The sequence below is a fragment of the Myxocyprinus asiaticus genome, chromosome 9 (genome assembly GCF_019703515.2).
Source record: "Myxocyprinus asiaticus isolate MX2 ecotype Aquarium Trade chromosome 9, UBuf_Myxa_2, whole genome shotgun sequence".
In the NCBI taxonomy this organism is placed as follows: Eukaryota; Metazoa; Chordata; class Actinopteri; order Cypriniformes; family Catostomidae; genus Myxocyprinus; species Myxocyprinus asiaticus.
Window position 1 is genome coordinate 40,021,622 of NC_059352.1, and position 111,511 is coordinate 40,133,132.

Below are 111,511 nucleotides of genomic sequence, written 5' to 3' on the forward strand. Positions count from 1 at the left end.
CTTCCTGCTCAATTCCAAACCAGGGTGGGGCTCTCTCAGGTGGAAGTGACCAATGAGCTAAATGTCTGAGACCAAATGCATAATAATAAAACTAAATCTTCGGTAGGCCTAGCCCACCTTTGTCAACTGGCCTATGTAACATATTGAAATGTAACATGGGACGCTTTCCATTCCAAATGAAGGACTTCACTATACTATCAAATTGCTTAAAATATGAGAGGGGAACATCTACAGGGAGAAATTGTAGTAGGTAGTTGAATTTTGGAATACAATTCATTTTAATAACATTAACCTTCCCAATCATTGATAAATGTAATGAAGCTCACCTACTCACAACACTCGAAAACCTTTTTATTAAAGGGTTAAAATTAACTCTGACTAAATCACATAATTTTGCTGGGAATAAAATGCCCAAATACTTAATGCCCTGTTTGGGCCATTTAAAGGTGCCCGGCTGAAAGGCCGTTACTGGGCAGTACGCAGTCAGAGCTAAAGCTTCGTATTTAGACCAATTAACTCTGTATCCAGAAAATTTTGAAAAGGAATGAATAATTCTGTGGAGGCAAGGCATAGCTCTAGTGGGATCGGAGACGAATAATAAAATATCATCTGCGTAAAGTAAAAGCTTATGCGCCACACCTCCCGCCGTCACGCCTGGAAAATCATCCTCCTTTCTTATCACAGCTGCTAATGGTTCCAGGACAAGACAGAACAATAATGGGAAAAGAGGGTAACCCTGCCGACTGCCCCTATCCAGAGTAAAATAATCTGAAATTAATCCATTTGTTTGTACCGCTGCTACAGGTTGTCTATAAAGTAACTTAATCCATCCAATAAAAGTATTTACGAACCCATATATTTCCAAAATCTTAAAAAGATAATCCCATTCTACCATATCAAACATTTTCGGCATCAAGTGAGATGGCAGCGACCGGAGTCTGATCATTTGCCACTGACCACATGATATTAATGAGATGCCTAATGTTGTCAGAAGAGCTGTGGCCCCGAATAAACCCCACCTGATCTGTATAAGAGATGTCATAACTTTACTTAATCGGTTAGCCAGAATTTTTGCCAACATTTTTACATCTAGCTGGATCAGGGAAATTGGATGGTAACTTTTACACTCGCTTGGATCTTTGTCCTTTTTAAGAATCAGACTGATTCGGGCTTGTGTCATGGTTGGCAGAAGCTTTCCATTCTTTAATGATTCCATATAAACTTCTAACAAATGTGAAGCCAATTCTGTAGCATAAGATCTAAAAAATTCAGCGGCAAAGCCATCTGGCCCCGGAGCCTTGCCTGTAGGCAGGGCCTTAATTACCTCGTCAAGCTCCTCCAAGGTTATCTCAGAATCAAGAGAATTTTTTTGTTCAGTCTTCAGTTTAGGAAGTTCTAATGGTTCCACAAAATTTCTAATATCTTCATCAGTAGAGGTCAAGATAGAATTCTTTAAAAGCATTATTAATATCAATGGCCGAGGTAAAAATTTCACCACCAGCAGATTTCATTGAGGGAATGATAGAAAAAGACTCTCTCTGCTTTATATATCTAGCCAAAAGCTTCCCTGCTTTGTCCCCTGACTCAAAGTATGACTGTCTTGCCCTGAATAACCAAAACTCTACCTTCCGCGACAAAATAGCATTATATCTGTATTTCAAATGAGTCAATTCTCTGAGACATCAGATGACATTCGGTGCTTCAGCTCTGCCTCTGCACTTTTAATATTCTCTTCCAACTCCATGAGTTCTTGTGCTTTGGATTTTTTGGTGAATGAGGCATTCTGTATGATCCAGCCCATAAGAACCGCCTTAAGTGCCTCCCAAGCCACGCTCACAGAGGATACTGAGGACCAGTTGGTCTCCATATAAACACTGATTTCAGTCTTTAACATTTGTTGGAAATCAGGATTTTGCAAAAAGGGATACAATAAAGCGCCAACTGCATGATTTCTTTTTCTTCGTATGTGGCAACACCTCTAAACTCACCAGGGCATGATCTGAGACTAAGATATTTCCAATTGAGCAATCAACAACAGATGAAATGAGAGACTTCTATTCTAGAGTAAAAATCTATTCTAGAATAAATCTTATGGACTGATGAAAAAAATGTATAGTCCCTACCAGATGGTTTCAAAAGTCTCCAAATATCTGCAAGACCAATATTTTTACACATCCTGTGAAGCATCACTGTTGCTCTAGGGGGCTTGCACACTTTTGCTTCACTATGATCAAGGACTGAATCCATAAAAAGATTAAAGTCTCCTCCCAATATTATATCATGAGGGGTGCAAGCAGCCTGCAACATCCCTTCAAGATCTATAAAAAAGCCCTGATCATCAGCATTAGGTGTGTAAATATTAGCCAAAATCAACATTTGCCCCTGAATTTCTCCTAAAACAATAATGACTCTTCCTAATTTATATTTACTCTGTTTGAGACATTTGAATTGTAGATGTTTATTTATCAGTATAATGACTCCCCTGCTCTTACTTTAGCCAGCACTAAAGAAAACATGTCCACACCATATCTTCCCAAATTTTTCAGCTTCTTACGGAGAAAGATGCGTTTCTTGAAGAAACATATATCATATTTCTTACGCTTAAGAAAAGAAATAACCTTCCTTCTTTTTATGAGGTGCCCCAACCCATTCACATTCCATGTGGAGAGAGATAATCCACTCATATTAACATTTGACATATTGATATAATACAAAAATGTATTATGTGTCAAAAACAAGATTATACAGACCACATTCCCCATTACTGCAACAATCAAACCCTGAACTTCCCCCCAAACAAAACAAACAGAAAAAAGAAAAACGTGCGCATTAACCCTGCTCACGACAGCGCCAACTGGTGTCCATCCCTCTAAACTCAAAAGGTCCATGTACACCTACGAGAGCCCCCGCGACAACTTTGCCATCGGACTGCTCAAGACCAGTGCTTCTGCACAAATTTTGTGAGGCAAAATTACATAACAGAAAATACTTTGTAAAACAAACCCCAGCCAACAGACAGAGTAAACACAAAGAACATGTAGATTCATTCACAGAACTGTCTCGAAGGTGTGTTCCTCCACAAAACAAATTCCAGCTGATATAAAGCCGTTCAGTTTCCTCGGACAGACAAACAATTGTTCAGTGAGCCGGCTGTTATGAGTGCAGCAGATGACATAATCATTCCAATGTTCCACAAAACAAACTCCAGCCAACAGGAGGCATAAGCACAAAGAACGAACAGATTCATCCACATCTGTCCCAAAGCAGTGTTATTCACAAAACAAGCTCCAGCCGCTAGGCGGAACCAGCACAAAAAGAAACAAAACAGGCATCCCGGTTCCTCGGATGATCAAGAGCCAAACTCAAACTTTTTTCTTTTTTTTTTTTCCCTTTCAAAAAAAATAAATGAAATAATAATAAAATAAAATAAATTACACCATGATTTACTCAGCCATCAACTTTATAAAGACATCCTTTATGTGAGCAGTCATCCATAGTGTCCATTCTCAATCTGGCCGGGAACTTCAGTGTAAAAGCGATCTTCGGTCAATGCAAAAGTTTTTTGAAGGAAGTGTCATTCCACAAAACAAACTCCAGTCGCTAGGCGGAGCCAATGCAAAAAGAATCAATCTTCCGTTGATGTAAGAGTTTCTTACATTCCTTGAACCAATCGCGTTTCTCTCTTGTCGAATTCGCAAAGTCCGGGAAAAAGAAAATATTGTGATTCTTACAAGAAAGCTTTCCTTTGCTCCTTGCCTGGTGCAACACGAGATCATTATCAGATGATCTCAGAAATTTGGCCAGAATTGATCGGGGCCTTTCTCCTTCAGCCGATCTCTGAGCCAGGACTCTGTGAGCTCGCTCGATTTCCAGTTTATGGCCTGTTATGTCGAGCAGACTCAGGAAGAGCTCATCAAGGAATTTCACCATATCTCTGCCTTCTTCATGCTCAGGAATTCTAACAATCCTTATATTGTTCCTTCGGCTCATATTTTAGAAAAGTTCCTGTTGCAGGTCTATTTTGGACACGGGCGGATTAGCGGATAATTCCCTTTCCGACGACTCCAGATAATCGATTCGTTTCTTAACATCTGCGACTCTTGAGACCAACTCAGGGAATTTTTTCTCCATCGCCGTAATCGATCGACGTATTACAGCGAGATCCTCCAAGTCAGCAACAACCTTCGTCAGCATCACCAAGATGTTGGACAGTTGACGCTGGATTTCATCTCCCAACATGCCATCCAAATCAAGTCCCTGGCTCGCAGGCCCATCAGAGTCCTCAGCTTGAACACGTAAGTGTCTTTTAATGTCTCCACAGTCTGAGGATTTTGACTTATTTGCCATGTGTACCTCAAAGTGCAAGTATGTAACTGGATGTATCGAATCTCACTGGATTATAACATGAAAATAATTTAAAAACTAGCAAAGTGCGCAGAGCTCGCAATCACACATCTGCTTCTCACATGGCGTCATGTGTCCTCCATCGAAAAAGATCAATATTTAAGTCCTTTTTTACTATCAATCTCCACTTTCACTTTCACATTCTTCTTCTTTTATTTTTTGCCGATTTGCATTCTTCGTGCATACACCACCTACTGGGAAGCGAGGAGAGTTTATGGTAGAAACGGTTTTAAATATTGATCTGTTTCTCACCTACACCCATCATAAAACTTTTGAAGATATGGATATAACCACTTGAGTCATATGGATTACTTTTATGCTGCCTTTATGTGCATTTTGGAGCTTCAAATTTTTGGTACCCATTCACTTGCATTGTGAGGACCTACATAGCTGATATATTCTTCTAAAAATCTTTGTTTATGTTCAGCAGAAGAAAGAAAGTCATACACATCTGGGATGGCATTAAAGTGAGTAAATGATGAGAGAATTTTTGGGTGAACTATCCCTTAAATTTGATGTGACTAAGGAAAATCTTAGTTTTTGAAGGGAGGTTTTATCAGCCGTTCTCTGAAGATTACTGGGGGACATTTGTTTTTATATATATATTTTGTTGCATACATGTTTTGTAAATTGCATTGTTTTATTTTGTTGCAATATTCTCTATTGTAGTACTTTTTATCTGCTCTGAATAAATATCTTTTTTTTTTTTAATTAACAAATGAAATGTTCTAAATGCACAATAACCCAACAATACTTCTGATGGTGATGTCAATGAAGATCTACTTTAATCAATGAAATAGTACATTTTTCTGTCAGAATTCTGAAAGGAAGGAGGGTTAGAGGATGTTGGCCTGGAGTCCCTTTCCTCAAATAATAGCAACACTCTGCCGTTCAATCTTTTCAGACATTTAAATTAAAGGTCACATGCAAATCACTATCTGTAAAGGCATGGCACACACAGTATTGTGGAAAACACACAGTAAAACCAGCTACGGGAATGAAAAAATGTTAAAGTGTTTGCAAATGTGCTGTTTTCTCTTAATTGCTCTGCTCATTAATAGTGTTGATTTTTAAAAGGAACACTTTTTGATGGGTGTGTAAAAGAATGTGGTTTCCATGGGCAATTCAGTACAGTTCAATCCTAAGCAGATATCTGAAATTAAGTCTTTGTTTTCTAGGTTTCCCTATATGTTACAGACTAATGCACTAGGTATGTATGAGACAGCGATCGTGAGTACTCATATAGGTAAAAAAATATTTATTGATTTAATCATTTTTTTATTTTTTATTTTATTTTTATTTTTCCACATTTGATAATTTGCCAGCACTAAAGGTGTTACCAACCAACATTTTTTGTTTCCCGGAATGTTCTGGAAATGCTAGTGTATGGTTATAAAAATAAAACGTAACTAATGTTAACTGAATGTTCTCTGTTTGCTGGGTATACCTTAATGCTGACAGTATTATTAATGAATGGATCCATTTACTGAATGCCTTTTTTGCACCATTTTTGTCTGTCAGTCTTCCATATACTATTATGCATAAGTATTTATGCATATTAATTATCACCACAGAGATGTGCCACAATAAAATGAACAGATTTGAAGTCATCACCTAAACTTCAGAGGTCTGCGTTGATGTAGCTTTGACAAATCAGTGGTATTAAGAATGCATGTATCATTAGTAGAGGTTGCATGAAATACATTACTGAACATAGTGTCATTGTGCTGGTCTGGGCTCAGAGCAAATGGCATGTCCCTTGGTCCTTCTTTGATTCCAGAATGGCCATCTGCATGTTTAGACCATAGAGGCTCCTCTGACAGATCTAGTCAGTGAAGATTGGCATTAAATTGTATACATTTTGTTGCACTGGTTGTCTTGGATGGATGTTGTGCCTTTAAATAAGATTACAGTTAAAGCTGTGTTCTGTTAAAAAATATCAAGGGGATGATAATACCAAATCTCAGAATTTTCAGCACAACTGGGTGTGTGTTGATCAATTGCAACAATGACTATAGCTTGAGTAAAGACACAACATCTAAAGGAATAAATATGTCTTCAGGAAGGTGATTACTGTTTAAGGACACCAATCAGGTCCCCAAAATTTAATTTTTCATGATCATGTAGAGCCACCCACTTTTAGTTTGGGTCACTAGCAGAACTTTGCATGTTCAGTAAATCGGGATTGAAATCTATTTAGCCAATGAAAGAGATTAAGGCAAAGCATGAGCCTTCTAGATCATTGTTGTTATAATCTATGCATTTAGGAAACGTTCAACACATGAATAGTAATCAGATTTACAGCTGAATTCAGAAGTTTACATATACCTTAGCCAAATACATTTAAACTCAGTTTTTCACAATTCTTGACATTTAATCATAAAAAACATTCCCTGTCTTAGGTCAGTTAGGATCACTACTTTATTTTAAGAATGTGAAATGTCAGAATAATAGTAGAGAGAATGATTTATTTCAGCCTATATTTCTTTCATCACATTCCCAGTGGGTCAGAAGTTTACATACAATTTGTTAGTATTTGGTAGCATTGCCTTTAAATTGTTTAACTTGGTTCAAATGCTTTGTGTAGCCTTCCTCAAGCTTCTCACAATAAGTTGCTGGAATTTTGGCCCATTCCTCCAGACAGAACTGGTGTAACTTAGTCAGGTTTGTAGGCCTCCTTGCTCGCACATACTTTTTCAGTTCTGCCCACAAATGTTCTATCAGATTGAGGTCAGGGCTTTGTGATGGCCACTCCAATACCTTGACTTTGTTGTCCTTAAGCCATTTTGCCAAACTTTTGGAGGTATGCTTGGGGTTATTGTCCATTTGGAAGACCCATTTGTGACCAAGCTTTAACTTCCCGGCTGATGTCTTGAGATGCTGCTTCAATATATCCACATAATTTTCCTTCCTCATGATGCCATCTATTTTGTGAAGTACACCAGTCCCTCCTGCAGCAAAGCACCCCCATGCTTCACGGTTGGGATGGTGTTCTTCGGCTTGCAAGCCACACCCTTTTTTCTCAAAACATAACAATGGTCATTATGGCCAAACAGTTAAATTTTTGTTTCATTAGACCAGAGGACATTTCTCCAAAAAGGTCTTTGTCCCCATGTGCACTTGCAAACTGTAGTCTGGCTTTTTTATGGCAGTTTTGGAGCAGTTACTTCTTCATTGCTAAGCAGCCTTTCAGGTTATTTCGATATAGGACTCGTTTTACTGTGGATATAGATACTTGTCTACCTGTTTCCTCCAGCATCTTCACAAGGTCCTTTGCTGTTGTGCTGGGATTGATTTGCACTTTTCGCACCAAACTATGTTCATCTCTATGTTCATCTATTTCCTTCCTGAGTGGTATGATGGCTGCATGGTCCCATGGCATTTATATTTGCGTACTATTGTTTGTACAGATGAACGTGGTACCTTCAGGCGTTTGGAAATTGCTCCCAAGGATGAACCAGACTTGTGGAGGTCCACAATTATTTTTCTGAGGTCTTGGCTGATTTCTTTGGATTTTCCCATGATGTCAAGCAAAGAGGCACTGAGTTTGAAGGTATGCCTTAAAATACATCCACAGGTACACCTCCAATTCAGTACACCTCCTATCAGAAGCTAATTTGCTAATTGTCTAAAGGCTTGACATCATTTTCTGGAATTTTCCAAGCTGCTTAAAGGCACAGTAAACTTAGTGTATGTAAACTTCTGACCCACTGGAATTGCGATATAGTCAATTAAAAGTGAAACATTCTGTCTGTAAACAATTGTTGGAAAAAATACTCATATCATGCACAAAGTAGATGTCCTAAATGACTTGCCAAAACTATAGTTTGCTAATATTAAATCTGTGGAGTGGCTAAAAAATTAGTTTTAATGACTTCAACCTAAGTGTATGTAAACTTCTGACTTCAACTGTACATTCCTTGCTCTCCACAAGTTATCCGTCATAAATCAAATGAAATTCCTCTGCAAAGCAGTCATCAGCTAAAATGGCACATAGTAACATTAGTATTGTTAGTTTCTAAAATGTTTATAAGGATTGCTAGAGTTTCAAGAGGATCTTACATGTCACGATTGGAAGTGTAGTGAATATTTCCATTTCAACCATGCACACACACACACACACACACGTTGGTGCAGCTATCATTATGAGGACTCTCCATAGACATAATGATTTTTATACTGTATGAATATAGATTCTATCCCCTAACCCTACCCCTAAACCTAACCCACACAGAAAACTTTCTGCATTTATACATTTTCCAAAAAACAAAATTTAGTATGTTTTTTAAGCAATTTGAATTATGGGGACACTAGAAATGTCCTCATAAACCACATTTATAGCATAGTACCCTTGTAACTACCAGTTTGTAACCTAAAAAGAAAAACCTTGTAAACCACCTAAACCCACCCCCACACACACACTCACACATCAAACACACACACACACACACACACACACTCAATATGTAAGATGTCAACATGAAAATGCTATTGAGTCTATGGTGCATGGCTTCACTCTAGTCCCCTCACTGTACACATGCGCGTACACACACACACACACGCACGCACACACACACACACACACACACACATACATAAACACACACACACACATGTTGGTGCAGCTATCCTTATGAGGACTCTCCATAGACATAATGATTTTTATACTGTACAAACTATAGATTCTATCCCCTAACCCTACCCCTAAACCTAACCCTCACAGAAACCTTTTTTGCATTTTTACATTTTCAAAAAAAACATCGTTTGGTATGTTTTTTAAGCGATTTAAATTATGGGGACACTAGAAATGTCCTCATAAACCACATTTATAGCATAATACCCTTGTAATTACCAGTTTGTAACCTAAAAAAAGGTTGTAAACATTACGTTGTGGGGACATTTGGTCCCCACAACGTAGGGAATACCTGGACACACGCACGCACGCACACACACACACACACACACACACGCACGCACACACACACACACACATGGACAAAGCTGGATTCAGATGAGGAACTAACCCCTCATTTCAGCCCAGCTCCCGTAGGAACATTTTTGCCAGTCCTTCACCCTCATAATTATAATACATTTGACATTTCTCAGATAATATTGATTTCTTTATTTTAACATTTCACAGTTATGGTCCAAAGCATTGAGAAACAGGATGTCTATTGATCTGAGGCTCATGAATCCCTTTCGTGTATGTGATCATTTTTATAAGGCCTTTCTTCCAAACATAAATCAATATTTTATATTCCCAGCCCTAGAAAGGTTTGGAGATTGATGTCTTATGCCTGGACAGAAACTTGACACCTGGATAGTGACACCTGGTAAAGCTATGTTTAAAGATTGAATGTAAATGTGTTAATTAACAAATGTTTCAACCATATCTGAATTGAACAAATGAGATTTTTTCTTACAGTGGTTTCTTGTATATTATATTATATTATAAAATAAATAAAGAAATAAAAATGAAACATTGAGAATATATCCCATCTTAAATGTTGATTACATTATAGCTATTTAAACAAATATTTGATGCCAGAAATACATTTTCACTTAAAAATCAGATAACACTGTTCAGCAATCTTCAAAAACATTAAGCAGATAGGTGAATTATAAGCAGTATAGACAAAACTATTGATTTGTTTTTATCCCGTAATTAAATCATACTAGGTGCATGCCAAGAAATCTAATCTTGAAACAAAAACTTACAGGGAATGGTCTTCATCCATTAAGCAAACTGAAGAATGGGGACATTTGGATTGCCTTGCAAAACAATTAAAGAATTTTGCAAAACACCATAGCATTGAAAGACAAAAGTTTTTCAGTGCTAGAACTAATCTGTGATGTAATAGGTTATTTCCTCTTCATTTTTTATCACCCTAACAGTGAGGGAGAGTGGAAGCATATAAGAAAGAGGGTAATAACTTTTTACTTCACTATCTTCATCAAAGAGACTCTGACAGTGAATTGGTCCACTCCTCATATCCGTTTATTTCTGTTTTACCATAGCTTCAACCCCATTTGCACAACTTTTGTATAAAGCTATTGGATCGTCATGCCCAGATTTGACCAAATCCTTCACATTTTCCAAAGAAACGTATTCTTGTATTTTGTAGGGTTGCGTTGCGTTATGACGGGAACGCATGTGCACACTCTCATTTGAAATGTTTCACAGGCTGTTGCATCCTGAGTGTGTTTTGTTATTTCAGCTGTTCAGTATGACCTTTAAAAGGTTCTGGCTAGTGTAGTGGAACTATTGTAAAACGATAGAAGTTGCTGTACTACAAATGGATTGTTTTCTATAAAATCTTACAGATCTGCATGGGTAATTTTGGGGGGGGGGGGGGGGATGGTGATTTATAGGCTAAGCAATATAAAGCATCAATGTAAAATTGCGTGAAAATTGTGTACAGTTAATACATTTGGACAAAGCACAAGCACCCCTTAAATTTTGCGGCTGACATTAGTCTATAAAATTGAAATAATTCAAGCAAGAATATGAAAAATGTTTGTCATATGTGAACACGTTTTAGGATAGCATAATGAATACTGTTTAATTCCAACTGAATTAGAAGTAGTGAACGTTCGACAGTCCTGTAAATGCAGTTGCGAACATTTTCTCTTTTTTATTTTTTCTTTCTTTCTTTTTTTAAAGATATATTTCTTTTTTCGTTGGGAAGCGTTTTATTTAGATTTATTGGCAAGGCAGTTCTTTATTTTAGCTTCATACCCTGTTCATTTGTCCTACGATGAATAATGTATCAGTCGACTGAAGGGAAACCTCGTCTAGGTGGCAATGCAAAGTTATGCAACTTACAAATTTTGCCTCCGAAAAATGCGATTTTTTTTTTTCGTTTCAGGAATTAATGAATCGATGTATAATTTACTTCACTAGAATGGAAAAAAACGTCCATAAATGTACATAAGACAATTCGACCACCTGATAAAATAATTTTGATCGAAATTAAACCTTAGTGATAAAATGAAATAATAATAATAATAACAAGACAAAATATATAATAGTTAGGTTTATTCAGCAATGCACTAGATCAGAAAAGCTTAACACAGAAGGCAAAGCAAAAAAAAAAAAAAAGAAAAAAAAAACATATCATAGAAAACAATGGTCTGAAATATATTAGCATAATGTTAAGAATTGAAAACCAGTTGCACGTAAACCTCATGGACATTATTTCAATATGAAATTAATACAAAGTGCTGGAGAAAGTTAACAGCTCATAACGAATTCCATGCATACTTTCTAAACTATAAAAGTCGACTCATATCTTAATAACAGTTTACTACTTAAAATCATAAACACAAAAACGTGCTCTAAATGTTCTGTATCCATTCTGAAATTAATGTTTGTTGTCCACAAATGTTGCAGACATTTTTAAAATCCTCCAGTGCGCAGCTGTGTTGTTATACACCCACAATCTCTATATGTAATGCAGAATTACCTTATTAGCTAGTGGTTAATGTACCTTGTCAAAATGATTTTGCTCCCATAAATAATAACATCTTGTATTCCACGTGTATGAAGTTGTATATAAAATGATTTCGCAGGTATCAACATAAACGAGCTATGACGCATAACAACACAAATACACTTCCACCACACTACACTTTGTTATCAATAGTGTAACTTTTAACAGGCATAAGAATAGTCTTTTTCCCCCACTTTTTTATTTTATTTTATTTATTTTTTTATCCGCAATGCTTTAAATATTTTGAACAATCGTTATTATTTCCTCCACGGTTTTCTTGAAGAGGACTGTTCACCTTTGTCCCCGGACCGCCGAGCTCCAAACATGGAAAAATAAGCTGCCATCCACCTATGTCGCAACCATTCATTTCTTCAAGTCCGCCACATCGACAAATGATACATTTCGATGGCCCTGTTCCGCAGGTTGTTCAGAACGGTAGCGTATCGTGAAAGAGTTTGTCAATGATAGCAGGCGTTGGAACCAAATCCTCCAATTTCAAGTAAAAGATGCGCTGCAGTCCCTGCGTGCACAGCGCGCGCACCTCTGGCAGCTTCTCCAACAGTTTAGACAATTCACCACTGCAGGACACCTGATCCTTTAAACAGTTTACTAGCTTGTTTTGTAGTTCCTCTGTCTTCTTTGGCTCTTTTAGTCCATGTCTCTCTGTGAAGATAAGAAACAACCCGTCAGATGTCTGACGCATGCTGTAGGCCAGTTTTATGTGCATCACTTGGAAAAGATCAGATGTGTCTTACCTGTTACTATGGCGAGAGCAGCAATGCATGAGAAGGCAGAGACGTCTATGTTCATGCTCTGAAGGTTGGAAGAAAACTCAACGATGGAGTCGATCCACTCCCCAAAGCCTCGCACGCACTGCAACTTGTGTAAAACCACTCCATTGCAAAAAACAAGTTTATCCTCGGCCAAGTTGGATCTGAAAAATAGGCACTTATCTTTGAGGATCCTTTGGAAAATGAATTAAAATGGAATGAGTTCCGGTCAAAACATGATATGATTTCTTACCTGTAAGCCAACCGCAGCACAAAAAGTTCAAGGAAGGCTGACTCGAAAAGCAGTTCCTGGTCGCATTTGGGCAGATCAGTAAAAACGGGGATTTTCTCGGCCCATCCACGAATGATGCTCATCGAAGCAGTGAGCAAATCGTAGAACTGCTGAATGTACAGAGATTCATCACCTCCACTGTGATAATCTGGGCTTGGCTGAAACTAGAATTTAATGCAAAGAATGTTGTAATTAGAATAGAATAGAATAGAATAGAATAGAATATCTACATACAACACCAGCAAAAAGGACTTTGCCCTTTTATTATTTGGGCAAAATTACACAGCAGTCTCAAAACTAAAAAAAAGCTTTTAAAGGAGAATCGTATCCTTGAATTATTATTACTTCTGTATTAGCCTAATTTCATTGTTAACGATTTATTTATTTTTTTCTATAAAGGTCTGTTATTACAACGTTACCAATCATTATGCTGTTACAATTTCCTAATGCATAACATTCTGTGCAATGTTGGATAGAAGCTTGACGCTCACTTTTGAGTAGTCCAGTCGGGACATTGAAGGGTTGGAGTCTATGTGCGCTCTCACTAGGGCGTTCAGAAGATTGACGGGTGTCAAAGAGACCGGGATGTCCTGCGGGCTTTTTGGTTTCGAGGGGAGGCGACCCCTCCGACCTTTTAAACTGGCTGTTCTCACGACTGAAAAAAAAAAAATGTATTGGTTATGTACAGTACACTTCCCATTAAAACAAATTACTTCTCTGTAATAACACAGGGTAATATACATATTGTTTGATGAAAGTATGATTTACTCAATTAAACTGACTATACCTTCTTTTACCATCCCTACGACCAGGCACTTTTGAAACCGGCAATACTGGCATCGATTTCGTCGTCGTTTATCCACAGGACAGTTTTTGTTTGCCAGACAAACATATTTGGCGTTTTTCTGCACCGTACGCTATACAAAAAATAATAATAATAGCACGTGTATGTGATGTTAATAATTATGAGCAAGTTTGTAATATAACTCCATACACATGGCAAGGACATGTTCAACAACTTGAACTGCAATCACAGCTATTTACAATGAATATGACACTCAAGGCCTGCACTCTAACCCAAAGCTGTGTAATACATTCAAGGGCCGGACAGGGCAGACATTCGGTAAATACAGATCCGTGGGCAGTCATAATTTGGGGTCCCCCGACACTCTCTCTGCGACCCCTCTTGTCGGATTAGCGCGATTATTCTATCACGATGGGGATTTAAAGAGCTGTTAATGTCACCATTGGGAGCGCCCGTTACGCTCGGTTAGGCAAAACACGACTCTTGGCACAAACCAATTTAAGTCTAGACGAAAGGAATGGTGGCAGAGATGAACGGAGGTGTCCCTAGGTGCATTCTGGGTCAAATCAATACAAGTGAGATAATTAAGGGTAGCTATACTGTAGACCGGTTCTAAACCTACCCAAGTCTCCAAGTTCTAATCTGTAAGCAGTTAAAGTGGCAGGCTACAGAAACTATAATCATGACAAATTTGTAGCAGTTAGTGAGATTGTATTACAATGGGACACGATAAATGTGTTCTTACCTTGAAGAATCCTTTGCATCCCTCACAAGTGCGCACTCCATAGTGCTGGCAGGCTGCGTTGTCCCCGCAAACAGCGCACAAACCCTCACTGGATGGAGATCCTCTAGCCGGAGGGGAGGCCACCGGGCTTTCCAATAAGGGGTGCCCGTGACCGACGTTGAGCGAGTGGGATAAACCCACACCGTGCTGTTTCCTCGGTACGGCAAAACTCTCCAGCGTACGGTGAGCTCCCTGGGTGTCCTGTTCCATGGATACGTGGAGAGATCCATCGAAGCGCATCTGACAGCTCGACATCGGTGTGTCAACGGGAGACTGCTTGAAAGAGAACAACCGAGACATCGCGTTTTTACGCTGTTGGTCTATCATATGTGAAGTCGCCAGATAGTTCTGGTGAAAACTGTGAAGGGACCCGCTTTCGTCCCACGTGTGGTGAGGAGGAGCTGGGAAACTGGGTGATGGGGTGATGTTTGGGGAAGACGGTTTATAGTATAAAGGTCCGCTAATGGGTATGCTCTCCTCGACTTGGTGCGCCTGATGGTGCTGCTGATAGCTGTGTGTGGGTATCTCCTCCACTTTGATGGACAGCTGATCTCCAGTATGGGACATTTGGTAGAGGCAGGGAGGTTTCACGTCGTAGCTGGAACTGTAGGTGTCCACAAATGTACTGAAACTGGGGAGTGAAGAAGTAACAGCTATTTCAGCGTTAGTCAGGTCCATGCTAAACTTGACAAACTCCGGCGTTAGGAAGTCGCAGTTGTACTCTCCCGTGGTGTTGTAGCTGTAACTCTGAGCTGCAGGGCTGGCTCCTGGTGGTGATGTCCCATACTGAGCCTGGACGCAGGGCATGGCTGCAATGTTAGAAAACTACATTGTAAAAATATTTATTGAAATGTTCCTCAGGTTAAAGCTTTTGGAAAATAGAGATTTGTTTTCTTCTGGATTCTCACGGTTAACCTTCTGCATAAGATCTAGACACACAGACAAATGACAGACCGAACCGTTTTTTCTATCGGAGAGTATGTTTATGCAAACTTTCTGACATACATTTCCCTGGTCTGCTTCAGTTTACCTCCGCACACCTGCTACTTTTATCTCTCGTGGAACAATCTCTGAAGTCAGGACTCGTACGGGTTGATGTCAGAGCGTGTATCTACGTTAGTTTGCTTTCCTGTGAGGAAAAAAAAAAAATTATCATGTGTTTTTCTTCCAGATGACAAGATTTACATGCATTTAACGCTTTATGCATTTCAGTGCCCGTTACATAATGTATTATTGTAAGATCAAAGCACTCAGATGACTTGAACTAAACTTGGATGATTTAAGTTAAAACTGTGGCTAAATAAAATACTTATTTTTTAAAGACTACATCTAAAAAAAAAAAAAAGTGATTACATTTAAGAAGCTATTTAAGTATAGCCTAGATGTATTCCCATACAACCTTCTCAAATGTTTACTTTTTAACATTTTACAATACCGTTTTATTGCAAAACAACAAAATGAAAAGAAGATTTTATTTACCACAACATACCTCAAAGCGCTATTGGAAGAGTTGCAAATTATGTATCCATGTAGCTGTTCCTGTTAATAGAAGTTCCGTTTATAGACGAATGCATGTGATGCCAAAGACTATTTTGTGCGCATCTCACTCCCTCGGCAGCACGCGAAGACTGAAGCTCAAGCGCAATGTGCCTTTGTTTATGAGAACTCTGAATGCCACAGCCCACGTGCCAATGGGGCGTGACGTCACACGCGTCAACCCTTGACGCGAGCTGTTCACTGGACAGAGGGACCGTTCTTCCGCGCGCTCATTTGAGCACTGTGCGCAAGTCACCTTGTCTGCGTGTTTGCATATATGGGGCTATTCAGTCTGTCAAATTAGTTGAATTTCCTGCACATTGTCTGTTGCGCAAAATCATTCCTAATATAGAAACCACCCACGCAAGATAACAGATCTCTGTTTGGAACTGATAAAGTGGCTTTTTGAGCCACTTCATTTTTTTCTCAATAGTTTTTTTGTAATATATTGAAAATAGAACAACAGAATTAAGAACTAAAGTTAATTACATTTACAGGGAAAGTAAAATTACAGTGAAAATAGAGAAATAAATGTGAAGAAAAAAAATAGTAGGCTTTAAATATGTGTAGGCCTACATATATAAAAAAAAAATCTAAAAATGCAGCACAATAAATAACACTCCTATGTGTCAGTATTCTTAGAGAATTTAGTTGTAGGCCTACGCTACAGTAGGCTGTATTACATTTGGTATAGTGCATGTAGTGGCATTATGTCTTATTCAAATATTTATGATCTTTGATCATTTTATCTTTAGTTTCTTGATGCTTGCTCATAAAAAAAATTGTAAGAAAATTTAAAAAGTCCACTTTGATCAGCATAGTTTGTATCGTTACAACAAGTCTGATTGTGCAGTCTCTTTGGATCAAGAGATGCAGATATCAGTGACGCCATATCTGATTCTTCCTGCATCATGCTCCGGTGAAAGTTTCAGTAGAAGATTCCATTGCTCTCTTTGAGGAGTGAAGGATTTCCATTGTGTGGAGGGAATCCCGCTGTAACACAGGGAACTTTGTTTGGTCTGAAGCGAGCTGCGTCATCGCAACGTCAGCAGCTTTGAACTCCATAATGCCTGATGCGGTCGCGCTCAACTTTTTTATAGGTTGAAGCTATCACCTGTGTAACTGAAACTGCAAGTGCCTTGAGAATCCATTATAAAAGAAAGAAAGAAAGAAAGAAAGAAAGAGAGCGGTGAATCCAATTTAGCCTACTTTTGTAAACATAGCCTGTACTGAGTCTCAGTGTAACATTTCATAATAAAAACATCGTTTATTGCAAAGCAAACGAAGGAAATTAAGTAAATTCCATTGCTGTTCTTCTGTGCACACCTAAGAAATTGCTAACAAATATTTATAGAATATTTTATTTATTAAAACCACATTTGTTCATTAATTGTATAATTCTCCTGCGAGTTAAACAGTGTCTATGTGTCTTTTTTGCACTGTCCCTCTTTCATAAAAGACGTCAACGCCTTTCAAAAGTCCAAGTACACTGCAATTAGACAATGTAAACGCCCTCTTAAATATGATTGGACCAGAGAGGTGAATCCTCTACACCGATTGGCCCGTCTTCCTGTCTATCAAACACTTCCTGTCATTCTGTTTCCTGGATTCCTGAATAAGTACCATTGTAACAACACTGCTGTTACCTTCACTGTCTATGATTGTCCTAGATAGACAACAACATCATCAAAATCTCCAAATTCAGTAAGTAAAAGCAGGGCTCTTGACATATATTATTTGCAGTGTTGTTACCGGACGACACCTCGCTTATTGTCAAACCTGTCTGTCTATTCTTGGATGCCAGCCACTGTTGCTCCCAGCCTATAGGGTTTTTATTCTTGATAGAATCATGGTATAAATGTGCAAAATGATCTGTTAAATTCACGACGGTGTGCTTAATGTTATTTGTCACGAATTCGATCAGTTAATGTCAGAAATAGGGTTCACGTGAGTTCAAGTGATGCACTGCACGCGAGGATTACGAGCTTGTATTGCAGAACGGCATCACTGTTGTTTTTAAGATTTTAGCCTCTAAAGGCAAACAGCTGAAAAACAAGCGGTTCGAGGCAGAATTTTAACCTGTAGATGTTTTTGAATTCGGCCTCAATTGCACGTTCAGATTCAAGCTTTACAATAGCTTGATTCTTCTTTGACGAGCAGGTAAAATAATAATCTGTAAATTCTCTCAGACAGTTTACTTCATCTTGAGTTGTAGCCGTTCTATCCCTTGCACATGGTTGGCCATAAACGGCCCATGCGGGATAGGCGTGATTTCATACAGAGTAGTAAGAATGACTCATTCTATTTCTCTAGTATCATGTAGTGATCATGACATGCATCCCTACCCAGGGCATTAGGTCGAGTTAGAGCTTTTCTTTGACCTTCACCAGAGCTTGTCGGTGTTAGGATTCATCCTGTATACATTTGAACAAACTGGACTTGGAGAATTGACACTTCACATGTTGACACAAGCACTGTTGAGTTGTAAGAGCAACTGTTGCAGAGAGGTTTTGCCAAGGTACAGGCAAAGGTCAGGTGATATGTATGTACCAGTACCAGAGTATGTTTTACAAGTTCATATGTTTTCATATATTTACACTGTGTGAACTTGATTTAATTGTGGACAGTGGTTTCACGTTTGAAATGAGTTTTCTTAACTTAAAATTACTATGTAATCCCAACACAAACACTTTGTGTAAAAGGAACGTAGTTAAATTGGGTAAACCTAACAAAAGTAGACGTGTTGATGTAACTCATAAATCTCTTTTGTTTCTTTATGTACTGACTAATGAAAGTGATTTTTAACATGCTAAAATACATGCTGGTTGGAAGCACTACAGAGTGTAAATTACTAACTATACTATGGTTAGTATAGCAATTGCTCAATGAAGCGAGCAATCAGTTTGAAGTGTGACATCTACCTGTCCTCATTGCTAGCTCAAGCTCCAGTTCTCACCATAATGGTAACCCCCAAAACTCCAACATAACAGAAACCTTCTAAATCTCAGCATAACATTAAACACTGACAAGTATCCACCCTTATATTCATCTTGCACAAAAACACATAAAATAGCACTTAATTTGAACATTTACTAGTCCCATGCAAAGCATGCTGGGAAATGGAAATCCCATGCCCAGTTTCATCAATGCTACATTAATGCCACAAAAAGTATTCATGTAGTCCCAACTCAAATGGATTAAGTAAACTTCCATTTTAAAAATATAAATGGATATAAAACACAAAGAAATCAAGTTGTGGTGAAATGTGCAAGAATTGTGTTGCTTTAGGGTGCTTTCACACTGGCAGTTTAGTTCGAAACACAGCACGGTTCGCATGAAAAATTGTTAATGTGAAAGCTGTCATGCAGACCGTGGAGCGCACCACAGTACCGAACCCGAAACTACCTGTAGGAGGTGGATTTCACACATTCGCGTGAATGTGAAAGCAACTCGGACTCGGTGCACACTCGTTCAGGAAGTAATGTAACCTGCGCATGCGTTTTAGCCGATGACGACATCTATCTATCTATCTATACGCCTTATAAATACTATATATAAATACTATTATAGGTTATAAATATAGTGTATAATAGGAGATGACAGTGGCGATAACTTCACCTTGGAAACGAGTGTAAGCGTGCAGTGTAAACAAAGATGCAAATGAATTCCTTGCAATCAGCTGTCTCCTCAAAAAACGCCATTTGCGAGCAGCAGCATGCCGCCTTCACCTGGACATCTGATGAGTTACACCATGAAGCGCACATATACACAGTTGTCGTTATACATAATGGCACCAAAATAACAAAAAAACAAAAAGTTTGATGAGTCGCATTGTGTTTGTGATGACGTAAGATGAACGCAAATGGACCGGGGTTCAATAGAATCAAGCGAGTGTGAAACCAGACCAAAGCTGCGGGGGGCATCGGGAACAATCGCACTCGGAATCGGACCACAGCAAAGTGCCCAGTGTGAAAGCCCCCTTAGTTCATTTTAATTAAGTAAACTGAACAAGCAGCAAAAATGTGTGGTGGCGTAGTGACTCGCCTCAGTCCGGGTGGTGGAGGACGAATCTCAGTTGCTTCCGTGTCTGAGACAGTCAATCCACACATCTTATCATGTGGCTTGTTGAGTGCGTTACCACGGAGACCTAGCGCGTGTGGAGGCTTCATGCTATTCTCTGCGGCATCCACGCACAACTCACCACACGCCCCTACCGAGAACCACATTATAGCGACCACGAGGAGGTTAACCCAACGTGACTCTACCCACCCAAGCAACCGGACCAGCTGGTTCCTTAAAGGGCCTGACTGGGGTCACTCAGCACACCCTGGATTCGAACTTGCAACTCCAGGTGTGGTAGTCAATGTCTTTACTTGCTGAGCTACCTAGGACCCATATTTGTATCATAATTAAATGTGATCTATATTATACTGTATGCCATGACAGTGGCTGGTGCATAGTAATTGCCTTAAGCTTTGATACTGATGTGGAGGAAGCTGGTCCTAAAAGGTGTATTGATGGACTTTTCTAAATGTATCTAAACATTACTCATAAATCTACTCAATTTATTACTGTGCTTCTTACAGGTGTCAATGGCTTTCAGAAAAGCAGTAAAGGGGACGCTAATAGGGGGTGGAGCTGTAGCAGCAGCTTTCGGCCTGTCACAGTTCTTTGAATACAAGAAGAATCAGGTATTTCATTATTTAAATATCATAAATGTTATTGCCCTGCCTCATGCTATTTGAGTGTAAAGTTTTGGCAAATTCTTTTGACAAATACCAAACCTTTGGTTTCACATTTCACATCCATGCAGTGACTCCTACAGGTTAGATTGCAGAATACAGAGATTGCAGCTGTTCACACCCATCTGTACAAGAGCATGCCTCATCCTGACTCAGGAATGTGCTCTCTGTATATATACAATCCTAAAGATACAGATCAATTTAAATTTATGTTTAACTATTCTTTATTTATAATTCATAATGTATTCATGGACAACAACTCAAAAACTGATGTGGATAGATATTATAAACGAGTTACCATTCTTATTAAGATTAGACCTACCAAATCCATACATTAACAAATCACAGTTATACTTTTATGTGTCACCTCAAATCTCCAAACTTGCTCTCTCTAGGGTAGACTACCATATTAAAATCGGGTTTTGTTTGCTAAAGGGAGATTACACTTGAACAGTGATACACACATTGTTTAAAGGATCTCTCTTGAATATGTAATCATGAACAATTTGATCCCCATTCACGCCATCAGGGAGAGAGTTACACACCATGTTTGTCTGTATTTAAACTAGTGCGAACCCCAGGGGTCTTGTCTGTTTAGATGCTATACCAAATAATGGAAGGTCAAGTAGATTAAGATAATCAACAAGGCTTTCTGAAACAAATGAAGAAAAAAAGACAGACCCTTGAAGAGCAATGGGAGTCCTGATTTTCTCTCTCATCATTTATTTAAATCTTCCCAAGCCCATTTTGTCCATTATCTTGCATCTCAACTGTTCCATTCCCAACGAAACTCCAGGGAGTGAGAGAATTATGCACTTTCAAGGATGTGGTTGCCATGGAGATTGTCACTAAATGATTAATTTGGGAGAAAAAAAAACATTTAGAGAACATCTTGAGTTCGGATACATTTCTTAATTCACCTTACTGATATAATTTGAACAGAATTCTTTGATATGTCACCAACATGAACACTCTGCAAGACTTTATAAGTTGTAGTGTGGTCAGGGTCAGAAATTAACCATGGCTTGGGGCAAAAATACCACCAAAAGTGACAGAAATGCCCTAGATATATAAATGCCCTTGTATAGGTCATTTCTCTGTTTTTTTTTTTTTTATCTATTGCATAACAGATTATGTGTATATATATATATATATATATATATATATATATATATATATATATATATATATATGATTAGTATTCTATTCTGTAATTCTTTATTAATGTGGTTTTTAGTGGAAAAAACTTTAAGGAAAATTCTGGGTTCAATACAAGTTAACCTCAGTCGACAGCATTTGTGGCTTAATGTTGATTACGACAAAATTAATTTCGACTTGTCCCTGATTTTCTTTAAAAAAAGAAAAAATCTGGGTTACAAGGAAAAACTAACAATGGAATTGAATGGGGCCAATCCGTAAACGTTAAAATGCTAAAGTATTTCAAAAGTATAGCCATAAATATGCATTTTAACAAGATTTTAGTGTGATTTAATCGTATACTAACCATTCAGTGTAAAGTAACATCCAATTTTACAACTTAAACCCTAAAACGACCGTAAAAATTATTATTATAATTATAATTTGAACAACTTTACAGCTCAAATAATACACAAGTTTTAACATAAGAATTAATGTAAGTGCTCCTATAAAACTCTAAGCTTCATATTTCTGCCTTTAAACTCTCCAAAAATTCCCCCATTGACTTCCAATGTAAGTGCCTCATGGTAACTTCGATTTTGTTTTTTTTGTTGCTTTTTTTTAAAGAAAATAAATGACGGGTTAAATATAATTTTTGTGTTAATCAACTTAATGCCACAAATGCTGTCGATTGAGCTTAACTTGATAACTTGATTGTACTGAACCCGGAATATTACTTTAAATCTGAACTAAAACACTGAAACAGTATGCCCTGAAACAAACAATTATCTCATAAAAGTACAAAAATGCTCCTGAAAATCATTTCTAGGGGGCAAATATACCACTTAAGAGCCCATGTTATGCTCATTTACAGGTTCATAATTTTATTTTAGAGGTTTACTAGAAAAGGTTTACATGCTTTAATGTTAAAAAATAACATTATTTTTCTCATACTGTACATTGCTGCAGCACCTCTTTTCACCCTCTGTCTGAAATGCTCTGTTTTAGCTCCTGTTTCTTTAAAGCCCCCCTTTCTGAAAAGCCCAGTCTGCTCTGATTGGTCAGCTGGCAAGGTCTGTTGTGATTGGTCAACCACTTAGCACATGTGTGGAAATGTAAGGGCCCTTACCATAACCGAGTTTCAGCTCCTGGGGCTTCCTGAGCAGCTGTAAACACTATTGTAATTACGATAACAATGGCGTTGGTTTTGCCGTACCAGTTCAAGCCCGAGTCTGATAATGAACCACCATTCAAGCACAACTTGAGCAGGACATTTCACAGTGGTCAATTTTAATTTTGTAGCTCTCTTACATTTCAGATATATTGTTATAACTGTGTAAATTCTCTACATCACGGTAACAACGGTAGTGTAAATCGAGACCAAGTACACTGTTGATTATTGTGAGCCTAACAAATCTTCAAGTGAAAGATACAAAAGTTTGTCATCTTTTTTTGGAATGGGTGTAGCCGAACTTTTGTCGCCAGAACTATGAACGGAGAACAGAGGCTTACTCCTAGTTGGACATTACCTGGGGTATTAGAGAGTTAGTGAGCAAGTTAGCCTTGGACTACCGTGGATAGCGACTGTAACATTACAGCTTGTAAACCTCCTCACTTTACCACTGATAAAGACTCTTGAGATCGACAATTTTGTTATTGTTGTGGTTGTACTGTTGAGCAATAGTGGTAAAAATGAATTTTAACCACTGATTCTTCAATTCGTCTGCCTTTGGAAGTTCATATATAGGGGTTTTGCTTTCTCAGTGAAGAAAACAGCGTCTTCTCGACATGGCGACAACACTAACCCAACTCATCCTGGCCTCAGCTATAACTACCTTTGTTTGAGGGCATGCCAAAGTAGCCCTTAGGCAGGCATTATGCAAGTTTGTTATATAGTGGCGTAGCTATGTCACAGAAGAAATGGCTGGACTGCAAACCAGGCTTTTCAGGCAGTTCAAGAACAGTGTTTTCTGTGGGAGAGAGTAACTCCCTTTGGCGTGGACTTTGTGCTTTGTTACTTTGCAGACCATTTACATGCACAGACAGCTATATCACACACTAAAGAAAAGGTAAAATCCCAAAAAGCATAATAGGGCCTCTTTAATAAAAAAAGTTAATTCTTACACTGACACCTTCACATCACATTTGCATCTCATATTGATCTTTTCACTGACACAAACTTTTGTTCTGATGCTTCTCCATTTATTTATTTATCCTTCGTGTCATTTCATTGCAGCCTAAATGGGTAAGCAAAATAATGAATTTGCTTTTCCAAAAATTGCCTGCAATCATGCATGTGGAAGATGCTAATCTTTGGGATTGTAATGTTAATTTGGTGAGTGTGTGTGTTTGTCTCCTCTATGGCAAGGGCACTGTTACACTCTGGCTGAAGTATCACTCTCCTGTGGCCGATTGCATATTTGCATGAAATTCTCTGTTTCCGTCGTGCACTTGTCGTGATTGCAGGACAGCCTCTCTTAATAGTGTGTGGATGTTTTAAATATGTCTGTCCTTGGAAATAGACATTAATTACTGAATATTGTTTTTACATACTATTACTGTCTAAATTGCAAATGTCTGTGCTCATTTGGTCATTTGCAAGTCAAATGGACCCTACTGGCTTTTGGGGGCAGATTGATGTAATCATTTAGGCCAAATGCTAACAGAAAATGAATAAAACGTTTAATTATGGCTAAAACTCTTGACACCTAGATTCGCCCAAGCTGGTTTTGTTTTCATTTATGTTGGAGAGGTTTTTTTGTGCCTCCTTGTAGAGGGCACTATGCAACTGAGAGATTGATACATTCACACTGTCAGTAACCCTTCTTAAAAAAAAAAAAAAAAAAAAAGACTTGGTCAGAATACTTGGATGCAAGGGATTTTTTTAAGGAAAACTGTTTTAGGTATTTATTTTGCTAGTTTATGTACCAAAAGTTATTATCTGTTATTATATGAATGGTCACAGTGCAAGTTCCCATAAAGAGTGACTATGTAATTTATCCTAATTCTCATTTTTGTGCGTTTATTACATCTTTTAGAACTAGAACTGAAACTTGTATTTTATGTCTAACTTAAAGGGATAGTTCACCCAAAAATGAAAATTCTCTCATCATTTACTCATCCTCATGCCATCCCAGATATATATGACTTTCTCTGTTTCTTATGCTGAACACAAACATAGATTTTTAGAGAAATATCTAAACTCCGTAGGTATATACAATGCAAGTAAATGGGTACCAACATTTTGAAGCTCCAAAATGCACATAAAGAATCTTAAAAGTAATCCATACAACTCTAGTGGTAAAATCTGTATCTTCAGAAGCAATATGATAGGTGTCGGTCAGAAACAGATCAATGTTTAAGTCCTTTTTACAACCCCAATTTCGAAAACGTTGGGACAGTATGAAAAATGCTAATAAAAACAAAAAGGAGTGGTTTGTAAATTATATTCACTCTTTTCTATATTGAAAGCACTATAACAACACATTATATGATGTTTTTCCTTGTGAATTTCCTTGTATTTTGAAAATGCACAGTAATTTCAAATCAGATGATTGCAACCCGCTCCAAAAAGTTGGGACAGTCGAGTGCTTACCACTGTGAAACATCACCATTTCTTCTAATAACACTTATTAAGCATTTGGGCACTGAAGACACAAATTTGTTAAGATTAGAAAGTGGAATTTTCCCCCAATCATCCATTATGTAGGTCTTTAGCTGCACAATTGTACGGGGTCTTCGTTGCTGTATGGTGTGCTTCATAATGCACCACACATTCTCAACTGGAGATGGTCAGGACTGCATTATGGATTACTTTTATGCTGCCTTTATGTTCTTTTGGAGCTTGAAAAATATGGTACCCATCGACTTGAATTGATTGGACTTACAGAGCTGAAATATTCTTCTAAAAATCTTTAGTTGTGTTCAGCAGAAGAAAGAAAGTCAAACATATTTGGTAAGGCATGAGGGTGAGTAAATGAGAGAATTTTCATTTATAGATGAATTATCCCTTTAAATAGAACTTTGTTAACCCAACACTAATCTAAAATTAATATTTATGCATTCCATTTAATACCAACATCTTGGCATGGTTACTAATCTAATGTTTCATTGGAGTGATCTTTAAGAAAAGTGCATGTTTAGCGTTTTAGTAAATTTTTTAATTCTTCTAATTAAACTTGTTTAATTATATGTAATTATTAAAGATACAATCCAGAAACCCCAAGATTTAGATCTAGATTTAGCAATGACACAGGTCTTGAAGTTGAAACAAAATTTAGTCATAATCAGCTCAGAAATGTGATAGATTGTACACATTCTGGATTGCATCTTTAAAGAGCATAAAGCCTAATATACACTACCGGTCAAAAGTTTTGAAACACTTACTCATTCTTTATTTTATATATATATATATTTTTTTATTTTTTCACATTTAGAATAATAGTAAAGTCATCAAAACTATGGAATATCATAAATGGAACTATGGGAAGTATGTTGTGACTAAACAAAATCCAAAATAAATCAAAACTGTGTTATATTTTAGCATCTTCAAAGTAGTCACCCTTTGCCTAGAATTTGCAGACATGTACTCTTGACAAATTCTTGAGGTATCACCCTGGGATGCTTTTTAAACAGTATTGAAGGAGTTCCCATCTATGTTGGGCACTTATTGGCTGCTTTTCTTTATTATTTGGTCCAAGACATCAATTTCAAAAACATTTTTTTTTTAATTACATTTTAGTTTTATAATGAAATAAATTAATATGGTGGCACAAATTTATGTTTTTGTCTACAAAACTTATTTCAAACATTTAAGCATACACCTCAAAAGATTTTTAAGATCATGAGAAACATTTCAGTCAAGTGTTTCAAAACTTTTGACCGGTAGTGTAATTGGCTTTATGTAATACAACTGTCCTCCCATGTTAGCTCTGTTTTTCTTTGTTGTTCTTCCTGCTGGTTGTATCCAGGCTCGATTGGCTTATGTCGAGGCGCATGGTGAGTTAAAAATGCCTTTTAAAGATGCTCTACCAACAAGAGAGGAGCAGCTTTCAGCACTGCGAAACACAGAAGAGTTTGATGTTTTGGTGGTGGGGGGCGGAGCCACTGGTGCAGGATGTGCCTTAGACGCTGTCACACGGAGTAAGTACTACTGTTTTTCAAAAATCTTTGCTTGAAGTGTGTCATTTTTTTATATTACTGTAAATACTTTCTCCTTTCCCATTTTAATAAGTAGAGTCAGCTATAAGTCAGCAATTCATAGGTTCACTAGGTGAATCTGTGGGGCTTCCAAATATTGCTCTGTGTGTTTAAGCAGTCCGACAAATTCTAGCTGAGCTAATGGCTTGAGTTAAGGTTGGAACTACCTGTTTGATCGAACAATAAAAGGTCGGGCAATGTACAATCATTATTTTTCCAATTCTGTTTGGTTCCCTTAGTGGTAAAGAAATGTTAATTATATTATATTGCATTATATTATATGTAATAATTACTGATTGTGCATGAGTAATCTACTGCCTTGAATCCAATCTTACATAATATGCAGGTCCTTTTAATTTTTTGTTTGGTTTTAGTTTATTCTATTTTTCTTAGTTTGTTATTCAAACAGCATTTTGGAAAATAATTTATTCTCATTTAAAGTTGTATTAAGTACTGGAGGTCAATAACAGGCAGGATATATGCCTGGATGCAATAAGCATGTTGTGATATTTCCTCATACATATTACAGAAATTGAGAAAAGCCATATGTAAATGACAGCAGCTGCAGTCAAAATATTTGGCACCATAAGGTCTTGAAATGCCAGTGCATTGTCTAATCTGTTCCTTAACTGTCTTCTTGCCCCCTCGTCCAGATCTTAAGACCGCCCTCGTAGAACGGAGTGATTTCTCATCGGGCACAAGCAGCAGAAGCACCAAGCTCATTCACGGAGGAGTCCGCTATCTGCAGAAAGCCATCATGAAACTAGATTATGAGCAGGTGAAGGCCCCATTTTTCCCAATTTGCCCCTAATATTTAGAAGAAGGATTGCAAGGCTGCTTATGCCACCGCTGTGACATTTGAGCACATATCAGAGAGACTAGACAATCACAAACACTCAGTAAGCTACTGCAGAACTAAAGCACCAGTGTGGAGGATGGATAACCAAAATTTAGCCTGACCAACAGAGATTTCAATACTGCTGATCATCACTATAATTTCAAATGATGTTGTAAATTAAAAGTGGAAAACAGCTACGTTCTTAGACTTTAAAGTCAACATGAAAACTAAACATGAGGGTGCTCGTTTCGTATTGCTAGTTTCTGGGGGGTTTTGTCCATGATTCTTTAGTGTACATTTTTCCAAATAAAGAAATGTCTTCGGAATCTTTCAATAAAATGTAATAACTTGCTCCACCTCTGAAAGGACTTTCATTTTCAGCTTGCATCACACATTCCTCTTTCTTTTTTATTCCTCTCCCCTCCAACCACCTGGTTCCATTCTGGTATGTAACACCCACTTTTGACAATCCCATCAGTTCCCAAAGTCTCGCCTTAAATTTGTTTCCATTTTGAATATCCTGTTTTACTCAGAAATACATCAGATTAGGGAAGTAAAATGGGTTGTAAACAGCTATTCATGTTGATTTTAATTCTCAACCATTGGGTCACGAGATAATTTAGCTTAAAGGGATAGTTCACCCAAAAATTCTTTCATCATTTACTCAGCCTCATGCCATCCCAGATGTGACTGACTTTTTTCCACAGAACACAAACAAAGATTTTTAGAAGAATATTTAAGCTCTATTGGTCCTTACAATGCAAGTGAATGGTAACCAGACCTTTGAAGCTCCAACAATCATATAAAGGCCACATAAAAGTAATCATTAAGACTCAAGTGGTTTAATAATCAATGTCTTCTGAAGCGATATGATAAGTGTGGGTGAGAAACAGATACAAATTTAAGACCTTTTTTTACCATAAATCTCCACTTTCACTTTCAAAATGTGAAGGAATGTGAAAGTGGAGATTTATAGCAAAAAAAGGACTTAAATATGATTACCATCTGCAATGGCATGAAAGTGAGTAAATGATGAGAGAATTTTCATTTTTGGGTGAACTATCCCTTTAAATCTTGAAAATTAAGATACTATTTAATAAATTCAATTTTAATTCTATTTAATGTATTCTATTCTATTTTACAATATATTTTTTTAAATACGAACATTGTAAAATCATAACAAGTAACTTGTATGAAGAACAACTGAATTGCATTTAGCAAACTGAAAACTTTAGATGATAAATACTATCATACTAACTGAACAGTTTTGACTGAACAAATTTTATTTTCTTCCTCAGTACATGATGGTGAAAGAGGCCCTTCATGAACGCGCCAATCTGTTGGACATCGCCCCCCACCTGTCTGCCCCTTTACCCATAATGCTTCCTGTTTACAAGTAAGAAAATCAGTTGAACCAGTTACTGCCCTCTGTTCACCAATTTACACAATACACTAATTTACACATTTTTTTTTTCTTTTTTTAGAAAAAGCACTAAAAAGATAGAGTGAAACATTAGGCAGAGAATATAGAGAAGGGAATGGAAATTTGGGGCAAAGAAAGAAAGAAAGAAAGACAGAAAGAAGTCAAAGAGAAAGACTAGAGACATCCTAGTTGCATAAAAGAGAGTTTTTGTATTTTAATCCATTGATAAGTTCAGAGAAATGGCATTGGACCTTTTATGTGGTCACCTGTAGCAGGTCGGGTTGGGATATTCTGTGCACCTCTTACCTGTCCAGTCTTTGCCCCTTGTCATTCTGGGTTTTTAAAGGATCTTACTGTCCTTACCATCATCATTACTAATTACTTGTGGCATTTATGCCTTGCTCTGATATTTAAAACAGCCAGAGAAGTGTGAAAGGGTCGCAGAAAAGAGAAACCTTAAGATTACATAATTTGCCTGTCAGATTTTTTTAAATTTAAAACAAATATGTCACAAGGTGCTTTATGACTTAGTGGTACTTGGAAAAGTCTGATATTATGATGTCCTGGTACAACCACTGTAATTAGTGATAGAATATTCTAGTCCATATTTTTCCAGCTTAAAGGGATATTCCAGGTTTAATACAAGTTAAACTCAAATAACATTTGTGGCATAATATTGATTACCACAAATATTAATTTTGTCTTGCCCCTCCTTTTCTTTAAAACAAAAGCTAAAATCTGGGTCACAGTGAGGCACTTACAATGGAAGTGAATGGGACCAGTCCGTAAATGTTAAAATACTCACTGTTTCGAAAGTATTGCCACAAGACATAAACAATATGCATGTTAACATGATTTTAGTGTGATAAAATCGCTTACTAATCTTTTCTGTGTAAAGTTATAGCCAATTTTACAACTTTGTTGCCATGATGATGTGAAGTCAACAAACACTAAAACGACAGTAAAAACAACGATTTAAACAACTTTACTGTTCAAATAATACATGAGTTTTAACAGAAAGGTTAATGTAAGTGCTTTTATTAAATTGTAAGCTTCATATTTCTGCATTTAAACCCTCCAAAAATTGGCCCCCTTCACTTCCATTGTAAGTGCCTCACTGTAACCTCAATTTTTGCCTTTTTTTTTTTAAAGAAAAGGAGGGATGAGTCGAAATTACATTTTGTGGTAACCAACATTATGCCACAAATGCTGTTGATTAAGCTTAACTTGTATTGAACCCGGAATATTCCTATGGTACAGTGTGTACAGTCATTATATTTGTTGAATTCATGTTTTCCAGCATTGTTTCTCAACAGAAATAGTAATGCCATGTTATTGTCACTGGACATGATTGCCGATGTTTTTCTCAGGTGGTGGCAGCTGCCATATTACTGGGCTGGCATTAAGATGTACGACCTGGTGGCTGGCTCACAATGTCTGAAGAGCAGCTATGTTCTGAGTAAGAGCAAAGCACTGGAGCTCTTCCCTATGCTGAAGAAAGACAAACTCGTGGGAGCCATTGTCTACTATGATGGTGAGAAAAAAGAGAGGGTGAAACATACAAAAGCTCTTTCCAGTAAAGTAATAGGCTAAATTGAGAATGGAATACTATCTAGGAAGCTACTGTATACTCACTACTTATTACTGTACACTGAGCAGTAACACCATATTGTACTATTTTAAATAATAAGTAAAACAGAAGGCATTTTTCTGTGATATCATTTCAAACAGCAGTATGATGCTGGTTAGGTTTATATTTTTATTCAGCCAACCAAAAAAAAAAAAAAAAAATGTAACCGTACTGCCAACTGTAATTAAAAAAAAAAAAAATCAGTCTATTGACAACAAACATTTTCTTGTTGAAAACAGAAGGCTTACCATCTGCTTCACAATAATATAGTGATGCTCAAGGCTCTTGCACGAGTAGCAATATTTAATGCCTTGTAAGCATCATCCAGTTATCCTTTTGGCATTTTTTTTATCCAATTTTGTATAAAACAATTTGCAGTTTGATCACATAATGAGTCAAGAATAAGATTTCATTCATTGCAATGGAAATGGAAGGTCAAGTCAAGTCAAGTGTAGGTCATCCAGGTATTTCATGCATACAGAAAATTCAAATACTGTGCAGTGTTCACACTATATACTATATACTGCAGCAATAGTGAGTGTGGTATGGTAGTATGCTATTCCGAACATAGTCATAGACTTCTGTTGTTAAAATACAATTTATAATCTATTATGAATAAAGCATCATAACTGCTGTCATTTGCTGTTTTTGTGGTAATAAGCGCAAGCACATTTGACTCGTATAACATTCCTGCATTATTTCAATTGGAAAACTGCCACTGGCTGCTGCAGCCAAACTTGCAGTCATTGTGTCTGTCTCTCAGCCTGAGGCTGCCACCAGGCAAAACTTCCATATGTTACTGGTTAGTCTGGGTGTGCAGAACGTGTCCCCTTTACTCAAGGTCTCTTCCATGGCAGCACAAGCCCTGCCCTCTAACGCTGCCTTCCGGTGCTTCCTGTCAAACTTCATTTGGCCTGCATTGATACACACATTCCCTCGCAGGGTTCGCGGGCAGCTTACATTCAGGGGGAGTGCGGCGGCTATATGAGCAGCGATCTGTCACATCGAGTCCCTCTATGGGAGAAACGGAGCCAAAGAGACGTCTGGATGCTCTGTTCCCTGCCATGGCGTGTTTATGTACTGCCAGTAACTGCTCTGAGATGTGTCTGCGTTAAAGGATTAGCTCACCCAAAAATGAACATTCTGTCATCATTTACTCACCGTCATGTTGTTACAAACCCATATAAAACACAAAAGGAGACATTTTAAAGAACTCTTTTCCATTCAGTTACAATGAATGGAGAAGCTTTCAAGCTTCAAGAATAAAAAAAAGGACCATAAAGGTGGTCCATACGACTCTATTCCACTCTATGCCAAGTCTTCTGAAATCATACGATAGCTTAAGATCTTGACATCTGCCCTAGGTCTAGTCGGTGCAATCATTTGAGAAGTAATGAAGTCTGATTTGTGAAGGAACCCTTCTCCGGTCTAAATCCGGCCTGATCCTGACTCAGTGATCCAGTCGCAGTGGTTCTGGAGTTCACCTCTCACTGGTGGGGAAGATTATTACTGAATAACATCTTAAATGTTGGTCTGTTTCTCACCTAAACATATCGGATGGCTTTGTAAGACTTGGAATGGAAAGCGCAAGTCAGATGGACCACTTTTATGATATGTTTATGGTGGCTTCGCATAATTTTTTAAGGTTGAAAGCTCCAGTCCCCATTCATTGTAATTGCGAGAAAAAGTGTGACCAGTACATTCTTCAAAATGTTTCCTTTTGTGTTCCATGGAAGAAAGAAAGTCAAGCATGTTTTTGGAAAGACAAGAGGGTAAGTGATTAGATGATGACAACATTTTTATTTATCGGCAAACTATTCCTTTAAGAAACATCTTAATTTGTGTATGCATGTGTGTGTGAAATAGGGGAATGTGATGACAGTTTAGAGGTGCGTTTTAATCGTTCTTCTTGCCATGTCCATTCCCCCTTCCTCCCCCCACCAGCCCTCCTTCCCCTGGGTTGTCAGTCGGCTTTTCTCTCCAATTATTCAATCTGGAACAATCACGGCCGTGACATTTCCGAATCTGACCTTCTCCGCTGGAGATCGCAGCCTGCCTGTCGCTATTTGCCTCCCTCTATTTCTTTCCCTCTCTCTCTTTCCCCTACTCGTACTCTCTCTCTCTTCTTTTCCTCCTGTTCCTTGCCCTCCTCAAGTCCCTCTCTCTTTCTTTCGCTCTCTCTCGCCATTCTATCTCACCCACATGCACGACCACCCATCACATCCCTCCTCCGCTATGATATGCCATTCATTCTTTGTGTATGTCTTTTTTTTTTAATCTATTATCTAATCTGACAGCAAAACTCCCTTATCTTTGTTTTCAGTCATTTGTAATGCAGTGTTTTCTTTATTTCATTATAATTTTGCTTGGAGCTCTGCGGCACAAAAGCTCTGCTCTTTTCTCCATACCTGCAAGCTGTTCTCTAATAAACATTCAAGCTCAGCCAAGCATTTCATGTCTGTTGCTTTAGGATACAGCTTTCCATATGAGCTGTGATTTGTCCTCTTACATGCAATTAACAATATTCCAACATGCATATGTGTATTTTCCGTGTTCGAATTTCTCTGCAAGTTAAGAGGACTCATTCAGTGCATCATGGGTCGCAAGCACAGCTGTGAGCATGGAGGCAGACACAGCCAGTGCGGGTTCATGGGATCTCTAACAAAGCATGCTGGTGCCTTCACTGCATATTATTCTTTGAGAAGTGTGCCCTTTAAACAGGCTTCCTGCCTGTGTTATTATTTTATTGTCTGGTGGAGTTGCCCTGGGCATGTGTTAGCATTAGACATGCTTACGTGGATTACCTATCCCTCTGGTTCTTTACAGACCTACCCAGTCGCACTGCATCACAGAGGCGTTTTCTAAACCTAGTTTAGTTGCCGTAATAGAGTGATATCACATTGCCTTTGAGGTTTCCTGTAATTCATGTTTCAAGTGTGTCTGAAGTTGCTGAAGTGCTTTGATTAACCATATATAAATATTAAAAAACTATACACACAACTAAATGCATTACAATCATGAAGCAATTCTTACAGTTAGTGGGTGCAGTGGGCTCTAGGCATGTAGGACGTTATGTGTTTGTGTGTGACTAAATTTTGCGGACAAGTTTACTGAAAAAATGCTTTGCTAAATCTGAGGAAAATAATTTCCCTTATAGGGAAAAGTGGATCAGAAAGTATGTGTTTATATATTCTAAAAATGCCCCAAGTTTCCTTTTAGGGCTATGATTAGGATTTGGGTTATGGTTAGTACTTACAAATAGCTTTATTGAAATACAATAGAAGTCTATGGTATGTCCCCATTTAGATAACAAGGTAAACGTGTGTACATACTTGACTAAAGTTTGGGGATAAATTTGTCCTCAAAAAATAGCTAAATCTGACATAACATCATGGTTACTTGTGTAACCTCCTTTCCCTGATGGAGGGAACGAGACGTTGTGTCGATGCAGTGACACTAGGGGTCACTCTTGGGAGCCCGAGACATCTCTGGTCTTTGATAAAAGGCCAATGAAAATTGGCGAGTGGTATTTGCATGCCACTCCCCCGGACATACAGGTATAAAAGGAGCTGGTATGCAACCACTCATTCAGGTTTTATGCTGAGGAGCCGATATAAGGTCCGGCCATTTCAGCGGGTAGTTCAGTGTTGTGGCAGGAGGGACACAACGTCTCGTTCCCTCCATCAGGAAACAGAGGTTACACAAGTAACCATGACGTTCCCTATCTGTCATTCACTCGACGTTGTGTCGATGTAGTGACACTAGGGGTCCCTATACGAAACGCCACAATTGGCTGAACTTTGTTACGTGAACTGGCGGTGTGTGGTGGGCAGACTACTGTGTGCCTCATAGCCAGCACACCAGGTCGACACGTAACCTCCCCCAACATATTTATGAGTGTCGAACGGCCCTTTTTGGGGATAAGTCGACTACCCAAAAGATAGAGACAGGCTTAACCCAGTCGTGGTCTCTTTTCCCTTTCTTTTTTTCCACTCCCTAAAAAAGAAGGGGGATTATCCGGCTGGGCCACCAGGTCTAGTCGGGGGGTGTCCCTCCCAAGGGGAAGACACCGCGGAGACCACACCTCGCCCAAAGAGAGGGGGGGATATTTAAGTGGAAAAATACGTCACATGGTCATTCCAACCATGTGGAGAGTCTTCAAGGTAGATCCTGCCCAATGGGGGAGGAGTTACTACAAACTGACTGGGGCAGAGGGGCTCTGCCCAAGGAAGACGCAGTTTGCCAACAGGGAAACGAATTAGCAGAAGATATATAAATCGCATGGGGTTAGCCTTACAGGGAACCGCCACATGCGGAGCACCTACCCCAGAACAGGGCTCTTAGTTAGCGCGTGTACTGGGCCGGCAGCGAGTCTCTCCGAAAACTCGACTGCCACAGGGCTCGGAGGAAGTCAACCAGGGAACAAAGTTTGTGAACACTACTGGGAATTAATGGCGCACGTCTTCAGCTCCAAGGGAGGTGGAAAGCGCTATGTGCAAGCGATACACCCGGCCAGCTATCCCGGGCTTAATCGCGTGTGTTTCGCTTGCAGGTCACCTACCCTCTTGATGGAAGTGAGTGCAGTCAGGAGGGCATTCTTCAAGGAGAGTGCCTTAAGCTCGGCTGACTGCAAAGGCTCAGAGGGGGCTCTCTGTAGACCCTGAAGAACTACGGAGAGATCCCATGAGGGAACGAGGCACGGTCTGGAGGGATTCAGCCTCCTGGCGCCTCTTAGGAACCTGATGATCAGGTCGTGCTTCCCTAAGGACTTACCGTCGACTGCGTCGTGGTGTGCTGCTATGGCGGCAACGTACACCTTCAAGGAGGAAGGGGACAGCCTCCCTTCCAGCCTCTCCTGCAGGAAGGAAAGCACTGGTCGCGTCGAGAAGAACACCACTTAGCGAACAGATGCCACTTAAAGGCATACAGGCGCCTCGTAGAGGGGGCCCTAGCCTGAGTGATCGTGTCTAAAACCGCGGGTGGTAGACCGCTTAGGTCTTCCGCGTCCCATCCAGGGGCCAGACATGGAGATTCCAGAGGTCTGGGCGCGGGTGCCAGATGGTGCCCCGTCCCTGAGAAAGAAGGTCCTTCCTCAGGGGAATTCGCCAGGGGGAGCTGTTGCGAGGAGCGTGAGGTCTGAGCACCACATCTGGGTGGGCCAGTAGGGTGCTACCAGGACGACCTGCTCCTTGTCCTCCCTGACCTTGCACAGGGTCTGTGCAAGCAGGCTCACGGGGGGAAACGCATATTTGCGCATGCCAGGGGGCCAGCTGTGTGCCAGCGTGTCTATGCCGAGGGGGGCCTCAGTCAGGGCGTACCAGATTGGGCAGTGGGGAGGATTCTTGGGAGGCGAACAGGTGCACCTGTGCCTGTTGAATCGACTCCAAATCAGCTGGACCACCTGAGGGTGGAGTCTCCACTCTCCCCTGAGGGTAACTTGTCGTGACAGCGCATCCGCTGTAGTGTTGAGGTTGCACGGGATGTGAGTGGCTTGCAGCGACTTGAAGTGCTGCTGACTCCAGAGGAGGAGACGGCGGGCGAGTTGTGACATACAATGAGAGCGCAGACCGCCTTGGCGGTTGACATATGCTACCGTTGTCATGTTGTCTATCTGAACTAACACGTGCTTGCCCTGGATCAACAGCTGAAACCTCCGCAGGGCGAGCAGAATTGCCAACAACTCGAGGCAGTTGAATGTGCCAATGCAGTCGCGGACCCGTCCAGTTGCAAACAGCGCCCCAGCCCGTTTTGGAGGCGTCTGTCGTGACCACGACGCACCTGGAGACCAGTTCTAGAGGAACACCTGCCCGTAGAAACAAGAGGTCGGTCCAAGGGCTGAAAAGACGGTGACAGACCAGCGTGATGACCACACAACGTGTCCCGTGGCGCCATGCCCATCTCGGGACTCGAGTCTGGAGCCGGTGCTGAAGCGGCCTCATATGCATCAACCCGAGCGGGGTGGCCACCGCCGAGGATGCCATATGCCCCAGGAGCCTCTGAAAAAGTTTCAGTGGAACAGCTGTTTTCTGTTTGAATGCCTTCAAACAGTCCTGCACCGACTGGGCGTGCTCGTTCGTAAGGCGCGCCATCAAGGAGACTGAGTCCAACTCCAAACTGAGAAAAGAGATGCTCTGAACCGGGAGGAGTTTGCTCTTTTCCTAGTTGACCCGAAGCCCTAGTCGGCTGAGGTGTGAGAGCACCAGGTCCCTGTGTGCGCACAACATGTCTCGAGAATGAGCTAGGATTAGTCAGTCATCGAGATAGTTGAGAACACGAATGCCCACCTCCTTTAATGGGGCAAGGGCAGCCTCTGCGACCTTCGTAAAGACACGAGGAGACAGGGACAGGCCGAAAGGGAGGACTTTGTACTGATACGCCTGACTCTCGGATGCAAACCGCAGGAAGGGTCTGTGTCGAGGAAGGATCGAGACATGGAAGTACGCATCCTTCAGGTCTACGGCCACAAACCAATCTTGATGCCGGACACTCGCCAGAATGCGTTTTTGCGTCAGCATCTTGAACGGGAGTCTGTGTAAAGCCTAGTTCAGAACTCACAGGTCCAAGATTGGCCGCAACCCACCGCCTTTTGTCGGTACGATGAAGTAGGGGCTGAAAAACCCCTTCTTCATCTCGGCTGGAGGGACAGGTTCTATCGCACCCTTCCGTAGGAGGGTAGCGATCTCTGCGCAAGGTAGCAGCATTTCCGTCCTTCACCAAGGTGAAGTGGACACCGCTGAACCTGAGCGGACGCCCGGCGAAGTGAATCGTGCAGCCGAGTTGGATGGTCCGGACCAGCCCTCGCGTCGGATTGGAAAGCGCAAGCCATGCGTCCAAGTTCTGTGCAAGGGGGACCAAAGGGACAATGTCATCGGGCGTACCGGCAGGTGGGGCCTCGCGGCGGGGCGGAGCTCGAGGTGCCACACCACGTCGTGGCCGTGCTGAGTCTAAGGACATCGAAGCACTTACCTGGCTCCTTGTGACCACCCCCGGAACAGCCTGGGACGGGGAGGAAGAGGCCTGTCCTCGTGTCCCATGGAGACTGTCACATCGGGGGCAGATTTGTGCCACAGCTGGGCGCTTAGGGGCGGGAGACCGCCGCTGGAGCGCCAAACCTGCCAAATAGAGTTGTGGACGGTGGTCGTGATGACGGCCATGCACACCGGATAAGTGACCCAGGGAACAAGGAAACCGCTCTTGCTGAGCTCTTGAGTACTGCAGCCACTTGGGCATGCAGCGCAATTAAATGCAAAAGGTAACAAAAAGATGGAGATCTGCTTACCAGGTCCAGAGCAGCGGGTTTCGTTGTCCCTGGGTCGCCCGTCTCAAGGGCGCTTTGAAGCCTTTCACGGGTTCTGGGTGGCCGCGAGACGGGTGGCGTCTGCTTCCTGCGGTGGGCTCCACGCTGGGCCGAAGGGGCAGGCTGCGGCGAAGCCGGTGCAGTCACCGCAGGGGGACGCCCTTGGCGATGAGTAGACGGGGTGTGGGATCTTGAGCCGTGCCGGGGCAGGATATGCCGGCTAGCATCCGTCTACTGCTCCACCATCGAAAACTGCTGGGCAAAGTCCTCGACGGTGTCGCCGAATAGGCCCGCCTGGGAAATGGGGGCAGCAAGGAATCGTGTCTTGTCGGCCTCGCCCATCTCGACCTGGTTGAGCCAAAGGACCACTAGTGTGGCCATCGTCCGCCCGAGAGACCGCGCTGTGACCTCCGTCGCTCGGAGAGCGAGGTCGGTCACCGAGCGCAGTTCCTGCATCAATCCTGGGGCGGAACTACCCTCATACAGTTCCTTTAGCACCTTGGCGGACTTGCAGGAGAGCCATGGCGTGCAGGGCGGAGGCGGCTTGTCCAGCGGCACCGTAGGCCTTGGCCGTCAGAGACGACGTAAACCTACAGGCCTTGGACGGGGGCTTTGGGCACCCGCGCCAGGTGGTGGCGCTCTGCAGGCATAGGTGCACCGCGAGCGCCTTTATCCACCGGGGGATTGCCGAATAGCCCTTGGCCGCCCCACCATCGAGGATAGTGAGGGTGGGGAAGCCGAAAAGATCGGGACCGGGCAGTAAAAAGTGCCTCCCGCAACCTTGTCAGCTCTTCATGCATTTCCGGGAAGAAAGGAACGGGGTCGGGGCGTGGCTTTGAGCGGTGCCGCGAGCCCAGGAACCAATCACCGAGCCGCGAGGGTTCAGGGAAGAGCGGTGAGTTCCACTCTAGCCGACGCTCACGGCTGCCCGGGAAAGCATGTCTTCATCTCCGCGTCAGCCTGTGACTGGGTAATCGTCCCCGAAGGGAGGAGCCCAGTTTAGGCTTACGACTGGACGAGCCCGCTCTCCGATGCTGCTCTCGAGAGCTCATCACTTTCGTGGGCTCTGAATAAGAGGTCGAACTCGCCATGAGATGAGCCGGCGGACTCATCCAGAAGCCCGATCGGGGCAGACGAGTGTGCTGGGGATTGGGAGATCCGCGGGGGGATACCCGGTGGAGGCGGTCCCATTGGGGTCCCCAAATCGCCCCCAGTGCTAGCCGCTCTGGCCTCATACTCGTGGGTAAAAGGACTGAGGCGGGGAGCCTCTGGGGTGGCTTGCTTTCTTACGAAGGTGAGCTGCGACCGCAACGTTGCCATGGACATATCCTCGCAATGAGAACATGACCATCCACGAACGCTGTCTCCGCATGAGCAGTGCCCAGACAAGAAAGACAGTGATCGTGACCGTCAGAAGGCGAGAGATAACGAGCGCAACCAGGAATAACACACAATTGGAAAAGCATGTTTAGAAAGACGCGTCTTTAAAAAGACGTTCCGTGTGTGCCGCTCTTTTAGAGAAATATACTCTTTTAGAGAAATATGCTCTTTTAGAGAAATATACTCTTTTATTTCTGCCGAAGCGCCCAGGGGCATTCTCTGCAGTGCACCAGTGCAGAGGCGGGAGAAGCCGCTGAAATGCGCCATCAGATCCAGCAGAGGTGAATGAACAGTAGTATTCAGCTCAGTGAGCATGACCGTTCGGCTCCGAAGACAAAATCTGAATGAGTGGTTGCATACCAGTTCCTTTTATACCCGTATGTCCGGGGGAGTAGCATGCAAATACCACTCGCCAGTTTTCATTGGCCTTTTATCAAAGACCAGAGGTGTCTCGGGCTCCCAAGAGTGACCCCTAGTGTCACTACATCGACACAACTTCAAGTGAGTGACAGATAGGAAACCTCTGTTACACCTGGCTCCAAGATGCAGCATAAAGGGAAGGCGACACAAATGGGTAAACAAGAAAAGGTATTTATTAACAAAAAACTAATTTTTAACATAATCAGAATATCAGTAATCAGTGATGTCAGTCAGTTGTGAATGTAAATGTATGAACATGAAGTGTTGTAACAGCAAGTGCATGGATGCTAAAAATAAACAACAGCCAAAACTGAAACGGGGAGCTGGCAGACTGCCTAAGCAGCGGCCACAATTAGTGGAAGCACAGCGTTTAAATCGGTCACCGCAACAAGGCTCAGGTGCACACAAACCACGCCCCAATCACATCAACTGAACCTGCAAAGAAAGAAAACACAGATACAGCACTGACTGGGTCGAAGCAGTCAGTGTAATTTGCGGAGTTTAGTTTTTTTTTTTAAATTATTAATTAAATAATGTTTTTTGTTTTTTGTTTTTTTAATTCTCAAAAACTAAAAGTTTTCTTTTTAATGGCAAATTTAGCTGTTCTGGAATTTGAGCCATTGGATTAGCCACGCCCCCTATTTCCAAAACCAGCACTCCAAAGATACCAAATGAGCTTTATTGAGAGCGACACCAAGCAGAAGTGGTTGTCAAAAATAACATCAGCAAAATAGCACCCCCAACTGACATTTGTTATGAACCTCATCACATAAAAATGGCATTAAAGGAATATAACGAGTTCAATACAAGTTAAGCACAATCAACAGCATTTGTGGCATAATGTTGATCACCACAAAAATTATTTCGACTCGTCCCTCCTTTATTTAAAAAAAAAGACGCAAAAATCTATGTTACAGAGAGGCACTTACAATGGAAGTGAATGGGGCCAATTTTTGGAGGGTTTAAAGGTAGAAATGCAGAGCTTTTAATTTTATAAAAGTATTATTTGAGCTGAAAGTTGTTTAAATCTTCATTTTTACAATCATTTTAGGGTTTGTTGACATGACATCTTCATGGCAACGAAGTTGTACAATTGGCTATAACTTTACACAAAAAAGGTTTGTAAGCGATTTTATCACACTAAAATCATGTTCACACACATATTTTTTATGTCTTGTGGCTATACTTTTGATACTGTGTGTATTTAAAAATGTACGGATTGGCCCCATTCACTTCCATCGTAAGTGCCTCACTGGAACCCAGATTTTATCTTTTTTTTTTTAAGAAAAGAAGGGACAAGTCAAAATAAATTTTTGTGGTAATCAATATTATGCCACAAATGCTGTCGATTGAGCTTAACTTGTATTGAAACCAGAATATTCCTGTAAGCCTCTATAATTCGCTGCAACTACAAAAGCCTACTATAAAAACGCAGACACATTTTTGTTTGCTGTTTACAGAGTCTTGTACTGTCACAGAGACTGGTGCGAAATCTCAGAACACTTATTTTTAGTGATATCGTTCAGGAAGTAGGAACATTTTTAGCATACTTTTCCATGAAAAATGACTAACAGCACCTTTAATGTGTGGGTTAGGGTTAGTTTATAGTAAACTTTATATTAAAACAGTAGGTGTTCAATTTAGTTTGTGTGTATTGTGACACTTTCTGTTCTGGCTCTTTTCAGGACAGCACAATGATGCCCGTATGAACCTGGCCATCGCTCTAACAGCAGCCCGTCATGGTGCTGCCATTGCTAATTACACAGAGGTGGTTCATCTGCTAAAGAAACCAGACACTACAACAGGCCAAGTGAAAGTATGTGGTGCCCGCTGCCGAGACGTTATCACAGGTGAGATATGTATAAAGTAAAACATGTACATCACACAGGACAACACATGCACATTTATTTATATATAAAAAATGTTTATACTATTTACTGTACCGTGTATATTAGTAAGTACTTTCTGTGTATGCACAAGCAGTTTTAATGAATGATATTCATGGAATTACTTAACAATTCAAAAGTGAAATAAAATTAAATGGAACTTATCATGGAACAGAGGATTTTCCATGTTCTAAAACAAGTGATCTAACGTGTAGGCATAATCTAATGTTCAACACAAAACTCCCACCCCAGTCCACCCAGACCATTTATTGAAACTAACTTGCTAAAATGGGTCATGGAGCCCCCCCAAATGGAGCGAACTGTATAAAAGGTTTTACTGTTTTGGTGCAAGAAACCTCAACCAACATTATGGACTTTTAACAAGTGGACTTTATGCTTCCAAAATGCTAAATTCAAAATGTAACAAGCAGCAACCCCTTTAAATTCAGCAAACCCCATGTTCATAATCTTTGTAATTGAAGAGAATTTTTTAACATTCTCAGTAAATGTCCCCTGCAGTCAGCCGTGTTCAGTTAGTGTAACACCCCACAATGCCGTTCACAGGGCAGGAGTTTGACATTCGTGCCAAATGTGTCATCAATGCTACCGGCCCATTCACTGACTCACTGCGCAAAATGGACAACCAGAAAACTGCCAACATCTGCCAGCCAAGTGCAGGAGTTCACATCGTCATCCCTGGATATTACAGGTAACTCCCACAATCCTGCCTTCTGCTACTGTATCTCTCCCTGCCCTTTTCTTTCCTCAAGTGTATGTTATGGTGTTAACAATGCAAAGTGAGATGTGTATGTCCATATTGTCTTTCCGATTACAGCCCAGACAACATGGGGCTGCTGGACCCTGCCACAAGTGACGGGCGTGTCATCTTCTTCCTGCCTTGGGAGAAGATGACTATCGCCGGGACGACGGACACGCCCACTGAAGTCACAGCCCATCCCACCCCTATGGAGGATGACATCAATTTTATCCTGAGCGAAGTCCGGAATTACCTCAGCCCTGACGTGGAAGGTAATATTACCCACCTGTGCACTTTGGAATGTTTGTGTCACCTTAAAGAAACCCTGTTTAAACGTTCAACAGTAGACATTAATTCTACAACTCAGCAAAATATATCTATTATGCCAGTTGTGTCATTTTTTGGAGGAAGCACCAGTGGCAGTCCTGGTTCACTTGCCACAGTGCCCTAGATGAGATATAAAAAAAAAAACCACTTTTTAACCCTTTAAACTCGGATGAGCCCGCTGAGAAAAAAATAAATATCAAATGTTAATGTTAATAACTACAGTCTTGACCAACACAAAATAGGTATCGTTTTAAATATTAGAAGCTGTACTTTACAATGCATCTAGGCATTATGACCAAAACTAAACAAGTGCTTTGAAATTTGACAAATCAGAAGTGTTCCATTTAAATAATTTATTTATTTTGTGATTAACATTTTTATTGATTCACACAGAAAACACGAGAAACAAAACATATATACATGGAATCAACATTTAACATATAAACCCCACCACTACCCCTCCCAATCCCCAACCCCACCCTGACCCCCAACAAACACTCCCATGGTCATGAGCATATACACACACATACACAAAATATATATATATATATATATATATATATATATATATATATATATATATATATATATATATATATATAATAAAATAATGTATTTATAATTTTTAACACACATATTATTGTAATCGGTTAAAACATCAAACTGATCAAATAGCCATGTGTCATATGTAGTTGGAAAGCTCTCAAAGAGTAGAATAAAACCAGCCTATTTGTTTTACTCACAGACAACAATATAGTAAGAAATAGCTAAGTATATGTCTTTGACATACAGGTTACATGTAAACAGGTGTATGCCGCGTTTTCATTTATAACTTCAAGAAAAATAAACAGAAAATAATATATCACATACTGTTACTTAGAGGAGGCGATTATCTTTAAAACGAGCCCAGACACAACATCATCGGATGCAGAGATCATTAGATAATCCACACGAAGCACAATGTGCATACAGTACATAATGTGCTATCTGGCTAAAGATAGATCTAGCTTTCCTGGATCAGATCAGAAATTATTTGGTACATTGTCCAGTGTCATGGAACGCTAAACCTATTGTATAATAATTCAGATCTGTTTCTGTGCGAGTTGCTGAAAAAACAGCGAGATGCAGCACAACAGACAAAACAAGACATCTGTCTAGTGCAGGGGTGGGCAAAGTGTTTTGGTACAGGGGCTACACTGGGCTTTAAGTAGTACATAGTGGCCACATTGTATTTATTTTGAGATACAATGTTCTGTATTAATTGACTCTTGTATCTTTTAAGCCCAGAAATAGTTATGAACTCATTCTAGTGCATGATTGCTATTCTGCAATTGCCTAAAATATTGTTCAACAAAAGTAGATAAGTTTCTATCAGGCATTATAAAAACTTGATAAAGGTTTAGTATAATTATTTAGTTTATTTTACCATCTCTACTTCCCTGGTAATTTATTGTTCAAATTAACATACTGTACTCTACATCAGAGGTCGGTGTTATTCAAAAATAAAAGATTGAATAAAATGTTGAAAGTTTTTGAAAGCATCTTATAATAATTGACACAAAGCGGTTACTTATTTGATTCATAAAACAATACCCGTTAACAGGCTAAGTGGGTCATGATGTGGGTCTCGTCAAAGGTTTGTCCACCAGTGGTTTGACTTCCCATTCAGCACACAACTGAATAAAACAGGCTGCGTGACTAGGTTCCAATGCAAAATAATTAAAATTACTAAATGAAAAAAAATTCTGGATAAATGAGCCACAGGCCAGATTAAAGCATGTGGATTCGGCCTGCAAGCCATAGTTTTCCCATTCCTGGTCTAGAGCATGTTTACATAGATTTTTTTTTTTTTAAACAGCACAGAGAGATGAAAAAAATACGTATTCAGTGTGAACGGCCCTTAGTCTAGCGGTATACAGTAGTTCCAATTGTGACCTAATGTTGATTTTTTTTGTAAACCAAGCAAAATTGCAACTTTTGTCAAATCATATGAGTTTGGAGTGACATGAGGGTTGGTAGATGATTACAGAACTTTCCATTTAAAGCAAATGATCTATGGAAGGTGTGACTTGATCTACCTAAACCAAATTTATAAGTGAATGGGTGATTTCTGCCACAGCGTTTTAGACAATTTGTTATACTTACAATAAATGTGCAGCTTAATTATCCAAGATACAAATACTGTATATTTTTTTGTTTTTGCATTAAAAATATACTTGGCTGAAAAATCTAAAGGCACATGGCCTGTCAGTTTGAACGTGCATAAAACTTCTGTATTATGTTCTTAGTACTGATTAAGTAATGTTTCATGTTAGTGTTTTGGGTCCTAACAGGCTCCATTTCTGCATGCATGTACAGTAAATGGACAGACAGACTTAAATTCAGCACCGCCAAGATGCCACTGTTTGGCCCTTGAGCAAGGCCCTTGACCCTATCTGCTCCAGGGGCGCTGTATCATGGCTGACCCTGCACTCTGACACCAGCCTAGCTGGGATATGTGAAAAAGAAGAATTTCACTGTATATGTGCAAATGTATAATGTGTGATAAATAAAGAAAATTATTATTAATTATTAATTAAATTGGTGTTGAGACTAGTAACTACGAGTTGAGACTGATCACTACTCTACAAATCTCCCTCAAAGAGTGGACGTATTGATTTTTGAGCACAGCCCTCTAATTGTTCAAAGCGCCATGGATGCGGGCTTATTGATTAGTTTCATAGCAAATTTTCTCGTACAAAAAATGCTTCCGCTTTCTCTGATTGTTTGGCAAGTCGTTAAGAGTTGGTTGAGTCTCGTTATCTCATTGTGTGGCATGCGTGTTTTTCAGCTAAGAAGTCATCGGACTGTCTGTTTTTGAATTAGAACATGCATTCATAAACCACATTGTGACGGCAGCCGTGTGGCTGGTTGTCTTCTTATGCTGTTTTCTGGGTGTGAACGAGTGACCAGGCGACCTAGTTGACCCGTGAGGGATGGATAGGAGTTTGAAAAAAGCAGATCATGGAGAATGACGGTGGATTGAGTGATGGAGGAATAACACAGAGACCTTGCCTCTGGCTGGACTGTAGTCTGCTCTGCAGAAGGCAGCTGAGGGGATTTGACTGTGGGAGATTTGTCACACTGACTGTATAGAGGCAAGATCGTGGTGTTTGTGCCTCAAGTAGAAGTACTGTTTGATAGAGAGAGAGAGAGAGAGAGAGAGAGAGAGAGAGAGAGAGAGAGAGAGATTATGATGAACAGAGATTTTTAAAGTTAAAAAAGACATTGTGTGGACATTAGGGACTGGGCTATAGCTAAAAAAACATAATATATTGACATTTTTTAGCTTTTTGAAGATATTCAATATATATCTCAATACATATACATATTAATAGTTCATGTATTTGCTCTGAAATGGCTTAAAATTAAGATTTTTCAGATCAGAACCATCATTTCAGCCAAACAGCCATTGTAGCCAAGAAGATTCCAAGCAAAATGTTTAATGCAAGAAGTGAAAAACTGTAAAAATCTACTTAATAGTAATTAAGGTATGTTTTCCTCACTGTTTTACACTAAATGATAGCATTTTATTTATATGCACCAATAACAATACAATATGTAACAATACATCATAAACAGCTAAGTTTACCTAAGTAGGTTTTTTGCTTAAACATTTTTATACATGAAAAATGCTACACGGGGACTTCCTTTAACAATTTTGAGTGTTGATACAAACAAATCAGTTTATTTACAAAGTCTTTAGGAAACTTAATGGACAAATAATGGACAGAGAACACTTGCAGGTCCCCCACCCTCTTGATGGAGGTGAGCGCAATCAGGAGGGCCGTCTTTAAGGAGAGGGCTTTCAGCTTGACTGACTCTAGTGGCTCAAATGGGGCTCTCTGAAGGCCCAGGAGGACCACGGTGAGATCCCATGAGGGGAAGAGGCATGGCCTGGGAGGATTAAGCCTCCGGGCGCCTTTGAGGAATCTGATGATCAGGTCGTGCTGTCCAAGGGACTTACCATCGACTGCATCGTGGTGAGCTGCTATAGTGGCTACATAAACCTTCAAGGTGGAGGGGGACAGCCACCCCTCCAGCCTCTCCTGCAGAAATGAGAGCACTGACCCGACTGCACATCTCTGGGGGTCTTCGGCTCGGGAAGAACACCAATTCGCGAATAAGTGCCACTTTAGGGCATAAAGCTGCCTGGTAGAGGGAGCTCTGGCTTGAGTGATCGTGTCTACGACTGCTGGTGGTAGACCGCTTAGACCTTCCGCGTCCCGTCCAGGGGCCAGACATGGAGATTCCAGAGGTCTGGGTGCGGATGCCAGAGGGTGCCCCGTCCCTGAGAAAGAAGGTCCTTCCTCAGGGGAATCCGCCAGGGAGGTGCTGTCGCGAGGAGCATGAGGTCCGAGAACCAAGTCTGAGTGGGCCAGTATGGAGCCATGAGGGTGACTTGTCATCCCTGACCTTGCATAGGGTCTGTGCAAGAAGGCTCACTGGGGGGAATGCGTATTTGCGTGCTGGGGAATTACCCGGCGAGACCGCGCCCATTGAACTCCCCAAATCGCCTCTAGTGCCAGCCGGGCCGGCCTCACACCCGTGGGTAGAAGGCACAGCGCAGGGGGCGGCTAGAGTGGCTTTCCCTCGGAAGAAGGAAAGCCACGACCGCAATGTTGCCATGGTCATATCCTCGCAATGAGAACATGAACCATCCACAAACGCTGCCTCAGTGTGATCGCTGCCCAGACACGTGAGGCAGCGCCCGTGGCCTTCGGAGGCGGAGAGATAACGACCGCATCCAGGAATCACACAAAGACGGAAAGGCATCTTTAAAAAGATGCATCTTTAAGAAGTTGTTCAACGTCAATGTGTGTGCTCTAACAGAGAAAATATACTCTTTAGCAGGAATATACACACTTTTAGCGCTTTCGAAGCGCCCAGGGGCGAAATCTGCTCTCGTCATGCAGAAGGAGAGAAAGCCGCTGGAAATGTGCCGTATATCCAACAGCATACGCTTCTTAAGAGGCGAATGGAACAGCAGTAGTATTCAGCTCGCTGATAGTACAACCGCTTGGCTCTGAAGAAAAAATCTGAATGAATCCTGCATTCCAGCTCCCTTTTATACCCGTATGTCCGGGGGAGTGGCATGCAAATTCCACTCGCCAATTCTCATTGGCCTTTTCTCAAAGATCTGAGGTGATCGGGGCTCTCAAGAGCGACCCCTAGTGTCACTACATCGACACAACGTCGAGTGAGTGACAGAAGGGGAATTTCTGTTGCTGTGAATAGTTAAGTGAGTAGAAGATGAACTGATCTCCAAAAGGCATAAAGTTAAAGATGAAAGATTCTTTTCAACATTTTAAGCAATATTAGTGTGTTATTTTTATTTTTTACAATTTTAGAGTGAAAAAAGGGAAAGGAGCACCATGCAAAATTTGGGCACCCTAAGAGATTTGAGCTCTCAGATAACTTTTACCAAGTTCTCAAACCTTAATTAGCTTGTTAGGGCTATGGCTTGTTCACAATCATCGTTTGGAATGGCCAAGTGATGCAAATTTCAAAGCTTTATACATACTCTGACTCCTCAAATCTTGTCCCAACAATCAGCAGCAATGGGCTCCTCTAAGCAGCTGCCTAGCACTCTGAAAATTAAAATAATTGATGCCCACAAAGCAGGAGAAGGCTATAAGAAGATAGCAAAGCGTTTTCAGGTAGCCATTTCCTCAGTTCATAATGTAATTAAGAAATGGCAGTTAACAGGAACGGTCTGGAAGACCAAGAAAACTTTCAGAGAGAACTCCTTGTAGGATTGCTAGAAAGGCAAATAAAAACCTCTGTTTGACTGCAAAAGACCTTAAGGAAGATTTAGCAGACTCTGGAGTAGTGGTGCACTGTTCTACTGTGCAGCGACACCTGCACAAATATGACCTTCATGGAAGAGTCATGAGAAGAAAACCTTTCCTGCATCCTCACCACAAATTTCAGCGTCAGAAGTTTGCAAATGAACATATAAACAAGCCTGATGCATTTTGGAAACAAGTCCTGCAGACTGATGAAGTTAAAATATAACTTTTTGTCCGCAATGAGCAAAGGTATGTTTGTAGAAAAAAGGGTGCAGAATTTCATGAAAAGAACACCTCTCCAGCTGTTAAGCACGGGGGTGGATCGATCATGCTTTGGGCTTGTGTTGATGCCAGAGGCATAGGGGAACATTTCACTGGTAGAGGAAAGAATGGATTAAATTAAATACCAGCAAATTCTGGAAGCAAACTTCACACCATCTGTATAAAAGCTGAAGATGAAAAGAGGATTGCATCTACAACAGGATAATGATCCTAAACACACCTCAAAATCCACAATGCACTACCTCAAGCTGAAGGTTTTGCCATGGCCCTCACAGTCCCCCGACCTAAACATCATCGAAAATCTGTGGATAGATTTCAAAAGAGCAGTGCATGCAAGACGGCCCAAGAATCTCACAAAACTAGAAGCCTTTTGCAAGGAAGAATGGGCAAAAATCCCCCAAACAAAAATTGAAAGACACTTAGCTGGCTACAAAAAGCTTTTACAAGCTGTGATACTTGCCAGGGGGTGTTACTAAGTACTGACCATGCAGGGTGCCCAAACTTTTGCTTCCTTTTGTGTTATTTTGAAACTGTAAAAGATGAATATAAAAAAGTAAAATTGCTTAAAATATTAAAGAAATGTGTCATCTTTAACTTTAAGCCTTTTGGAAATCAGGCCATCTTTTGCACGCTTAGCTATTCACAGCAACAGAAATTTTGATCAGGGGTGCCCAAACATTTGCATGCCACTGTATATACAAGTTGTGCTCAAAAGTTTGCATACCCTTGGAGAATTGGTAATATATGTACCATTTTTAAAGAAAACATGAGTGAGCAGGCAAAACACATTTCTTTTATTTCTTATGGGATTCATATTCAACTGTAGGTTATAACAGAATGGCACAATCATAAAACAAAACATGGCAACAAAAAAAAAATGAAATGACCCCTGTTCAAAAGTCTGCATACCCTTAGTTCTTAATACTGTGTATTGCCCCCTTTAGCATCAATGACAGCGTGCAGTCTTTTGTAATAGTTGTCTATGAGGCCCCAAATTATTGCAGGTGGTATAGCTGCCCATTCGTCTTGGCAAAATGCCTCCAGGTCATGCAAAGTCTTTGGTCATCTTGCATGAACCACACGTTTGAGATCTCCCCAGAGTGGCTCGATGATATTAAGGTCAGAAGACTGTGATGGCCACTCCAGAACCTTCACCTGTTTCTGCTGTAACCACTGAAGGGTCAACTTGGCCTTGTGCTTAGGGTCATTGTCATGCTGGAAAGTCCAAGTGCGACCCATGCGCAGCTTTCGTGCAGAAAAATGCAAATTGTCTGGCAGTATTTTCTGATAACATGCTGCATTCATCTTACCATCAATTTTCACAAGATTCCCTGTGACTTTAGAGCTCACACCCCCCTCCCAAAACATCAGTGAGCCACCACCATGCTTCACAGTCGGGATGGTATTTTTTTCACTATAGGCCTTGTTGACCCCTCATCAAATATAGCGCTTATGGTTGTGATAAAGCTCTATTTTGGTCTCGTCACTCCAAAGGCGTGTCAAGGTGATGTCAGGCATATTGTAACCGGGCTTTTTTGTGGCATTGGCGCAGTAAAGGCTTCTTTCTGGCAACTCAACTATGCAGCTAATTTTTGTTCAAGTATCATCATGTTGTGCTCCTTGAAACAACCACACCGTGTTTTTCCAGAACAGCCTGTATTTCTCCTGAGGTTACCTGTGGGTTTTTCTTTGTATTCCAAACAATTCTTCTGGCAGTTGTGGCTGAAATCTTTCTTGGTCTACCTGACCTTGGCTTGGTATCAAGAGATCCCCGAATTTTCCACTTCTTAATAAGGATTGAACAGTACTGACTGGCATTTTCAAGGCTTTGGATATCTTTTTATATCCTTTTCCATCTTTATAAAGTCCATTACCTTGTTACGCAGGTCTTTTGACAGTACTTTTCTGCTCCCCATGGCTCAGTATCTAGCCTGCTCAGTGCATCCATGTGAGAGCTAACAAACTCATTGACTATTTATACACAGACACTAATTGCAATTTATTTTTTATTTTTTTCCTTTTTCACCCAATTTGGAATGCCCGATTTCCAGTGCGCTTTTAAGTCCTCATGGTCACGTAGTGATTCGCCTCAATCCGGGTGGCGGAGGACGAACCCCAGTTGCCTCCGCATCTGAGACCATCAACCCGCACATCTTATCACGTGGCTTGTTGAGCACGTTGCCACGGAGACATAGCGCGTGTGGAGGCTTCACGCCATCCACCGCGGCATCTGTGCTCAACTCACCACGCGTCCCACCGAGAGCGAATCACATTATAGCGACCATGAGGTGGTTACCCCATGTGACCCTACCCTCCCTAGCAACCAGGACAATTTGGTTGCTTAGGAGACCTGGCTGGAGTCACTTGGCATGCCCTGGGATTCAAACTAGTGAACTCCAAGGGTGGTAGCCAGCGTCTTTTACCACTGAGCAGGTGTGGGAAATTAACCTTTAATTGCCATTTAAACCTGTGTGGGTCACCTTGTGTGTCTGTAACAAGGCCAAACATTCAAGGGTATGTAAACTTTCGATCAGGGCCATTTGGTTGATCTCTGTTATCATTATGATTTAAAAAGGAGCCAAACAACTATGTGATAATAAATGGCTTCATATGATCACTATCCTTAAATAAAAGACAGTGTTTTTGCATGATCAGTCATATTTTCAAAATCAATGCCAAAATTTCACAATTTCTGCCAGGGTATGCAAACTTTTGAGCACAACTGTAGCTCAGCACTAATTGACATCACTGTTTAAAGGAGGTTTGAACTGAAAATAAAGCATAGTTATTAGAAATGCACCGATAAAGAATATTTGGCCAATTTCGTTATCCAAATCAATTATATGTTGTAGTTGAAACCAACATGATGGCAAGTTTTTCCCCATAAAAATTTTATAAAAGTAAGCATTTGCATTACAAGTGTAATCATGCATCAGAACCAATTATACTGTACATCTAAAAATGATGATACAGTTTAGTATTATCTGATATATAAAAAGAGTGTGTTCCTTTAGCTCAACTAGTAAAAAAAAGGTGCCAACAACACTGAAATGATGGGTTCAATTCCCAGGGAATGCTTGGGCTGATACATTTTTTTTTTCTTCAGAATGAAGTTAGATAAAAGCGTCTGCCAAATGTGTACAGTGTAATGTAGTTGTGGACTAATTGAAAAAAAAGCCCTTATAATATGCTTTCAATATTGGCCTTATTAGACTGATGCCAATCATTTTAAAAATGCTTATATCGACAGATACCGATATAGTAACCAATATACAGTGCATTCCTAATTGTTATGGTAATGATGACAGAATAATCAAAACAGTTGTGGAGTTGTATATCTTTTCCGTCACTCTTAGGGAACTACATAAATGCCTGCTAGAGCTAGGAAATGGACTGAATTCGCCCCTCGAGAATTCGATTACTCAGATTCATTCGACAGCCCAGCATTCTATTGCTGACTTTCATTTAGACACAAGGTGTGTGTGTGTGTGTGTGTGTGTTTGGCCCCCAGTCTGATGTCTGCAGAGCTCCCTAGCCTTGTCATAAATGTTTCAGAAATGCCCTTTGATAATGAGACTGCTGTCTCTGTTTTTCCCCCTATTCAGAAATATCAACCTGCATATTACAGTGGCTGGCGTACCACAGATCGATGCACAACTCCCTCTTAATAATTAATGCTTGAGATGTCACTACAATAGGGTAATTGACTCTGCACTCAAACGTGTTGTTGGTGTCACAATTTGTTGGTTTAACAAAGTAACAAAGCAATTAAATGGAAAAGCATATTTCATCCCCATCAGAGCCAGACCTCACGGGGTGGTTTTTATGTCTTGCTGTCCCATTCACCTGTGGTCATTTATCAAACAAAATAGTTCTTGATACAAAGATTTCCTTCACCTTTCAATATGAACAATCAGTTAAATATTGGTGTAGATGGTACTCTACGGAGACTCGACACAACAGTCAAAGACGTCCGTTTACATTGGAAAACAATTGAAAAACAATGCAGACAGATACAGAAACGCATTCATGTGAATATTTATTGTCAAAGCCATTATATTTGTGGTGTTTTTGTGTCTTTGTGGCCAGTGAAAATGTTGGTAGGGTAAGAAAAAATATTAACTACTGTCCCAGCTGGACCAGCTTAAAAAATTATTATGGTTGAGCCTTGACATTGCATATGTACAACAGTGGAGCCTATTTGAGTCCTGTCAATCAGATAAACGCCACACAACATTTCAGCTGTCAGAGTTTGTCAGCATCTCTTGTTTTCTCTGGTTCTCAGTGCGACGAGGGGATGTCCTGGCGGCCTGGAGTGGCATTCGTCCGCTGGTCACTGACCCCAACTCCAAAGACACGCAGTCCATCTGTCGTAACCACATCGTCAACATCACTGACAGTGGACTCATAACCATTGCTGGTAAGTGCCAGTGCCTGTAACTTGTGCCTCTGTCTCTATGTTGCTGGAAAGATTTTCTAACGTAAAATTGTATTTGTACAATGAGAAAAAAGTTTGTGAATGCTTAGAATTATGTTGGTTTCTGCATGAATGGCCTCTAAAATACAGTGAGGTCTAAATGTGTGAGAGGAGGTAACATGGTCGCTGTTAACATTGTCACTGTCACAAATTTTCTTATTTGATAAGTGACCTATAGCAGCATTAGCAGAATATTAAATATTTATTAATCATTTTACATCATTGTTTTACAATTTTCAAAATCCTAAAGTTTTTGTTGTTGTCAGTTTTTAGGTATAAATTACATTTTGAATCCCAGATTTTCATTCATTCTTATGTAACAAATAACACTTTTATGTAACGTAAAATTTTTAGGTGCTATATCGAAAACAAGAACCAACATATTTAGTTTTCTCATAAGAAATTAAGCAGTTGGGTTATTTACAATATAGAAGTGTTCCATGTGCTCCTGTATAAAGATTAAGCAGAGCTCTCTCTACAATAGGTGGGAAGTGGACCACCTATCGCTCCATGGCCGAGGAGACGCTTGATGCAGCAGTAAAGGCTCATAACATTTCGGCTGGGCCCAGCAGGACGGTTGGCCTGTTGCTGGAGGGTGGGAAGGACTGGACTCCCACCCTGTATATTCGCTTGGTTCAGGACTATGGCCTGGAGAATGAGGTGGGTTTTTAAAGCCTAACTGCTCAGCATTCTGTTGGTCAGTGCTCTTTTGATCAGGTTCAAGTTTCTCCCATGATTCCATCCAAGAGAAAAAGTCTGGCAAACCCTTGTTAGGAAGCACGAGACCTTGATGGAGCCATAGCGCTACCATGGATGTTGTTTTGCCTGCATATTTAAAAAGGTCAGCATGCAGATATTTTTGACAGCACTTGACCTTTGGTGAGAGATATAACAGAAGACTTTGAATCAAAGTAAACGGGGCCGTGTTTATTTGTCCGAACGCTTAATGAAGTGAAGGATACAGTGCATCGTAAACTAGCTTAAGAACTGTGAAGAAAACATCTCTACAGTATGAGAGAACACATTTTAAGTCTTAAACTAGCCTGGGACAGGGAACAATGGGTTTTCTGAAAAGGGTGGGTACTGTAAGTGGTAAACTGGTATCAGGACACAACCTTTTAGGCCACTGGACCACAACTAATTCATGTTATTGGAAACTGAAACTTACTACTCTTTTTGAATTTTACAGTGTTGTTTTTCAGTTAATCTCTCTTAATGTTGCAGAAATTTTTTGTACTTACAGGTTGCCCAGCACCTGGTAGCCACCTACGGAGGGCGTGCATTTGAAGTGGCCAAGATGGCCCAGGTGACAGGCAAGAGATGGCCTATACTGGGGAAACGCCTTGTATCTGAATTTCCCTACATAGAGAGTGAGGTAGGCATGCTGAAATTCCAGCACTAATACTTAATGTGTGTATTTAAAAAAAAAAATTATGTGCAATTCTTATAGCCTTCAAATTTTTGAAAATAATTTTGATATGATCAGCCCAATAATATGAGTGTCTAATTGTTAAAGAAAATGATAGTAAAACAAGTTAAAATACAAATTACACACTATAAAGCTGAAATGTGTAATTTCTGCAAGACTGCTATTACCAAACGCGTAATAAACATTGTTTTCAAACAGATTACTGAATACACCCTCCGTCTTCCACTGGTTGACAAACAGATAATCCTGAACCAAACTCACACCATTGGTTAAGCCAATGTTACTTTGTTGGGCTAGACCAGGGGTCGCCAAACTTTTCTGACATGGAGTGCCATTTTTTATTTTCCTGGTCAATGGCTGTTACTTGCGCGATTAACCGAAAGTGAAGCGCTGCCGGCTTGTGATGCGTGAATGGCTTGCAAACGCTGCACGATTCTGTTGGGGATACTGCAGTCTCATCACATTTTAACTTTTTGTTTAGCCAACTATTCAGCTCATGAAAACAGGCTTTTATCAAAATGAAGGATGACATCAAGATGTTGATTGGAATGCAGGTGCAGAATTTATATAAATAAAACTACTTCTCTCTCGCCGTTGCTGGTGTGCCAGTGATTACCCTTCTGCGTGCCAATGCTGGCATGCTTGCCATAGGTTGCCAAAACAGCTTTTGGTGTAATCAACCCACAAGTGGTTTATTTATAGTTGTCCCTGCATATTAAGCTGGGATAGGAGAAAGTACAGTGGCAAGAAAATGTATGGGAACCCTTTGGATTTAGCTGGTTTTCTGCATTAATTGGTCATAAAATGTGATCTTATCTTCATCAAAGTCACAAGTATAGACAAGCACAATGTGCTTAAGCTGACAACACACAAACAATTATAATCTTTCATGTCTTTTATTGAACACATCCCATTAAACTTTCACAGTGCTGTGGAAAAAGTAAATAATTGGTCGAATAACTGGCCTTTGGCAGCAATAACTTCAACCAAGCATTTCCGGTAGCTGTGGATTAGACCTGCACAACGTTCAGAAGGAATTTGGACAATTCTTCTTAACAGAACTGCTTCATCTCAGCCATATTCTTAGTATGTCTGTGTAACACAGTCCCTTGTTCATGTGGGAAGGAGGAAGTGGGATCCGGTTAAACAGTCCACATCAGTTTTATTTCAAATGCTTTTCAGCGAAACACAACTAAGTCAATGCTATTCAGCCAAAACATAAACAAACTGCTGCTTTTCAGCTAAATGGGGAACACACACACACGGGATCAGGTCTCTCTCTCTCTGGGCTTCTCGTCTCCCTTTTTATCTCCCCAACGCCGCTCAATGAAACACAGAACAGCTTTTAGGAAAATTATACACAGGTGCGAGTCCTTCCCATTCATTCCTCCTGGCCTCACTCTCCATTCACAAACTGAGTGGCCATGCCCCTATCACTACAGTCTGGTGTGAACGGCTCTCTTGAGGTCATTCCATAGCATCTCTATTGGGTTAAAGTCTGGGCTCTGACTGGGCCACTTCAAGTTTAGGTCGATGTTTAGGGTTATTGTCCTGCTGCATCACCCAACTTCTACTGAGCTTCAGCTAGTGCACAGCAACTCTAACATTATCCTGCAGGATATCTTGATAAACTTGGGAATTAATTTTTCTGTCAGTGATGGCAAGCAGTCCAGGCCCCAAAGCAGTAAAGCAGCCCCAAATCATTATGCTCCCTCCACCATACTTCACCATTGGAATGATGTTTTCATGTTGGTATGCAGTGCCCTATTTACACCATATGTAGTGCTGCATGTTCTTCGCAAACAATACAACCTTAGTTTCATCAGTAAACAAAACATTTTCCCAGTAGCATTATGGAGTGTCAAGGTGGTCTTTGGCAAACTTCAGGTGCAGGTCCTTTGGGGTGTCCTGCCATGGACACCATGCCTGTTTAATGCTTTCCATATTGTAGACTTATGAACAGAGATGTTAATGAATACCAATGATTCCTTCAAGTCTTTAGCTGTCACTACTTTTTTACCTCACTGAGCATTCTGTGATGTGCCCTTTGAGTAATCTTGGCTGTACGGCTACTTTCAGGGAGAGTATCCACAGTACTAAATAATCTCCATTTATAGACAGTTTGTCTAACTGTGGACAGATGAATATTTAAGCTCTTTGAGATAATTTTTTAACCCTTTCCAGCTTAAGCAATATTTTTTTTTGTTTGTTTTTTTTTGTTGTTTTTTTGGACTTTTCCCCTTTTTCACCAAATTTGGAATGCCCAATTCCCAATGCGCTTTTAAGTCCTCGTGGTCGCGTAGTGATTCGCCTCAATCCGGGTGGCGGAGGATGAATCCCAGCTGCCTCCACGTTTGAGACCGTCAACCCGTGCATCTTATCGCATGGCTTGTTGAGCACGTTGCCACGGAGACATAGCACGTGTGGAGGCTTCATGTCATCCACCGCGGCAACCACGCTCAACTCACCACATGCCCCACTGAGAATGAACCACATTATAGCGACCATGAGGAGGTTACCCCATGTGACTCTACCCTCCCTAGCAACCGGGCCAATTTGGTTGCTTAGAAGACCTGGCTGGAGTCCAGGGGTGGTAGCCAGCCTCTTTACCACTGAGCTACCCAGGCCCCCCAAAGCAATAATTCTTGATCGTAGGTCTTCTGAGATCTTTTTTTTTTTTTTTTTTTTTGCGAGGCATGGTCCACGTCAGCAAATGCTTCTTGGAATAGCAAACTCAAAATGTTTGAGTGCTTTTTATTTGGCAAAGTAGCTCTAACTATAATCTTGTTTCATTAATTGGATGCCAGGTTTGACAACTTCAGACTCTAATTAGTTTTTGTTGACGTCATTAGCCTAGGGGTTCATATATTTTTTCCAACCTACTCTGTGAATTTTATGTACAGTATGTACAAGAACAAAACAATAATTTGAATGTTATTAGTTAAAACAGATTGTGCTTGTTCATTAATGTTACTTAGATGAAGATCAAACCAGATTTTAAGTCTAATTTTAGTATTTTATCAAAAATATTACACATCAGCTTTAAGAATTTTGATGTTAAAATACTTTCTACATTTACATCTTAGATGCAAAGACCAATACAAGCCATTCCTAGGTTGATTTCCACAAAAACTGTAAACACTGTGGCAATATGGCGCTATCAAAACATTGCTTTGTTTGACCAGCCAGACACAGCAACACTGGTTCAACCAATAATGTTGTGACTTTTCAGACCAATTGTAGATGGGTGAAGTATTCGAGAAACCTGCTTGATAACAGTGATAATTTTTTTGCAATTCCATTTGGTGCCACTAGAGGAACAGGATTTACATACTTGTGCTTTTAACTAGTGCTGTCGAAGTTAACATGTTATTAACGCAAAATTAATTTAAAGCCACACATTTTTTTAACACCGTTAATGCGTAATATGACCCTTTGAATAAACCGTAGTACATGAGAAGTGAGTCAATTCGCGCAAATGCCGCTAATGTCACATGCATTGACTGTCGGGAAAACAGATGGTGGGAGACAGTATGCTGAGACCTGCGGCAAGCATTTTATCAATGTAGCACAGCAGTAGAACATTCCCGCAAAGCACAGATAGAACTCCTCACATTGTAACATCATTGTAGCAACAAGACAGCTGCCATTTGAACACCAGCCTTGCACTGCAAGGTGCGGTGTAAGCGCGAGTCAAAAGTTGCGAGGCGCGGGATGAGCGCAAAGTGAAAGTGTGAGTGCGAGGTGATCGTCTGTGTTCCGCGACTGCTACCGGGTCCTTGAATGACATAACTTGCGAATAAGGGCAGCCGGTGGTTTCTGGTGCCCCCCTAGGGAGTTGGTGCCCTACGCAGACTGCGTAATATGCGTATAGGGAGTGGCGGTACTGTTTACCGGCTAACGGAAACCCTGCTGCTGTCTCCAATGTTCTGTCACAGCATCTCTTTTTGATAGTACACTAGCCAATGCTAGTTGGACACATTGCTGGAACCCTGCAGGTAATCTACACTGTCATTAACCCATTTAATCCCACCGGTTACAATTGTGACCAGGGTCTAAAAGGAGTTTTTGATGTATTTTGCACAGAGTGGTCAATTGTAAATGACAGTGCAGACTTTTTTGCTTATCTGTCAAAACTCCATAAAAAGAAGCAAATAAATCCTGTCATAATACACTTACAACTACCATATTTTGTACATAATTTGAATTGAGTTGTGTTGTGTTCATTTTCTGTCAACTTTGTTGGTGGGGTTGGTTTTGTGTGGATGACTGAAAAATACATCTGGATAAAGCATATTTTGTCTACTCATGTTTATAAATATATTGCGATTAATCACGATCAACTACAAAAATTATGAGATTAATCGTGATTAAATATTTTAATTGTTTGACAGGCCTACTTTTAACTAATGCTTTCTGTGTGGATCCAGGTGCAGTATGCTATAAAGGAGTATGCATGTACAGCCATTGATATGATTGCTCGCAGAACACGCCTGGGCTTTCTGAATGTACAGGCTGCAGATGAAGCTCTGCCACGTATCGTTGAGATCATGGGCAAAGAACTGCAGTGGACAGAGCAAAAAAAGAAAGTATGCCATTTCATCATCATTATGATTACATATATTACAGCCATCTAATGAAGATATTTCTTAAGAATGAGATAAGAAAAGAAAAGATAAGAGAAGATAAAATTGGTTTTGAGGTAGATACTATTTTAAATTCACATTCAGATTGAACTGTAAATTATTTACAATACAGTTTAAATACATCCAAACATTTCAATGCACGTTTCAAGATATATAATGAATATATCTCCTTAATCCACCTTTTTCCTGAGCGCGGAAGTGTTCCACGGTTTGCCTGTTTTCAATTTCCAGTCTCCAATGTTTTCACCCGCATCTATTCTTAGCAGGTAAAGTATTACATTTGTAGAAGTTGTCAAAAAACATGTGGATCCATAGTGCCAATACTTCACAGAGTTGAGATGACCGTTTTTTCAGTGCCTCACCTGAGAATGTAGATGTCAATAAGCGATGGTCCGAGGTGAGTTACGTTGATATCATTAACTACTTTGAGTTGTTATGACAGACAACTGCACAAGTTGAGCGTGAAATTAATTTGTACTCCAAATAACACTTAAATGATTGTTGTTCTCCATCTGAATCGCTCGTTTCGGTAGTTTTTACATTGTGTCTGGAGACCAGAAACACAAAACAGGTAGTTAGAATCATCATGGCGCCGCCCAGTGGTGTCTCAGAAAAACTGTGGATAGGTTGAAATGAATTGGAACTGATCACAAACCTTCTGCCTTTGCCCTAAACACAACTTTTTGGCAAAAGGTCTCAGCCAAGTTAATTTCGGCAACAGCTACTAATAGACCTCAGCTATTGTTAGCTTGACTCTTAAATAATCTTTCTAACAAGGAGACTTAGCTTTAGGAAAGAACACAATTCAGTTTTACAATAAACGCCCAGGCACAACACCTCTAGATGGCTATAGCTATTACGTCTGTGCATGTGGGAGTGATTGAAAATGAGTGTGTAATCTGTGTGTGTAAGGGGGGGAAGAGTTACTCTAGCTTTTGCATGTTGGTCATGGGTTTCCTGTCTGGTAAACAGAAGCACTAATAATAGCACAGATAACTTTGAAGCTTTGATACTGTTTAGTTCCCATGAGTTTAGCGCTCAGATCTGCACACAATGCAGGTGCACCACACCCACCACACTTACACAATGCTCTGCTGATAGCCACGATCCATTGCAGGTATGTCACAGCTTTGCAAAGGCTCCCTATGCATTACAGGTGGATTTACGTTATGTGTTTTAGTTGCATAAAACACTTTACCTGAAATATTTTCTCATTTTAAATGCATTAAACATTAGTCTCATTCCTTTGTACAAATTTGAAAACATGTACTACCTCATATTTTTAATCTTGTCGAAAATGTTTGAAATTGAGTTCTGTAATACATCTCAATGCACTGTATACACCACATATAGTGGCCCCACAATGTGTCATTGACATTTTAGCCACTCTTAAGAATGTATGAATGTCATTATTTTAAAGAAAGACACAAGCACACTTTTCAAGCAAAACATTTCACAAAAAGAAGTTTGTTAGTTTTCAGTCATGACAACACTTGTAATAACTTTAAGGTGTTATAATGGACATGACAAGTTGGTAGGTTTGGTCTTGGTGAATTAGAGCTGCTTACACTGCTGCTGAAGACTTTCTACCGCTAGAACATACACTGACATGCTGTGTTGAGCATGTCAGGCATGCTGCTGCTGCTGCTGTACAATTAGACATACATAAAACATGCTGCATCAATAATGTTGGGAATTCTGCTGCTTAGGTATGTCCCGATACTGGTATCAGAATCGACTCTGCTCATGCACTTTTATTCATACTTGTAAAAATGCTCAGATATCAAAAACTTTTACCATTTGACGTAAGAATGTCATTAAGTAAACATTCAGCGCACAAATTAAAATGATGTTATCAATGATTATATGATTATTAAATCGCAAAGTCTGCAATTTAATGAGATAAATATGTAGTTTACATGTGCTGCATGCTTCAAATGTGAGTTCTTGTGATTGTGTGGAGCCAGTGTTGTGCAGACATAAAGACAAAAAGTGCTCATACCTTTTAGAGCTCCTTGACTCATACATGGAAAACACCATCATGAGCATCGCGTGCCTTGTTTGAAGCAGATGACAGTGAGCAGAATACTAATTGACCTTGTAGTGCAAGCCACATACAGACTACATAGTTATTTAATTAAATAGAAGCCTTTTGTGGTTTAATAATCACATTGGGTCATGTAGTGACCGGCTTTTCTGGAAGTGAGCAGCTAGTATCAAAAACACAGAAACGGAAAGGGCTTCAAAATAAAAGCTTCTGCCAATTACTATTGATATAATAAATCAATAGTAATTGTATAATATTTAAGTAATATCTCACATCTGTGATGCTCTGTTAAGCTTTATTTGACAAAAATAACTCCACTGTTGTATTCTGGATTGTGCTGTGAGGTTCTGTATAAAAGCACTTCATTTGATAAAAATAGTACAATATCGTGTTGGAAATTAGTTGTTTTATTTTCATTTGATTAAAGTTTTAATGAATTCATTTATTTTAACACAATTTTGATGATAAAATGGAAATAAACCATTGATATGAAATTCAGAAAAACAAAACAAAAAAAACAGGTTCCCCTTCTGTCACTCACTCGACGTTGTGTCGATGTAGTGACACTAGGGGTCGCCCTTGGGAGCCCCAAACACCTCAGATCTTTGAGAAAAGGCCAATGAGAATTGGTGAGTGGAATTTGCTTGCCACTCCCCCGGACATGCGGATATAAAAGGAACTGGCTCGCAACCACTCATTCAGATTTTTTTCTTCGGAGCCGAGCGGCAAGCTGTCTTCCACTACCGGTCCATTCGCCTCCCAAGAAGTGTTTGCTGTTGGGTATATGGCGCATTCCAGCGGCTTTTCTCTCCTTCTACACAGATCTGTGCAGATTACGCCCCTGGGCGCTTCGACAGCGCTAAGAGAGTTTATATTCCTGCAAAGAGTATATTTTCTCTATTAGAGCAAACACATTGACGTGAACGTCTTTTTAAAGACGCGTCTTTTTCAAGATGCCTTTCCGTCTTTCTGTGATTCCTGGATGCGGTTGCTATCTCTCTGCTTCCGACGGCCACGGGCGCTGCCTCAAGTGTCTGGGTCGTAATCACACTGAGGCAGCATTCGTGGATGGTTCATGTTCTCATTGCGGAATATGACCATGGCAACGTTGCGGTCGCGGCTTTCCTTCTTCCGGGGGAAAGCCACTCTAGCCACCCCCCACGCCGTGCCTTCTACCTCTGGGTACGAGGCTGGCCCGGCTGGCACTGGAGGCGATTTCAATGGGCATGGCTCTGCCGGGTAAATCCCCGCGGACCTCCCATTCCCCAGCACGCTTGTTTGCCCCCGGAGAGTTCCGAGAGGCCCAGGGCCAGCTTAGTGTCCCTTTCGGAGCTCCGGAGCGGGATGAGTGCTTGATCGCTGCATCGGAGAGCGTACTGGCGATGTACATTGTCAGACAGCGAGGCTGACGGCGAGATGACTGCCATGCTTGCCCAGGCCACCGCGTGTGTCGAGTTGGAGTGGAACCTTCCACCCTCCCCTGAGCCCTCGCAGCTAGATGATTGGTTCCTGGGTTTGGGGCGCCGCTCACAGCCATGCCCACCCCCCCCACCCCCTCGGTCCTTGAGCTGCTAGAGTCAGTCGAGCTGAAAGCCCTCTCCTTGAAGACGGCCCTCCTGATTGCGCTCACCTCCATCAAGGGGGTCGGGGACCTGCAAGCGTTCTCTCTCAGCGATACCTGCCTGGAGTTCGGTCCGGGTGACTCTCACGTAATCCTGAGACCCCGGCCAGGCTATGTGCCCAAGGTTCCCACAATCCCGTTCAGGGATCAGGTGGTGAATCTGCAAGCGCTGCCCCAGGAGGAGGCAGAACCAGCCCTGTCGTTGCTGTGTCTGGCGCATCTACTTGGATCGCACGCAGAGCTTTAGACGCTCTGAGCAGCTCTTTGTCTGCTTTGGTGGACAGCGGAAAGGGAAAACTCTTTCCAAACAGAGGCTTGCCCACTGGATCGTGGATGCCATCGCTATGGCATACCAGGCCCAGGCCGTGCCCACCCCTTCGGGAATACAAGCACACTCCACAAGGAGTCTGGCATCCTCGTGGGCACTGGCCCATGGCACCTCTCTAGCAGACATCTGCAGGGTTGAGCGAGATTTCACAATCTCTGGGTTGAGCCAGTTTCGTCCCGTGTTCTGTCTTGTGTATAGCACCTTTCCCCTCCAAAGTGGCGAAGATGCGCTTCTTTTCCCATGCGAGTTCACGAACCTGTGAACCCTGGATGTCCTTCCTCCCTAGCCCTGTGGCTCGAAAATTCAGCGGAGGAATTCACAGCCAGAACCAGTACGTGTGCTAATATGCCTTTACTGAGGTAGGTGCTCCACAGGTGCCGGTTACTCCGGTAACCCCCTGTGATGTATTTTCCGCAGTACGGTCTCCCTGTCGGCAGACCTGCGTCTCCCTTCGACAGAGCCCTCTCTGTCATGGTTGCTGTGTTTGTAGAGCTCCTCCCCTTTCAGGCAGGACCTACCACCGCGCCTCTTCCATGTGCGGCTCTGAGCCCACATGACGTGCTTGCCACATGTTACCTCCCCTCCGGGCAGGATGTGGTCTCCGCGAGGTCTTTTCCCCCTGAAAGAATAGGATAGGAAAAGAACACCTTCCCTGGCGCATATATTGAGTGTTAAAATGGCCCCAGCCGAATAACTGAATACTCTGTGGAGAGAAAACATAGAGAAAAAAGGCCGCGGCTGCTGTGGGATGTGGGGAAATATACAACGTTTTTTGGGGCGTTGGGGTAGGCTACGTGCAGACCGGTGCACCTGCTACTACGCACGCAGCAGCTTGCTTGCACCTGCACTGGCAGTCCACGTAACACGGTCCAGCTAGTTGTGGCATTTCATATAGGGACTCCTAGTGTCACTACATCGACACAATTTCGAGTGAGTGATAGAAGGGGAATGTCTCGGTAACTGTCGTAACCTCCGTTCCCTGATGGAGGGAATGAGATGTTGTGTCCCCCCGCCACAACGCTGTACTACCCGCTGAAATGGCTGGGACCCTGTCTTGGCTCCTCAGCACAAAACCTGAATGAGTGGTTGTGAGCCAGCTCCTTTTATACCCATATGTCTGGGGGAATGGCAAGCAAATTCCACTCGCCAATTCTAATTGGCCTTTTCTCAAAGATCTGAGGTGTTTGGGGCTCCCAAGGGCGACCCCTAGTGTCACTACATCGACACAACATCTCGTTCCCTCCATCAGGGAACGAAGGTTATGACAGTAACCGAGACGTTTTGGTATCGGCGAGTACCAAAAAGGAAGTATCAGTACTTGTACTCATTCTCAAAAAATGGTATCAGTACATCCGTAGTGCTGCTGCACAATTAGACATTCAGTCTCCCTGAAGAAGATCAGGTGGTGCTGGGGAGGAGGGTTTCATAGAGAAAACTTGCACTGCAGTGAAATTTTAGACAAATAGTGAATATGCAAGCTGATTGGCAAACAGATTTCATGTCAAAGGACCTATCAACTGCAGCGAACTGATTGGCTTAATGACATCAGCTTGTGACGTAGAGTGTTCATGACTGAAAATAGAAGACAAAAGCAGACTGAACTTAGAAGACAAACTCTTGTAAGACAAAAGGTGTTTGGACACTTTTTGTTTGAAAATGTCGAGCAACATGTCGATAGGTAATGTAATAATGAACTACACTTGTGGTTACTCTGCTGTGACACCTGTGTGAAATTCATGCTTCCACTAAAATTCACCTTGGGACCAGTTGATTAAAAGTCATTTTAAAAATGGTTGAGAAAAGTAAATTAAGAAATGGCCTAGCATCATTTGTTTACAGATGCCACTTGGTTTAATATTATGTTATCCAACCCTGCTCAAAGACCAGCTTAGGCCAGCATATAAATTTACATGCAGGCCCAGCCTTGTTTTTGATGTTAAGTGCTGGTTTGGTGCTGGTCTAGTTGGTGAACCAGCAAAATCTGAACCAGCAAAAAGACATTAAAACATATTAAAGTGTGAGTGAAATGTCTAAATAATTGTCTAAATATAGTCAACTGTGAACTGTGGTCTTCTGTTGTTTAAGCATGTGAGTTTGCTGAATGGCACCCTGAAGTTATTTGTGTGTTTGTCTGTAGGAAGAGCTGGAGGCAGCAAAGAAGTTTCTGCATCTAGAGATGGGTTATAAAGCTCGCTCTGAGCAGCTCAGCAAGACTGCAGAGATCTCACTTACACCCCAAGAGGTGGCAAGGTATGTGTGTGTGGTTGTCTTTATGTGTATACTGGTATCTTCATCTCTTACCCCCCTAATTTTGCAATAATTATGATTGACAGGTATAAAAAGCGCTTTTACAAATTTGATAAGGAGAGTAAAGGCTTCATAACGACACTGGATGTCCAGCAGGTGCTCGAGGTGAGTTTGTCATACTGCTACAACCTCTATTCAGTCTCTTTCCCTTTAAAGCTGCCATATTTCACACTTTGGTAGCACTTAATTTTTTTCCTATGGGCCCACTTAAACCTTGACTAATATTATTTAAGGTTTCTTACACCAAAAAAGTTGTAGTTTCACATGCCTATTTTCCTCCTTATCACTGGTCCTCAGAAAAAGTATTTTTGCCACTGTACCTTTACGACTTCTATATGTAAATTACATCTGTTATGATTGGCTAACCTCTGTCTAAGGGCAAATTTTACACTGTTGTTCATCAGGGCAGGCCAATTTGCTGAAAACTGAATAAGTGTTCATATGTATTTAAGTGTATATCGGGTGTTTTTGGCAGCTTAATTTCAATAGATGGTCAGGTTGGAATCGAGTTGCTTTGTGTTGTGAAAGTATGTTTACATAGAACTAATGGAACTCTTCTAGTTTAAAATAGTTTAAAAAAATGCTCTTTTACATAATATGTTATGATATGATATGTGTTCTTTCAGAAACTCAGCATCCAAATTGATGAAAATTCCCTCCATGAGATCCTCAATGAGGTTGACCTCAACAAAAACGGACAGGTGGAGCTGGATGAGTTTCTACAGGTATGCACCATTGCCATGAAAATTCACTCTTAGAACCGATAATGATAGCTATTCATAGACTTTAGGTTATCTTTATGTCGCTCTGGTTATCAGGCACTCTGATATAAAGGCCTGGTCTGGTAGTTGTAGGTGTGAAAGCCTCAATATTAAAAGTGCTTGTTATCTTCATGTCAGTACATCCATGTTTTGTCATAAGCCGACTGGCTTGCAGTGATTAGGAGCTCTGAAATGCCATTTCTAAATCAGAATGAGTATGAAGTTGATCTGATCTCAGGAGTCTTTCTGTTAATTAATAATGCACACCACCATTCTGTACTTTTTTTAATCTATAATGAAGCAAAAATTAGGCCACCTGTCTAACTCATATGGGTCAGAAAGGTGTTAAAAGTAATGATCACCCTTTCTGGGTTTCGAACCAGTAACCTTTAACTAACTATCTCAAAGTCCACATGAAATCACTTGACAAGTATGGTTTTCTTTCTCGTGTTTATGTATTTCCAATTGAAATCGGAAGTTTGGGCAGGACCTATCAAAGGGCTCAACCTTTTTCTTTAAGCCAGCAGTCTTTAGTTTGCATCACTGCCATGAACAACGTTTAGATACTTGATATAGTGACGTTCAATCATCATGATGTCAATTTGTGGGTCAAACCAGAAGGCCAATAGTGGTTTTAGATTTAAACGTTTGTTGCTCACAAGTTGCTACATAATTATTTACACTTTGTAACAGTTAAAGGACGGGCAAGGAGGAGGCGGGAACCAGCAGAACAGTCAACGGAACTTTTAATGTCAAACATAAACTTAAAACAACATAAAACATGAGACAAACACACACACACACACACGCATGCGTCTCTCTCTCTCTCTCTCTCTCTCTCTCTCTCTCTCTCTCTCTCTCAAACTGGCATCTCCGGCCCCCCCTTATCTCGCTCTTCCACTGATCATCTGATTCAGTGCTGGCCGTGCACTCTCACGGCCCGGCCACGCCCTCCTCCTCGTCACACTCCTCCCCTGCCTGATTCAGGCCGGACTCAGCCACCGGACTGACTTACTCCCCTCCACCCCATCTCTTGCGTGGAGATGCTGCCCTTCCAGCCGTCTGTCAGCTGGTGGTCCACCCTGCCTCCTGGGAACCTGGGGGAGAGATGAGGGGTGTAGGGAGAGGGAAAGGGTGAGCGGGAGACACAGAGAGAGAGAGAAACACTTGCTCACTGGTCCCCGGACACAGCATCGCCTGGTCCTCAACCGCTCCTCCGCCCTCTGATGGATGACAGCTCGCTCCTCCCCCGGCGAACAGCAGAGGTTCCTCCGACTCTCGGCAGCCGACAGCAACCCCTCTGTCCCCAGGCAGACGGCCGCTGCTGCTCCTCTGGCAGACTCCATGACAGCGCATCCCTCCTCCTTCCTGGGTTTTCGGCACCACTGTAACAGTTAAAGGACGGGCAAGGAGGAGGCGGGAACCGGCAGAACAGTCAACGCAACGTTTAATGTCAAACATAAACTTAAAACAACATAAAACATAAGACGAACACACACAGCACGGCCACGTGTGTCTCTCTCAAACTGGCATCTCTGACCCCCTTTATCTCGCTCTCCCGCTGATCATCTGATTCAGCACTGGCCGTGCACCCTCACGGCCCTGCCACGCCCTCCTCCTTGTCACACACTTATAGCAACTTGTTAGCATCATATGTTTAAAAAAAACGCTGTGGCTTCAAAATTCACTTTAAAATAAAACAGGAAAATCTCAAGTAATGCCACCTACACATCTTATTTTACTCTAAAACTCATTAGAAAATTTAAGAGGCTTAAAAATTACTAAAAAGTACTAAAAAATTTTAGTAATAAAACCTGAACAGCTCTGTTGCTTGTCAGAGGCTAGTGGTTTTGGGGGGAGGGAATTGTCATTCTAGAGAGAAGTTTATTGGACAAAAAATTAGACACCCATGAGTCATCAATATTTTTAGTGTGAAAAGAAAAGACTGTACATTTTAAATGTGTATATCTACTTAAAGTTACCAACCTGGGGTACGGATATTCCAGGGTGGTACGTAAGCAGGCTCCAGGGGGTACGCAAAAAAAAAAAAAAAAAATTCTATGTTGAACCTATAAAACAAAATTTGTGGCTTAAAATAAAAATAATATCGATTAGGGATGGGTAAAAGTATCGATTTTCCTATTAATTGTGATCTTTATTTGTTCACAATTAATAGATATCGATTATTAAAATTTAAGATGAATCTTTTTAAGCACTAAAATCCTTTCACATCATGTTGAGAGTACAAGTTTAATTTGACTCATCCCATGTAATGTGTGTCCAAAGGCAAGATCCACACATTGCATTTGTCATTGAATAATGTCTCTTATAACCCCTTAAACTCTGGTGCATTTTTGGGCTGTCGCCTTCCATTTTTTCACACTCAAATTTAAAAGCTCACCATTCACACATACTGTGGACTATTTGCAAAAAATTGGTCTAATTTTTTAGAAAACCCCCCATATAAAAAAGAGTCCAATTATTCATAAATAATATCGTATGTGTTTACAATATTACGATGAACAGAAAGTTTAAAAAAATACATATTTTTTGTTGTTCTCCTAACTTTGTAAGCATGTAATTCTGGTTTTGATCACTCTACTTCATTTCAAAAAGTCTTATTTTATTCCACTCGATGGCAGCAAGTACTAGGACATTTTTTACCTTTAATTTTTTAATTACCTTTCATCACAGTATGCAGATCTGTGGTGCTATAACACATTTCAGCCCTCACGGATGTGCTTGTCCATAGACATTTAGTCTTTATTTTCGGTTCATGCACTGCCCCCATTGTTTCAACGAATATCTCGGCCTCTGAGTGGACTAGAAGCTCAATTAGGAGTCATTAGAAAGCTGAGATTCTCCCATTTGCGATGATATAAAACAATTTATCATCAATAGTCTGCTGGACTGCATATTTTGTTCTGGATATCTAAGATATAATGTTGGATTATTCACCCAAGCAAGCTCACAGACAAGTAAAATATGACAACTTTTTTTAGAAAACTGCCTAAGGTAAAAGCAGATATAAAGTTTCTTGGCTAGTTGGTGCTTACAGCAGAAGTGATCGCCGCTTAAGAGACATATTTATTTGATGTCTTACAGAAATCACATATCACTTTGTGTTTCTTTTGAAAATCTTTCAAACTGTGGTATTATGGCAACAAAATAAACTCTATAGTCATATTTTTGAGAATGAGAGCTTTCAGTTGATATATGACTTGTCCATAAGTGCTATGTGAAAGACTTTTATATTCATATTAATATTTCCACCACATAGCCGCCCCCTATGGACCTGCCGGCGAGTCCATAGAGTTTAAGGGGTATTAATACCCCTTTTGTTCTTTACAGTCAGTTGTTGATCAAAAACAACACAAAAGAAACATTTAAATCTAATCACAAAAACAAAGCACGGATGCAGTTATGAAGCCCTGTTGTTAATGTGCGCTCTACCAAAACACTCTTGAGACGCTCTCTGAACTGCCACCATTCTTATTCATATATCATTTTAGAACTTGCTAAACATAATGTTATTACTTGTAAATAATACAAATTACTCATGTAAACAATAAACATGTAACAAAATAAAGATATGCAATATAATATATGCAATTTCAAGACACCATATGTATTGATTGAATACATGTAATTCGCACATTTGAAGATTATGAAAAACTAATGATAAAATAGAATTTGTAAAATTAATAATTTATCATGTACCAAGTTAGAAGGTCCCCTATATAATTAACTGCATTGTCTTAGAGAGAATTTCTGTCATTTGTAAGCAAAAGGGACATTTTAACTAAAATAGCTCAATTAAATTGGATTTTAATTTAATCGAGAGTTTATCATTTGAAAGGAAATCAATACATATCCCTAAAAGGCATGTCAATAGATCAACCCAATACTGATTGAGCAATAATACTCAATAATCAATATTACTGGTAACGTAAAAGTATATTTAGTCTTTGGTACACATCTTTGGTTTGCGTCGCTGAAGGGGTACTTGAGCCTTTCTGGTGGTGTTGTGGCAGCAAAAAAGTTTTGGAAACACTGCACTAGCATATAGATGGCTTTAGAGCTAACAGACATTTAGAGCTTAAAGTCACATCCAATTTAGATTTCATGGAGTGTTAAACCACAAGTTACCATCGCCTGTTTTAGGTTAGGATTGATAATGCCTTTGTTTTGCTCTCTGATTGGTTCAGCTCATGAGTGCGGTCCAGAGGGGGCATATCTCTGACAGTCGTCTGGCTATCCTAATGAAGACTGTGGAGGAGGGGTTAGATCTTAGAGGACCCATCTCGGTTGACCGCAGTGGAGGCGGAGTTTGAATCCCAACTACAAACCAAAACATCCACCAGACAATAGCTCGCATTTAAAATTGGATAAACACCAAAAATGCTGACCGCTGTGCCCACACTGGTCAGATCACAAGCACATCCTGTCATGAGCTCATCCAAATAGTTGGCTGCCTTTGATTTTTAATCCTTATATAATCTTTTTTTTTTAATTATTATTCTTCTAAAGCTTTTTGTTTTAGCATGCTCAATTTAAACTTATTTTATTGAAAGAAATTATCTTATTAGAGCATAATATATTCTTGAAATATTTCAAAGAGTATCTATATTTATCTCTGTCTATATATTGTATGTTGTTAATGCATGCTATACCACATTGTGTAACCTGGTAAGCATGAACAGGTTGTCTTTTTAATATTTCTCTGAGCAGCTTAACCCAATTGTGTTGTGCCATTTTATTAATGCAAATGACTTGCTACTGAAAACAGTAAGGTGAGATTCAAGGGCTCCTGGTGTCTTCTAAAGTAAATAATGCACTATATATGTGAATTTCGTAAGTTTACACTGCATTCTGCTTTTTTGTTACTGTTTTGAATAACGGTGATGAAACATGTTTGTTTTCTTGTATTGTTTCACTCCCTTTATGTAATAATGCATTTTCTAAGAGAAAAGTATTTATTCAAAGTCTAAAATTTCAATCATACTTTTTGAAAAGGTGTCATCTTAATGTTTTAAATGATAAGACTGTGTTGAAATCAGTTAACTTTTTAATATTGTATACAGATAGTATTTAGTAAGTTCTTTGGCAGTATGTGTACAGTGTTTTGAGGCCGTTGTTGCATCTGGTTCAACAGGAGGATTTTACAGAGAATAATGAAACATAAGAGCACTTGATGAAATGTCAAATATTTTATCCCTAATTCAAATTCATGAACAGTCAAAATTCCATTTCACTAATGGTTAATACTAATACTAATGGTTTGTTTCTTATACAACCTTGCCTGTTAAAGGTAACTGGTTATCCTCAAATAATACGAGATAAAACACGTTAATGACATGAAAATAGGGAAACACTCTTTAACTGTAAACTTGATGTAAAGGGAATGTACTTAATGTGCCTTGCTCTCTTGGGACTTAATGAACTTTGCATGTCGAAACGCACACTCCGACAAACACCAACAGGGCCCAATATTTGACTTGACTGTATTTTTGTCGTTTTAACATGTTTATGTTTTTTTAATTTATTCTTATTTTCTTTATTTATGTTCAGATTTTCAGACCTAAAATGCTTTAAAATGAACTCATCAAATACAAAATTGCTTTAAGATTGATGATTTTTGTACGATGATGCTGCTCAAGTCTTGTAATCTGTTTTGTTCACTATGTAATGACCTGATTGGTCCATGGTGATCAATGTGTTGACTGAAAGCTAAAAAAAGACCACAGAGATTGTCATAGATCTTCTGGGATCACGTTTGTTTGTTGGGTTTTAACACAGTGCCAAGAGAGGGCTAAGAGCTGAACTGTCAGCTTTTGTACATGAAAGCAATAGCAGTTAAACTAATCATTAATTGTTTGTACTGACAGGATGTAATTTCAGAATGATCCTGATTGAAAGAGATTCGTATTCTGTGAAAAAATCTTACAGTAAATCTATCTGCTAAGACTGAGAAACACAATTCTATAATTAAATGTATCTGGTTGCCAAGAGCATTGTTTGGAAGTGTCTTTGTTTTGTGAGTGCTGAATGACTTCATATTTCTCACATAATGTTTGTGGTATCTGAAGCATGTGACAGTCTCCTTCTCTCACACATATAAACAGTATTTCCCTCACCCAGTGGGTCACTTTAATGGGAGATGCCAACTAATTGACCCTAAAGCCAGCTCTATGTGTAATGAACATATTATGTTGTAATAGCTGATTAATAGTTGTCTGAGTTGGAAAGGCCTTCCATGTGCTCCACAATGAGCTCTTTCAGTGGCAGGGCATCTCGTCATATGCCTGCCTAATAATCCCTGTAGCTGCAGATTCTTTCACAGTATGGGATGAGTGTGTCCCATTCAAGTGTGATCAGCACCTAGCAAAATGCAATTAAACTGGCAGTCCAGGTCTGCTGCTATGGCTAATCCTGAACTCATTTCAGCTGCTGGTGGAATAGCCCTATGAATCCAGTATAATTAAACTGCATACATATTAAACTCAGGTCCTGGTATAGCAGTCTAAGGTGATAGAGGGGTCACAGTTGCATAATGATAACTGGTGATGCCATGAAATAGAATTTATTTAAAAGAGGGAACACACTGAAGTTATGAATTTCGATTTTAGAAAACACTTGCATAATGATATAATACCCTAATAATGATCAACCCTGTGATGTACTAATTTTATGACTGCCTTTTAAGTTTAAAAGAATAAATGTAAAATGAAATAGAAAGGAGAAATTTAATTAAAGTAATTTAAAAAACATTTCCAAAAAATTTTAATTCTGTTTTTTGTTGTTGTGTTTTTGTTTTGTGGTTTTTTGTTTTGTTTTGTTTTGCTTTGTCAAGTACACCCAACACTGTTCACTGATAATCTTAACATCCTCCGAAGCTCAGATTAAGTTTACCTCTTTAAAAGGACCAAACTTATACCCCTTTAAGTGGACCAAAAAGTGAACCCAGTGGGAAAAGGACCCAGTTCTCTTTGCAGTCCATGGTCTTGAAAGTGGTCTCAGGTCTCTATTTAGTCCACTTCACTTGTTAAAAGGTCTCAGTCCATTTTGCATTCACACCATGTAGTTTTTGTGGAACCCAGACCATTTTTTTTTTATTTTATTTTTTTAATGTTTATGATAATTATTATTATTAGGGCTATCCACATATATTAATATTAAAATTCAAAATAGCTCTAATTAATAAATTATGAGATTAATTATACATGTTAAATGCCCTTAAAAAGTTCAATAAAACATATTTTAGTGATCTTCTGCATAAAAAAACACTGTATTACATATAATAATATTATATAAAACATCTTGTTTTTATACATTAAAAGAGAAAAGCAATGCATTAAACTGAATGCTTTGTATTTTCATATAAAATTACTGTTTTTAGAGGCAAAATTCAAGAACATCAATTATGGATCATGTATGGTAGATTATTCGTATTACCAACAAAAAATAAGATTTATCACGTTTTTATCCAGTGACAGCCTTGGGCAACATCCATTCATTAAAAAGAAAAGTAATTCCTAATGTAATCTCTTAACTGTCACGTGCCATTCCAAGGCGGTTCGGTTAAATCATCGAGTTTTCGGCTGCGTCTGAAACCAAAGGTCTGTGTCTCGTTTGGAAAGCTGCATGCTATGTAGGACGCGTCCTTTGAAGGCTGCAGTATACCGAGTGTCCTCCTTTAACAAGCCTCGTTTAAACGAGACGGCCTTCGTAGGACAAATGGAAACGGAACGTAACATGGTTGCTATGACAGCACGCAACTCTTTAACAAGCGGGAGCGCTTTGAGTGAGAAAGGAACAAAGTACCTTTGGAATGGAATGTATGAGGTACATTTTAGGAGAGTTATAATGATGTAATGAGAAAAGAAAATAGATTTTACAGGTGAACTTTTACTCTAATACTTTATTTTAATTATATATTAATATAATTATACATATTATATACTCTGCACCCAACTACTGAGCTACTTCAACTTGGGAATTAACATTCCTTGCGTTTGAACATCATATTTACGGGCAAATTGGCGTCATTTTTTTTAGACATTTCCCTTGAAGCAAAGAATTGTGGGTTGTGAGTGCCCATGAAGGATACACCTCATGCATCCTCCGAATTCCCGTGAAAGAAGGTCGCATTCGAAGGCTGCATTCGAAGTGTTCTACTCGCTTTTCTGAAACGAAATAGCCTCGATGACGTATGCGGTTGTTGTCTTGTTGCCTCGCTGTCCTATCAGTCTCAACAGACAGCGTTTGCGTACCAACTTACCTCCAGCTACTGAGGCAGCATAATGTCATATTGTTGCTAGGATACCAGCAACTGATTAACGCCATCTGGTGTCCACTACAGGTAACGTGTCTGCTTCATTGTGGTTCAGTTGGACTTAAAGCTACACTATGGGGGCTTTCACACTGGGCACGTTTGTAGTGGTCCGATTCTGAGTGCGATTGTTCCCGGTGCCCCCCGCAGCGTTGGTCTGGTTTCACACTCACTTGATTCTATCGAACCTTGGTCCATTTGCGTTCATCTTACGTCATCACAAACACACATGGTGAACACAGTATTTATTGTGTTGATTGTACTTGTATGTCATTGTGGTGTCATTACTTTTTTGGGACTTTCAGGAATGTGTGGATCCTCGTGTGTTGTCGAAACTAATGATGTCGTCATCGGCAATAAACACATGCGCAGATTAATTTACTTCTTGAAAGAGTGCGCACCTGAGTCCGAGTTGCTTTCACATTCATGCGAATCGCGCTAAAGTTCCATTGCAACCGAACTCAGACCACCTCCTACAGGTAGTCTCGGGTTCGGTACCGCGGTGCGCACCCCGGCCGCATGACAGCTTTCATATTACCAATTTTTCATGCGAACCGTGCTCTGTTTCGAACTAAACTGCCAGTGTGAAAGCACCCTATGTAACTTTTTTTTTTCTGTTAAAAAATAACAAAATGTTATTAATGAGAGAGTGCAACAAAAATCCATCTTCCAAACCATGTCTTTACCTAAATACACTTTGATTAACCTATAATAATGATATTATATTATAAATATTTTAGAGCTGTGGGGGAAATTGCATACATACATCATTCGCCCATGCGTGCTGACGTCATATCCGTACACAGAGAAAATAAGCTCCGGCTACTGTAGCGCATGTATGGTGTGGGATTAGCCGAAGCTGAAAGTTTGATGTCACAGTGAACAAGAAAAATTGACCATGGATCTTTCAAAACGGCAAACCTCCATGGAATCACTTTGTAAAAACAAAGAAACCCCGAACAGACCACAGTCTACAAGCAAAAAGAGAAAGTGACAGAGTCTGTAATAAAACCCGAATCTACATCAGCTTGGCTTTTCAGAGGTGGTGACAACTCCGAGATCTGAAAGGATTTAAAATTGACCCAGAGATGGCTTTTTTCTTACTCAGCAGGTAAGATATTTTATTGATATGGTTTATGTATAATTATGTAATCACACAAACACATGTCTTTGTGTGTAGTGAAATACAGTAATTATACTGTAATCAATGCAGAACTTTTCACTTGCTAGCACACGTGTGTATTTTCTTTATAATGGCAATTATTTATATAAATAAATCCTTTAGTCATTGGCTTGCCAAGGACATGTGAGTCTTGAAATTATGTTGACCACTGGTTGGTAACAATGACAATCTATAAATTAATTATTACAGTGGTCTATTTGGCCAGAATATCCTGCAGTTATAAAAACTTTACAACTTTTGACCTTATCAGACTAGCAATCATTATGTCTAATGTTAACGAACGTTGCCTAACTTTTGTAACGTCATTTATTTCAAAACATCAATGTTTCCAATAAGTCAAAACAACAGCATAAGATATGGCGCTTACCTGCTCAGATGACATGTTTTCAGATATCCGTCTTTTCCTTTCTTTTGTTCTTTATTTGTCCATTCGCTCTGATAAGATGTCCTGTATTCATGTGTACACCGGTGCCTCGAACCACATTCATCTGCGCAGAGGAGCAGAGCTGAAGCACAACCACAACAATGTTCTTCTGCAAGACACATGCAGTTTTATTTTTTAACCGCTAGAGGTCCAAAAGTTACATAGTGTAGATTTAATGGTCTAATAACAAAATCAAGAAAGTTTTGGCAATAACCAAGCGTATATTTAAAAATTACAGTACTACTTTCTCACTAGAAATTGAATCCAAAGTTGGAAAAAGTGAATAAAAACGTACATTATCAACTGCCTCTTCGGCTGCCATTTTTTACTTCAGCTCAACTGCTATGGATTCGCACGCACAGGACTGTGGGATTTGATAGGCAGCGAAGGATGCATCTATACTGCCTTCAAAAATCGATCAGATGAAGGTATCTCAGTAGACAGGATGTAACATGAGCATTGGATTCGGATGTGCCTTGGTCCCTTCATACCTCCGTATACAGCCTCCCGAGGCAGCATTTTCCTGGTTTCGGACGCAGCCTTCATTTGCATAGAAACAGAATAAGTGGCTCGTTGCATATCTTCTCTGCATGTTATCATTTCTGGAATACTTTAAGCAGTCAGGGCCAAACATGTTCAAGTGCTATGTGTTCACAATACACGTTTTTAGTGAACCGAACCACAGGTTGCAACGAACCCTACTCAGACCACCTCCCAAGATGGTTTCAGTTTGATTTGCTATAAAGGGGTCTGAGATAGTTTGGAGTGTTTACATATGGGTCAAAAATCATAAATCATGAAGCTTTAGCAAATAAGTGAATAACAACTGAAATTTTGGTCTGTTCCTCACTCAATTCTGTCATATGGCTTGAATTAATTAAAATGCTGAAGTCATATGGACTTTTATGGTGTTTTATTGTCCTTTTTGGAGCTTGACCGATGAGATCAATATGAATTGTCATTATATGAAATGAGCTGCATATTAATTCTTTAAAAACGTGTACTTCTGTGGTACACAGGAAAAAAAACAGCATATAAGTTTGAGAAGTCATGAGGGTGAGTAAATAATGGCAGAACTTTAATTTTTTGGGTGAACTATCCCTTTAAATTAAGCCTTATATTTTCATGAACAGAAAAGTAGTCGCTCAGAGGAGAATTGTATTTATTTTGAAAGTCCAACTGTTGAACCGCTGCCTGGTTTCCTGTGTCCTCTCTTTAATTGACTGCAGTGTGACTGCGGAGTTACCATGTTACTGGCAGTGACTGGAAGATTCCCCCTGTTGGCATGTCAACAAGGTGCATGGATGCATAGCACAACAATGAAACAAAGAATCATGGGAAGTGAAGGAATTTGCAAGTCCTCACAAAATTTAGCTAGAAACGTCTTTGTGTTACTGCGCTGTAAATGCAAGATCTCTATTTTGTTTTTGTTGTGGTGTGAATGGACATGTGTCCCGATTGGTTTGAGGATGATGAGTCTGACAGTCATCAAACCCACATACATTGTGACACTGGACAGAGAAGTAGAGAAAGAGAGCTAAAATAAAATGATGTGGTTCATTACATATATTGCGGCAGTTTCTAGGTGAAAAGTCCCACTGTGTGGCACTAAAAGCAAGTTAAATGTTTTCCCAAACATATGAGGTACTTAAAGTTAATCCTCAATCGAGTTTTAAACAAACAGACAGGGGAGTCAGACCGTGGGTAATGATGGACCTGAGTAACAGGGCCCTTCACTGGAGGGGGGCCCACAGAAAGGCAACACTGATATTCCATTATATTATCATTTGTTATATATATATATATATACACACCATGGGTCTGTTGAATGCTTGATTATACGGGCGTTCTAATGTGTGCAATTATTTTTCAAGTAAACGCATGGCTATAAAGTAGTTTCAGGTCTTGACCACATAATGGTTCCATATCACTTCACCAAATTATTTCAGTTATTTCAAAGAGCCCTACATGCTACCACAACAAAATAACCAAATAAAACAAAGACATTGGTTAAAGTAAATCGGTTAAGAACATCAAACAATCTCTAAAATATCCTACATTTATTTCAGTTTTGGTTAAAAAAAGCCCTCGCTCTCCCTCGTCTCCCCCGCACTTACACACACTCTCTCTCTCACACACACACACACACACACACACACACACACACGCACACAAACTGAGACTCGAGTCGTGACCAACAAATAGAGCCGCACCCTCGTGACTTAATCAATACAACAATTTCTATTATCCAAAATTACTTTTAATGTTTCAATGTATTACGCCCTAATCAGCCTCACATAGCTATAGTAGAAATCACCATGCTACCCCATGGTGCATAAGCCAGCGCACTGTCCAAACCGAGTACACGTCACATTGAAATGAATCCAACATTGGACATTCAAAAGGAAAACGAGCGGGAGTTAGCAGGCAATTTATCTGTTTTTTACCAAACCCCCCCCCCCAAAAAACCACAAAAAAAATTACCCACACCTGTCAACGCAGCTACTTGAATATTTGAATATTTGATATCCATCCATGTAAACATCGTCCAAAATTAACACTAGGCACGTGCCAAATGCGAGAAAATAAAAGGGAAATATTCACCAGTTGGTAGGTAACATTTTTAACAACTGCATCATAACATGCTTTTCATTCAACAGTGAACAACAATCAGATGCTTGCTTAATAAAGTGACGTGCACAATTCAAATCAAACATCTGATGCTACTCACGCAACTACTGTATAAACATATTTTACTTCAGTGCAAAATTTACCATCAGATGTTTATCTATGATGCCTAAATGTAATTTTTCTTCAGAACCCCATGAGATGCATGTGAAGTTTTCCTCACATTAAGCCACTAAAATATTATGTGAAGAACAAAATCTCCTGTCCTTCATGCTGGTCTATTTTTAAAGAGACAGTACAGATTTAGCGTGTGTTCTACGTATCAATGTAAATAATTGTAAAAAATAACATTTTGTGCATGTAAACAATAAACATGTAACAAATATATATGCAAAATAATAAATGCAGTTTAAAGACATTTATAAAAAATGTGATGATTTTTCAAAAGCTAAAATGCAAACAATATGATGAAAAACTGCCAAAATATAATTTGAAAAAATAAGAAATATAAAGTTGGGTATCATCGACATACCAGTGGAAACTTATTCCATGATTCCTGATAATATCTCCCAGGGGAAGCATGTATAAGGAGAAAAGCAGAGGTCCTAAACTGATCCCTGTGGCACTCCATACTTAACTTTTGTTTGATCTGACAATTCCTCGTTTACACATACAAAGTGGTAGCGGTCTGATAAACAGGACCTAAACCATGCTAATGCAAGTCCACTAATGCCAACATAATTCTCCAGCCTATTCAAGAGAATGTCGTGATCTATCATGTCGAAAGCAGCACTAAGATCTAAAAGCACTAGAAGAGGAATGCAGCCGCGATCAGATGATAAGAGCAAGTCATTTGTAACTCTGAAAAGTGCAGTCTCTGTACTGTGATGAGGCCTAAATCCTGACTGAAATTGTTCATATATTCCATTTCTCTTTAGAAATGAACATAGTTGGGAGGACACTACCTTTTCTAGTATTTTTGATATAAATGGTAGATTTGATATAGGTCTGTAATGAGCCAATTCTCTAGGATCAAGCTGTGGCTTCTTAATAAGTGGTTTGATAACTGCCATTTTAAAGTTTCTTGGGACATGTCCTAAGGATAGCGAGGAGTTAATAATATTAAGAAGAGTTTCTGAGATACTGGGAATGCCTCTTTTAAGAGCTTAGTTGGTATTGGATCTAACATACATGTTGTGGCTTTTGATTGTTTGATAAGTTTTGTTAGCTCTTCATGAGCTATGACAGCAAAGGGCTGAAGTTGCATGTGAGCAAAATTATGAGACACTGTTTGTCAAGTTTAAAGAGCTTCAACTTTTAAAACGCATCTCAAAAACACTCTACACATAGCTTTTTTTAACCCAGTCTTAACGGCTTAATGGCTCCTTTCTTTCATTGAACACAAAGAGAGATATTTTGCAGAATGTCCACACTGATATATTCCATACAATGAAAGAAAACAGTGATGTCAACCTCGAAAAAAAAAAAAAAAAAGCATCATACTGTAAGTGGTGCATACAGTACGTCCTATGCATTATATTTTAAGTTTCAGAAGCCACACAATATCGTTGTATGAGGAATAGCATGAAATTTAAGTTGTTATTCACGAAAAAAAATGAGTCCTCTGCTGTAGTTCTCAGATATCATTTATAATTATGTGAAATTAAAATTGGTATGCTGCAACTGGTTCAACCTGGCCACACAGAATTACATTTCTATCAGAAAATAATTGGGATTTATACGAACGTAGAAAGGATAGGCTGGCTTATGAGAATTTGTTTTTAGCACCTGCGAATGGGTGAGCCTTGTTTGTGCAATATCCTTGCAGAAGGGTAAACAATGCTTGTGATTGAGCCCTTGCAAAAAAGTAGGGCTGCCCCCTAATAGTCAACCAAACGTTAGTCGATGATAAGAGTCTTGGTCGACCAAGTTTTGATTGGATGGTTGGTCGCAGAAAAAAAAACGTCAGGAAACTGACGAAAACCGGTATTACTGCTGGTTGGACGCTAGGTGGTACTATGGGGTAATTTTCATTAAGCAGGGTTAGGGTTAAGCCTACACAATAAAACAAGACACCTTGATTTCAAACTTTGAACTTTATTTTTTATTTATTTTAACTAAAAATTAAAAATGAAACTGGAAACAAATTAAGTGCAATTAAAATGTGTGTTGTTCAACTTTTTGAAAGATGGTTTTATTGTACAACATCTCTTTGGAAACTAACCTACTTCATCTGTGCATTCTCTACCGGTTGTGTATTTCGTTGTCCGGGAAAATACATCTTGTGTGTGAATAAATTCATTTTTTTCCCTCCTTCACGATATATATATTATATATATATATATATATATATATATATATATATATATATATATATATATATATATATATATACGCAAAATCCAATTACATCGGCAACCCCTGGGCTGAGGGATTGGTAAATATATTCTTGCTTTAGTGATTTTGCATTGAAAATTAATTTATTTAAAAAATGAAAAACTTCAGTCAAATACATTTCTAAATTCAAATTGCACTCCAAACGAAACAAAAAAACAATTCAAATAATTAAGTGATCAAAAAAAATTATATATATATATATATATATATATATATATATATATATATATATATATATATATATATATATATATATAAGTAACCACCTTTCCATTTACCATCAGGCAAGTATCCGTCTAAACATGCAGGCGGAAAATTACTTGCACAAATGAAATAATGACATAAAAACAATTATAAATTTAAAAATAATAATTATAATGATGATAATAATCACTGAAATATAAATCATGGTTCGAGGTGAACATGTTTTTGTATTATTTTATGTTTTAATCACAGATGTATAGGCTGTAGAGTTGTGGCCAAAATGAACTGCTCTGAGGAAATAAAGCGAACTGAACTCAAAGCACCTCCTGAGCTGAGATGTCTGATGTCATTTGCAGCATTCTCATAAACAATACTATTCTTGCAAAAAAAAAAAAAAAAAAAATCAGAAGACAGAAACAAAGAAAGAGTAAGAACCTTTCACATGCACGTGTTCCACGAGATTGCACGCCTCCGTATCAGCGCGTCATATATGCGCATAGACATCTGTTCTTAATAATATAATAAAGTGTGTTTCTTCTAGCGCGTGTCTGTGTGTATGGGTAAATTATTTGTAATATTAATTTGATAATAATAATAGCCTAATAATAATAATAATAATAAATATAGCCACAAGCGGCAATCATCGGGGTCCAAGCACATGTGAAGAAATAACCAAAATAATCAGAATTGACAGAAATGATCCAGTGGATCGCAAGTAAGAAAAATTGACTATATAAAAGCTGCTGAAAGCTGATTGGTCGATGGCTGCCATGTTTTTCAAAATATGCGACTGTCCTCATAGACCTTGATGACACCTTGGACAAATAAACTGCATGCAAAATTTAAGTTGATCGGTCCAACAGTTCCATAGTTAGAGGCATATTTGTTTTTAACCATTATAGTGCCACTAAGAGGCAGAGGTGTGCAATGTTTGTGTGTGTCCTCAGAATGAACTCAAACAAAAGTGTACCAAATTTGGTGATAATATGTCATTCCGTTCAAGAGTTATAACCATTTTAGTAAAAGTGGCCCCGCCACCATCCTGGCAATTTTGGGGTCTCTACGACCTATGGTCTCTGATGCCCAGACACTTTTAGGTCAGGAAATTTTTTTTTTTTTTACTAATATAACGCCACCAAGAGGAGGAGATGCACAATTCTTTTTTGTGTGTCCTTAGAAAGACTCTATACATATGTGTACCAAATTTGGTGACAATATCTGATTCTGTTAAAGAGTTATAACCATTTTAGTAAAAGTGGCCACACCCATTACGAACGTTTTGGCATACCGTTTGACGATAAATTACAATTTTAAAATTCCTTAGATAACTTTCATTTTGGGACTCCAGAGAATGTTTCTGCACTGATTTGGTTCCAATCGGGCGAAGGGCCTACAACTAGATCGATAAAGTAATGTTTTAAAATAATCTCAAGTATTTATTGAAGGTTTTGTTTCAAACCAATGGTACTTAAGGCAAAGTTGTTCAGAATGAGGAGGTTTACAGCATGGTCTGAATAACGTGTTTCTTTTTGAAACAGCGGTATATATAACAATTTGCATGTAAAACATGATAGCTCCTCACGGTGGCCAATTGTTGTCAAATTTTGCACAGACCTCTTGGGCCAAGGGACAAATAGGCCTACCAAGTTTTGTTCTGATCGACCTTATTTAACCCAATATAAAAGCTGCTGATTGGTCGATGGCGGCCATGTTTTTAAAGGTATGCGACTGACCTCATAAAACTTGATGGCACCTTGGAAAAAGACACTGCATGCAAAATTTCAAGTTGATCGGACCAACGGTTCCATAGTTAGAGCCATTTTTGTTTTGAAATATGATAGCGCCACCAAGAGGCAGAGGGGCACAATTTTTTGTGTTAGTCTTCAGAATGACCTCAAACATAAGTATATCAAATTGGTGGTAATATCTCATTCTATTCAAGAGTTATAACCGTTTTAGTAAAAGGGGCCCCACCCACTTTGTACATTTTGGCATACTGTTTGACGATGAATCAGTTTCAAAATTCCATTGATAACTTTTCATATTGGGACACTGCTGAATCTATCTGCATTGGTTTGGTTCCGATTGGGCAAATGGCCTAGGATGAGTTTTTTTTTTTTTTTTTTTTTTTTTGGAATGCCCAATTCCCAATGTGCTTTTTTAAGTCCTCATGGTTGTGTAGTGATTCGCCTCAGTCTGGGTGGCAGAGGATGAATCCCAGTTGCCTCCACGTCTGAGACCGTCAATCCGCGCATCTTATCACGTGGTTTGTTGAGCGCGTTGCCACGGAGACATAGCGTGTGTGGAGGCTTCACGCCATCCACCGCGGCAACCACGCTCAACTCACCACATGCCCCACTGAGAACGAACCACATTATAGTGACCACGAGGAGGTTACCCCATGTGACTCTACCCTCCCTAGCAACCGGGCCAATTTGGTTGCTTACGAGACCTGGCTGGAGTCACTCAGCACACCCTGGGATTTGAACTAGCACACTAGCGAACTCGTGAACTCCAGGGGTGTTAGCCAGCTTCTTTACCACTGAGCTACCCAGGCCCCCCCACCCCTGGACGAGTTTGTTTTAAAAAAATTTAAAACAATCCAAAATAGTGGGAAAACGAAGGGGTGGAGCAAAAATGTTAATTAATATATATATATATATTAATTATATATATAATATATATATTACTGTCTTTCTGGAATGATCTCACCAGTTAGTAAAAGCCTGAGAGCAATATTCCATATATTCCTCTAGATATTCATGAGTTACAATGTTATGTTGGATCTCAACATGAACGTCAATCCACTGAATAAGTGTACTCCAAGTGGAAGACAGTTGTTAGAAACAGTGAGTGAGTTGCTATTAATGTCCGCTTTTGTAAAGAAAATAAATGTTTTTTCTTTGTAGCGAACACTGTTTCCTTATAAACAGTCTTTAGAATAGCAACTTTATACCTTCCGGATAACGCAAAGAGATGACATCATCGGGCAAGTACGGAGTCTTTGTAAGGACAAAATTCAAACGACAGGTACTATACACATTGGCTGCATCCGAAACCTTAGGCAGCTGCCTTGTTGCCTCGCTGCCCTATCAGTCAGTGACTTCACAGGCAGTTAGAATTCTGATTAATGCTGTAGGAGTTAAAGATAAAAAAAGAAACATCTATGGCCATGTTTCTCAAGATACACTACTGTTCTATTTGCGTATACTAGTAAAATCTCTATCATCGGCAGAACAAAAGTGCTTGCTCTTTTGGTTATTATTACATTTATAAAGAGCGTTTACTCAGGGTTGTGCAGAGGGTGTTAAGTGCAACACTGAGTGAATTTAGACAGTTAAATACAGAACTGCAATTTTTTCAAATATTTCTTTTGATTCTGTAATTATAATCTTATATTTTTTAAGTGTTTTTGTTTTACTACAGCTAATATTTTTGCCTTTGAACACAATTGTTTTTTCTCCTCTCATTATTTTTTGTATTTTGTGACAGTTATGCTGATTTCAATACATAATTTAAACAAAAATATATGTTTTTATATTTTCCATGACACTAACTTAACTGAAAACAATTTGTCTAATTGATTGAAATATTTCAAGCAAGCACATTTAGACATTGTTTACTACAGGGCATCTAGAATTCACAATGACCCCAGGGCAAGGTCCTAAAATATTTTCATTTTACCAAGCAAATGCAATAGCCTTAATTCCTCTTTGGTATTTTTTTTATTTTTTATGAATTTGGTACTTTCAAATTTGTTTGTGAAACAATTCTAAACAACAAAACCTATTTGCTAATATTTTCAGGCATGGTCTGCAAATAATCAGCAGATTTCAATTTCATGTTGATTGGACAAATGTTATAGGAGTAATAGCAACAACAAAAAATTTACATAAAATCAAATCATGGCCAACCATGGTATCATTGTTCTCTGCATGACCCACACAATCTAACAAGACCAGTCTCACAAAAATGCAAACATACAGCCTCAAGTCCATTTTGGTGTGCTCAATGTCAAATTTGTTGATGATTGGCCAATGGCTGCCATGTTTCTCAATATATGCAACTGTGCTCATGATCAATGATGACAACTCCCGCAAAGACACTGAATGCAAAGACACTGCATGCACATTTTTTAATTAATCGGACCAATGTTTCTATATTTAGAGCCACTTTCACATTGTTCCCTGTTATAGCACCACCAAATGGCCAAACCCCGCAACTTTTGTGTGTTCTCAGGTTGAGCCCTTATATAAGTGTCTCAAGTTTGGTGAAAATATCTCATTTCACTTAAGAGTTATATCAATTTACGTAATAGCAGAGACCACTTTTAAAATTCTTTGGCCTGTTTATGAGCATTTATGTTCTCTGTCATTTTAAGAAACTTACTAATGACGCTTCTTATTTTGGTGGTTTCGTTCCGATCGGACAAACAGCTTTGAAGCAATTTGCAAAAGTAGTTTCGGAAATATTTTCAAAGTGGCAGCAGGCCAAAAGGCGAACCATAGCACATATGGTAACGTTGCGCTCGGCAAGTCCTCCCGAACTTAATGAGACCAGTCCTGTGAAAATAGACCAATGCCACTAAAAGTTATAAGCTCACAAATAAAAAGAAATTACTTTTTCCACCACTAGGTGGTGCTGGACCCTAATAAAAAGAAAATCAGTACGAATACAATAGGGTTCCAGCACTTCGTGCTTGGACCCTTAATAATTTAATACATGGTAAAACAAGCCAAATATCGTCTTAACATGGTCAAAGGCATCAGCTATTGGTGATCACTCTGACCATCATTGATCCCCGAGATCATCGTCTGTTGGCACAACCCTAATGTGTATTTCTCTCTATAAATTAACAAAATGTTCAGACAGTCTCCTTGCTGGTTTTTCCAACACATTCAGAATCATTACCGCTTTTGCAGGTGTCGCTGTGGCTCGCTTCGTGCGTGCGCTTTTAAAATTTATATTTTAAAGGCTCATTATTGCGGTTTAGTATTTCTCTGTAATGTAGAACAGTGTTAGCAATGTTACTTATAACATTCTTTCTCAGCCCTGGAACTCAAACCATTTTCTGATGCCCCCCAAAATATATATATTTAAGTAATTAAATTAATATCATAAACGTGCGATGACTAGTCGACTAATGGCTTAAACTAACACCTACTAGTCGAGTAGGAAAATCTTTGGTCGGGGGCAGCCTTATGAAAAAGCCAGGCATAGTTTGTGCAATACCCCTGCAAATGTACAAACAATGTTTGTGTTGAGCCCGACAATAAAGGCGATGTCATTTGTGCAATTCCCCTGCAGAAGGCAAACAACGTTTTGCATTTAAGCCCTACGATAAGGGCAACGTTGCTTGTGCAAACCCTGGAAAAGGACAAACAATGTTTACTTTTGAGCCCTATGATAAGGGTGACGCTGTTTGTGCAATACCCTTGCAAGGATAACAGCATTTTGCATTTGAGCCCTACGATAAGGGCAAGCATTGGGATAAGGGTGAGCATTGTTTGCGCAATACCCCTGCAAATATAAAAAATGCTTTGCCATGTGAAGGGAGAATAAAATGATTTTATGTATCAACCACATTTGCAATGTCATGGGATGCTTAGAAGACGAAAGACAATTTGAAAGACATACCACAGTTGCGGAGCCTGTTCCAGAAGAAGGGAAAACAACAGAAGGAAGCTAACAATGAGAATCACCTGAGCGGGCTTATAAAGCGCTCAGGTGCGAGCTTATTAGCACCACAAAGTGGACATTTCACCTTGGAACTGCAGCAATATGTGTAATAAACCATGTAATATAATTTAGCAAAAAAATTTCCCACAGTCACGTAATTTACATGAGATCAGGCTGAATTGGTTTCTAGACACCTGAGTATCAATGGCTCAGAATCATTGACATCAAAACTGCGTGAAATATGAGATCTACCTGTATGGTAAATGATGACAGAATTTATTTATTTTTTACCCATCAATCTTTTGTCCCTTAAGCAATAAGCAATCTTAACCCAGACTCTAACACACACTTTCACAAACACACACAGAGGCTTTGGCATCCTGAGCAGAGACAGTATGCTGTCATGCCATTTCTCTGTATGCAGTTGAAAGCACACGGACAGCACTAAAGGTCAATTGTCAACAATTCCAATAGCTAGGCATACCCCCCTGTCTCAAACACCCCCACACTGCTGGAGAATACAGTGCTGACACAAAGCCCACTCCAATGCACTGATATCCACTTACTCCTTTAGCTGCAGTATATGCACAAATGTTGGTGTTACACCAATGCACACAGGTTTAACAAACATGAACGCAAAACAAAAGATTTTTGTCGCAAATTTTGTTAAATGTTTCCAACCCTCTAAAAACCTCTTAAAGTGAGGGAATAGTTGACCCAAAAATGTAAATTCTGTCATATGGGTTTGGAATGGCATGAAGGTGAATAAACACCTAAGACTTTCTTCTGCAGACAACAAAAGTAGATTTTGTAAAGAATGTCAAGATCACTGATTTCCATACAATAGCAGTTGATAGTAACTCCATATTGGATTTGTGCACTTTTTACGTGAGTTTACAATGATTTAAGAGTAAATAACTTACATTTCGGGTTCTGTTCTTCATACAAAGGGATCATACGGCTTCATAAGGCTTATATGACGGTATATGACGCACAAGTCGCATAGACTACTTTTATGACACATTTGGGTGCTTTTTTAAGCCTTAATGTGAGTCACTGCTATTATGTAGATCAGCAATTGCAACATTCTTTTAAATATATCCTTTTGTGTTCCACAGAAGAAAAAAAGTTGGCATGAGGGTGACCCTGTCTTATAACTTTGAACTCATCGCTAGTTAATCCTGATGTTAAAAATACAATTTGTACACATTTTAGTAATCCTGGACAGGATAGCTCTATTGCGGCCATTTCACTTGTGGCACTTTACCACTGCAGGTTATGGTTTGACTCAACTCGACTCTGCTCACTTTACTTTACTGAGCTTGCTTTTTCCACTGCAGTTTAGTGCAGCCTCAACGTGGGTGGGATTATATGCTGATTGTCATAGTTGCGCCGCCTCTACTGCCGTGACATTATCTTAAATGCGACATAAACACAACAAAGGAGCAATGGAGGATATCGAAGGAATGGTGTTCTTGATTCTCGGCATGTGGCTGTTTTTCACAGCAAGATGACAAACTTTGTTTAAAGAGAGGCTGACGGCAGCAAGACAAAATATGTCAGGAGAGTTTGGGAAATCATACACCAAAGCACAGACGAGGACATCACTGTGTTAGCTCAAAGACGACGCACGAGGGTAAGCTAACCTGCCATCTAGCTTATAGCAATGACGCTGGTAGTGATGATTTTCTCTGACCAATCAGTGATCTGCAGGGTTTTGACGTCACATTTAGTATCGGCTCACTTGGAATCTCGACCGAGGTGATACTAAAAAAGTACCAGGTACCAGGTACTATCCACAGTGGAAAACCCCCAAAAAGCGAGCAGAGTTGAGTTGAGTTGAGCCATACCATGCAGTGGAAAAGCCCCAAAGTTGGTGACATGTTGTCTAGTGATGGTGATGCTAACTGACCCTGTTGACAGCACTTTCCAACCTTAAAAATGGATGAAAAACCAATTAGACCTTTTCCTGCAAATAGAGGAGAAGAAAAGAAGCCTTACTAAAGGTCATCTGGAATATGAGTGACAGCTTTAAAGTCTGCTCCTAATTTCCAGTGTTTGCCGTAGCTTTGCTGGGTTGTCTACCTACGATGACCCCTCCGGCCTGAACAGCCATTAATTGCGGGGAATAATCTAGTACAAATCTGGCTGACATGCAACCTGGTGCCCTGTGTTGTGGCAAGAGTGTGAGAGGATTAGAATGGGTGTAATGAAACCTGCTGGATGGGTAACCAGATTTGAGGAGTTCAACAAAGAATCTGAGCTCAATGATGAGACGTGACAGTGATTATAATATTGATAACATTGTGAACGTAATAAAGACCTATAAGAAATGTATAGTTATTAACTGTTGTCTATTTTTTTCACCAGAACAGACTGGAGATGTTTGGGGGCTTGAGGGGGCAGACTGCAGACCACAACTAATAAATGTAAGGGTCTTTTATAGTGCCAACTCTGCTGATATTAAAACAATTCACTTGGGGTTTGAGAACAATACCAGTGCAAAGCCATAGACAAATCATATGTCAACAAAATAAATAAATACATTTTGCCTTTACAATTTAAGGAAATAGTTAATTCTAACTATATATACTGTACAGAGGACTAACTATATAGAAGAGACTGGGGCTAGTTGCCACATCAGGAAGTTGTCACAATTTTACTAAGGTTTTGAGTCAAAAGTCCATATGCATAAATGCTTGTGTTCTCTAGCAGTGGTTTTGTGTGTTGGTTTTAAATACCTTGTTCAAAACTTTCATAAATTAGATTTGTTTAGTGTATTTGTGAATTTATAGTATTGAAGAAACCGAACTTATTTTCCTGAACGATGTAAAGTTCCCTGCACGGATGAAGCCTGCTTTGAAATTGTGTATGGAATCGTTTTAAAATTAGTTAGTTGCGGAAAATAAATAAGTAAAGTCATGTCCAAACCACACCCATGATGAGTTTTAACTAGAGCTTTCAAAATGAACACGTTAACGCATGCAATTAATTTAAAATGTTTAACGCGTACATTTTTCTTTAATTTGAAATTAGATTCTGACATTTTATTCAGCTCCATGTGAGTTCTAAACACTGGTTGGAGTAGGGCAGAACCTTTGCAATATGTCTGGGAACATTATTACACTGACGCACACAGTGGCATACCATATACTACTCTTACTATTTCTGCCATAGAGAGATATAGCAGAAGTAGTAAGAGTAGTATGTGTAGTTTGCCATTTTGAACTCAGCAACATACAGAACAGCGATCCGTGTTAGTGATAAGTGACAGCGAAAGGACTTCTTAACGCTATTTGTTGTACAAAATAAACCCAGATGGGACTTGTGACAGCAATCAAGTACTTTGCAGCCTCTGTAGGGCACAATTTAATTACCACAGAAGCATGTCAAGTCTTAACTATCACTAAAACGGCAAAACACACGATACAAGGAACTGATGAGGGACCACTGTGGCTGGCTAACTGAGTTCTCCCATGGAGGGTCTGTCAAAGCTCCACTCAAATTAAAAGAATTTCTAATTTTGAACCAGTTGCCTCTGATCTTTTGAACTGTCAGCTAATGATTACCGGACAATTTGGATGTATCATTACACAGGCAATGCCAGCGCTAAAAGCAGAATTCTGCAGTGCATTTCATGTAGTGAATCATGTGAATTCCATATCCAAAGTGGATAGCCACAGCCTTCCGGCCAGTTAATATAGTGGAGGATGAGGGTTTAAGATATTTTATACGCATTGCAGTGAATACACAGCCTGTGGGAACTAGCTCTTTCAATTAGTTAACCTCCCACTTAGACTTTGAGAAATGTTTAATGTTACTTGAATTGGTGCTGTTTTAGTTTTTGTCTTTATACTCTGGAAGGCTTTGTTTGGAAAATATTAAAGCAATATTATCACATACTGTTTTGTTTTAAGGAAATAAATGCATTTTGACTGGAAAATAAGTATATATAGAGTCAAATTTCAGAACTTTTAAATCTGCATTTAATCACGATTAACTATAAAAATTATGTGATTAATCATTATGAAAAATTAAATCGAATGACAGCACTAGTTTTAACCAATCATCAATGCTCTTCGACTTGCCGAATTGTCCTAGGTCAAGAATTTCTGGGATGTGATTGGCTCTGTAAAGGGGGTCGCACACCGGACGCATCTGGCGGACGACATGACGCATTCTAAAATTCAAAACAGCTGTTTTCAATGGAGGTACATACACCACTGCCGCCACTCGTCGTCTCTCGGCAACCCCCAGCTATGACTCCGGAGTCTGCTCAAATTTCTGACGCGCCATGGAGCGCAACTCGCATATTTTCCATTGAATTCGACCCAAATCATTATCAAAGGACATAGATTTTTTACTCTAGCGTTGTTCATTGTTGAAGAAGGGAAAAACCTTGGTAACTTTTGTGTGTACTGTCTGACACCTGAGCCGCATCAACGTGCCCTGTGTTTGATCCTTGTGCCGTGTCCTAGCCACGCCACGATGCAGCGTGGCGCTTCTTGTCCAGTGTGCGACTGCCTTAAGGCAGGACTTCCTTTGCTACATCCATTGGCCGTTCCAATTTCTCCCATTCATTTAAGTACCAGTGATCCATCTCTGCTAAACTGTCTCTGGGGATGTGTGCGGACAAGAGAAATATCAGCAACAGTCGAACACTTTAGCAGAACAAAAACGTCAGAGCATTTCTTCATAATTTTTAAGCGAAATAAAAGAAGCCTGAAAATGATGACGACATGCAGTGAAGTTTTTGTTCTGCCAAGGAGTTTGTTTGCTGATATCTCTCCTGTTTGTGCATATCCCCAGAGACAGTTTAGGAGAGACGGACCATTGGAATTAAAATGAAAGGGAGAAATTGGAACAGCCAATGGATGAAGAAAATGAACGTCCCACCTTACAGGTAAAAGAGTCAGTCACCTTTTAGATACAGATATTGCCTGTCAATCCACTCGAGAACGGGCATCTGAACCAGCCTGAAAACGAACATTTTTTAGTGAGATTCGAGCTAAAGAAACAATTTATGATATCATTGTTACTGCTGATTTTGTATATGTTCTTTGACTGTAATCTTGACCAGCCATTTTGGAAATTCTGGTCCCCCGCTCAAGTAGATAGGAGCTGTACATTTATGCCGCTTGTTTACATAGAAAATAGCTGCCCAGCCTGCCTGGGAACGACCTGTAAAAAGCATTTACGTATTTGTAGATCTAGTAATTACAAGTTGTACATTTGGAATTCAATTATGGCTGCATCCAAAAACTGAAAAATGCTGCCTTCGGAGGCTTTATACGGAGTTAGGATGAAAATAAGATGCTTTTCAAACTTGTCTGAGACCAGTTTCATGAAGAGTTCCATTCATTCAAAAATGCTGTCGGTTAAGTGTGGTGTAAGTGATTTTGACCTTTCTGGAACTTCCACGGGACTAGTCATTGTATTGGACACGCCCCCTTTTTACCAAAAGACGCCCTCCAAAGAAAGCATTGAGACATCACCCTAACAATAGAGCAGCATTTGTCTTCTCAGGGTTGTAAAATACAAAAGTACTTGACAGTTGTGACGTCATATAAAAAGAACCAACATGGCAGCGAACTTAGTTTATTTCTGTTTGATATGCCATTTTATTATGCCAGGGTTTTATTATATGCCATTTTACTATGCCAGGGTTTTATTATGTTAGGTTTAGGGAAAGGGTTAAGTTAGGGGCCCCCTATGTCTTTGCTAGTGGTTTGAAGCTACCACCCTTTTTTGGAGCTCTGCCTGCAGCTGTATCCTTCTCGAAATTCTTGACCTAGAGAATTCTGCAAGTTAAAGAACGTTGATGTTTGATTAAAACTCATTGTGGGTGTGATTTGTATGTGATTTTTTTATTTACAATTATGCATGCACGATGAGGAGTAGTTACCTATTCTACTATTGTTAAAATTGGACACTGTAACTTGCACTTTTTTAAATGATTCACAACACAAACTCCAAAAAGACAGCATGGCCATGACAAATGCGTGGAGAGAGACTGAGGTTTTTATGAAATCAGATCAGATAACTTGTTGCTGAAAATGGAAGGGGCACCATGACCAAGTTTAATAAGGCAAAGAAGCAATACAGCACCAATGCTACTTTCATGTGTTATCGGAATGATCTTAAATAAGAGTTTCCCACTTGGAAGTTGCACATGTACGACCCCTCAAGTTGTAATTACGACTGGGAAACTCAGAGATAATTTTGTTACTCAAGTTTCACTGTTGGGATGAAATGTAAACTTTCAACATAGTAGAGGAGAGGACGGTTTCTGTAGTGAATGACAGGTTTTATTCATTTTTTCTAAATACAGCTAATTGTTAGTGCTTTCATTTTCTGTCATATTCATTTATGTATATCAGCAACCATTTGATCCATATTTTTACACCATGAAAATAGTTTGTATTTGACCAAAATTCCATTATCATCAGCAGGCTAACTGAGTAGTATTATGGTGTCAAAATAAAAGTTCCTCAAGTTATATGAATGAAAGAACCTGGCGTTGTCCATGTTTCTGTTCTTTCTGACAACAAAGCACTTGTACATAACGTACTCGTAATTACCACTTCAGAAGTGGGAAGTAGGATAATTCCTATAGCACATGAAGGCAGCATAAGTTTGTCACGACATGCATTATCATCATTACTATTACTAGCCATAATGACTGGAATGATGTGCATTGTAATGTAAGTGTAGGAAAGGAATGATGTCATGAGAACCGGATAGAGGCGTGTTTGTGATTCGAGGTGGCATTAAGGATATTGTTAATATGTTAAGAGACTGAAAACCATACAGCCTCCTGCACAATAACATGACGTTAAACTAATACCTTGCAAAAACACTTGCAACAATATCAAATTTTTCCATTGTAATGTGAAACCGTTATGTATTTTCATAATTTACAAAGAGCTGGGCTTATCTACATTTGCCAGAATTATGCAATAGCTATGAGAGAGCGAGAGAGAGAGAGAGAGAGAGAGAGAGAGAGAGAGAGAGAGAGAGAGAGAGAGAGAGAGAGAGAGAGAGAGAGATGTCATCTTTTTGGATCATTAGGATATCTTGTGTGACTGGGGAAACAGAATAAAGATCTCACGCTTCATGCAGCCACCCATACACACACACACACACATATACAAACAGGGGGTTGTGGTGTGTCATGCAGCCCTAATTGTTAAGGAGGCAGGTTTTAAATTAACAAGTGGTTCAGAGGTCATTATCATGCAAGCCATAGCTACCCCGATTGTTTGCATACCTGTTTCTGGCTTTCTCATAAATGAGACTTTCATTAGTCTTAATTAGAATTAGCTGGAGTCAGCAGGGAGTGCAGGGCCTTGTGAAATGATGCATGCACAATAATAAGCATCCGGCACACTTTCCTGTTTTTGTTTGTTTCTTTTTACTTAGGGAATAGCTTTGAGAAAAATCACGGCTACTTAACCCCCTACTTAATTGATTTGGTCAAAATTAATATTCTTGTGGCAATAATTAAAAAAGGGAAGCTCTCATTAGGGTGTGCAGTATAAAGAGATCCCTCACTATTCTGTCTATCACTCTCTCTAATGTGTACTTGTACCAGGAACCAATGACAGGCCTTCAAGCTGAGAGTATCACATTCTATCAGCTCAAATCTACAGGACCCAGACCTTCGTATCTTCCAGAGTCGTATCTGAGAAATAGATCAAATATGTCAGAGGAAAATGTCTGTTTTTGGTCTCCTAAGACTGTGTGTGACATCTTCAGATCAAAAGCTTGTAGAGAAGTGGAGCTGCTCTGAATCAATGTTCACACATTATGTGTTTGAGACTGACAACTGTATTTACTAGTGCTGTTGATTTAATGCATTAATTTTGTGCAATTAATTCTATATAAAAAATGACATGTTAAAAAATTAACGCAAGTAGTCAGTAGTCAAAGGAATTTTTTGACTACTGACAAAAGCGCGTCCTGCTGGATTTTTTCCTCATAACAGCGGAAAACAACTTAAAATACTTATCACACAAGCATGAAACATATGTCTAAAGAAAGCTTAAAATGTCTACTTTTAAATAAAACAATTCAAATATAAAACATATATTCTCCTGCAATGTAATCTGTATGAGACAAAGCGATGTACAGTTTCTCCTGGCTCAGCTAATTATCGCTAATGTGATCCCACCCACCAGCAGAGCATGCTATTCATACGGTAATGTGCTGAGACGATCTATGCAAATGGTAAATGCCCCCAACAGTGCCTTAAAAAGCATCAAGTTCATCATCAGATTCATTCACTTTCCTGCGTGTTTGGAAGATGGCACACTACACAGGTGAGGAAGCTCTACAGATGGTCCTGGATAGTGACGAAGAGTTCACATTTTCCTCAGAAGAAGAGCGGGACTCCGACGATGAACGTTTGAAGAGTGACTTGATCCAGCTGAGGATTCAATTTCGGATGAGTAAGTCTTTACTTACATTAGTTGACATGCTATTTTATATAAACGTACATATTTTACTAGTTGGACTGTTTCCAGACTTGCCAGCCAGTATTCAAAGTATTGAAATTTGAAATATGTCCTAATAGGCAAGTTTCAGTAACATTTAAATGTTGTTTCGGCTAAAGCAGGTATTTAAATTGTATGCTGTATGATATAAATATGATATGTAATATGATATAAAAATAATATGAATGTTTAGATTATATTTTAACTAGTGTTTTTGCTGCCTCATTATCATCAATGAAGCTTGTGCTTGCAAATATCTGTTCGGGTGTAAATGTGTAAAATGTGCTGTAAATCCTTTCTAAAGGATCATGTGACAAAGAAGACTGCAGTAATGATGCTGAAAATTCAGCTTTATATCACAGGAATAAATTGCATTTTACAATATATTCAAATAGAAAACAGTTATTTTAAATTGTAAAAATATTTCACAATATCACTGTTTTTGTTGTATTTTGGATCAAATAAATGCAGCCTTGGTGAGCAGAAGAGACTTATTTTAAAAACATTAAAAAATCTTACCGATCTAAAACTTTTAAACGGTAGCGTAGGTCTAAAGTTTTTAAGTAAAGTATTTATGTAAAGAAAATGTACAGTCAGATTACTTCTTTTAACTTAAATTTGATTTTGTGAATAAGCTACAAACAGTGCATTCAATCATTAAGTCTCCTCACATTCATTCTCTCTCAGGGGAGGGGTCTTTGTCTCCTGTGTGTGAATCACATCAATATTCATGATCATCCATGCCTCCTCGCATATGGCCTTTATAGCACTGAAAGTGTCTTACAAAAGTTAAATGACTATATTGTTTTGTATGAATGAGTGATCAGGATGGTTTTCACATCATTTTGTAGCAAAAACTCTAGGCTACATGATCCAGTTCTCAAAAGTCTTGTGAACAAATGTGTAGTATGTGTTATATGGCCTTATTTCAGTGACTTAAAATCTTTGTTTTTTCAAAAACCACGCATAAACGTTATTTTCTTAAAAATACAAACATGTACATACATGTTGCTCACATATTATTGTAGCCCAGTTTGTGCTGAATACTGTGTAATCAGACTTTAGCCATTAATATGTTTTAAAGCAACTGAAAAAAGCACAAATGTCAAGGCATGTCAAAACTTCTCCAGGGCCCAAAACACCCTCAGACCCCAGAGGGTTAAACAACCTAGTCTCATAGAATGAACGTTACTATAACTACATTTTTGCAAAGTTTTATGTGCCGTTTTCTAGGTTTTGCTGCAGTTTCCTGGTGAAATTAACATGAGGCGTTACAACAACTGCGCGTTTTATTAATTTTAACACAAATCACAGGTACTGTGGCTGTTTTTGACTTTATAATAACATATTTTTCGCTTTATTTCTCACACCCTGCTATGTTATTATATCAAAACATTTTACTATAATGCATTATATGAAAAACAATAAATTTTAGTGCTGTATTACAGACCCACCTACATTTACACACTTATTCCAATATGAATAACTTTCATGGTAGCTCACCTAATGGAGTGTTGAACTTTGGACTCAGCCAAGGACGCTCGGAATGAAAGTGAAGCGAAAGTGCCATAAAAGCGACACAAAATGATGTGGTTGCTTCAATAAATGTGCTTTTCATGTCAAATTGGGTTTTGAAACACTGTCGGCTAGGTTTAGGTGTTGTCTGTTTTGTTCACCTCTTATTTATCTTTTTGAACACTATTGATTAGGCTTAGGTTAAAGTTTTATGTTAGGGAGGTACATTTTACTCACTAAAACATCAGTCTAATATTCACCTTAAAAACCTTGTCTGATTACAACATCATTTCACTTGCTTTTGCTGGACATTTCACTGGAAAACTGCAGCCAAACGAGCAATGAAGCATGTAATTTTGGTTTACAAAAATTTTGCCATTCTCTTGTAAATGTCATGAGGTCAGGCTGGACTTGCAGACTAACAAAAATTGCACTGGCGGAATGAAAAAACTTGTTAAAACTTGAACATATCTTAAGTCTACCATTTATATATTGAAATAAAAAATAAATATGATAGGCTATGGAAATAAAACAAAGACTATATTGAATTCTAAAGCCAATATCTCTGCAACAATCATGTAATGTATTTGAATGATTATATTTATTAAATATATAATTATTATAATTTTAATATAATTTAATTTTAATTATATATATTGAATTATGTTTATTTTGGGGGAGTTCTAAGCAAATATTGATTTATGCAACAATTGTGATTAATTAATCAGGACATTATGTAATTATTTTTCTTCCAAAAATTTACTTGATTGACTATCCTAATATTGGTGTGACTCTCAAATTTACTTCTTTTTAGAATAACTAACATGCTTGAAACAATAATTTCTGTATAAACAAGTAACCAATGTCAATCCGTTTTCTATTCTCATGGTGGCCATGAATAACGCCTGTAACAATAGTGACTAAAATACCAAATATGGGGACTTCCATGACAACAGAAAGTCTTATCACAGTTGACAAAACACGATTTAATGAGAGTTAATTTGTATAATCGTAATTATCTGACAGCGACTTAAATGGTTTTTTTTTGTGTTATTTTTTAACTGACAGAAAACAAATTGGTTCTGTTCACAAAGCACAGGTTAACTGAACTCACTCTCAGAATTTGACTGCGAGTCACATTAGCTGCTTTTCCACCATCGGCCCGAACGGTTCTCGTTCTGAAACAGCGTGCCTGTTTTCTATGACTTTTATAATTTTTTTTATTTTTTTTTGCTCTCTATTATCATGCAGTAACACAGTGGTTTACAGTAGTGACTGAAGTATGTCATCATGAAATCAGAGACCCTCCCCTTGAAATCGGAACACAAGTGGTCACAGGAGACGCATTTACGCGACCAAGTGTAAACAGAAATGTGTTTATCGCCTGACCACATGTGATCAGATCACCCGAGAAGCATCTTAATACCAGGTGTAAATGGTGTCTGTGTGTAGTGAGGCAAAAGACAGGAGTTGTACTTGTTTCTGTGCTCCAATCACTTTAAGAACAGAGAGATGTAAGAGGAAAGAGGAAGATCAGAAGGGGAAAAAATCATATCCTTCTCAAATTTTGGATAGAAATTTGTCATAACATCTGCTTAGTTACAATAAGAATAATAATAACATAGTATCAGAACTGCTTTGACACAGCAATCATTTGAGGCCTGAACCCATTATTTCCAATCACGCTGTTTTGTGTTTTTTTGTTTGGAGTTCTTTTACTTCCTGAACACTTCAAATGTTGAAATTTGCTCCTTGGGCAAAGCAGAGCACATAATGTCACTGTCTTTCCGATTCAGGATTCTAGCTTCATTTCATATGTATAGGAGAGAATGAAACTTTATTACCAAGGGTCTGATTAACCCCATAATTGGCTGGTTTCAAATCTGCCAAGCCTGTCATATCCAGGGAATACAGGCATTAGCATGATTTAATTAGGTTTTATACAGGGGATTTGGAGGTGGGCTGCCCAGGATTTTATCCTGGTAAGAAGAGGTGAGCTGGGGGTGATTAGGAGGAAGGAGTGCTAACTCACTATCAGTTACAGAGCACATTTCCTTACATGGTGCACTGTGAAAGACCAAAAATGCAACAATGAGATGGCAGGGCTCAGAGCACAAAGAAGTGTTTTACGTGGACGTGCTTCTGCATGTTTTCTTGGATATTCATTGTTCTAAAATTGAATTTTCGTTTAATGACAGCTGATAGTTGATTAATGATTGTTGCTTTCTAAACCAGTTAAAAAACAAAAATAGTCTGCATTTGAAGCATAAGGAGCTGTGTAATAAATCATGCTTGTACAGCTTTATTTGTTTGGTTTGTATTTTGAAATGTCTTTTTGTTTTTACTGCACTTTAGTTTTCATTTCAGAATTGAATGATCCATTCCATATTGGCTTATATACCAACCTGAGCATTGCTGAAGTCTTCGTTTTCACCAGAAAACCCAGATTAGGAAGTCTTTCGACTGCATCTACACAAACAAGCACTTGCTGATAGATCTCTCATCTTTGTGATAACAGCTCTTGAGCACACATTTGTTAATAGCCTTTCAATGTCAAAACCACTCTTTACATGCAGAACACTTTTCTAATTTTGCAGCACTTTTCAAAACAGTTTGGAAAAAAATATAAATTCATATATATGTACAGTATATACAACAATATAAATATGTGAATCAAACACTTTTAATTAATGAAAGATTATGCCAAACTGATAACGGATGCTGAAAACGATTGACACATTAAATTACAATTTATTATATTACAATGTAAGCAAAGTTTGAAATTTTACTAATTTACTACACAATCCCACAATGCCTTTATTTTCTTGTCCAAAACAACAGGACATTGTTTCCAGTGGGAAATGTCCATTACGTCTATTAACATCCTCATTAACCTAATCTCTTTGCAAGATCCCCTTAAGGCCAATTAAAGTCCACACACACACACACACACACACACACACACAAAAACTTATTTTTGAGGGTTAGCTCAGGAGAAATAGCTGCAGGTTAGCACTTTTTACAGTGCACACTGAGAGTAATAAAATACTAATACTACTCAGGGCTTGACACCCTTACTAGCCACTTTGACAGGTGACGTTTTCAGGGTTTTTCCTGCATTGAAAATTCTGTGAATATCGGGCCACAGCCAAAGCAAATTTAATTGTATTCATCTCATGTTCAGGACTTTTAAGCACTAAATATACTTCTCATACCTTACATGCGCATCTGCGCGAGGCAAATTAAGTGTGGTTTCATGTGAAAAACTGCAGCACACACACCAGCGAGCTTCGGAGACAGGATAGCCAGAGCTCTGATATAGCGTCAGTCGGGCTTCACTCGATATCGCGATGGGGACCACAAAACTTATGTGACCCATTTTAATGTTGTACTTTAAAGCACTATGTAAGTCAAACCTCTCTAACTGCTAGAGAGCCCCAACATTATACACAGCACCTTTGTTTTTGTTTTTTGTTTTTTACTGCAGTAACTCCAACTGTTATATGTTATAGATCAAGTAGGCTTGATTTTTATTACAACTGTGAAAGTTGTAGTTAAAGTTTTAAATGTGTTTAGGCTGTTAGTTTTTTCATAGCAAATACTGTAGTTTATGTGAGCAGTGGTGGCTCAGCAGTTAAGGCTCTGGGTTACTGATCAGAAGGTTGGGGGTTTTAGCCCCAGCACTGCCAAGATGACACTGTTGGGCCCTTGAGCAAGGCCCTTGACCCTATCTGCTTCAGGGGTGCTGTAACATGGCTGACTCTGCACTCTGACCCCAGCTTAGCTAGGATGTGTGAAAAAAAAGAATTTCACTGTATATGTGCAAATGTGTGATAAATAAATAAAAATGATAAATTATCATCTTGTTTTACTGGACTGGATAAATCAACATTCAAGTAAGTAAAATGCCTAAAATATTTTTTTCTGTGATTAGTAATATGTCTAGATCATGCAGATATTAAGTACTGTTGAATGCTTTGATCATATTAGATTTTGGGCTTGTTATGTCAATGTTGTAATTTTAAAACACTGGGTGAAAGGGGTAGCAAAATTTGCCTGTGCACCTTGCACATTACATGGATGAATTGTCCTTCTCACCTGTTCCGTGTGAAAAAAAATACTAATAGAAACATACTATTTTTGATCATTCACAAGTTTAAAATGTCTTCTTTGTTACCATTTTGAGTTTCAATCAAAATTAAATGATTATTAAATGATAAGTTCAAGTTGAACTAAAGAATAAATTATTTCTTTGAGAATTTGAAAGTATTTGTGTAGCAATATTTGAAACTATCTGTATCTTATCATTTATAAAATATACTTAACTTGTCCTGTTTTCTTTTCTGGGCTTTGCTTGTTTGCCCAAATATCTGCTTGCTTCATGAGGGACAGGTGATAATGTTCTGGAATGTGGGGGGTATAAGTGCTATTAGCATGATAAGTAGAGGGCACAATAAGCTAGCCAGACAGTATTGTGTGAATTCTGTGGAATGGGTCAATTCTTTAAAACGAGTAAGTATGATTAGGATTTATTTGCATTGAGATTATTTAGCCTGGAAAATAATCAGTGATTTTTTTTCCATTTCAGAATGCCACCAGCCAGGAAAGACCATCTTATCTACAATGTGTATGATGTCATTGATGCCGTCCAAAATGGGAACAGTGACTTTGAGAAGGACTCTGATACAAGTGATGAAGAGGAATGTGGAGATGCCTGTGAACTGGAAAAGGAAAATAAAAAACCCAATGACCGCCCATCGGATGATTATGTGGACATCATGCCAACAAAACCAAGCCATTCAAGAACACAGACCATGCCCCGTGACAGGTATCGTTGGCTGAAAAAGGATTTTATCAGTACCAACACTGATTTTTCAGGACAGGGCTATGAACTGAGCTAAACATAGTAAATGCCAAAGTTTTCATTCAGTTCATCAGGTTTTGTAAATACAATCTGAACATATTTTTTATAATAAACAATTTTTCATAAAAATATGACTTGTCTGATTATCATTATTGTGTGATTATTAGTGTATAGATATATAGGCTACTGTTATGGGGCTACATAAGCAGTACACCCTGCAAATGAACCATTAGATGTTCTCTACATTTGTCAGACAGTGAGTAAAATCACTGAAATTCTGCTACCCAGTAGGCTCAACGTTGCAATATTACAACTTTTCCCTAAAAACATACTAAAATGTAAAAACCCATTTATTTCTGCATTAGAGGCCTCCTACAACAACATATAAAAGGTGAATTTTGTTTTAATTTTTTTTGTATTTTTTTTTTTTATATTTGGGTCTCACAGGGTTAAAGTCTGGACTTCCATGAATTATGAACAAATTAGTGACAAAGATTTCCTCCTGTTCTCTCCTACTTCTGTTCTAACTGGTCATGTTGGCTTTCAGATATTCAAAGGTATGACTGAAATCATTAGGCTTGTGTCCTGCTAAACTCATATAATTCTCATTTAAATAAAATGTCCAAACAAATGGATGCATATTTTTGTGGGATGGGGGATTTTGGCTAGTGAAAATGCTGAGTGACTAGTGACTTTGGAAAAGCACTAGCCACAGTGGCTGGTGAGATAAAAAGTTAAGGGGACATGACATGAGGAACCAAATTTTCCTTCCTCTTTTGACATATAAGAGGTTATTGTTCTATAAAAACATACTGTAAGTTTCAGAACTGAAAACTTCCTCCTTAATAGAAAAAGAGCATTTATTTAAACCAGGCTGTTGAATCGGCCCATTTGGAATTTGTGGAATTTGTGACATCACAAGGACCAAATATATCTGCATATGATCTTCAGCAAGACATCAATGCCTATTTTTCATCATTGCACTCCTGGCCACACCCACTGGTGCTCAGTCTGTCACACAGGTGAAGAGGAGAGAGATGGGCCTGTCATGGGAGATTCATCTACACTTTTAAGAAGACTTACACAGGACATCTTCATGTGCCTATCTGGATTTAAATGTTTTTCTACATAAACCTGCACTAGATAATCGGCTTTGACCATTATCATACATCTTGCACCTCTTTTAAAACACACGATGGCAAGTTATAACTGTGTGTAAACAAACACGGAAGATGTGAGATGTAAAGACCAGCATCTCTGCTTTGGCCTGTTGAAGCCAGCTGAAGCACCCAACATCATGGATTTTATTATGTTTGCATATTCAGAACATTTCAGTTTTTGGGCTCATATCAGCGTGGATTGCTTGTGAACCAGTCACAATATGATTCAAGCTTTGCAAAGGAACTGTTATTGAAAGATGAGGCAGTTAAACACTACCAGACCTGTGATTAAACAGTTTCATTCACAAATGTTTTAAATGGCAGGACTGTTTGATAGTTGCTGTGCTTGAGTGAACATTTTGGTACATTCAGATGAAATGTGTTGGGTGTACGTTATGTGTTAACCCTGAAATGTAGTTTTATAAATGTATAAATTATAATCTGAAGCTTGTTCATTTTCTTCTGACTGAGTTTCAAATATGGCTGAATTTGAGGGACTGCATGAAGTTAGCCAATCGGAACAGTGGATGTTTACATTATAGTCTTAAAGGGCTAGATAGCTTAAAACCAAGTGTTTCAGACAGAAGGCCAGAGACAGGCTGGAAAATGATAATATTTTATTAAATTATGACTATTTTGGTGCAGAAAAACTTTACTGATATTTGGACCTCAGGGAAGATAATACATTTATTTTTTTTACAGTGTGTGTCACGACCCCTTTAATATCAAGCCCAGTTTCTACTACTACTTATATTAATACTAATACTTATAAACATAATATAAAATATAGATTACCTTCATAGACTTAAAAAAAAAAAAAAAAACCTGATAACCTAAAAACGTGCTTCATGTAGTAACATTTAAATGTATTGGTTGAATTCAACTACAATATATTATTGAACATGTCTGAATCAACCTGGTTACATTAGGCTACAACAACATAACTGTTTGTTTCATTTTAAGGTGATCAGGTTGATCAGGTTGATACTCCTTAAGGTCACATTTCCAGGTTACCACTTTTTACAGTGTAAGTTATTGCATACTGTATATAATATACTACAATAATACATGTAACATTTTAGATATAGGTACTACATAAATTTATCCAGTACATACAAAACAAGTCAGACACATTCATTCATTTCTTAATATTACCCCTCAGTCCTGAATTATTAGGTTGTGCCTTTATAGAAATTATGAGCACAAAGGACCATGAGCTGGAGCTGCCATGGCAACCTGCAAAAACACACAATTAATTCTATTATTAAACTTTTTTTCCCTAGCTTGTTTTCGCTTGATCAAATCGGAGTGGATGATCTGTTTTAGCAACCCTCTGCCAACAGAAACAATAAAACAAAAAGTCTGAGAAAGCAGTTTAACCACATGGCTCTTTAAACATGTAGAAACTTTCACTGAGTTTAGAGATCTGTCTTAACAAAAGCTTAACAACTTTTTCGTTGTTTTGTGATAAAAATGGTTTCTATAAAATGGTTGATAGAGATGATGCATGTGAGTCATCCGATGATCCTTTTTGAAAAAAAGGAGCTGCTATTAATGCAGATGTATAGCAAAACACATTGTGACGAGGAGACATCACATACGTTGAATAAACGTCTTCTTATTTCATTCATCAGTCTCATATGTTGCGAGAAATCAGAATAACATATAGACTGAGGTGAATATTTCGTTCTAGCAAACTGAAGTTGGTTTGGTTTTGCTGCACATGTTGTGCAGGATAGAGGAAATGTGGATATTACAAACTTGGACATATAGGAAATAATTAAGAGGGAAATGACAGAGAAATGAGAGGTCCAGGATGGGTTTGTCCCTCAGGTCCTTCAGGAAGGACACAGGACAATTTAATACTGAAGGACTGTGGGGTTTAAATGCCACCCAGAGACCTGATCAGAGATGAGTGCTGTTGTGTGTAAATACGGTAAATACCACATCTTCAAAATTCTGGGGCAGTGGCATACAAATATTCCAATAAAAATTGAGGAAGAAAGTGAGGATGAATGGTAGAGCACTGTGGGTTTTGTCAGGTTATGGTAAAATAGAGACAAATTGTATTTTTCATTTTTATTGTAGCCTATATTTATATAACACCCAAGGAAACAGACAGTCCGATAAATAGATTCATGATGTTAGTCTGATAACTTTTTACCTTTGTCGAAGACTTATTCATATCATAGTTGTCATTTTAGAGGGGAGAAATTAGATGATAATCCATCTTCTTGTAGCTCATGGAAACTAATTAGAGAATGTGAGGAATGATGCTGAGGGACTGGTAGGATTTATCTTAAGAGCGGAACATTGTCCACTGAAGTACAGTCCCCAATCAACTCAGAGTCATGTGTAATCCTGGATCAGATCACTTTTCAGTCATCAGCCAAAATTACAAAAAGCAAGGCAGAAGGTGAAGTAATGATTAATTCTTTTTTCGAAACCATGTTTCAAAACTGTATGATGATCAGATTGCTTTGTGATGTGGAAGTGGCCAGAAAAGTGGAAACAGTACATTAAACGAATACAACGTTCTTGTAAAGTTTATGAGTTTAACTACATTAGTTATATCTGAAGTATTTAACTTTTTCAGTGTTAAATAGGGCTGTCACAATTATGAAATTTGGCTGATGATTAATTGTCAAACAAATAACTCTGATTATGGCAATTAATTGTCTCTTTTAGGGCTTTCATGAATAATTGTTATAAATTTGCATATTTCTTAAGGTGCATGTGTACTTCATTCACCTTTAGAAGTCATTTTTACATATTTCAATTCAAATATATAAAACAAAAAATAAAATAAGTATATATGATTTCCTTTTAAGGCTTTAAAAACGTATAAATTACATGAAGAATAATGTTTTAAATTTCAAAATACTTAAATATGTCTCTCTTTTTGGTCAACTTTAGTTTTGGTCAATTTTATATTTACACTGTTGTTTTTGAAAATCATATATATATATATATATATATATATATATATATATAATATAAAATATTTTTAAACTATATTTATGTTATATTATATTATGCAATAGTAAAATATTTTTGTCCTAATTTTTTCACTTTCATACGTTATTTTAATGCTCTTTGATTAAACCCACAAGTCCTTATTTCTCATGAAGCAAAACCTCTGTCACTGTGTGACATTAACTTTGTGTGTATGAACCTGCTTTGACCAGGAACATTTCCCATTACACGATCGTTAAATTAAAGTGAGAACAAAGTGCTTTGCTTTCACTAAAATGGTTCATATTTCTTTTAGGGCTGTCGATTTAACACATTAATTCAGTGCAATTCATTCTATAAAAAATAACGTGTAAAAAAAATGAATGCAATTAATCATGTCCCCTGACCGTAATAAGGAAGATTCCTGAGCAATTGAAGCTTGAAGTACCACCTGTTTTCTACAGGGGGCAGTAAGTGAAACTTTAGCTGTATAGGCAACACGCAGCTACAGAGAACAAACCAACCCTTCAGCAGACAGCACAACATGAGGACGTGTTCTTGCGTTCAAAACACAGCTTGAAGGAGCGCAAATCCAAATTTAGGGATCTCAAGACGTGTTTTTCTAAGTACTGAACTACGATAAACTTGACACAGCGACCTAGAAAAGATTTGTATACGCAATCAAAGTGAGACGCACCAAAAGCATCCATCTGACGCAGGTGTACATTGATGGGTCCTTAGACAAGCCCTCATAATAATCTCGGACTGATTGACAAATTCAATTGCAAAATGGATTGCTGTGAACTGTAGGTCAATGATTGGCTTATGTTTAATAATATCGAAATACACAATACATTGGTTCCCTCATGACTCAATACACTCGACATTGCTTAGTAATGCATATGCGGAGAGCCTTCTTACACAACCTAGTTGAAACCTCTCTACAATAATGCCAATATTCTAATATTGGCTATGGTGTTTGAGCCCCTTCTGTTTTGGCACAAAACTGTACACTATAAAAACAGGTGCACAAACACCATGTCCTCAGAATTTCTTAATTCAAGACAGCGATCATTTCTTGTCTAGAAGCCCTCTACCTTCGCCATCAATATACATGAGTCAGCGGGCGGAATCTTCATGGGAAGACTTTCAGCTCCCCTGCAACGCTCCGGCGAACATCACACTGCCTCGCCGATTGATGCTTCGCTGGTGAACGGGCCTCAGCATTCTGATTCCCTGCAGCGCTTCGGCAGGGTTTGTAAAGCAATTGTAAATTGTGTATTGTATATTGTGTGATATACATATAAATATATATTAATTTATCTATTTATATATCCAAAAGTGTCACATGTTCGCATCTTTTTAAAGATGTCGTTCCGTAAGTGTTCCTAGTGCGAGAAGCACATCCCGCCGTCAGATCAGCATGAGAACTGCATTTACTGTCTGGGACGCACCCACGCAGAGTCAGCTCTCATGGAGACAGACTGTCCTCACTGTGAGGGCATGTGTCTCAAGACGCTTCGCTCACAAATCACCCTTGTTCTGAGGGACGATTCAGCCTCACGCGCCCTCCCACCGTGCGTGTTCAGGCCATTACACTCAGCAGCATTTACAGGCTATGAGACATTTTATGCCCAAACGGAATATATCACAGCCAGTTCCCCCTTGCTCTGTTTCGAGGCAGCACCTGACTAAAAGCCCCATACCTACAGACTCACCAGCATCTGCGTATCAGCACGTGCACCAAAAGGGCACAACCCTTTGAAGCGGAAAGCAGAGCCTGCAGTTTCCTCCGGGTCTGCTCCAGAAAAGGCTCGATTGGAGACACAAAACACTGTTCCCCATCTCCTCACAACTGGTTGTTGGGAAAGGAATATTGTTGTTCACAGTATTGTTCAAAATGTTGTTTCTGTGCCTTGCACTCAAATAAATGCAATAAAAAGTGCAAAAAAGAATACAGCACTCGTTGCAAATGCACGAGATGCTCACACATTCTCAAAAAAGAGCCCTTTTCCTCTTCAAAGCACACACATTATGCACAACCGCTTCCCTATAGTGAGTGTTGCATCATATCATACTCATTGTATGATATGATGCAACACTCACTATAGGGAATGCCCTCTGTCCCATTATGCGGATGCGTGGCAAACCCTAACAGGTATTTCAGAATGGGTGCAAAAAAGGATTGAAGATGGTTATATGATCCAGTTTGCACGCCGGCCACCCCGTTTCAATGGCATACTGTCTTCCACAGTTTCACCTGAAGACGCGCCAGTGTTACGAGCCGAAATACACAGTCTCATCGTGAAAAACGCAATAGAGATTATGCCAAATTGTTAAGCATAAAAAGGGTTTTACAGCTGTTATTTTCTTGTTCCAAAGAAAGACAGCGGACTACGGCCAATCCTGGATCTGAGACATTTAAATCGCACATTCATTCTAAATGATTACTCAGAAATGGACACCCACACAATTGGTTTGCGTCGATAGATCTGAAGGATGTGTACTTTCATATCCAAATTGTATGACATCACAGGATGTTTTTGAGATTCGCGTTCGAGGGAACAGCGTATGAATTCAAAGTCCTGCCCTTCAGACTGTCTCTGGCTCCTCACACATTCACGAAGTGCATCAATGCGGTTCTCACCCCTCTGAGACTGAGCGGCATATGCATCTTGAACTACCTCGAAGATTAGCTGTTACTGATGTAATCAGAGGCTCTGTTATTCCAGCACAGAGACTTACTGCTTCAGCATCTAAACAGCTTGGGCCTCAATGTAAACTGGGTGAAGAGCACGCTCTCCCCCAGCCAAGTGGGCGTGCGCGCCTCACAAGCATGCATGTTCAGGCCATTCTACATTGTCAATTCAAACCGGGGAAAACACTTCCACTGAAGCTGTTTCAGAAAGCGTTGGTATTTATGGTGGCGGCATCTCATTAGGTCTCTTACACATGAGACCTCTTCAGTGCTGGCTGAAGCGCCACGTGCCACAACATGCTTGGCGCCAAGGGCACATGCGCATAACTATATCCTGCTGCTGTATAGCTGCTTTAGCACCACGGACAGCTCCTGCATTTTACCAGCAAGGTGTCACGCTGGGGTAAGTTGTCAGGTGGAAAGTGGTTACCACGAATGCTTCCAACACAGGTTGGGGGGCGGTGTGCCTTGGATGCCTGACTTTCAGCACATGGACAGGTGCGAGGAGGACGTGGCACATCAACCGCCTAGAGCTATCGGCTGTATTTCTAGCCTTAAATGCTTTTCAGTCAGAAATAGCGAGTTGTCATGTCCTGGTTCTCTCAGACAACATGACAGTTGTGGCATATATAAACCGCCAAGGCGGAATTCATTCACTGCCACTGTTGAGACTGACACGTCGCCTATGGAGCGAGCATCATCTCCTCTCCCTGAGAGCTACATATGTCCCAGGCCACCGGAATTACGGCGTGGACCTACTGTCACGCCAAGGGATGATGCCGGGCGAATGGAGACTTCATCCTCAAACTGTATTGAGGATTTGGGAAATATTCAGCAAAGCAGAAATCGATCTATTTGCCTCGAGAATGCCCACTGTCCCCTCTGGTACTCGAAGTCCCAAGCCCAGCTGGGAACGGGCGCAATGGCACACAAATGGCTGGCGAAACTCAAATATGCGTTTCCCCCAGAGATTCACTCTGTCATATGCAAATGATGGAGGTTTCGTACAGCTCGCCATTGGATATACCACTGAGGAGGGATCTCCTCTTTCAGGCACAAGACACAATCTGGCATCCCCAGCCCCAGCCCTGAACGGGGCACACTATATGTGCCAGAACTGATGCGTTCAGTCATGAACACCATTTTACAGGCCAGAGCACCGTACACGAGATTCCGCTACACGCTAAAATGGAGTGTTCACTGATTGGTGTCTCTTACATGGCAAGGACCCAGTAAACTGCCTCATACATGAAATTCTAATATTTCTTCAAGAGCGATTTGATTGCAGGACTCACTCCATCAACGCTCAAAGTGTATGTGGCAACTATATCTGCGTATCACACACATGAAACCGGCGCCTCTATAGGCAAGCATGATTTAATCATAAAGTTCCTTAAGGGAGCAAGGCGATTAAACCCACCTTGGCTGGCTACAGTCCCGACTTGGGACTTAACTTTAGTCCTAAAAGCTCTCGCAGGGTCCCCCTTCGAGCCTTTGGACTCTGTTGATTTGCGCATGCTCTTCGTTAAGACCGCACTACTGCTGGCTCTGGCCTCAGTAAAATGGATAGGTGACCTGCGTGCACTACCAGTCAACAATTCATGTCTGGAGTTTGGCACCGGTCTTTCAAGAGTCAAACCCAGGAAAGGCTATGTGCTTAAGGTCCTAACCATGCCCTTCAAAGCACAGGTGGTTCACCTTCAGGCCTTCTTCCCTCCTCCATTTAATTCAGATGAGGAATTATCATTGCATTTATTATGCCCTGTGTGGGCGCTACATGCATACATTGAGCGTACTTGCCAGTTCAGATTGTCTGATCAGCTCTTTATATGCTATGGAGGACACACAAAAGGAATGTCCATCTCCAAGCAAAGGCTCTCTCACTGGATTGTCGATGCAGTTGCCCTGGCCTATGAGTCACAGGGAAAGACTTGCTCAATTGCCGTTAAAACACACTCAACTAGAGGCATGGCCTCCTCATGGGCATGGACGAATGGTGTGTCCTTACAAGACATATGTTTTGCAGCAGGATGGTCCTCTCAAAACACATTCGCAAGGTTTTACAACCTAGACGTAATGTCTCTTTCTTCACAAGTCCTCACTGTTTAGAGCACTTGCTATTCATTGT

The 111,511-nt window shown here is 39.5% G+C and overlaps 2 protein-coding genes across 3 annotated transcripts; one reads left to right on the top strand and one right to left on the bottom strand.

The window, feature by feature from the left end:
* Positions 1 to 11,446: 11,446 nt before the first annotated feature.
* On the bottom strand, positions 11,447 to 16,161 carry LOC127445840 (nuclear receptor subfamily 4 group A member 2-like). 2 transcript variants are annotated; one of them, XM_051706264.1, is made up of 8 exons: positions 16,038 to 16,161; positions 15,579 to 15,677; positions 14,510 to 15,357; positions 13,747 to 13,876; positions 13,451 to 13,614; positions 12,921 to 13,123; positions 12,653 to 12,831; positions 11,447 to 12,560 (listed from the first exon to the last, which is right to left on the bottom strand). In XM_051706264.1, the coding sequence occupies exons 3-8, from the start codon at positions 15,353 to 15,355 to the stop codon at positions 12,325 to 12,327; spliced, it is 1,758 nt and encodes a 585-aa protein (XP_051562224.1). In that variant the 5' UTR covers positions 15,356 to 15,357; positions 15,579 to 15,677; positions 16,038 to 16,161; the 3' UTR covers positions 11,447 to 12,324. The 2 variants fall into 2 exon arrangements, with proteins under 2 accessions (XP_051562224.1, XP_051562225.1); XM_051706265.1 differs by having other exon boundaries at positions 15,554 to 15,677.
* A 1,518-nt stretch (positions 16,162 to 17,679) lies between these two features.
* Positions 17,680 to 72,860, top strand: LOC127445835 (glycerol-3-phosphate dehydrogenase, mitochondrial-like). Its single transcript, XM_051706240.1, has 17 exons — positions 17,680 to 17,788; positions 20,671 to 20,775; positions 26,934 to 27,105; positions 27,816 to 27,940; positions 29,299 to 29,396; positions 30,794 to 30,957; positions 41,836 to 42,000; positions 42,601 to 42,745; positions 42,872 to 43,065; positions 53,519 to 53,653; positions 54,195 to 54,370; positions 54,954 to 55,085; positions 59,570 to 59,728; positions 65,919 to 66,031; positions 66,115 to 66,193; positions 66,715 to 66,813; positions 71,058 to 72,860. The coding sequence occupies exons 2-17, from the start codon at positions 20,677 to 20,679 to the stop codon at positions 71,181 to 71,183; spliced, it is 2,181 nt and encodes a 726-aa protein (XP_051562200.1). The 5' UTR covers positions 17,680 to 17,788; positions 20,671 to 20,676; the 3' UTR covers positions 71,184 to 72,860.
* The last annotated feature ends 38,651 nt before the right edge of the window (positions 72,861 to 111,511 follow it).

Excerpts from the sequence above, each read along its gene's own strand:
- LOC127445840 (XM_051706264.1), bottom strand. The coding sequence starts at position 15,355 with ATGCCCTGCGTCCAGGCTCAGTATGGGACATCACCACCAGGAGCCAGC. Across the intron at positions 13,877-14,509 it reads GATGCAAAGGATTCTTCAAG|CGTACGGTGCAGAAAAACGC; the intron begins GTAAGAACACAT and ends TTTTTTGTATAG. Across the intron at positions 13,615-13,746 it reads CGTAGGGATGGTAAAAGAAG|TCGTGAGAACAGCCAGTTTA; the intron begins GTATAGTCAGTT and ends TTTTTTTTTCAG.
- LOC127445835 (XM_051706240.1), top strand. The coding sequence starts at position 20,677 with ATGGCTTTCAGAAAAGCAGTAAAGGGGACGCTAATAGGGGGTGGAGCT. Across the intron at positions 42,001-42,600 it reads CTGCCGAGACGTTATCACAG|GGCAGGAGTTTGACATTCGT; the intron begins GTGAGATATGTA and ends TGCCGTTCACAG. Across the intron at positions 53,654-54,194 it reads TGGACTCATAACCATTGCTG|GTGGGAAGTGGACCACCTAT; the intron begins GTAAGTGCCAGT and ends TCTCTACAATAG.